The sequence below is a fragment of the Chamaea fasciata genome, unplaced genomic scaffold (genome assembly GCF_029207755.1).
Source record: "Chamaea fasciata isolate MVZ Bird 193981 ecotype frontalis unplaced genomic scaffold, bChaFas1.0.hap1 SCAF_3, whole genome shotgun sequence".
NCBI classification, from domain to species: domain Eukaryota; kingdom Metazoa; phylum Chordata; class Aves; order Passeriformes; family Sylviidae; genus Chamaea; species Chamaea fasciata.
Window position 1 is genome coordinate 36,310,034 of NW_027094088.1, and position 144,179 is coordinate 36,454,212.

A 144,179-nucleotide genomic window follows, 5' to 3' on the forward strand; every position below is an offset into this window, starting at 1 on the left:
CACTGGAGATATCCAAGAACGGTCTGAATGCAATCCTGTGCCATGTGCTCTGGGGTGACCCTGCCTGAGCAGGGAGGTTGGACGATGGAGGCTGGACCAGCTGACCCACGGCGTTGCCTTCTAACCTGATCCCTTCCGTGATTCTCCACAGGGAATCGCCCAGGCAGACTCGATAGGGACACGTACGCGTGCCTGGGCCTCCCCCGCTCCCTCACAAGCTGTTGTCCGAGGGACGAAACCTCTCCCGCGGCCATGGCGGCGCCCGCGCTCCCCTCACGCCGCCGGCGGGGCGGGGCCAGCGCCTCTCCCGGCGTGCCCCGCGCCGCTGTCATGGCGGCTCCCTGCGGCCGCTGCCCGCACATGGGCTGAGGGCTGGCGCGGGCAGCGTGCGCGTCTCTCTGGGCGCGGGGATCGCGGGCGAGGCGGCGGTGCCGGTGCCGGTGCCGGGGCGCGGGGCGGGCCCGGGCCCGGGCCCGGGCGGCGGGACCATGCTGGCCCTGGAGCGCGCCCTGCTGAGGGGCTTCCTCAGCCCCGCGGAGTCCCGGGAGTGGAAGCAGGGCGAAGTCGCGGCCGCAGGTGAGGGGAGGTCCCGGCCCGGCGCGGGGAAGGTGCCCGCTGGTTGTGCGTGTCCGGAGCCGCCGGACCGAGCCGGGCCCGCGGCTGGCGGCTCCCTCCCCCCGCGGGCATTTTCACCTCCGGCGCCCTGTCAGATCCTCGCCGAGCTCCTGGGGGCTCCTGCCCGGGCTGTAGGGTGGGGGAGGCCATGGGCTTGTCAGGCTGGAGGAGCGGGAGCGGCACTGCCGGCAGGGTGAGGCGGCCGGGGCTCCGCGGGGTTCCTTGGCCGCTCTCGGTGCCAGCGGCGGGGCCGTGGCGGTGCCGGCACTCGGGGGCTCGTAAGCACGGGGCTCCCTCCGGCTGCCTCCCGAGGGAAAGGCTGCCCGCCTGCCTGTTGGAACCTGGCAGTGAGGCGCAACGCGCTCTTGGAGCAAAACGTGGGAAGGAAGAGTCTGGCACGAGCTGCCTGTTCTGTCTTTATTAGTTATTCGGTCACAGTTGCTTGAGGGATCGCCTGGTTAGAGGGGGCTTGGTTAGACGCGGCTTTCCTGCCGGGGAACGCAGCACTTCTTAAAATGTAACCTTCGTCGTGTAAAAGTACTTCCATGTTTCTGGCAGACTAACATAGAGTTGTGCTCAAGCCATGTGTGCCGTGTTGTAGCATGTTGAAAATCTCACGTATCCTTACCTAAGTACTTAGGGAGTTTTGGAAAAGAACCGTACAGAGCTAATCAGCTCGTATTTCCTTACGTGACGTTTCGTTTGACCTTAATCATTGTACTGTCCAGGAATGGTAGCTGTTGTGACTGACTCCTTCCTGTCTTTTCAATGAGAGTTGTGCATGCTGTTTGTGGTGTGGAGTTTTCTTTTTCTGATTGTTTTTTTAGCTTTGGTTTGGTTTGAGGCACTTTAAGTAGTGTGCTGCTATAAGATGTGTGGAAAACTTCTTGAAGAAAGGCATCTTGCAGTACAGACAGAAAGTGGTGGGGTTTGTGTTGATTCTTAGTCATCACTTACATGGGCCCTTCCCTGATTGATGATCCTGAAAATAAATTTGAAGGCTGTGACCTTGAATTTGTATAGTGCCTTATAAAAAGCTACACACAGAATCAAAAGCAGATTTTACATGCTTACAGTTATGTTACTGGAAAGAGAAGAACCTCAGTATTCCTCATTCATCGTCATGTGTCCTTGCAGCCTGTAGTTATTCTGCAAACTACAGCAGTGCCTGTCTGGGCAAGTATAATCCAGTCTAAAAAAGTCGTCATTTTTGGTGAAAATCTCTCCAAAGCAAAGATTGGAGAAAAGTCTTTTGTTATTTTCATTCTCTGTGAGGGAGTGATGTCAGCAGCGTTGCAGAACCATTGCTATTCTTTTTTATATGTCCTTCCAGGTCCAGCTTAAAGGGGTTTTTAAATAATACATGGCACGCATTGTCTCTTATATCATTCAGTAGATCATTGTGGAGAACAGAAGTCAACTTTGGTCAACAGCAAAGTGGTGCAGAGACAGTAGAATGAATGAGTCTCTGTCACCCATTCCTACAGAGTCATCCACTACTGTTATTGAAGGTGCTTCTGCCCTCTGCATTCCTCTATTTCTAAAATTTAAGGTACTTGTTTAGCTGGATGAGCTTGGGGCTGGTATTCAGATCACTTCTTTGCACAGCTGTTGCTTTTGTGTATCCACAGCTGTGCCAGTGTTAAATTGGTTACCTTGGCTGCTGTTAGTGCAGCTGCAGTAACACTGAGCGCAGGGAGCTGCAATCCCCAGCTGGAATCACAGATTGATAGTAAGGCACTTACCCTGTGAAGACCTCTGTATTTCCTCAGCTGAACCATCACCAACACCTGCATCATGTAGTCAAAAACCTGTTACTGCATCTGCATGAGTTGTAGCCACAGCTACAGGGTAGGCAGATCATGGTTTTGTTCAAGAATAGCAGATTGTTCCAACAGGTGCTGTATTGTAGCATACCTGTAGCATATCTGAAGATAGCTTCTGTGGATAAAGTTGTTGCCTGGGTCAAGAACCTGATGGGTCTGAAGCTTCTTAGAAATATGCAGCATTTCTTGACTTCCCTTTGTCTTAAAATCAGGCTTTTAAAACAGTCATGGGCCTAAATCCACCTTAGTAATTAGTCCTAAGAATCTGCTCCATTTCAGGCTTTTCACTGAGATAGTATAGCTACCATAGGTAATAATTCTTTTGTAAGGATAAAATCTTACTGCGCATTGTTTGGGGGTATTCTAAGCGTGTAAATGAAGAACTGAGCGGTTTCTGCAGTTTTGCGTAAGACTTTATTCATTGAATTCTGCAAATATTGAATCATTCTTATTTGTTGCATTTCCCCTAAATAGGTTCTCTAGTGTTTGAAATTATTGTCTTATCTATAGGAGTTTACTGTTCATTTAAAATGTTTTGAAGGCAGAACATCCTGCTGTTGTAATTGCAGTATTTTAAAAGGCCATCCATTTATTTTTCCTGAAATTTCAGTGCAGATTTTTGTTTTACAGTCGTCTGGTCATTTGTGTTTCACTGTAACTTCAATACAAATTATTTTGAATGAAGTGACACCTGCTCTTGAGTTTCAGTGCAACTGCACTTTCCCTGCAGTGTAAATGAAGATACATTCTTCAGAACGGGAGTGATGGATACTTTCATTGGAATAGGTGTAAAATAGGTCTTGAAAGACAAAATTGTTTGAAAGTTGACATTCATTTTTGTGTTGATTTTTTTTCTTTTCCAGAAAGTGGATCATTGTTGCAGTTGATGTTTGATGGGAAATATGAGGCAATATTTTCAAACTCAGCCATTCAGAACATTTTCAGTGCATCTTCTGTGACAGAGGAGGACATTGACACTTACTTGGAGAAACAGATTCTTGCATACCTGGATTGTTCTGCAGAGGTGGATAATGTGGAAAGGTGGACATTTTTGTTTATTACATGGAAGTTTAATAGAGGCTATGTTTGATTTTTCCAAAAGGCATTTAAAAAAATTATCATTTGGATAGGGCCTTCAAAATCCTTGTACTGACAGGAAAGCAGAAAACAAATTTCTTGTGTTATTTCCCCCTCTCCCTTGGGCATGTCTTTGTTACTGTCCAGTGAAAGAAACAATGATGTTGTGATATGGGGGTTTGTTGAAAACATTAGCTTTATTGTATTTGAGTGGTTACCTCAGAAGGTTCTGCTATAAAGAAGTCACAGATATACATTCCTGTTGCCATATATCATCAAACAATTAAGTTTTCTCTCTCAAATGTTGTTTCACATTTATGTGGCTGCTTGAAATACTTTGTAATGTTACTGTCCAGCCCATGCCTGTATTTCTAAGTCTGACTTATATTGAGGTTGTTCTACTCTTCTTAATGAAAGGTGTTACTCATGGATGCTGTTCCTCAATTAATTACTTTCTTCCAAAGACTTTCTCTGATGGAATCTCTCTTAATGTGCTGTGGGTGCTAATTGTTGCTGTTAAGGAGTCTCAATTTATTGTTTACAGTTTGCTGTGTAAATGATGAACAGACTGAAATCTGACATGCTAGGGATAGTAGAAGCAGAAAACTATGCGTGTGTTGTATATATATATATTTAAAAGGTAAAAAAGTTTGACCAAAAGAAGAGCAAAAGATAAGAGAAGATAAAGGTTAAAAAATAAGAGGAAGGTAGTTGTTACCACTTAGTGTTGGCAGAGTCCAAATATGTGTGTTTTGGTATGACACACAAACCTAAGAGTTTTTGCTAAAATGCATGTTTGAAAAAGTGAGCTGAGATTTGCTTGTCATCGTAGTGTGTCAAAAACTCATCTTCTGCTGTGATGCACAATACAATGCACTCCTGCTTTCTGAGGTGGAGTTTCCCATGCATGTTTTCTGCTACGTGTTTCTTGTTTGGTGGGGTTTTTTTTTTTTCCTTACTTTATTGTGCTGTTACTGTTAAATATTAGCTGGAGATATTTTTCAGTATTTCTGGATTCTGCCACCTTGCAGTAGTTTGAATAACGTGACAAGGAAAGAAAAATCAGTCAGGATTCGAAACTCAGTCAGATCAGACTCAGTCCTGATCTTAATTACTGCTTCAAATATGTGTTGCTGCCTTTTTAAGCCATTCAGCTTCTTGAAGGTAACCATAATCTGTATCAGTGGAATTTTATATGTATCCTATTATAGTGCACTCCTACTGCAGACAGCAAAGGAATTCGTTCCTTGGCTGCTTATGCTCCAGCTCTGTGGTCTTTGAGGCTTTTCTTGTTTGCTCTGCAGCTCTGGGCTGCATTAGAAGCCCCCTTGCCAGAAGGTATGGAGGCAGATCTGCAATATTTAGTGTTTCAGAAGCAGACAGAGGTATTCTGCCCAAAATTATAGCCTGAAGTTAATTCAAAATGAAAGCAGAGAGTCTTCAAAACTCATCAGTGTCTGCCAGAAACAGTTTTGTTTGTAGCATCCAAGTGAATTTTTCAAGCTCCATTAGTAATAATTTAAGAAGTTTTGGGGGCTGAAGGAAGTAAGTTGTGACATTCTCTTGTGCAGGAGAACTTCTACTGAAGTTGCCTGTCTGAAAGACAGATAATTTCCTGTTTTAGGTAGGCACTGCACAGCCCTTTGACCTGTACTGTCTTGGTCTCCCATGACTTTCTGGGTTAAAATGTGTCACATAGTTATTTTTCCTACCTGCAGACCCTATGTCCTGTGAAGGCCATACGGAAGGAACCTCTGTAACCTTTGCATCCAGACTTTGCATTGCTTATTATGAAACTTGGGGGGGGGGGGGGGGGGGGGGTAGTGGGGTGGATATGTTTCTATTTTTTTTAATGCCTAAAATGTAATTTTCTTTTTCCACTGAGTGATTCAAAGGAAGTGCAGCAAACCTTTTAAGCTCTAGCCCAGAAAATTCAGTAAGACACTGGTTTTCTTGTAACTTTTTGTACATGGGATAAATTAATTTTTTTTTCTTGAACGGAAAATTACAATTCTGGAAATTTAAAAACACAGTAGGAGTTGAGTTCAATCGGAAACAGAAAGTTGGATAATGTGGATCTTATTCTTTTTGCACAATATAAGCAGTGCAAAGCATGGTTTTGTAATGGTGTTTAAAGAACTCTTAAGGAGTTCTTTTTCTGAAGCTAAAACTGAGTAGCTTGAGGGCAAAACAGCTCAAAATTTGGATCTAGGCAGTAATTTTTTTGGACAAGTTCTCTGTAACTTTTCCCACTTTCAAATCCATAGTTCTACAAGGACAATGATTTAGCCGCATTTTAAAAACTGGTACAACTTTTCTATCCTTTTAACTGATTGCCTTCTTTTCCCTGCCCCAGACACATTTTCACTATGGAACTTTAAGCCTTTACGTCCTAAAAATGAAGCATTCCTTATAATAAATGTGTTGAATAGGATTTTTTTTTGTTTTATTTTTTTCCTGCTGTTACTACTTATGCAATGCTTAAAAGCTCTTTTCTACAGAAAATGTAGCTTCATGGCTGTATTTTAATCAGTAAAATTTGGAGGATGAAGCAATAGGATATGTGTTAACCATGCAGAGGGGGAATACTTGTTTTGGGGTTTTTTTCTGAGCTCTGCGGGAAGGTGGTGCATTCCTTGCCTGAGGTACAGTTTGATTGAAAAGACTGGAAGGAAATAATGTGCAGGTTCCAAAATCTAAAGGAATAAGGAAATTAACACTGTTTTTTGTTGAGCATGTATTTACTACTTCTACCTTATTCAACATATAAATGAATACTAAACTTGGCAGAAGAAATCCATACAATAAAGCTTGTTATGAGTTCCCAGACTGAGCACTGAATGGAATTTCTGGTATTTCTCACAGAACATCTGATGGTTGGTTAACTGGTGTGCTGTATATAGTGAGAACTGAAAATGAAGAAATTCTTGCTGTTTCTGCAGCTTGCTTTGACGTTCCTGAATTGAAAAAATAGCAAAGTTAGACACTGAAAAGTTTTGGCTACTCTTCTGTAATTCCTGGCATTACTAAAAAGAACAGAAACCTGTAACTTCTTAAGCAGAACCTGGGTATTGAATATTTTTTCTTCTATTTTGTTTGGGAATGCTAGCATTATATGCACACCCATTTTTTAAAATACAAATGCACTGTTGTTCTTTATTTTTGAGGAACATTTGATACAGCAATATGAATATTAAGCATGTGATTCTGCATCATGAAGAACAATTGGACTTGGTGTAAACAGCGTTAAAAAAAAGGCAGTAAAACCTCATTCATACAGAGAAAGGAAAAACAAGATGAGTGGATATCCTTAGATATATATCTAAGGATAAATGCAAAATAATTTATGTAGATCACCATAGCAAAGGGGCATTTGCAGCAGGCTCTCCATTGCTTTTCAGGCAGCCTTTGGGAGGTGAGCACCTACAGGTCTGCATTGTCAGTGTGAAGGGCAGTCAGGGAGACAGAATGCATTTTCTTGGGGAGAAAAAATAGGGGATAGGCAAGGGAGGTCAGCATTTGCAGGGATGACAAAATTGGTTTGAATTGAAATTGGTTTTCTGATACAGGGTGAGTGTGATAGGGAGACTGAGAGTTGTTCACGAATCTGAAAATGGGTAAAAGAAAAATAATTTGGTGATGAAAAATTAAACAGTGGAAAAACAGTATCCCAGCCAAAGTAATGGATTTGGTTATCAGTTGTTCTGGAGATGTTCTGCACGGATAAAACTGTGTCTCTTGAAGCAAGTTTGCTTTTCAGATAGATATCAGTAATGTTAAAATAAATAAATAAATTTTTTACTAGCAGAAACAGTGTAAATTATAAAATAATGAAAATGATCTTCAAAACACTAGAGTATCAAATCACAGTGCAGGGATGGTTGATTGTTCTATGTGTTAACCTTTCAGAAGCTTTGGGGCATAATTTACCATGGGAGAAACATTAGGAAGTTTATACCAGTGTAGATATTTTGTGTGCAGTGGTAATAATTTAGTATACAATAATTGTTAGTGCTTTATGTTCTTGAGTTATTTGGAAGTTTAATGGTGATCTTGGATATGTGTTCATATTTCCTAGCAGGTAGTTACTGGCTGAATAATGACAGCCAGTAAGTGTTACCTTGTCTTGTTTGACAAGAACTCTTTATGCCAGTCCTTGTTCTCTCACTTTCCTGGAAGATGGTTTTGTTTTTTTTTTTTTTTTTGTTTGGGTTTTTTTTTTTCATTTTCAATTAAATGTTCCCCACCCCTGCTTTCTTATTGTTCTACATCTTTTGTTGCATTCTTGCCCACCAGCTGCTTGTTTGTGTTCGGCTTTTCTATTTTACTTTGGTTTTTAAGGGGTTGTATAACACTTTATTTTTTTGTTTGGATTGGAGGGCTCTTACATCTCTAAGTTTCTGTTTTTACAAAAAGAAAGGACTGGGTTTTTCTGTTTCAGTTGCGCTCCTTAACATACCAGTGTTTATATCAAACCTGCGCAATTAAAATGCTAACTTTTTGTAGTTTAGGAGGCCTGTTCTCTGTGTGTTAGGGCCTTTATCAGTAAGGTTCTTAGTCATTAAGGTATCATAAAAGAAACCAGAATTTTGTATATAAACCTTTAAAAGTCTACACCTGTTAAATTTACCATTAAATTCTGAGAGATTGTGCCCTGCCTTCTGCAGACCACATAGATTATTTGCTAAAGAAATCATAGTAATGTAAGATGAGCTTAGTCTCGTAGATAAAGAAAATTTTGCCATACGTAGTTTCAGAATTGAAACAAAGTCTCTTAATTTCATTTTACCATCAATTACCATTATTTAAAATAAAAGCCATGATGAATTAGATACTATTTACTGCCAAAGTATCTGAACCAACTTGGAAGTAGTATTCTGAATTTTTGATGTAATTTAATTTTTTTATCACAGGGAGTGAAAATAAAGTTATGTCAAAACAAAAATAAACTTCCTCTTTTGGAACATGTGCTAATGCAGTATTTTTTCTGTGAAAATGCTGAGAGTTAGAAGTATCATAAGAAACTATAACAACCATGCAATAGGCAAGTACTGGATTATCTGGATCCTTTGCAAATCTTCTGATCTCTCATAGTTATGTACAGCCTTAAATTGTGAAATATATAAACTCTGCCTCCAAAATGCTTGACATTAGTTACAACCTTTATAAACAAACAAGTTTCAAGGAGTTACAGTTTCCTCTGTGTGTTCTTGAATATTCCATTGATTGTACCCTCCTCACGAGTGATTTTTTTTTTAAACTGAGGATTTTGAGCTAGCATAAGATTAAATCAGCTCTTGTAGCCTTAAATGAAAATGTAATATGTTGTTAATTGCTGTTCTTATCTATTTTGCAGGCAGAGGCTGATGTTTCTGCTGGGTGTGGGGAGTTTGCAGCTCTTTGTTCAAAGCAATTGGACTGGGCCTCCTGTGCAGTTAAAGCTTCAGGATTTTTTGCCACCTGAACTGTTACAGAAATTCTGTGAGGTAGGTTTGGGTTTTAATAAGCTGGCCTTTTGTTGTCACTGCTTTTCACAAGTAACCATAACACATAGGTGTGTGAGAGGAGGCACCATCTGCAAGGCAGGGTGCTAGAATGAATTGCTGTAATTATCAAACCTACTGGCTGCTATTGCAGCATCCTCAGTTATATCAGCAGTGTCCTAAAAGTAGTGACTGTTTCTCTGCTTAAGGTATTTCCTGCTGGAATTGCTGGGTTTGGATGGAGAAGATACCTTTAATACAGGCAAGCATTTCCTCAAAGGGCATTTGCAATCAATAAACTTTTTATGTGTTTCTTTTGGGATACATTCTTAGCTGGATCGAAGAAAGATGTTTATAAATAGCTTAGAAATTTCCCCTCCTTAGGGAAAGGTAGAAGTTGCATATCTTGCAAATAACAGAGCGTTTGGCACATGCTAACAGTAGATTTGGATGCTCAGTATCCTGTTAGGCTTCTGAATGCCAAGTGAGTTGAGGTAATATTAGTACAAAAATGCTAATTTAAATAGAGCTTTTGGAAGCAGAAGGGAATGTAGGAGATGAAATTGAGGACTGTCAGTTTTATTTATTTAGTCATTGTTTTATATAGATTCCTAATCAACACCCTAACTTGTTTTAGTGGGATGTGTCTATTGTTCCTCATGGCAGTACCACAGCCCAGACTCTCCTCACGTGGGTTCAGCACAGCTTCTTGATTTTTCTGGGGGATAGAGCTGTGGTAAAACACTGACTACTGCAGTGTGTCAGTGAAGAATGTATCAGTAGTCTCTGCTAATGCTAAATCTATACACGACTTTGAATTTGGAATTTCACTAAGAATAAGATATGGACCATGAGCAGTGTGAGTGCTGCAAACTGTGAAATGAGGGGAAGTTGGAGTATGTGAAAAGTTTCAGGTGAAACTGTTGGCTCTGCTGCCTTATTGTGACATGTTTTCCATAATTCATAAAATCTTACAACATTTGCAAGGTTGTACTTCTAAATAACTAATTCAGATACAGTATTGCTCCTGTTTTTTTAAATAGATGTTTATAAATTTGGGTTATCTTTTAGGGCTGGCACAGGATGTGTAGATAGGCTTATTTTTCGCATCATTTTTGATACTTGGAATTCAGATCTCATCTTCTGATGACTAAATAAGTAACAGTGGAAACCAAGTGTACTAAACCTTTTAGGGTGTGAAATGAGTTAGCAAAAATTTTGAAGTGTGCTGCCTCTGAAGGCAAAAATAGTTCATTTTGCCTTTATATATAGTAAAAATTATAAAACCTTATTTCATTGATTCTCTTTATAATTTTTTATAATATTTAATATTATAATATTGAAATATTCTTGCAAATTTTGGTTACTGTTTACTGGAAAACTATATTCTATGTTAGTGTGTATGCACAGGTTGCAGTCTAATGCAGTCTGCAGCCCAAGATGATGCTTATAGGATTGCTGTCACTGACAGAGTTCAGAGACCTGGAAAATACAGTGTTCAGAATTTCTATTAACCATTTCACAGAATCATAAAATGTTTTGGCTTGGACAGGACTTTAAAGATCACCCAATTCCAAGCCCCCAGCCATGGGCAGGGACACCTTCCACTAGACCAGGTAGCTCCGAGTTCCCATCCAACCTGGCCTTGAACACTTCCAGGGAAGGGGCATCACAGCTTCTCTGGGTACCCTGTTCCAGTGCCTCACCACCCTCACAGCAAAGAATTTCTTCACCTAAACCTACTCCCTGCCAGTTTTAAGCCACTCCCCCATGACCTGTGACTACGTACCCTTGTAAATGGTCTCACTGCCTCTTTCTTGTGGGTCCCCTTCAGGTACTGGAAGGCCACTGTTAGGTCACCCTGAATCCTTCTTTTTTCCAGGCAATTTCATTTAATGTCTGGAAGAATGAGATACTGATTCCCTGCTGAGTAAGGAAATATTTGATCTCCTGTTTAGTTTCTGACGTATTTCTTTAGTGGCTGGGAATGTGATGCTTTGAAATATGTTTGCTTATGCAGGGGTGATATTGCAGAAACTAAACTGGCAAGAGATTATAAAGGAAAACAGACTTGAACATACTTTGTTTCTAATGAGTGCTCCATCAGACTTCCATTTGGCTTCAAGGTTTAGCTATTAGTGTGTTCAGGCAGAAGTTTACCTTTATTTCTGTTACTGCTATCTGTATTGTCTTCTGACATGTTAATGTTATTTTTTCAAGAGCACTACACGCTATTGTGCTAAAATGTAATATCCTGGGCTCTTCTTTATTAAAAGTCTTAATTTGAAAGGTTTTGAAGTAACTTTCTGTACTTTTCATTTCAAGGATTCTTAGTATATAAGCACTCTGTAAAAATGAACATCTCAATAGTGACATTTTTGTGTTTCCTTTAATCCAGCTTTCCTCTCATACATATGCAGATATTCAGAAAACATGGGTTAAAAATGGAACTCTTAACTTGCTCCATCTGTTGTAACCTTCCATATTCTGTCATCAAGACTAATATAATCCCTTTTTAAACAGGTCATCCATTTTCCAGATTTTCAAACTAAAACCATTTTATTATGTATTCATGTTTCTTTTAGCCTGCTCTAAGTAATGTCACTAAATTTCAGCTTTACAATATCTCATTTATTTCAGGAATATTTTCAAAACTGTTACTCTAATTTTCAGAACACTTTATTGGGTTAGTCGTTGTTTCCAGGGCATATTACTGCTGCCATTTCTATACTTGGAAAGTTTCACCTCTGGATCAGTGACGTAGCTTCATTTCTGCTCCCAGATAACTTCTTTCCTTATGAGTGCAGTAAGGCTGCATGAGACTGTAATTAATTTTGGTAAAGAATAAATAAACTAGCCTCTTTAAGGTGAGTTGCTAGTTGGAGCCTCTTGGATGTCTTCAATGAACAATATTCACGAGTGTGTGTATTATTTCCCTTTCCGCAAATTGAGTCTAGCCTTCTCTCTAAACTATGGTTGCATTCCTATACTCTATTAAGTTTTGGTTTTATGTCCTGCAGAACTGGCTTGTGATCTTCACACAAAAGTAGCATTTTATTTATTAGATGTATTTCAGTTTTCTAAAATAACTGTGAGACCTTACCACACCAGTTAATAGTCTGACTGATACTACGCTGAATTTTTTTAATGAGTGATTGTGGTAAAGGAAGATTAAAAAGTACTGAATTCTGGATGAAATGGATTAACAGTTGTGGTTTTGAACTTGTTGGGGTTAGCCTAAAACATGATTAATGAGCTCAGTGCTTAAAATAAGTGGCTTATAGTAATGGGCTTCTTGTGTCTTAAAAGAATTGTCTCTGTCTCTGCATGTGAGGAAATAAAAGGTACAAGGCTGTTGAAGTTGGAGCATATTTATTCTGCCTTCAGAGCTTTCATGTATTATTTCATACAACTGAGCTCAGTATTTTCAGTGGATGAACTCGAAAAGAATGTGCAGTAGTACTAATGAAGACCACTGGTGATTAAGAATGTTGTGAAGACAAGCTGCTTGCTGCTTTATTTGTTGTCTGATTTCATATTCACAAGTAGAATATATCTGGTAACAGTGAGAAGCTCCATCTGTAAGATCTTAATCTGTTAATTGATAATGCATGTAAATAACTGGCAGGAGTCCTCCAAATGCATTTATCAACAGTTCCTGCTCTTCTTTTTGTAGCTTCCAGGCTGATCCCAAAGATAAGTTTTGGAATACATTTGAACATTTTTTTTTCCTTTTGTTTTTATTACTCCTTCTTTTATGCATTATTTGATCCTTTTGCTGGAATAGACTGAAATATTGCCACACTTCTGTTGGCATCTATACCCATGTTCATAACTATTATGAAAAATTCCAATGTATTATGTAGCACTCCTGTCTCAAATCCAGTATGATTCCTTGGTCTTGTTAATTCAGTCTGTTGTGAATTCCTTTTTTTCAGGCCCAGATGCTTGGCTTCCCATTAGCATGAACTAGGTGGGAAGAAAAACGTCTGTGCTTGAGCAGCAGAATATAGGCTTTAAAAATTATGCAGATTTCTCCCTCTTGTGGGGAATGTAAGGATGGATGATAAAGGCTAAATCCAGAGGCATTGTCTTGTAAGCAAAGATAGTCTGCCAAAGTAGCCTACAGTCTTGCCCTCCATTCCCTTTCTATGAATATAGAACAGAAGGGGGAACCCTAGTGCAGTCACTTGAGGAATACCCTATGATAGCGGAGCTAAGTCACCCTCATAGGGTTTATGAGCAAGAAGTTTCATAACCAAAGTACTTCTTGGACATGTAGCACTCTCAGGCAACACTTGCTTTTACTAGCTCACCACGATTGTCTTCAGTCTGGACCTCGGCTCTCCATAGGTTACCTGTTACTGATATCGCTTGTAAAACTGCAGACAGCCTCCTGTGTAATCTTACCTCCTTTGCAGAAAGTTGAAGACAAAAGCAGTATTTCCATTGCCTTAAAGTCTAAAGGGTGAATTCTGTTTTCAAGGACCAAACCTTTGGCAGGTTACCTCAGTATATCCTCTGTTAGTCTGGAAGGTAGATCACCTTAGCTTTGCTAAATGTCAGATTGTTGTGCAGTAGTCTTTGTATTTTTAAAAATATGAGCAAGAAGAGGAACGCTAATTCTCTAAACTAAAATTCTCGTACACTCTGTTTTTAGAGCTATTGATTGTGAATAGAAGGAGCTTTCTTCTTCTGATTTTTATTATCGTTCCGGTGGCATCAGTTGTGCTGGGAAGCGCTTTTGAAATACTGTGAAAGTGGAAATACCCAGGAGTACTGTTCAGCTTGCAGTTGATTTAGGACTTTAGTAGTAGTAACTTAAAAGTAGCCATTAAATTACTGTTTGAAAGTTGAATATAGAAACAACTGTGCTTCAGAGATTAAAAAATACGGATCTGAGTGAATTGAGCTTAATTTGTGTGTATTTTGTGTGTTAATTTGTGATGGTGGAACAGAACTCCTTGCAGGTCTAGCAGTAGTTGGATGACTACTCCAGCGATTTCTCTGCATATGTTCCTGAAGTAGTTCTCTAGTATATGTTTCTGTGCTTTAAGAACATTACTCCTAAATTATATAAAATAATTATACTTTGTGATGTCAAGTTTGATGAAAAATAGAAAGATTCAAAAATCTAACCCAGGTTTACTAGGTCAGGATCACTATATTAGGAAGTCATCGGTTGTGGCTGTTTTGAGATATGTGAAATTTTTGAGCTACAAGATAGGTTCAACACATTGTATATTTAGGTGTTTAAACACAAGAACGCAAGCTCAAAATTTCTTTTTCCTCTTAGCCAATGTTCTAGAGATTTTGGTGGACTTTGATTCTTAACTCTGCAGTCCTTGAAGCCATAACACCCTAAACATCTACCTCTTACTTGTAGCTGTTCTCTCACCTTAAAGACCACCTAAGGGCAGTGAATTCTGCATGGATAAAGCAGTCTTAGAGTATAGGCTGGAAAAATGAGTGTTGGTTTAGACTTTTTCAGCTAAACGTAAAGGATGGCTGCTTTTCTGGATGGGATTTGTTTCGTGAAAAAGGACATGGATTTGTTAAAATAGAAGATAACAGTTCTTTGGCTCTGGGACTTCCTGGCTTATTTTCAAGGTTGTAATATGTCATCAACTTTCCCTTCTTCCTCCCTCATTCTTTGTTAATGTTACATTAGCAGGACTTGGTTTTGTGGTGAAAGGACTTGAAATGTGAATTTGAGATTAATTTGTTACTACAGTGCTTAAACAAGTATAGATAACTCCAGCATTGCAAGGCTGTTTTTGAAAAAGGTTTTATAACAAATCTCTTTTGCTTTCCTGTTGAGTATTTTAAGTGTGGTCAACTTTGATTATAGAAAGAATAAAAAACATGCAGATAGGAAAAAAGTTTACGTTAAACTAAGAATTTTATTGAGTGTCCCACTATGTGTGTGTGTGTGTATTTGAAAAATTAATCTTATGAGTACCGATTGACAACTTTCCACTCTCAAAATTACAGATGTTGATAAGATTTTTCCTTTCTGAATGGCCAGAGGTGCAATAGATCTGGTTTATTTCCAGTTGGCAGTTTCTTTCCTTTATTCTCAAGTGGTTTGTCTGAGTGTTATGATCATAATTTTCCACAGTGGGATTGAAATGACTACAGTGATGTCATACAGGAATTCCCCTTTGTCCCAAATCTTTGTCCACAAAGTAGAAGTATTTTCAATGCTAGTGCAGACTAAAAAAAACCTGTAGTAAATCAGAATAAGCTTAAAGATTGCTCTATTATTAAAAAGTGGTGCTGGAGATTCATGTAGATTAACATTGAATTTTTGTCTTCAGTGTAATCTGTTGATACAGGTAATGAAAAGAGTTTCAAATAACTCAGGAATTATGTGATTCATTTAGTTTAAAAAGCTGAAATATGATTCAAGTAACTTATATCTTGGTTGCATAGGCTGATAAAGAATCTTTCTCAGGCAAGTGACTTCAGTGCAAGCTGTCATTTAACCTTCTGTGTTTTTTCCCTTCCATTCCCTTTTCCTGCCCCTTTTATACTGACTGAAGACTAAAACCCTATTTTTTTTTTTGTTCATTAAGAAAATCTGTTATATGAGAACCAGGAATAGACTGATAAATGGACATCTCGCTGAGCCTGAAGATAGACTGCTCAAATGCTTTCCTTGCATTAAAAGGGAGGGGAGAATAGGTGACTGTCAGATGACAATCACCACTGAGAGAGTCCCTGGAGAGCTACCTCAAGGCCATTAAGTAAAGGAGTTACGGTAGAGAGTGTCATACAGGAATGCATCCAAAGCAGGGAGAGATTTTTATTTATCATACAAAGGGAATAATGGCTCTGATATTGCTGCTCTGATGCCACCCCAACAGGAAGCTCCCTCTGGGGAAAGAAAATGATAACACATACTGACAGCACTGCAGGAATATCTAGTGTATTTCAGTGCTGTAGGATTAATTTAATTATAAAATTGTTGTGTTTCTGTGATTGCAAATTGAATGGCATGGATTTACCAGAAGCTTTTCTCCTTAGATTGTGGGAATGATTATATTACTGTAATGTGTTTGGGGTTAGTTGACTGGATGACATGTGCATTTCAGGTGGGAGGAAATCAGTGTCCTGCAGATCATGTTGATGTGGTGTATCCGGACAGCAAGAAACAGTACAGAGTTTACCATGATTTGGTAAAAGATTGAGACTCCAAGAGATGGAGTTTTTGGTCTTGTTTTTTGGGGATTTTTTATGTTTTGAGAAGACTTTTTCCTTAACTACATTAATAGCTTTTTTTTTCTGTTTTATATCACATTATTTTTTAATAAGTTTAAGTTTCCTGAAACTTGTGGGTTTTTTCCCCCTTCTTTTAGCCAAAGGTGCTGCATGCAACTCTTCTGAAGATGCTGGTTCTAGATGGTGAATCAGTCTATACCTTGACTTCTCATCCTATTTTGCTGCTTATAGCCAGGATAATCCTTGTGAATTCAAGACACAAACTCTCATCTCTCCAGGTAAGAAGTATGTGACTAATGACTGTGACTACCAGTTACTCCTTGGTTGGTTCTCCCATTCTTTTCTTCGTACCTCATTGAATCATTCTGACTTCCATTTCTTTTCCTGTAGCTCTGAGGTTCTTCCCTCTTAAGAAACAGTTGGGGCAAAGTGATTGCAATTAATCACAAGTATCTTCTTAACTCACCGTCTTCCCCAAAAAAGAGAAGAAAGGTGTCTTCATTAGCTGGAAAAATCAGAAAATTTAATACAACCAACTTTTTCAAGACACGTTCCTGGTCATATTATTTGTCTGGGGTTAGCTGGGAATACCCTATAATGCAGCTTACATATCCTATACCCTTTTTAACAAGCTTTTGGATGCTGTTAACCATTACTATATGAATTCTAAGTCTAAATCTCTGTTGTGTGTGTGTGTTAAAAACAAGCAGACGTGGTGAACCACCTCTCAGAGGCTCTGTACCTCCCTTGTAGTTCAGCAGCAGCCTGGTTGATAGCAGGGTTCTCTGAAAGTGGGGGACTTTTAACAGCAGCAGCTTCTCTTTATTGAATTCCAGTTGAACAGAATTTGGCTAGAGATCAAAATGCCACATGGCCTCTCTTTATGCTTGGCTGACAACATCCATTCCCAGCTGGGTCTTTGTGTGAGTGATGAATTAAACTGTGTGGGAGATGTTGGCTGTACTGCATTTCTGGAAACCAAGTTCTCCATCGTTTTCCCTCTTATTCACAGATGAGTGCTGTTGAATTTCAGCAACTGGGTCAGTCAGGGAAACAGAAAATGTACGTGGTATAGAGAATTCCCCTGCTGCCTCCCCTAAGAATGACATAATGGGGGGCTTTATTCTACAGGGTTGAGATTCAATTATTCGTGTCTACATCAAGTTTGAATAGTAGTTCAAAGGCAACAACTGATAGGACCTACTTTCATCAACAGGTTTGTGTAGCAATTAAAGCTTGCCATTCTTTTTCCTTTTAGCTTAATTCAAAGGTGGCCTCTTAATACTTTTGCTGCTTTAATAGCAGTGCACATTAATTTAAAACAAGGTAACATACTTCAAAATGTATTATCTAAAGCATTAATAAAACCTTGTATGCTATTTTTCATGTAAGAGTAAATGTTGAAAAATCATCTGCAGATTTTCAACTTGGCTCCCAAAGAACAGTGCTGATAAAATATTGTACACAGCTCAGCTGGCTTATCTGAAGCTTTAAAAATATATTCTCACTGATTCTAGCATTTCTAAGTGGTAAGCATGAAGCCTCAGGAAATTGTATCATTAAACTGGATACTCGATTGTGTGGGAAAATTAGTACTTCATTGTATAAAGCTAAATTCAAGTAATTTGAAACTTGTTACTTAAATTGCCTTTAGGTTTCTAAATAAATGATGAAATGTTGGGATCTGACATCTTTCATGAAGCCTGTTTGTGTGCTTTACTCTGTCCAGCTTGCTATCAAAAGTCATCTTTCATTGCTCTTGGAAATAGATGCTATTATTCTTTTTGATGGTTCTTTTCTGGGGACTTTAGAATCAGCTCCATGTAATTAGTTTAGATGTTTGTGCTTGAATACTGCACAGCCCTAAGGTCAGTCTGAAGCATACCTGCATTAAAGTTCAGAAGATGGGTGCCTCTGAAGCAATCAAACAGCTTTCATAGAAAATGATTGGTGTGCTAGCAGCACCAGAATAAATAGCCTCTGTAGAAGTGTGCTCTGCATTCAAGATTATAATCTTAAATATAATTTTGAGACTAGAATATTAAAATTAACTTTTCCATGCATTTTCTCCTGCGACTAGAGAAGAGGTTAAGAGACTAAGGGAGTTTATGCTTTGTGTACGCAGCTTTCTGAAACCAGGTGTTTCCTGGGCTGTGGTTCAGCTCTGCCTGCTGTAGCGTGATTGCTTAGTTCAGTAACATCTTTGCCCTTCTGAAGTTCAACATAAAGACATTCAGACTTTCAATTGTGATTGTAATGTTTTCTCAAGAGCAATTCTGCTCTTATTCTGCTCCTATTCTGCCTCTCTCAGGATCCTTTATGCTGCCACCTGAAGAAATAAAAAAAGGTCAAACAGAACAGGAAAAAATGCATAGAAGGATGACAGTGGATTATCAGAAATACTGAATGGCTTCCATACAAACAGTAACTAAATAGTTTAGAGCTCTTCAGGCTGGAAGATTGCTGAAGAGTGAGATCATGGCTTTCTGTTAAAATAATCAATGTGACACAAAAGAAGATAAGTAGGAAACAGCTTGATTTGGGGTTTTGATTTTGTTTTGGTCCTTTTCTGTTACAAGAGTTAGGAGCTATGAAATCAAAGTAGCAAGTGGCTGCTCCAAAATAAATGCATGCAACTATTCCTTTTTTTCTGCTGTTCACAGTGTTTCTTACCACATGGTGGTACTAAAGATTTGCAGGGTTCAAAGAGCAGTTAGAGAAATTAATAGAGGGAAAATCCATCAAACCGTTGGAGCACTGTAGAGCTCCAGTTTAATCTTTACACTAGGTTATGGTTGTTTTTTTACTAAAACAGCTATTTTGGACATTCTTGTATTTTTTAGAAACTAGAATTGAATAGACTACAAAATCTGTATTTTAAAACCACTTTTTTTCCTTTCTCTTCTTAATGCCCTATACTTGTTTTGAACTTGAAATATCCATAATTTCTTTCAGACATTACCTTGGTGGACTCTAAGATGTATAAATATTCACCAGCAGTTGTTGGAGGAGAGATCACCTGAGCTATTTACTCTTGCCCAGACCTGTATACAGCAAGGTATATTTCTAGTTACTTGTTTTATTGGCTTGCAGCATCTCTCTTAAGATAACACAGGGGAGGAGAATTTGTAGTCATAACTGTTTTAATGCTTATCAGACGCTTACATGACTGCAATCAGTAGAAAGGGAGCAGAATTTCACTTAAGTTGGCATGGACTTGTAAGGCATACACTATTTTTCAGCCTCCAAGATGAAAACGTGATCGTAGACAAAGGTTTTTTGACAGTGACTTGTTTTGAGACTCTTGGATCTGGTTCTCAGAGACAGATGATATAAAGTACACGTGGATATTTTTAGTCAGTTCCTTTCTGGCGGTTTTTGCTGCCTGGTGCCTCTTACCAGTTTGTTTATTTTCTCATTGAAGCCATCTAGTATTTCAAAGAAGTTTCAACATTTCATATTCTATAAAATAAATACTTTAAAACCTTTTAAATTGTCTTTGAGTAGGGCTTGAATAACCCACTTGCTTGTCTATATCAAGTTCTCAAGAAAACTTTGTGTTAGTTACTAGAGGGAAAGACCTTCAAATTTAGGAGAAATTACATTTTTTTCAAGTGTTAGGTCAATATCATCACCTGAATAGAAGACAGCTGCAAGGATTCTGTGCTGTTCTGTAGCAGCCATTATGTAAAACCAGTTGGACTTGGTGCAGTTTCCCATCCCTTTGGCCATGTGCCAAACATGGTATGGGGCGCCAGTAGGATGTTGTAAGTTTGGGACACCAGTGCTTCTGGGCCACTGCATCAGTACTAGTAATGATGTGAAGCTTTCCCCAAAGGTCCTTGAAGTTTCAAAGTGCCTAAACTTCCCAAGCACTGTGAGTAAATGGTGTTTAGGTAGTGGTGAGGCTGCTTCTTAATGTGTCACTTGAGTTCATCATATGGCTTTAGCACAAGTAATCTTGTATTCAGCTCATTGAAACTTGCTAGCCGCAGAAAATCTAGTTGTAATCCATGATTAAACTTTTTTTTTCCTTTGAAATTATATTGTGTCGCACTGTTCAAAAGTTGCGTTTTTGTGTGGTTTCCACTGGTACCTGCATATCCAGTATTTTGTAGGCTTGGAGTAATGTTTTTAAATTACTAGTTCGTGGTTCATGTTTTTTTTTAAAAATGTTTAAATCTTGTCTTTGAAAAAGTTGTAACTAGACAGAGTTTATCTATGCAAATTTTGGTTTAGTGAATTTGAAAAGCTGTGTAAAAACTATATTCAGATTTAGCAGCTTTCTATATTAAGTGAAAGGTTTTGAGGATTAACAAGTCCTAACAAAAACCAAAAAAGCCTAGGAGGTTTAAACAGTAAAATCTGTTTGTGCTAGAGGTGACTGCCAATCTCTAAATTCAAAAAAAATCCAAAAATTCAGAGAAAATATTTTAAAAATCCTCGAGAACAGGTTCTTTTTTTATAGTAAGACTTTTTAACACCAATAATGAAACTTGTTTGAAAAATTAAGCATCCATTAAGAAATACAGCCTGAGTGCTATAACTGGGTAACCAGTCCTTTTTATGTACTGTGATGTTGTGAGCTTTTTTGGACTTCTTATTATCTAAATATTTTTACAAAATGCAGACATGAAGCAAAAAACCCACTTCCATTGAAGAATAATCAGCATGAATCATTTTCAACTTAATGGTCTGTATTTGCAGGAATATTCTCTTGTAACTGACTGTACTTTGATAGAACTTAAATATATAAGAAATACAAATGCTTTTATGCTGGATGAAAAAATGTCAAGTCTTCTTTCCTAAAGACTTCAGATCTGTTCACAAAGGTATTTTCTCCAGTTCAGATGAAGAACATGATTTTTATCATTCAGCAAGTCAATAATTATTTAAAAAACAAACCCACAAACAAACAAAAACTCAGCATACAAACAAAAAACAACCAAACAGAAAATGTCTTATGAATCCCAGGCCACCATTCAATACTCAATCTGCTGTTGAAACTTTAATTTGAGGCTTTCTACTTAAGGGGTGGGTAGTAGCTGAACGTTTTGTTCTTAGGTTCTTTAGAAGGTCCAATACAATTAGAGTTGTTTATTTTCTGCAGAAGTGATATTTCCTAGTTCAGCTTTGCTGTTAAATATAAGAAAAGATTGAACTTTTCATTTTTTCTGGTAGTAATCCTTAAATATAAAACTTGAAAAATGCTTTAAATCACATATGTCTTTTATACACTGTCAGTGAATTTTTAAATGTGTGAAGGTGTAAAGGACAACAGACTTTCTCTCATGGTATATTAAGTGTATTTTTAAAATATGGTTCTCCTGAACTGCATTCTCATCTCTTTTCTTTTTCTTAATTTGCAGTGACAGAAGCAGAAGCTTTGTTCACAGATGGTGAAAGCTGGCACTTAGCAGTTCAGTTCCATCTTGAGTCTGCCTATACATTTTTGTTTTACTATGAATATAAAAAAGCTAAACACTGTTTCAATGTGGCTAAAGACATAACAAAACTGCAAATTAACCTTACAGGTAAGTTTTGCTTGTAAAGTCTGTGAGGATGATTGGTTGGACCAAAGTAACCTATTGCTTGTTGGGGTTTTTTTGTGACTAATCCAAGTAATAAAGAACTGTACTTTGAAAGAGCTTGATGTTTAACAGGTAGGTCTTAGTTGTCTTCCAAGAATTAATCTTGCTCGGAAGAGAAATATGACATCTAGTTAAAAAACCATTCCTGAATGGTTTTTGAGGAGTTGGGGTATTTTAATCCTTTCTAGTGTTTCATGTCAAATTCTAGGTCTAGTTGCATCTGCTGGTGTCATGATCAATATTTTTTGCTTGGTTTGGTTTGTTTGGAGACGCTTATAAAGGTGTCTGCATGATGATTCGATGCAGTCTTTTACCTTTTGTGCCACTAGCCTAGATCTACTCCGTGTAAATAGCTTTTAGAAGTCACTCCCAGGACTGGTGTCATCACAGGAAATAAATAGGAAGGTCAAATTTCTGATGAACAGAAATCACAAGGATTCAATCACTATGGAGACTTTGTAATTATCCTTTCAGAACCTATTCTTTGGCATCAGGAAGATCAGATTGCTGCACTTACAACTTTACACGCATAGATATGGATCTATGGTCTAGCTGGTCCTGCTAGGCAATCTAAATGACATAAAATCACACCTTTTCTGGATGAGAACTTATGATTGTACCTGACTAGGAATGCAAAAAATCTTTTATCTAGTTTTTTCCTGTAGACTTATTAGTAGAAAGCGCTAAGGAAGTGGAACTTGCAGCTTCCTTACTTATATCACTGTATGTCACAAGGCTTATGCTTCTTCATATCTAGGCTGGAGCTGCAGCTAACCCTGTTTATTCCATGAATCAGTTTAGTAATTTAATTTTAAAAACGTCAAGCCATCAGCAGCAAGAAAAAAAAGCCCTAAACCACACAAAAAACCAAATAAAAAGCCAGAGAAACACAAACTCAAAGAAATTACTTGGAACTCCATGCTTATTTAATCAAAGGTTTTAAAAACTTTCTTTGAAAGATCTGTAATGGACATAAAACATAATAGTTTCTATCTGAAGGAAATCTATACATTTCAGTTGATCTACCCTTTTTTTCCCTGTATGCAACAAAATCTCTGCGTGTGGTGTGTTCCAAGTGTGGCATTTATTGCCAAGTTGGTATTATAAAGTATTTCTCTTTAAAGGTAGTCAAAATTTTTCTCATTTTTTTTGTTAAAAACATCAGTACCTATGACGGTACTGTAGCTGTAAAAATGCAGTTAACTGAGAACAAGTAAAATCAAAGAGACAGGTGGTTATTCACTGATAGTCTTCATGTTGGATTTTTTTTCCCTTTAAAGGAGATCATCAGATTTTGGATTAATAATTTCATTAAATCTTACTTATAAAAAATCTTCTTTGGAGAAGAAAGAAAAAGATAGGATGCAGTGGAATTATTTCTATTTTTTATTACTTTACCAGGAGGTTATGATAGTCCCAGAGAAAGATTGTGGCGGTACAGTATCTTAGAAGAATGTTGTGAGACTCCTAAATGTTCTGTGGTTTATCTCCATAAATCTATTAACATAGTTATGTCTAACCTGAAGGCAAATGAACTGAACTGAACATGTGGGAATTGCTGGCATTCTAGACAAGTTCATTTGACATGCATGTTTGGGCTAAATGAGAGGAATGTTACATCATCGAAAAAGACTTCAGTTTAATGTAAAAATCCAATCTCTTGCAAAGACATTTTTAAGGCTTTTGGGAGGAATTTCCTTTTTAGGAAAGGATTTGGAGAGGGTTATATGCATTAATGGTTGTAATCCTTACTAGCTAAGTATTGTATTGCAGCATAGAAATATATATTGTTATTAAAACAGAGATTTTAGGACCAATATTTTCCAAAGTTATTTCAGTAGTGTGTGAATAAATCATACTTGATCTGTGAACATTTTTTAAATCCCATTAATCCAAATATGTATTGTGTTCATTTTTTATTGAAAAGCATCATTATGCCCCTCAAATGAGTCATAACCATCAATAACTCTACAAAACAATTTCCTCTAAAAGAGGACACCATGATCCTTCTTGCATATAAATTTAGTGAAATGAAGGGTAGTAATCCAAAATGAATTTAGGATCAACAGATCTAGAGGATTAATGAATTCTGAGATCTGTTTATTCTTTTCATGCCCAGTAATGCATGTCTGGGAACTTTTAAAATGAAACAGAAAGTGAAGTTTTCTGTTTAGATTCCTTTTACTTTGTGAGGATCTACCATAGAATGTTAAGGGTTGAAAGGGACCTTAAAGATCAAGGACAGGGACACTTCCCCCGTCGGCCAGGTTTCTAAGGACATTACCCAGCCTGGCCTTGAACACTGCCGTACATGGTGGTATAAACTGACAAAAATTTTTCTCAGCTTTAACACATGTGATACGTATTTTTCAAGTAAAAAATAGTGTTTTGTCCCTGTAACAGCAAGGAATTCTTAGGTTTAAAAAATGGGGTGGGAGGTGTGTGCATATGAGAGCATAAACAAATCACAGTTTCTGAGTGGTAGTAAACAATTTCATTTGTATCCAGAATGAGTTTCCTTCAGCTGTTTAGGCAGTAAGACATAACAGGAAGTGAATTACAGCATAGTGGTTTCCAAGCAATATTAAAACAGAGAATTGAATGCTACTGTGTAAAATCAGTATGAATTATTAGCCAGTGTTTCTCTGTATGTCTCTTGTCTGCAGTGTGCTGTGTGATTTTCCAAGTGATATTTTTAGAACCTTTTTCATTTCTTCATAACCTCTTAATACAGGGTTCTTCCACTAAAAGGGGTAATTGGCAGAAAAGGAGAAATCAGTTTAATTTCTGGCTTCCCCACTCATCTCTTTCCACTTTCAGGAAGAAAAGTGTGTGACTGCTATTTCAGTGCCTCTGCATGATGATTCTTATGGACAGGGGCCTCATCTTCAGGCCTTTGTCACATGAGCAGTCTCTCTTTACCTCAAAGATTTTATATACTGAAAATTTTTCAAAATTAAGAACTTCATTAGATTTTAATTGGTTCTGCAAAAGCAGCAGTGGATTAGCTCTCATTCCAACATTTCACACTGTCTGAGCATTGTATCACAGTAATAATGAACAGGCAAACCTCCAAATTTTATAGAGTAATTTTTAGCTCCTTTTTGGTTCTGGTTAGGAGCTAAAATTCTGTTACTTGAAGTTACTGTCCTGAAATTACGCTTTTATTTCTCTGCATTTTGCAAGCAAGTTGCTAACAAAAGAGAAGCAGATGCGTTTTTCCTTACAATTTGGTATAAATGTCAATTATGCCTTTAAAAACTAATAAAAATTGTCAGTGGGTCCAATAAGGAACTGAAGACAGAACACTGAGAGGAATTTCACCTTGTGCATTCTGAATATTGGTTAATTCATTCAGCCTTCACTGGTTTGCTTTTTCACTCAGTCCCAGTATTACTTTTACAGTGTCTTACATGCCATATTCTGGTAGCATCATGTCTGCAATCCTTCTTCAAAGACCTAACTCTTCAAATGAAGATTTGAAATATTTAAAATGATGGCCTGTAAGATATTATGGGATTTTCATTTGCATAAATGTCTCCATCTTCTAGCAAGCAAATTGAACAATTGTTTCTGGTTTATTGCTTGGAAACACACAGGGAAGTGATGAAACTTGATGACTATGAGTTTTGAAAATGCTGGGTTATGGGGAATTTAATTAAAAGCAGCTTTGCAAGATCTATATGGCTGTGTTGGTGTGTTTGTAATGTGCATTACTTTGTATGTTTGCTGGCAGTGAGAACACTGCAGAGAGATCAAGCAGAATTAAACTGCTGCAAAATTTCATAGGTTAATTGTCAGTGTATTTCTCTGTTTTCTCTGGGGTTTTTTTGGTGGCAACTCTCTTCTATACAATTAGATAACTGGTTCTTAGTATTCATTAATATAAACATATTTTCTGTAGGTGCTTTGGGGAAGAGAACACGATTTCAGGAAAAATACGTTGCACAGCTTATATTGGATGTCCAAAGAACAGATGGATTCCTCCTTCCTCACAGTGAGCTAAGTCCAGCTCCAACTCCTCTAGAAAGCTTAACAATAGTATGTATCTGAGAAGAATTGTTTTAATTTCTTAAGATGAAAATGTTCTGAGGCTTTTGTTGGGTGTCTGCTAGGGAAAAAGTGGTTTGTGCCTAGAGAAACTTAGCTGGGGTTTTTGAAAGTTTGCGGAAGAGCTGTGGGGCAGTAATTTGCCTGATATTAGAGGACATGGGGTAAAAGAACATATGAATGTCTGCAGGACAGATGTGTCTACTCAACTAAGAGCATGTTTGCAAGTATGATCTTCTACAGTTCATGCATTAATTTTTAGTGACTAAGAATGATGGAGCTAGGAAAACAGGTGAGAGGCAGATTTTCAAAATAGCCTGCAAGGCATCACAGTATTTCACAGATTCCTATGGACTGACAGACGTATTCAGTTACAGTGCAAAGATAGGAAATTGCTCTGCTTATTCCTGTGGCATGAATTATGTGAGTTGGTCCTACTGATCTTAAGGCTGTGCATGATGACTTCAATTATGAATTGCTTGAGAACCACTGTATTGATTTAGGATGGCATTTTTCCCTCATAAGGAGATTTAAAGTTATTTGAACTTGCTAAAGAAGCCAGAGATGGATTGAGCCATTATGGTCCTCATTTCATATACTTCAAGTAGGAAAGTCTTTATTAAAAAATGTTGTGCCTTGAGAGACTTCAGGTCGAGCAGGGATTTTATGCAAAAAAATTGTCAATACTTCTCTATTTCTTAATTGAATGCATAAATATCTTAGGAGACTAATCTAGATTTTTCTTGTTTGCCCATTAGCATGTCCTGGGTGTTGCATTTGATTTGATGAAACAAGGTTGACTACACATGTCACAACTTAGGCCTGTGGTAGAACTACATCTGGCAGCCCCTTATAGGATAGTGAGAGCTCGGGTGGCTGCCTGGCGAATGTCACACTTACAGACTTCAGTTACAACTTACCTAGAACTAAATGGTAGGATGCATTGTTCTCAGAGTTCCTAGCTGGGATATTGTATGAGTGGTTTTTTACAGTTATTCCCAACTTTCTGAAGCATTTGCCTTTGTAGTCTATTTCTGAAAAAGTCTGTAGTTTGGGAAAAAATTATTTCATCATTTCAATAAAAACAGCTACACTGGCTTAGGCTGTAGGTATAACTCAGAATGAAATATTTTGTCCTCGCTAATCAAGTATTGTACTCATATGTCATTTCAATGAACAGACACAGAGCTTCTGAAGTAAGTTCAGCAGAGAATTTGAGAAAGAAAATGTGGGTAATTGGAACCTTTAAAAATAAGGCAGCCATGCTGATGTCATTCATACTTTCCTGCTAAAATTTTACTGAGTGTAGCTTGAAAATAATGCTAGAGAAAGTAAACTTATCTACACTTTTGGAAAAGTGGAAATGAGATGCTACAAACAAAAGGTTCTGGCTGCAGGGAGGGAATTGAGTTTTGTGCAAATCTGAATGACTGTGTCATATAACTCTGTTATAAGTTACTCAGGTTCCTCTTTAGAGAAAGTGAGGTTTTCTGTTCCCACAGTCTACTTCTCAAAAAAAAATTAGGAATTAAAAAATCAGGACTTTTTATTTCTTCATCTTGTGTGTGTCAAATTCTAGAAAATCTTGTAGTAAAACCATGTGCTGCTTTGAGGAAAACCTGTGGTATTTCAAGTTCAGACATTTTATTAACTTCTGTGCGTGTTCTGCCGCAGGTATTACACCAGGTATTACACTTTGACTAAGTAGATTCTTCAATTCATGTGTGTATTGAATTGCTAGCTAAAGGTTTCATTTTGTTCCCCTTTCCAAAAACATTTTTATTGATAATGTAGTATCAAAATACAACTTCTTAATGTAGTTTGTTAGTACAATGTCATTAACTTTAGCAGTGAATCCTAGTGATTCTTTTGCCATGTCTGATTTCAAATTTGTTTGCCTTGAGTGTATTTTTGTAATACTTGAAAGTATTTTAGCTAAAATTAGAGTTAATGCTATTTCCTTCTGCCAAAAACTACCAACAGCATCATTGCATCCCTGTCTAGGCTCAGGGAGGATACTTGTTGTGTCTTGTATACTTCTCAAAGACGATTCATGGCAAATACATAGAAGTTAAGTCTTGAGAGGTGCTGAGATTCTCCACAGCATTAACATATGCATATGAAAAGTGAAATTATAATAGGTGAATTTTCTTCCAGTTCTCTCCAGAGTTCTTATTTTACATCTGCCATTTGCAGGGAAAGGAAAGTGCTCTATTTGTCTCAAGATAGGATTTATCCTGGATGAATGGAAAATTTCCTAAGAAAATTACATATTCTGACAGTTTGGATAAGTTGAGGCTGGTCCCACCTAATTTTCATCTCCTATTTTGGAGTGCTTACCTCCATGATCTTAAAGTTCTCCCCTTAGTCTTGTTCAGTAGGAAGATTGAACAAGTTATTTTACAGTTAAGCAGGGAGTAATTTAATTCCATTAAAATACAATCATAATAATGATGTGTCCAATGCTTGAATTGGTACCTGTGCTGATTTCTAGTCAAGGGTTTCATCCTTCCCTCTGGTGCTGAGCAATTATCTCAGGAGGCACTAGACCAAAACTATTTGCATCTTAAAATAAATATTTAAGATTGTAAATTCAAATCTTTGCTCCCAGGTCAGTTTCTGTGAAAGGAAAGCCTCAGGCTTGAGGTGATGCATGAGGACTCTTAATATGAAGTGGTATGTTAAAATAGTTTAATCAGTTTTAAACAATTTAAAGCTCATTTTATGTTTTGGGGGAATGAGAAAGTTCTTTTTTATATCTAGGAATGGAAGTCACGCTTTAAAGCTCTGGCATACAGTTGCAGTTGAGTTCAGTTGTTCAATATTCATAGTGAAGCTGGAGTAATTAGTACTATTTATACAAGTTAGATTTAAAAAATTATGTAGACCTGAAGGGGGAATTTTTTAACTATTCGCCATATAAGTTAAATTGTAATTTATGTTACACCTGATGAGGTATCATTATACTAGTTCTAAAATAATTTTCCACTGGAAGTGCTAGATAATCCTTATATAGTCTAATGTAATAAGAGAAGAAAATGATGGTAATGAGTTTGACTTTAAAGCTGTGAATATCTTCCCTATCCACTTAAAATAAAAAAAAAAAGCTTATTTTCTTCACATTCTCTGTCAAATCACAGTTTCCTTTCATTTATATAGTAATAAAAAACTGGTGATGGATGCAGATAACCCACTTCAAAGCATTCCTGTTTGCTCTTTGTTCTTCTGTGGACCTTCATTTTGACCTTGCCAACAGAAGATATGAATGAGAAACAGCTACTACGGGACACTGAAGGGAGATTGATAGGAAATTTGAAAAACTGTTAATATAAATCCATTATCTGTTTTTAATAGTTTGTAAAAACTACTACTGGTAACTAAAAACCAGTAGTATGATAATTGGTTTCAGGACCAATTGTTTTGGTTTGGGTTTGTTTTTCAAGAGGAGTAGGAAGAAGTAATATTACGGCTACTTCCTCTTTCCTTGCAGCCAAGGAAATCTTTTGTTTTCTAACAAACACAAATTCTATGAACATGGTAGTTTACACTTTTCAGACATAGATTATATTATTTTCAAGTTAAATGATAGACAGTGAACTGCAGGTAGCATGCTTTTTTGTAAAACTTTAAATAAGGACTCTTCAAATAAAAAGTGTGTTCCAGAGGAAATTTTATGGAAAATCACAGGTAGTTGTCCAGGAGGAAATGTTTTCAAAACATGCTGGCTCAGTGAGGTCTTTTCAGTCTGTGTTTTTTTAAAATTTACCTTTATTGCCAGAAGTCACGGTTTATGTAGTTGGGTTTTCCTTAACCAGAAATCCTTATATTCCCTGAGGTCCAAGGTGGCTAGCCTGAAAACCCACATCCATGACCATAACATCAATCTGCTTCAGTTGTCTGTAGGTCTATAATAGAGGATGAAATTGTTGATAATTCTACGAGCAACAGTTTGAAAAGGGAAGCTGCCTTCAGTCTTATTTGAGTAGAAAATTGATACTGGCTAACCGTAGAGTTGCTCTGAATGCTGTTCCTCGTGCATAAGAAACAGCATATTTGTAGCAAAAATGTTTTGGATGGTAACTCCTTGTACTGGCTTCATTAGATAGTTATTTATCGTAATGGTAAATTACTTTCCATTGTGTTGTTCTTTAATGGTAATAGTATCCTTTTTCAAACAAGTCTATTTTTTTCATATTTTGAAGGCATCATTCTATCTATTTTAAAATATTCTTTTTCTCTTCCAACAGAATTATGACTTAAATGATGACACCGTGCTTAATGAGATAAAATTAGCAGATGCTGATCAGTACCAGGTACCTGATTTGTGTGCAGAGGAGCTTGCTGTAATCCTTGGAATATGGTACGTTACTTTCTGGTTACTTTTAAAAAAACTCAAACAAGCCACTGCATGAATCATTGTGACAATGAAATAATGAAATGGTGAGTTGATGGGACCTTTTTCCTTCCTTATTATATAGTCTGGCTAAAAGGCTGAAAGATTTGCATTATAGATGGATAGCATTTTCAGTTATCTCAGAGTAAGCATTAGTGTCCAGTTCAGAATTTCAGCAATATTTCATTAATAGCTTTATGGTAGTTTTATCTTTAAAAAGCTTTATATTCTTTGTACTTCATGTTAATTACATTTCAAATATCATCTGGCATTAGCTACCATACAGTGATAGCACTTTGGTAAATTCTGAAATAATATTTCAGATTTTGCAATTGCCAGCTTCCTCTGAGGCTCAGCCATCAAGCAAAACACTGTCCTGCTATTCACTGAAATGGAAATACTTGTATAAATTCAGGGTCCATTGCTAGTTAAAAGCTACAGTATAAAATCCTTATGATTTTCCACCTTGTTTTTTTTTCCCCCTTAACTTTTAGAAATTATATGGCACATGGGTTTTGTAAATAGTGTAGGAGAACAAAAGGCAAGCTTGAGATCTAAGGATCAGAAGTTATGGCATTAGGATTATAATATAGTCAGTCAATGATGTTGGTGCAGTGTTCACCATCACTGACTCTCAAAGTGCTTCTCCAGTCTATGAGTTGCAAAAAGATGGAATCTGTTTGATCCACTTTGAGGACCATGTGGTGAACAGTGGGTTGACATAAATTCTTAGCTTAGTCACTTTTAGTCTTCCACACTCTCACTCAAATCAAGGCAAAGCATTTCCCTTATCATTTTCATGAGGACTTCTTTTTTTAACACAGTATTGTCTTATGTTCAAATTGTGTAATCCTTCCTGTTCCCTCCCTTCTGAAGGAATTTTTAATTTGCCTACTGCTCTCTTTTTTTCTTTTTTTTTTTTTTTTTTTTTTTTTTTATCGGTACAAATTGAGTTTTACGTTAGCTGGCTGCACAGTAGGTTTTTGGTCACAGTGTTTGGCTCTGACACCACTGTCATGTTCTGAGCAGTGGCTGGGAGCCATATTGGCTGCCAGTTGCGTGTATATATGAGTTTGGCAAAAGGAAACTAAGGACAACCAACCAAACAAAATTTGGTGTTGCTTCCCTATGGGAATGGTAAACACCATTCAGTGGGTGGTATAACGCAAAGCAACTGAAGCTGTCTCAGTCAGAGATGGAGACAAAATTTGAGATCCAGCCATGTTGCAGAAAGGGTGTTGTGGTAGGATGATGACTTTGGGAATTGTTCTTGTAACAGAGTAGAGTCTAGGCTTGGATTGCTGGCTGTACCCTTGGTGTCCGTACCAGCTATTCGGATGTCAGTTTGTGAGGAAGCATAGACATGTTATAGCATGTGGCATTGGCTTTTAAGCAAAATATTCTTTTCAAGCATTCTTCTATAGCAGGTTCTGTGCTTTTCTTTCATGCATGAGGACTGCAGTTCTGGGGGGTAAATGCTTCATTTCATAATGTATAAGTTAACTTTAGAATTCCTGTAAGCTGTTTTATTTTAATAGCTTTAGCAATGTTCTTTAATATTTTTCATCTTTCAAAATCAGTTTTTGAAACAAGTATATAGTCATAATCCAAAAAGTGATACTTTGCTGTTAATTCTGCTGTTTCAAATATGGCTCATTAAGTCTCAAAGTTTGTAACTTACTAGTTAAGCTGGATTCTTTATCTATTAGGCTGTCAAGGTAGACCTGATTAATCAGATTTAAGAATTGGTTGTAAGCTGTTGACAATTAGTTTTTGCTGTTTTACTAGAGAGTACTTTTTTCTGTTGCGCAGGACATCTTACTCCAAGGTTCTATCTGTCTAAAGAAGGACTGTTTCTCATTGTTTTCTTTCCCTCTATTATTTCAATAAAGTCCTTAAGACTAGACTCAAGAGTGGAGAGGAAATGCCTTACAAAACTGAATGATGTGATGATTAGTGACTCCTCTTCGTATTGTTATGAAAAGATTCCTCGTCATAAATCTTACACAGTAAATCCTAAGTTCCACTCAGATTTCAGCTCCTGAAATTCTCTGGGATGAACTGGTTTATCTGACCTTGAAACCAGAACAAATACAGGTCATAGAAATTCAATTTTCATGATGTAGTGTGACAAGAACTAACACAGTCATTAGGAATGCTTAAAACTAAGGTACAGTTCTATTCTGGATTCAGGTTCAAGTTATAGCTTTAAATTTGATTTGATTCAGTATGGAAAATAATTAAAACAACTTAGTTGTTCTCCTGTCTTTCAAGACTTCCATCTCTGTACTTATTTGTCTTAAAACTTTGTGAATGGATGTGGCAGAAATGAAATTCAGAGATCTATTTTAGTGCTGCTTTGATCTGGAAGAGCTGCATTTATGAGCTTCAAAAAGCTGTGACAAAAATTAATCTAGAATAAGAAGAGGATTAATCCTTTTTGCTTGAATTAATATATTTTTATGATGATAAAAAATAAGCTCCACTTTTGTCAAAATTTAACTGTCCCTTGGTTTACCTGTGCTTTTCTAAAGCTATAGTCATGTCATTTAACATTCTGGTTGCCTAACTGCTGTTGAGTTGGTGTAATACTTGAACTTTTCTTGCCTTTTTTTCCTCTTTTTCTTGGTTGTCTCCCTCCCCGATGTATAGAGAAACTTGCTGTTGTTTACATGAAGTCAGTTGATTTGGGTTGACTACATCCAGCCAACAAGAAGTCTGTCTGCTAGCAGCTGATATTACATAGGGAAAAAATGCTTAACTGAAGCAGTGAAATTGTCTATAACTTTCCTATTTGCATGAAAATTTTCACAAGTCAGGGAAAAAACAGTGAGATAGGTATCTAGATATAAATATAGATATATATCTAGAATTTCTTACCTAGAAATGCTATCTAAAACTTTCAAACAGTGTACCAACAGCATAGGTTTGGTGTTTTTTTTTAATGTGGGGAGATCAGGGAAAATGTATTGCAGTAATAGTTTAAAAACTTTCCTTTATGTCCTTGCTGAAGCTGATGGTGTTATGAAACATCAGCATAAATGGTATGAAGTGTGTGTGGAATCTCCATCATGGGAGGTCAGTGGGAACAGACTAGATAACAGTTTGTCCGAAGTGAGAGGTTTGTGGTGCAGGAAGAAGAGCTGGAGGAGCTCTCAAGCCTTCTAGAAATTGTTGAGTAGTCTGTGTGCATTTAAGTATAAGAAATCATGCCTGAATAACCAGGCAAAGCAATCTCCAAATTACGTAGAGGATGTAACTTAGTCTCTAACCTATTATCACAATAAGTATCTTTGCAATTTTAGCCTAGAATATGAAGCCTGCTGTGTGATGAATTTGGGCTTATGTATATAGCCATTATATGGGTTTGGTGATGATTCATCATCTGTGGTACAGTTTAGGATATATTTTGACTTGGTGTCTTCAGTTTTAACAGGGAGCTTGAATTAGAGCTTTTATTGTCCTGTTGTGCAATTTGGTGATATCTCTTAAGTATGTTTGTAAACGTTGGGGAGCTGTTGTCTAAGGAAAACATTCACCCACACAGAGTTGTAAGCCAAATTTCTTTATCATCTCTGTAAGCATATCCAACTCTGAATAAAATAGTTTTCATTCTCACCTCTATGTTTTCTTCTTATTTTCCCCCTGCCAGTACTTCAAGGCAGTGGTAGTGCTGGTTAGTGAGAGATGGGCTCATGTGGTCATGTTTTTAGAGTGACTAGAAGGAGGCTGTTTGTCTGAGATTACCCTTCAGAACTTCTTGAGCATTAGTAGCTTTCTGCCTTGCAGAATCTGCATTCAATTAGTTATAGGATTTTAACTCAGAACAGATCTCTGTAAAAACAAGCAATAGATTTTAAAATTTTTAGGGTTACTGAAATTGTTATTCCCATAAGCTTAAACTAAGTAAGACATGTCACTTGAGGGTGGTGTTGGAAAGGTACATATAAAATATCTTGGTCCCCTAGATGGTTCTTTATTTCTGTGACAGTCTTCTAGGTCTAGGTCATTTTCTGCACATATCGTACTCCCATTTGTCTTTTCTAGAATGTCCTTTAGATTTCTGCAAGTTTGAAAAATGTGTTCTGAATAATGTTATTCTAAAGGTGAATCAGCATTGGGTTTTTTTTGTTTTTTCTCTTTACAGTATAGACTTCCAAAAGAATAATCCAATACACAAATTGACTGAAGAGGAACTTCTGGCTTTCACTTCAGTAAGTAACTTACCTGACACTTAATAAACATGTTTTCACTTAATGTTTAAGTACTAAGCAATAATCTGTCAGTCACACTAATCAGGAAACTGTTTGTAAACCAAATTCTTATTAGTCAGATGTTTCATTAGTTTTTTCTTATTTCAAGAAATTAAAGTATGCTGAAGTTTAACCTTATTTTCAGCCATCTTCATGCAGGAAAAGCTTGACATCTAAAAACTTGATTTCACCTCGAAACACATACAAGACATTTTTATGTGTTTAAGTTTTATTCACTGTATGAATTATAACGTAATATGCAATTACATAATTTTACAGCAAACTCTTCTTGTGACGCTACTGTTGAAGGAGCTTTTCTTTAAACACAGTGTTCCAGAAGACTGCTAAAGAAATTTCAACTTTGTTCTATCAGATTTATTCAGTCTGTATCAGATGTTCTGCTTAGACATGTTTCTTCCCAATTCACTAGCTGACTTGCTGCAGAACAAATCTGTAACTTCCAATGAAGCTTCGAAAATTCTCAGTGTCTTTTATGTAATTTTTAAATTTTTTTTTTACTTAATACAAAACACAATTTCCTTCTTTCCTGACTTCTTCTGCTTTTTGGGGGTTTTCAACATTAGTTTAGATGGGAGGAGGTAGGAGGAAAGGCTTGTCATGATGTTGCCTTTTTTGCTTACTTTCTATAGTGTTAGACTTAAGTTTGGGTGCAGGAAAGAGGACTTGCTCTCCTTCCCAAGCCTTGTAGTAAGAGACTGTATTGCTGTAGTAGTGTCATGTGAAAAAGTAAATTATTGGGACTTGGCAAAAACCCCTTGGGTTTCACTTGAGCTAGAATCTTACTACTGATGGTTGTAGTTATGTGAAAGGACCAAGGACAGTAATCTAAGGTTAACTGTGGTAATGTTTGGCTGAGGGCGTTTTGTAAAAGGAGGTTCTATCTGTTAAAAAGATGATCCTAATCTGTCTAAATAAATGTAAAATAGGTTGCTTTGAAAGTGCTGTCTGTTTAGGTCCCTTGGTAATACAGTGTATGTAAGAGGGGATGCATGAGGGAACTAAGTGAATTGCTGTTAAATAGTTTGGGGTTTGTCAGTTTTCTCTTTGTTGCTACAATGATTGTAGTGATATAATTCCTCATCCTATAAATTCTGAAGTGTTTTGTTTTGATCTACAGTTTTGTTCTGGGTTTGGCGTTTCGTTTTTTTTTTTTTTTCCCAAAAGTTAGAAATGGAGAGCCGGAAAAAGTTGAAATGTAGAAAAAAAGGAGACTGTCCACTCTCCTGTTGTAGTAATTGACGTACCCAATAAGAATATTTATGACCATTAAAGGGGAACAAAAGATGACAGAAATAATAAACACATATAAAGTAAGGAAGTGTACACATAAAAGAAGCCTGTAGGAGTGACACCAAATTGGTGAGTGACAACTGTAAGCTTTTTTCAAAAATGGTGAAGCTATTGCAATACAATTTTTCCCCCAGAAGTAATGTTAATACAAATGCATGAGGTTTAAAGACATGCGTGTAATTTCATTAAGACAAACCCTGCCATTTTTGTTGTTAAAATAATGTTAGAACAGTATATAAAACTATAGAAATAGGGGTTTCTATGAAAACTTGTAATCTTGCTTCTCATATTTTATTTCTGCGGATTATTTTTGTATACCCCTTGCTCCCGTCTCCTCACTAACACTATTGTTCACATCATTATTGGGTGGAAAAGCAGCCATTGTCTACCTGAATCTTGAGATAACGTCTCCATTTATTCTGTCATTTTTTATATTAAGTGGAGTGATATTGTGATAATAGAATGTCTTTAACAAAATTTACCCTACTCCTGTAGTGGTCTACTTTCAGAATAATGAAAGTAGGTGTGGAGGTTAACTGTTTTAACACTTGAGTTTTCCAACATTTAAATATTTTTAAAGTTTTACAGCAGACTAGAAAAAGTCAAGGTAGATTGTGCACTAAGGAAGAAAGATAATCAGCCTTCCTGTCATCCTTGATCTGACATTGCTTGACAGATGACCCATTAGATCAGATGTAAGGGATGTGTTGGGTGAATTCGTGACAGGAAAATCAAACTGCATTTTTCTGCCATCTAGTGGCTGATCCCTCAAAAACCACAGGACGGCTGATTAACTTACTCTTTAGTTATTTTATTGCAATGGCTGTGGGGAGCTTATGTTTTCATTTATTTACTTATTTATATTTTCATGGAGCTCCTAATTCAGCTATGGCTTGCTTCACGTTTGTAAGATCAGCGGGCACTATCAGGTTAGATCTCCAGAGAAACTGCTGAGAGATCTATGTAAGATCTTCCCTATTACTTTGTGCTCAGAGTAGCAATAAAGAAGGATCTCTGGCAGTAGATGAATAGGAATGTAGATCTCACTAGTAATGCAAAATTCAGTGGAGAGCAATGACATAAAAGAAGTAGCTGGTAATCTAAATATTAGAATAAATAATAATTTACCAAAGAGTAATAATTCTTGGTATCAGAATAGTGTTCTTTTAAACTTCTGCTTTATGTTTCCATTAATTTGATGTAGGGTCACAATTGAATCTTAAAATTAGAATTATTTCCTCTTGATCTATGGTCTCAAGACACAAAGAAGAACAAGTATGAATTGTTGTGACACCATCCCAGATCTTTCCTGGGAGCCAAAAGCAAGAATCAGATATTCGCTTATAAGAGTTCTTTTCAATAAATATATGTTTTGCGGGACTTGCATCTGAGCCTAAAATTGTGAATAGTCACTGCAGAATTTCATGGTGAAATCTCTGAGCTCTTCTGTGTCTCAGATCTGAGTCACTGAGGCAAATCCATCACTGTGTTCCCTGGCAGTAGGGATGTTCTGTGTCCATGTCAACACAGCCTTGGTGTGTTAACGCAGCCTTGGTTCCTACAGTGTCTGCTAGCTGAACAAATTAAATGGCACCATAGCTGTTATCACTTGTATTTAAGGTATTTACTAAGCTTTGGTACTGCCAAAACAGGCAAATGAGCGCTTTATCAATGCTGCTCTAGTGATTTCTTTAGCATCAAACTGCTCTCTGTGTGTGTGTGTGAGCAGGCATCTTCTCAGCCTACATGTGGATTCCTAAATCTGCAGGCTGGTTAGATGGTTGTCATGCATTCATCTGATATCTACTGAAATTCATGTTTCCTCAAAAAAGCAAGGCATTTCAAGTTATCTTAGGAAACTTGAAAAATTTCAAGGCATTTTTAATTGATCAGTGTATCATCAAGATATCCTCTTGCTTTGGACACTGCAAAATAAGTACATGTGACATCCAGCCTCTCTCAAGCAGAGAGAATTAAGATCTAGGTAGTGGGAGAGGGAAAGGATGATCAAATTGATCTCAAGTAGATGATGCTTTTCTGCCTTGTGCCAGGTGCAGTTTGCAAAACTGACATTCTAAACTCCTTTTATATCTGTAAAAGTTGAAAATTACTGGATCTGTAAGAGATATTTTTTATCAATATCTATATCTGTATCTGTATCTATTAAACAACATAATGCTAAAAATAACACTATTCACTGCTTGGCAACTGTAGTCCACTACAAAAGGATTACTGCTTTTCTTTTACTGGAGTCACTTGGAAATAGTTCTAATTGTCCTAAAAGCATTAGTTGCTATTGTCCTGAAACACTAGTTGCTGTTGTCCTAGAAGCATTATCTTTTGTAACTAAGGATTGCTTTCAGTGTTGCTCATTTTTGAAGCAACTCGTGAGGGTGTATGTAGTCTCGTTGATTGGGGTAACAGCTCTTGTAAGAAGAATTTGGACTTAAATTTTGAGATGTTCTAGTCAAGTCTCTTAACTCATCAGTATAATATTTCAACTTTTAAGATGTTAATCCAGAAGTGAAATGACATGCACTAGATTTTTTTTTTCTTCTTACAGTTCAGTTGTTGATACAGTATCTTTACATGCGAAGTAATGCAGCTTGCATTCCACATTTTAGCATAAGACTAAACACAAAATAAAACATTTATTTTTGAGGGGGATTAAATTTTTTTTTCACACTTAATAGTTTAGGAAAACAATTATAATTTTTTTTTTTTTAAATTCTAGTGTGATAAGCACTTGGTCTTCTGAGAAAGCTAAGATATTTTTTAGAAATCAAATACCACACAAGCCACTTCGGAGACACAGTTATGCAGCTGGTATTTGGTGAACTTTCTGATTACCTAACTGGATATTGCATTCAAAAGCCATTTTAGGAGAGGGATGGTGGGGCAGTAAAGCAGTAGTGAGACTCAGAAGTGAGTTACTTCTCTGGTAGAATTACTGGTTTCTTCCTTTTAATGAAATTTTTTGCTGGAGCTTTCTGTGTAGGGTCTAGGAAGTAGACGATGCAAGAAACCAAAGAAGTAAATCAGTGCTGCTTTTACATGGAGATTTTGTATCTTAGTTTACTCCCAGGTCCCCAAATTAGTTTTCCAATGCCTAAATGCGCTTCCTTACCTTCTTTAATTTCAGTGGATTATTTTTAATGTAAAAATACGGTTGTGAATTTCTGCTGCATTTTATATTGTTCAGCAGTTTTCCCCTAGAATTACACGAGTACATCACTGAGCTATAAATCAGTGGCCAAAATACATTTTTTAGAATAAAAAGTCCTTTTAGGAAATGAGCAAAAGTAAGCCTTAACATAATTTCCATTAAATATTTGTTGTTTGCAATATTTCAAATAGGCCAGACAGTATGCCAAGAGGAGATGAAATGAGCAACAGTGCTATGGAAGTGTACATGATATTTAAAAATAAATTCAAAATTACATTTAAAGCTTTATAAAGATGTTTGTGATGTGAACACAAGTTTTAGAACAGGGGACTGGAAACTATTTCTGAAATGTAATAAAGTTCCAGGAACACATGAAACATCTATTTAAGAACTGATAAATATTCCTTTATTATAATTTTAGTATTCTGCAGTTCTTGCAGAGATATAGGGAAAATATTAAGTACTGGATGGTGTTGCATTTTTCTCTTGCAAAAGAAAAAATGTTTTCTTTTTTTGAAAAAGGCTAGTAAGATTAAACTCTGCAATACAAGTTCCTGAAGCTTCATAGAAAGCTTATACTATAGCTTATGGTTTACATACTGGGGAAACAATTCAATGTTTCATAGTGTAATACAACACTGCAACAAATATCCAAGATTAAGGAGCTGCAGCTGGTCCTTAAAATGACCCATTCCATCTGTTGAAGCACTTGAACAGTCCAAGAGAAATGGTTTTTGTGGTAAATGTGATGAGCACTTAGCCCAGTGTGGGAGAATATTACTTTTTTTTTCCCCTTATTAGTGTGTTATGATCAGGGGACATTGAGTGTCAGCAACAGTATTGACCTGTAGGGGACTGAGAAGAGAAAGTAACCACAAACTGAAGGAGAAGCCTTGCTTTGTGCATTGCACAGCTTAGCCCCATATTTGTATCCTTTGGAATCCATGGAAGATAAGAAGGAAGAGAAAAGAGGCTGTGAAAAATTAGTTGCTTTGGTTTCTTAAAATTCTGAGACTTCTCAGGATTTATGGAGAGTTGAGCAGTTGGATTTTTTATTAAGTGGTTAAAGAGGGAGAAGGAAGCTCTGGCAATTCTTGTCTCTGTGGACATTTTGAACAGGTGAGGATATCCTTCTAAAGAGGGGGAAAAAAAGAGGGTGATAACTTGTATTTTTCTCGGACTACAAAAAACTGAAGGTATTTACCACCTTCAAACAAAAACAGTGTATCGTGCTGAAATTGTTCCAGTAATGTTGAGAGGGATACCAAGATCTGATGGAGGATTTTGGAGAATGTGGAAGGAATCTGCAAAATCCAAGGAATACTATATATTCCAAAGATGGACCAGATGGGAATGTTTTTCCCCTGTGTTGAGCTACTGATTCCATAAGGGACTGTTTTTACTAAGGAATTTTAGAATGGTTGGATACATTTATTTTCCATAGGTGGGCATTTATTGAGTGTAATGTAAGCTGATGTTGTATGGTACCTTTGAAAATCACAGTGAAGAATTACAGTGCGCATTTTATTGAGTGTGTGTGTATGAATATGCATATATGAATACTTTTTCTGCTTTTCACTGTAGAAGGGGGCTTTGGGAGGAGGGAGTGGAAGGTGGAAATGGAAATGCTTTGTTTTTCTCATCTTTTCTATGGCATTTGCGATATTAATGTAAAACTAGGGAGCAGTCAAATCACGGCATACGATATTTTTAATGTTAAGCCTTCCTATCAAAACTCTATAAAACTAACATGCCAATTTGGTTTCTAAAGAGAAGTTGTTTATATAGCTTAAATAAAAGCAGTGCATTTTTCTCTGCTGAGAAAATGGCTGCAGTTTTTTATGTTTTATAAGCAGCAAGAGTATTGAAAAGCTCATTAAGAGTGCCATGTGTCTCTACTGCTGTAACTTTTGTGGCTTTATAAAAAGTTTCTTTCACTTCTTTTCTAAGCTGTGTTGCCCATTTTGAATAGCCTCTGTTGGTTACAAGATTATAACACTGCAAAGGCTTTCTCTCAGCAAAGCCCTGCTAGTTACTAGTGAGACTTTTTTTAAGCAAATGAATTCAAAGCTAGTCTATTCTTTTTCTCTTCTTTCATTTATTTTTTTTTTCTTCTAAAGACTTTATTCAAAAGTCTGAATCATTTTGCAGGAATGTCAGGATCTAAACACTTGCTAATTTAGTGCATGTATGCCTTCTGGCCCATCACACAGTACTGAGAAATCGGATTGAGTGTAGCAAAAGAGAAGCTGCCTCTTTCTGCTGCATGTGCAAAGACTCGACTGGATCACTTGGAGGCTTATTCACAAAGAGTCTGGTACTTGGGTTTGCAGTGTTTTGTGGGTAGCAGACTGGCCTGCTGTTGTCAGTTATGTTTGCTGCATTTAGATGTTTTAGGGTAAAGTAACTGGGTGCTGTAGTACATGTGTTGCAGGGCAGGGGTGAAGCTTGCATACCATTCCAAAACTGGGATTAAGTAACAGTCTGTCTGAAGTTGGTTTATTTTACAAAGTATCAGATTTCAGCATAATTGACACTTTTATCCCTTTCAACTTTGTTCTCCTCTGTGGTCTGCATTCTTCTCTCAGTCCATGGGATCCACAGCTCTGCTTGAATTATATCTTGCAAGAGATGATTCCTGATTTATTGTGTGCCTTTCTGAGCAAGAAATTTGGGATAGCCTTTTCTTTCTATCGTGGTGTGCTCTTTTGTATAATCCATACAGAATTACTCAAGCAATATATTTTAGTGGGCTAACTGAAACTGCCCTAGTAAAAGAACATGAAAATCATCTTTAAATATTAATAGATTTTTTGCCTGTCTGAGGGTTTGAGCAGTTAGCAGACAAATTTGATGACAATTGATAACATTTTTTCCCAGAGTAGCCTTTCTTCTCTCCCTTCTCCTTTATCTATCAGCAGCTCACTTTTTTTTCTAGCAGCCTCTTTGACAGCCAGTTGACATGTCCCAGGCTTCCCTTCCCCCCCTCATGTCCTTCACTAGTTATCAGTATTATAATTTACTTCAGCCAGAAATATTTCATTGCAACAAGAAGGTGAAATTAAACCCCCTATGCAACAAAATGCTGTCTGAGGTATCATCTGAAGGAAATAAGACATTCTCACAACTCTGTCTGATGCTTAGTAACCCCTTTTTGGTGATGTTAGGATGATCACATGTTATCAGTACTAGCAATCACTTCCTTTAGTGATTTATATTCTACGTATAATTCATTGCATTTAGTGACTGGCTGGAGAGGGTGCAGATGAACTAAAACAAGGTGTAAATCCAATCCTCCCTTTTTTCAAAGTAAATTTTTTGTTGATTTACTATATATGAGGAAGAATTATTCTTAAAATTTATATAGTTGTCGTAATGTCTTGCCCTCATCTTCTCTAACTACCTAAATATCATCCCTTCATTTGTTTTTCTTCTTAACCCAATACTTCAAATATTACTCTAATCTTGCTTGGTACATAGCATCTGAAAAAATAAAGGTGGTTGAATTCTTATTTGCGAGTGTCTAAACAACTTGAGTTGAATTTTCTCTGATGATATAATGTCTGTATTTCAGCTGTAAGTAGAACATTTTTCATACCAGTTGACCAAACAATCTTTATGGTCTATGTTAAAGATGAACTACAGAACGAATAACAGTTTTTTTGTGACTTAATACACTTTAAGATAGTTTTGATTACAATGTCATAGTCTTTGACTGCAGTCATGAAATGTATTTTTTCTTCCCTCCCAAGGTGCCTGAAATGTGCAAATCTGATACTCATTGATTCATTTATCATCAGTAAAATGTCACTGTCGTGTTGTTCTTGGTTCTTTTGGATGCAGTCAGCTACAGCTATTCTATTCTAGCTGCTTTGGGAAAAATATATTATTAACTCAACAAGCAATAAATCTATCTTGCCTCATTTCTGCATGACTTTTTTTTTTTCTATTCCCCCCAAATTAGGGATGGAAAACTGAAATGGCGTGAATGATTTGTCCTTTTAAATTTTTTTTTTCCTTTGGTCTTTTTTCCTTTTGAAGTTTTAGGTAGCCAAGCTAGTGGAAAGGATTTCTAATTGGTATTTTCTCTTGTACATTTATTGACAGACAGTTCAAGATTTTTTGGGAAAAAAAAAGTTTAATCACGTTCTGAGTCTATAAACAGTGGGCTTTTGAAAGGAGATGTAATGGAGAAAGATCTGGAGTAACTAGTTTTGAAAAACTTTCCAAAGAAACACTTATAGCTTAGATTCATGGAAATGCTCATTTACTTGCTTAGCTGTCCTCGTTTGAGTAAACCCTGTTCTTGTTATGGTTTTGTGCATTCTTCTGCCCTTGCATGTGGAGTTTGTTGGCTTTGGTATGTTGTAGAAAAACATGGTGCCCTCTATGTTACAGAAGGACAAAGATTAGGCAGCTCTGATTTTGGTATTTCCACAATATTTCCTTTAATTTCTTTTATCAGAAGCAACACATTTAAATAGAAAAATGAAAATTTAAATTGCTGTTGGCCAGAAAGTAAAATGTTAAGATTAAAATAATTTGTGAAAGATTTAAATACATCTGTATGCAGTGTGTATGCACATTTATTATACATGTATTTATAGAATGCTTGAATTCAAGTACTGATCGCATATTATATGACTAAAGAGGGGAAGCTTTTATTCTTACCAGCAGGACCCCATTGCTCAGCTGGATTTTTTTTTCCTCCAGAAATAGATTTTTACTGGTATAATTTACAGACTAATAAAGCAAAGTATTATTTTTAGTACTTATTTGTAACATCAAATATGCAGGAAAACTTCATAAGGTAATTCACATGAAGTGTTTGTGACGCTTATGAAAAGTAATTTCCAGTTATGCAAATACATGAATAAGAAAGGTTCGTTTTCTGTTGATGAAGGTTAGCCCATTGCATCAGGAAACAGAACCAATGCCAGCTCATTTAGTGGAATGTTCAAGCAATATGTACCACAAATGAGTCTCATGATTACTGTGAGAAATTTCGGACTTTTTTCTGGTATAGTTTATATGCCTGGAATATAGTATATATGATAATATGGTATAACATAAATACTTCTGACATGTTTAGATTGGCTGCATTAATCATAGCAAGTAGAGTTGTTAGTTATGAAGACTATTCAAATAAAGGCCAATAAAATGTTTAAAAGCATCACGTTCTGCATGTTTCAATTTGCAAAAATGTTTTAAAATATTTACACTATTTAATGTTTTTCTATATGAGAAGCTGAGATTTGGGGCCTTTTCTGAACCAAAGGAAAAATCATGACACTAGGTATTAGTTGATACATTTTGACATATTTGAGATTTTACTGTCTTGTCTATATTACCCTAAGCATGTCTTGCATTAATTAAATTGGAGCTTGGGCTTTTCTTTCTTCTCAAAAGACTTCATGTCTTGTGTCAGCTAGATTTTTCTTAAGTACATTTGTCAGAATACATTGGCCAACACATTCTCCAATGAATTCTGTCTAGTCTAGACAAACAATGAGAGAGAAAATATTTTTTACAGATTTCTATGAATAGACCGTGAAAGATTTTTCTGTGCTGTAAGATTAGATGTTTGAATTCATAATTACAACACCAGGAGAGGGAAAGCACATGCCTTGGGTATTGTACCTAATTTGGTTTTTTATTGTTTGCTAGAAATTATGTTTTCTTTGCTTTTTAGTTTAATGCATGTCTGTCAAAGCTGTACAGTTTTGGAATAAAGGAATGAAATATGTTTAGAAATATGTTTTTATTTGGAACAGCTTGCAGGGTCTGAAGCTCTTAGTAGTAAGTCAAAAAGCAAGCAGGACATTAAGTGGCTGGGGTGAGTACACAGTTCTCATCCTACAGCTTATTGTGCACGAACTGCAGTGTGTGTCTTTATGCGTCTATATATTTTGTGTCTTTTCCTTCTGTATAATAGGCATATGTTTATTTCTGTGTGTTGTAGCTGTAATAAAGCTGGAAAGTTGCAAACCATAGGAGAACATAACTAAAAAGATTGCTTCTTTTGTTTGTCAAAATCTGTCAAAGTCTTTGTAGCTTCTTCAAACTAGACAGACATGAGGTGGAAATTTTTAATGAAGATGGTGTTGAAGCACTAGAACAAGTTGCCCAGAGATGTGGTAGATACCCCATCCCTGGAACCATTCAAGGTCAAATTGCATGAGGCTCTGGCCACCCTGTTCTAGTTGAAGATGCCCCTGATCATTGCAGGGAGATTGGACTAGGTGGCCTTTAAGGGTCACTGCCAACTCAAAACATTCTATAATTCTTCATCCAATTTTCATACTGATTTTAATAACTGGTGTGATTTCTGTGCATAATACAATTGATCAGACACTAGACTGTTGTGTTTGAATCTTGATCCATTACAGCTCATGCCTGTAGCTTCTTTCAAGTCAAAGCACATCCCAGACAATGCCATTTATCTCTAATAAATATATTCAGATTATAGCTTCTCTCTACACAACTCTGTCAGGTTTAGGAATGTTAGTCACTTTCGCCCACCAACTGAGGATTTTCTTTTGTGCTTTCCAGCAGTCTCTCACTCTTCCTGCTACAAGTATTAGTCACTTGTGATTGTGTCAGCTTCCTTTTTTGTTTACTCATCTGTGCCATATTCCTCTCAGCCCTTCTTTGTCAGCGCTTGCCTGTTGTTTAACTTTCACTCTTGTTCTCATCTTCCCTAATTCCTTTCTTGCTAATGTATTGCTGACTGTTTTTACTCCATTCCTTCCTCACTTTTGGTTGCTGCTTAAGGAGTTAGTCTTCTTTCAGTACTATTGTGTCTTGAGGCTCTGAAAGGAAGGTGGCAGTTGTGTTTTGCTCCTGGGAACTAAACTTTTGCACGTAAGGTTAAAAGCCAGGGTGCCAGTGGCCTCCAGCAGCTTGATTCTCTTGCATGTGAAAGCAGTACCTCTTTAAAGAAACAAAGTATTTCTGCTGGTGAAGTCAGGAAGGAATTGAATGAAATCAGAAATCAAATATCTTTTAATGGACATTGAGACTTGCTAATGTGATCTTTCTGGGGAAACTGTTGAGGCCATCCTAGAAGTCTCACTGAAATTGTCATGTCCAGCCATCTCCTAGCCCCTTAGCCCACCAAGCAGTAAGTGAGGCATGCCTCTTGCATTAACATGTCACATTACTTGTGAACACCAAGTATTGCAGTATGTAGACTGCTGAACCAGAGAGACCATTGTAGGCAGAATTCCTGTGGTGGATGCTGGCATTCAAAATGGGGAAAAAACAGGTAGACACACTCCCTGTAGAGCTCTGTCTGGCACTGTGTGGTTTTTCTTTTGCTGTGTCTCACTGTTCTACAGACAGCTGTTCTTACAGGCTGAAGGTTGGGAAGGTGTTTTATAGAACCTCTGTAATTTGTTCTGACATAGATGAATAAAGTCAGTGGCAGCCTTACTGTTAATCACTGGTCTAGGCAGGTAATTATTCCTGATTTTTTTTTTTTTGACTATGCTTGTTACAGAAGAAAATGTGGTAGCTGATTTTTACTAGTTAACATCATTATAGGATGGGTTCACAAATGGGACATGTGCATTTTACAATGTAAAAGCTGTATGCAATTGGTATTCTTCTTGTGCCATTGACTAATGTTAAACTTATGAAATTAGAAAAACATTTAAATTAGTTCTTTTCAAGAAGATAATTTAATGCTTTCTAGTGAGGCTGTGAAGGGAACTTTCAATGTTTCATTGTTTTGTGTAATTTTTATGATTGCGCTCCAAATCTGTCTGAGAACAAGTATTTTTCCTACTCTATGTTCTCTTCCTGCAAAAGATTCTCAGTTTAGGTATTTTAAGGATAATTATTGTAAATGGATATTTCTACTGAAGTTATCATTGTAGAATTAAAGATAAAAGTTGCTGTTAGGGTGCAAATCTATGCAGCATCAGATAACAACAGTATATAAAGCAGCATTCTTCCAGAGGCTGTTGATAGGCCAAATAAACAGGAAGTATCACTGGCAGTCTATGGAAAAACAACATAGTGGTGAACTTATAAATGTGAGCAGGCAGGCAGAACAGATTAATCCCACCACCCTGGGTCAGTTGCATAAGGATGCAGGATCTGTCAGGCCTAAAGAATTTTTCCAGTGATCTGGAGTTTTGAAAGCAGTGAGTTTGCCCTGAAAACAAGCAAAGCAGAAAAAAGGAAATGGGAACTTTAATGTGTAGTTTTACCTGGGTTTTGCTAAGAAGTACTACTTAAAACAAATATAAATAAAAAATTGACCAACCCAAAGAAAGTATTGAAAGATCTTGGGTTTTGTCTGTAGCCACAGGCAGCAGTAACAAATGGAAAGATTAAAAGTCATAACTGTCTCCCCGAAGAATAAATTTCTATCAGCAGAAGATGAGTTAACCTGCAGCACCATCTGTTCCAAAAATGTCCTTTGTCAGAGGAGAGGCAAGGGTGGAGGGGGGTGTGGAGCATGGAGGCCAGAGGATTTAGGAGCCTACTGTGGTAGTTCACAAGGAGAGTAGGATATGTTTCTTCTCCCACATGGCCAATTATAACAAGTCAGAAAAATATCCTCCATTGACACCGTTTTTTTAAATTTCAGCCTTTTTTTTTTCAGTCATTTGCTTTGTTTGTCTTGAGACTAAATAGATTGCAAGTCTGCAGATAGTGTGTACCATGCATGCAGTCCTGAAATTATCTATTTTTAAAATGTGATGTCTAGCTATTGTCAGACAAGATTCACAATTTTAGTACCTGTGCAGAGAAAAAAAAAAAAAAAAAAAAAAGTCCTGTTCTGGTTTTCAGGATATAACCTCAAGATCACATGATATGTTGAGAATCTTGGCATAGATGGTGAAATTCCAGAGGCTGAGCAGTTAAAATGAGAAATCCACTGTTGTTTAATAACTAGGGAAATCCTTATCATTGGTACCAAAGAGTTAAAGTCTAGTCTTTTGTATCCAAAAGGGTGATTTATTGCTGTTGAGCTTGGGCCTTAGGAAATAAATGCAGTACTGTGATGTGGTGTGGAAGTCTGTACTTACGCTGTTTCAGGAGTAAGTCCAAACCACAGACCTGAAAAAAACAATGCTACTACAGTCAAATCTGGCTGAAGTTGTTTGCAGCATAACACAGAATAAGTGATGTGTTTGGCACAACAGAACAAGTGTCAGTCATATGGCTGGACTCCATTCTGAGTGAAAATAGGAGCCATATCTTATGTGGTTTACCCTTCACTAGTCATTGAAAGCTGATTCCTTTAAATAAAACAAAATCGTCTTTTTTTTCATGACATTTCCTTTTCTTCTTTAGTTTCTTTCTTCTCCTAAAAAAATTTGAGAACCTCCAAGGAAGGCTTACTTCTGAACTTAAACAGTCTCTTGAAATGAAAAGAAAAAAGCAAACCAAAACACAACAGAAAAAACAGATTGTGCAACGGCATAAAAATATTCTTCTTTTAAGTCTTACATGAGGACACAATATGTTTACTACTTAGTATCAGAAGAGAGTGTCAAGCTCTTAAAAACCTGCTAAATATCAGCCCATCAATGCCTGTTAATGTGAAAGAAAACATATAATTCTGGACATTCAGGATCCATCTGCAGTTTGGTTGTATAAGTAGAACTGAACAATTAATTTGATTGATAATATCTTTGTACTGTTATTGGAAAGTAGAAAAATCTTAAAGGGGGAAAAGCATTGAAACATTTTCCTAGCCAAACCTGATCTGAGTAGATTATTTCATTGTGTCCAAAATTACTTTGAATTGTGGTATTTGTTTCTTCCATAGCTTTCTCTGCAAGTTTTGTACTTGCATGCATGCAGGTTAACTCACAGACTGCATTATACAGAAGCAAAGAAACATGTTTATAACTCGCTATAAGTCTCCATACTTTTTATTATATTTTTATTCCATGCAGGCTAAAATGAGCTTACTTCTTTGTGTTTCTGTTACATTTGAATCCATGCAAAGCTTTCTCTGAGTCTTTTGTTTCCACTGAAAATCCTCCAGTAAGCATAGATCTTTGTACTCCTTTCACACAGCTCTTTTTGTGGAACATATGAGACTTCCTCTGAAAGGGAAGATTTCTCTAGTGCTCGTTTTCCCTGACCTTTTTCCCTGTGAATTGTATCATGTGGGGGACAGTGGGCTGTCATTTCAGTTTTATCTACAGAGCTACATTCAGAGCTAGCTGGAAAGACAATCATCATGTGCTTGTGTTTCTTCTATTTCTGCCTAGAGATCTGTTTCTGGGACTCCCATGTTCGTGTCAAAGGACCCACTTTTATTTAATTTTTTTAATACAAAAAATATTTAGTTGTTTCTGAGTTGCAGGGTTATGGCATGAGACAGATTTTCTGAGAGAACATAGGAACATCCAACTTAAAAGCTGAGGAAATTCAGAAGATATAAAGGCTAGCAGGAGGAAGGGGCAGCTGTGGCCTTTCATTTGTTTGGTTACGAACCTTGTTCTAACAGTGCTTAACCATTTCCCTTTACACTTCTGAGAAGTGTGGTTGGGGAGAAGGAGAGTGAGTTGTTTTGACTGGTATTCTGCATGTGAGGAAATGTACATGGAAGCAGAAGGAGGGAAAAATAACAGAACAACATATTTAGATCTGTTAGTAAAAGCAGCAGATCTAGACCTTTTGTATGATTCTTTTTGCTCTGTGTTCTTAAAAAATAAAATTCACTGAAGAGGCAAAATGAACTCGAGATTATTCAGATTTCAGATGAGATGGTGATGGCGAATGGAAAGAGAAGTTGGGTGTTCTCCTGAGTAATGTTATTTAGAAGAGCGAAGACCAGGGGTTCGGCAGTCTCATTTTACCTGAATATCACTCATGATTCCTTTGCTAAAGAAAACAAATGGAACAAATCAAGCTGTAAAGTCTGAGGATATTTTTTCTGGGAAGTCATCCTTTTTCCCAATCCTTTTCTACATCCTTTCAGCTGTATAGTCAGCTGACTATGCTGAGTCTAATTGTTGATTAACAAAGGAAAAGGTTGCTGGTGGATATGAAGTAATGTTGATTTGTTGCTGAGAAGAGGCTGTGTTGGGTTTTTCCAACCACAATTTGCTTTCTTTTAAGGGGAGGTAGAAGAGATGGCTGAAGAAAGATAATGAAGCATCTTGCTTCTAATAAGGATAGTAACAGTTATCTTTGAGGAGATAATAAAACTAACATCCAAGATTTCCTGCCTGAATTTTTTTTTTTAATTCCTTGAAATTCTAGGTACTACAGAATTGGTAGACAAGCCAGCACAGTTTCCAAGCTGATCTAGCATACATAATTGCCTGGAAGCAAGAATTGTCCCTTTGCAAGGTAGATATCAAAAAGGAATAAAAGTTACTGCTTAAAACAAGTGCCATGGAGGGGAAATTGTTTAGAGTGGTAAGCAGGACAGAATATGGGGACATCAGTGGGTGGATGTTATCAAGACCTACCCATTTGCTACAAAACAATATTGAATGGAGTAAAAAAGCTGTGGAAAATACGGTTGAAGTGAAATTATGCTAGCTTTCATGTATTAGGATAGTTTTTAAGTCTTCTGAGAAGAAAACTTATTTAGTCTTGTCTTCTAACTTTGGAATTGATTGAGTAAGCTATGAAATAACTGTTATATTGTATTTAATGTACCTTCAGATATGATAAATTCCCGGTCTGATAAATTTCAGAGAGAGTCAATCACTTCCAGACTAAGATAAAATAAGACACTTGAGAACATTAAATAGCCTTTAGATAAGTGCAATATAATTGCTGCTCTATTGAGTCTAGCATTCATTTCTAGATCAGTCTAGTACAGTGTAAATAAGTAACTGTTTACCGGAGAGGTTTCTAACATTTTGCTTTATAAAGTGTGTATGGACAAAAAGAAAACTGAAAACTGAAAAAAGTAACCAGTGTGTGTGTGTGTACACATACATTTCATTTTAAAGCAGTCATAATTAATATTTTACTCAAAATCCATTAAATTATCCAAGCTTCTGGAATTATGTATATGAAAAATCTCATTCAAACACATTGAAGTATATAGCAATTAAAAAAAAAAATCAGGTAGTGTCTTCTTGTTTCAGTAGTCAAAGTCAACAAAAGGTACTCTGTATTTACCATGATGTAATGTTATAATTTAAGCACAGAGGCTACCAGACAAGACTAGACAAAGCGAATTTTAAAAATGCCATTCTAATTAAACTAGTCCCTTGATGCAGATCACTGATGGTGTTTTGGCCTTGCTCTTGACTTTTTAACACCAAGAGGTATTTCTAATGGCTGTGGTTAAGAGCTTTAAGCCCAGCTCTGCTAATGATCAGCTAACACCTGTTGTGGTGAAAAGCTATTTTAGTTCAACAGTCCCAGGATTAGTTTTATAGACCAAAATAAACTCTTGTCACACAGTTGAGTGAATAGCTTTAGATTTTGGGAAAAAATATACTGAATGTGGGGTCTAAACTTACTGAAATATATGGAATATTAAAGCAGTACTGGAGAATGGCACTGTGCAAATGCTGATCTCTCAGTCAGTGCAGGAAAGTAAATCTTCTCCTCTGTCCTCCTCTTTAATACTTTCAGGATTTCTGCCTGTCTCTCTCATTTACTTTACTGACAGACAGACAATTTTTTAAATCATGGTAATTTCAAGAGGCCTTAAAAAAACCCCAGGTGATCACATGATTGATTCTGTAGCAGGCTGTCATGATGTAACAACTCACTGAAACACCAAAACCTAATAAACAAAAATACAGAACTTCTGCTAATGCACTTCACACAGGCTCAAACGTTGCTTTATTTTTTGTTTTGTTATTACAGTGCAAAGGTCTTGGCATAATGCTCTAAAGGTGCCATGTAGAATTTACATTAGATGCTGTTAGGCAAGAAAGTATTTAAGACCTAACCAAGTAATAACACATTTTCTTCATGCAACACTAAAAAGAAACACTAACATAGGACTTGGAATAGTGCCTGAAATATAATTAATTAGAAGTGTATAATGCAAGTTGTCATGTTTGTGAAGAAGAAAATGTAAATTATCCTTGTCTTGCTAGCTTTTACCCTAAGACTGTTAAATCAGTTAGTAATCTCTACCTCCAAGGACTTTGCATATTGTTGGTTTTTAAGTTCTAGTTGTCAAAGCCATATGGAAAAAGATGCTTTTGGCTGTTACCTAAAATTGCAGTCCATTTTAGAGAAACAGGCAGAAATTTTAAAGACGGTTGCTTATGTGTTGATGTATATACATTTCTAATTTGTAGGATTAGTTGATAGTATTTTGATTTTTTTTCTGGTCCAGAACTCTGTTAGAAAGACTGTAGGTATGGGACAGATTTCCGTGTTTAGTGCACGTGGGAAATTAAAGAGATGTGTAAAGGCACATACTGCACAGGTTTTGATATTTGTTGAACATACCATACTTGTTTGTTTGATCCCTTGAGCAGTTCTTTGTACCTTGAGGAGGAATGATGTGGTAGACCACAATACACACTGGTGCAAGTATTCCTTCTGTTTAGATTTCTTTTTAATAGAAAAAAAAGCAACCAAAAACCAATGTGCAAAGTCTGTTGGCTGGTCCATAGCAGGAACGATTTTCTGCATAAATTGGAATATCTTTTCTTTTCTTCCTTCCTGCTAGCCACTAAACATATCCACTGTCATAGTATTTATGGAAGCCTTGCATTCCCAAGGTGTAAAAGTATTATTGCCCTTGTTTGTGTCCTGTATCTTGTTTGTGTTGCTCTCCAAGGACATAATTATGCCAAATAGGGTTAGAATTTGTCAATTGGAAACAAGAATCATCTGGAGTTAAATCCTAATGTGAATTTTTTCTTGTTGGGCCTTAGGAAATATGAAGGTGTTCATAGCTAATTAAATGTGACTGGAGAATATACAGCCTGATTGCTCACACCTAAAGCAATCCTAATGTTTCTAGAAATTATTTATCTGAAGGTTTGCTGTCAAAAAAATTAACAGATGCCTCAAATTTGGGTGGTTACTTTCACATTAGTATGTCGTATCTAACTACTGACACATGCAATCAAATACTTCATGTCAAAATACTGAGAAAGGTGAGGAGTTTATAGGTGCTCAAATTGCCATCCTGTGTAGTGGTGCAGATTCCAAAAATATTATTTGGGAATGTTGTCTGCAGTGCCAGTGATTGTGGATGAGAGAAGCTGAAAAAAGAGGATGGTTTGAAATAATTTGCTTCATCATCCTATTTGTATGTTCCCAAGTTAACCACTGTTGTTTGTTTAGAACTATCACATACTCATGATGTTTTATATAAATTGGGGATTGTACTGTGGATTCCATGAGTAGAGAAGTTCTCCTGTGGAAGCAGTAGAGTCATTAGGCTTGAATTTGATGTGTTGTGTTTTGTTGCTACCTCTTCTAATTTACTGTCCAAGTGGAAATCTTTATTGGCTTTCAAGTTTTGTTTGAATTTTGAACCTGTAGTGAAGTTGTCATGCATTAAGATGATACCCTCAAAGAAATGAAAAGTATTTCTCATATATATATATATATATATATATATAAAATATACTCAGTTTATTTAAGTATAGAAAAATGGAGCTGTTTCTGTCTGAACTTCAGATTATTCAATTTCAATAAAATGATGATTTATGAAGACACTGGAGGAGCTTCCCTATTAGTGTAAAAAAACCCCAACCTTTCTGAAATGATAGCTTTAATTCTTTGGGATGAATCAGATGGGTTCTTACAGATACACGTTTCAGTTTAAGGGTTCCATTTCAATGCAGTTACATAAAAATACATATAGAGATTTACATACAGTAATTAAATATCATTACACATTGTTTATAATAACAGTAGAAAATAAAAAGGAAAAGTCTTGGGGATAGCATTGGACAAAAGATAATGATGAATCAAAGACAAAGTCTTTTTATTGTAACTATTATTCAATGTGCTGCAATTCTGAATGCATTTTTAGATTTATTGTAAATTTCGTTTTGGCATATGGAGAGTGTATGTAACGTGATGTTGCAAAATAAAAATTTAAATATAGATACAAGGAGATAAAATAATTCCTTTAGCTGGTTGCTAAGCAATTTTTTGCATTAAAATATTTATATTCACCAGCCCAACAGCGTTTTGTGCTTAAGAGCAGTCCTTTGACACATAAATTAAATCAGCTTAAACATGAAATTCTACTTCTTGTCCAGTTAAATATGTCTGTTTAGAAAACAGTAATGCGTTTTAGTTGTTTATTGATTTGAGGCTTTGTGTATGTGTGTAACTATATAGTTATTATAGTTTCCTCTTAATTTGTGGTCACTGAAGGATTGGTAAACCGTTGAGTGTTGTGATAAGAATAAAAACACGGCAAGGAGGAATTTAATCTCTGTGAAACCTCAGTGTCATACATTTGCTAGTGATGCCATATAATCAAATCTTCTTTTGATCCTGTTTATTTTAAAATATTTGGGATGGGCATGTACTGCAGAATAGGTATGTATACTTGATTTGAACAGACTTGATCTGTTAGAGCCAACAAGAAATTTTTACATGTTCCCACACTAAGCAGAAAACCTAAAAGTGGTCATACTGACTGGCTTGTTCTGTTGCCAAGCCATGGTTCTGCTGCTTAATTGTAAGTAGAAATTTAGTATTTTTCTTACCCTCTTGATACTTGTGCTTTTCACTAAAACATAAAAAGCACACTGCTATTGGAAACCACTTAGTCACAAATGTACTTTATTTTAACTTATAGGGTTCTAACAGAATTATTGTTTAAAGTTACAAATCCTATTTCAACCAGATGCTGCCAGTACTACTGCAGACCATCTGTGTTTAAGCTTGGTTAGTAAAGGAGTTAATATTTTAAGGACTTTTCTCAAAACTTCTATTCTTTTTGCATCCCTCTGGACCTTGGGTTGCCTTAATCTTTCTCAGGCAATTAAAAATGGTTTCATGAAGTTAATTTAGCTACTTTCCAGGGCAGAGTTTTCTGTACATACTTTTTCCAGAAATGCAAGGAGTATCTTTTATGAAATAGTATTCTGTTGAAAAAATATAGATGTATGGCATAATCTAAGGAAGTTTTTCCACAATAATGTGGCATCTTTCAGGTTTTTCTCTAAAGTGATTATTTTTGATTTTATTTCATTTTGCTTTTTGGTCACCAGTTTAGTGCTAGGAGAAATTTCTAAAAACCTTCAAATTGAATAAATGCCATTTAAACATGACTTTTTAGAAGAAAAACTTGCATTAGTTATACAGAAACTTACATGTCAGATTATTTGGATGAGAATAACATGTGGAAGGCAAATCACATTCTCCCTAATATCATACTGATTTTTTTCCTCTTAGTCACGAATTCCATAGAAGATTTTGCGAATTCTTTGCTGTGTACATAAAAACAAACACTCTTAAGTTGACTTTCAGTAATAAAGTCATTCACCAGAGATTAACAGATACGTATACAAGTCCAATGCACATTTTGCCTGTTCATGGCTCAGTCATACTGGTGAGTTTTTTTAATGTACTCACCTGACTATTGTGCAGGATATAGAATGTGGGAAAAAAGCCGTGGTAGTGTCTTGTTTTACAGAAAAGCACAGAACAAGTTAAAAGGTTGCCATTTTGCCCTGGGGATGTGTTTAAGGGTTTCATGCTAATTATCTGAATGAATTACTGAAAATCATCAAATAAAGATATACATGGTTATATGAAACAAGACTGTTGATAAGTAGATGTGAAGTAATCCACATAAGTAATTTTAAAATCTTAATGTGTGGATTTTGGAAAAGTAAACAACAAAGCTTCTGAAGTATGTTAATTGAAATGGATAATGTAAGGAAACTAAAAAGGAATATTTTTCTTTTTTTTTCTCTAAATTCTCCCCAGTGTTTTGTGCTTGTTTGTTTGTAACTTAAAATATGTTAGTAAATAACCTGAGCCGAATCTGAGCTAAGGGTTGTGTCTTTGGAGGCATGACAGAGGAGCAGAGCACTCCTCAGGGTGCCTCATGCCTGTGACTTCTGTTAGATAATTTTGCCACATCCTGGCAATTTGGCCAATAAACAGAATATTTTTGGTTCGCTGATGGACTGATGTGCAAATTCTTAGGAATTCCACCACTGTTTGCAATTAAAATTGCTCAGTTTGCAAGTCCATTTTCAGATGGTAACTCCATCATAGCAATCACACTACTTTGCTAGGCTGCAGATAGTTTATCAGTGAGCAAGCTTCAGGAGTGAAAGAATAGCTGTACTGCATAGATTTATCATAAAGAAAAATTAGAAAACATTAAAATTAATTAGAGCTGCAGTAACAAGAATCACCTTTACCTGTACCAGATTTTCTAGCATGTCTTATTTGCCCAAGTAAACTCTTCCTGACTTTGATGTCAGGAAGAATTCTTATAGGAACTCCAACTTTTTAAAATAGTAGATGGGCGAAGGCAGAAGAGTTGCTTTGACCAATCTTTGCCTTCTGTAATTCGTGAGCGACTGATGCAGTTCTTTCTCGGTTTCTCTGAAAGAAAGTTATAAGAGTGATCAGGGAGTGCTTCACACCTAGGTTAAATTCTGAATACTGAGTCTGAATTGTTCATTAATGGTACATAATTTTTGGGTCTGACTGTGGCTGAGTTTGGTCTAGGTGTTAATACTAATCTGTGTATCTCACAATTCAGGTATTACATGGAATTATAGCATGGTTTGGGTTCATAAGGACCTTAAAGGCCATACTGTTCCAACTCCCCTGCCATGGGCAGGGACACCTTCCACTAGACCAGGTTGCTCAGAGCCCCATCCAGCCTGGCCCTGAACACTTCCAGGGATAGGGCATCAATAACTTCCTCGAGCAATCTAGAACAGGTTGCCTGGAAAAGTTTTGTTCCAAGAACAAAACTTGCCTTTGTTTTTACTTAGTTATGGGGATACTATACGTGTTGTACAATAATGGACTACTTTGGTATTAAGACTTGTAACATCATTATTTCATTTGAATGTCATATAAGGAAGATACATTGAATTAAATATTCTGGTTTGTGTTATCCTTTGGTCATCTCCTTTTTTACATTCTGATATGATGGGAGAGGATGATATTGTTTGTAGGAAAAAAATGTGTGGAAGAATTTGAGAAATGAGTTTTCCCATGTGAAAATACCCTATTCTGTGCAGAAAGTGTTGCATAACTTTATTTCCTTTCATTTCTTCTCACCCTGTCTAATCTTCCTCTGTTTCTCTTTCTTTATTTTATTGTTCTTTCCCTAAAATAAGAACAAAGATGACTTGTGAAGATTCTCAATAGTGGTTTGCTTCAGAATTATTTCTTAGCTGCCCTTGGTGCAGGATAATGAACTTTCAAGTATGACAAAACTTGCATGGTCTTGATTAAGTTGTTGTTTTTGTTTTTTGTTGTTTTGTTGTGGGTTTTTTTTCCCCAGATGTTTTATTTTAACCTATAGTCCTATTAACAGAGTCTAGATTTAGCTTCAGGTGAAAATATAAAGCTTTGAATCTTGTGAGAAAGATCTTATTATCTGGAATATTTGGACATTTTGGGTATAAGATTAAAGCTTGCGTAGTAGTTATGGTTAGATGTTCTGAAACTATTCTTTAGAGCCTTTAAGTATAAACATTTGTGCCCTTTATGCATTATTATTTTGGGGTTTTTGTGGTGCTTTAAACATTATAATTAGGCAATGAAAAGGTGAGCATTTGAATTCTGGCACAGCAGTATGAGCTCTGTACAAGTATAAAATTACAAGAGCTTCCTAAAGAAAAACTAGGTCTGCTTCTTGTTGTCTTGTGCAGTTGCAATGTTATTTTGTATCAATAAAACCATTGGAAAATTTAAATTTTTCTTCTGTATTTGTACAGCAGGTATACCTTTCATTTTATTTCATGAATACCTTTAAAAAGCAGGATCGTTATTCAAAATATGACTTGTCAGAGGAGTGAAACATAATTATCTCTGCTTGTCTTCCATCCTGTTTCTCTTCAGATTTTCTCCCTCTCTATTTAACTTTACACACAGCTCATGCAGCATGCTTGCTTAAATCACTGCTTAAGTGGTGGTGTGGGAGGAGGAGAGCCTTTCCTGGGCTGCTGGTTTTCCTGCAGAACCAGATGCTGTGGACACAGAAGCTTCATGCTCTGCCCTCCATGGGCCACTTGCTAAGGTGAACCAGTGAGAGAGCAAGGAATCTACTGCTGGACAAGGGCAGTAATCAGACATGAAGATACCTTTAGGAGCATTATCAGCCGAGGCTTTCAATTGTCATTGTTCTTTTGCAAAATTAATACTAGTATCAACCACCAGGTAGCACAGAAAAGAATCCCTTGAAGTAAAAAATTAAATCATACGACAGAATATTAATAGTGGAGAAAATGGGGAAAAGGGTGACCTCTCCCACAAAATAAGCTTTTAAGGTGAAGGAAATGTTTGAGTGTTTGCCCTAGCAGTTCCTTAAGGTGTTTGATTTAGCAACCACCTGGTATGGCTGCTTAAAACTAAACTCAGATACCAATGTCCTGTACTAGGAATGCCTTGCTTGTGTTTGCCTTAAGACTAAACTAAAATGGGAATTTGGCTGAAGTTTGATGAAACAAGAGAGAGGTGAGATCTCAGAACTAGGCCATACATCAGTTAACTGATTATAGTTTGTAAAAGGGCACTTGAAAGTCTATAGAATAGAGAACGTTATGATTGTGTTTCCTTAATTAATTCCAGGTCCTCAGAATGTAGAGGACAGTATAGAAGCCTTTGGGTGCCTCTTAATCTAATACTGAGTAGAAGTCATGAAAGAGTCGGTGCAGAGATTCTTGGGCACAAAGGGTAGGATTCGTTGAAGTGTTTGCCTTCACACTGCCTTCTTTTATGTTTTCATTTGCTGTTGCCTCTCTTCCTATTGTAGTTTTGTTTAGAGGAATTTTTTTTTAGATTATTTCTGCTTCCTTTCCCTTGAAATCACTAGGGAAAACAAAACCAGATTACAACATGACAGAAATTTGTCAGGCATTAAACACAAACCATGAGCAAATTATGCTTTTGAATGCTTTGGGAGATCTTTGAGAGGAAAGAATAAAACCACTGGGGCTTTTTCTCCAGTCTACAAATATCTATAGACAAATATATTTTCTCAGAGAAGATGGATTGTATTTGCAGTGTCAGTAAAATTAGCAAGGAAGTTTTCCTGCTGTCTCACTTTTCAGAAATGGTATATTCTGTCTAAAACCATACTGGAAGGAATCCAGGCAGTCTGTAAATTATTAAGAGATACCAAAATTGTATTGGCTGCATGTCTTCTATTGGACTTTCCTCAAAATCAGTGGTTGGAGACTGGCACTAAGTTCCTGGCATGAGTGTAGTGTGTTCCAAGTGATAACTTAAAATTATTTTAGTAAAGCTGCTTACATAGATTATTCCATATTCCCTATACATCTACTGAAGTCAAAAGTTCTTCCTGTTATTCTCAAATCATGGCAAGTTCTAGATTAATTAATATTCTTCAGATTCTTACCAAATTCAGCATTTTTCATGTGGAAGTGCTGTTAACATGGGCATGAGGGCACTTTGCATGTGAGAAGAGGCCAAGAGAGAGCTGAATTTATTCAGCCTTGACAGGTAGGATCCCTGCAGCTGTCTACAGCTACCTTGTATGCAGGTGTGGGGAAGGCTGAGCCAGTCAGCCCAGGATCAAATTCTTTGTTTTCCTTTGAGTCTGAGTAGCCATTTTCATTTGTGCAGTTTGGTCTGTGCGCTCTTTGTGTACATGTAAACATAGCACTGCATAGCTGAGGAGAGGGTTGTTTTGAAGGCCACTTTTTGTGTTGAAAATAGATTAAGGTAAGTTGCACAGCCTTCAGTTCATCAAATAAGTCCTCCAACCACATACTTGACTTTGAGAATTGGAAACAGCATTCATGTTTGAGACCACTGTTAAAAACTTTTACTGTCTTCAGTGTCTTTAAAAGTGAAGTAATGGCAAAATGTTCTTTTTCTCTGCAGTGTTTGCTCTCCCAGCCAAAGTTCTGGGCCCTTCAGACATCAGCCCTACTCATTCGGACCAAACTGGAGAAAGGAAGCACTCGCAGAATGGAACGGGCAATGAAGCAGACTCAGGTAAGACTTCTGAGCTGCCTTATTATTACATACATGTGTGTGTATATATAGATTTTTTTATATATACATATATATATATATATATATAAAATCAAATACAAACAGGCAGGAGTTAGGAGGTTCTGCAGTTCCTCCCTGCAAACTGTACAAGATAATTTTCTAATTATGTCTCTAAATTAGATGCATAAACCACAAATCCTTCTGTGTCTGCTAGTCCTGAGATAAGCTTATATGTACAAGTAATGAGTCATCACTTTCAAAAACATGACAAGTTTCAGAGGATTGAAATTAAAATCTATTTTTGTACCTGTGGTTTCTGACTTACGATCTGAGGAGTATACGTAGATGTTCCTGAATGTCAAGCTGCTACTGCTATCAAATTTTTCAATTTTTTTTTTTCTCAAGTAAATCATCTCTATAAAACACTGGAACTTGTAAACAGTCACTGTTATTCTGATAATAAGAAAACACATTAGTGAATAAGGCAGCAATTTCAATTTACCATTTTGATGTGATAGTTGGCTATTAGTATTTTTATTGCAAGTTTGAGGCAGTGATTATTTAAATAATCTCAGTCCAAACAAAGAGAAGATTGTTTTTTCAAATACAAAAAAGAATTGTTAAAATACTGAAATGTTCATCTAGTAGGATTTCTTTTAAAAATAAATTTTGCAAAAGCAAGATCTATAGGCTGTATCAAGATTCTTTTAGATTCTTTTCTACCTTGATGTAACAGTTTCATTAGCCCTTTGCCATCTTGTTCAGCTAAGTCTTGTTGTCACACATGAACCACAGTCATTAGTGTATGTCCATCAGGCAACACTCCTGCTGGCTAAAACAGCCAGGAATGTAAAAAAATTATCATTATGGTGCTATGTATTTAAATCCTAAAAAGCTGATGTTTCATTTAAAATCATTCTGATGCATGAGTCTTTGAAGGAGGGCATTTTAGATGTGCTGCTGCGTTTTTCTTTTACTGATGAAGACATGGAGTTGCTCTAGTGGAATTTCCTGTGGTCATTAAGAGACTGTCAGGGAAGCCAGGATTCCAAATCTGGGAGATGTAGAGTCTGACAGCACTTGGGAAGTGATCTCAGAATCCTTGATGCCCTAAGCCATAAAACAGTTGGAGTGCCTCCAACATTTTTTGTCTAGCTCGATTAAACCTGAGTACTGGAAATTGTTATATTAGACAGTTTGACAGTCTCATGACAGAAGTCTTTATGAAGGGGCTCTCTTAGCAAATCCATTTATCTGACTTCTTGTGCTGCAACTGCAGTAATGCAAAGCATTTGATTAGCATGTGCTGTGACATTTTGGGAGATGACCCCACAGTAGACACAGTATCTGTGGTTTTAAATATTCCCTTTAATCTTAGTGTGTTTATGTTTTCTTTCATTAAGCTTTCTAGTCATTTGGATGTAATTGCGTATTTGTGTTGATCTGATGGTAACAAGCTCAGTTTCCAAAAATAGTTAAAAGTTGTTTAATGATTTATACGTGCTAAATTAATCAAATAGCTTGAATAACTTTCCATTTAAGGCTTTCATTCCTGAGTTCCATCAGATCAGAATTTTTTTAATATCAGTGTTTCTAACAATGCTAAGGAATCTGAAAAGATACCATGAACGATGTTATTTTCATACATAGCAGAAGTAATGTTTGCTGTATCATCTTCATGAAGATGCTGATGTATAATTTTCTTTAAGATGCCAAAGAATGAGTGAATTCTGCAGCTATTTATCAGTAGAAAATGGATCTCAAAACCACAGAATTTTCATACAAATGGATTTAATGTGTTCTTGTTTTACAATTTCATTTTTTACTAGTCCAGAGTGCTGTAGAAAGATTAGTTATGGTAGATTAAGGGAGGAGGTGTAAATGTGATTGTTTGCAATATCAATCTTTTAAAGGAATTACAAAAATTCTCGTGAAACAGCTTGAATAAGACATGGTAAACTAAATCTCCATTCCTTTAGGGTTGCCTGAAAAGTGCATGAGCCATTATAGGCTCTAGCCTAGGGATGCTGGGACTCTCCTGTCTTATTCTACTCTAATTTTTCTTCCTTTCCCCATTTCTGCCCTCACCTGTTCCTGTGCTGGGTCTGCAGCTGATAAACATCTTTTTAAGTGAATATTGCTGAGTAGGCATATGCTGCTTTTCAGCACTGAAGCCAACCTGGTTACGTTGCTGGTTTGTCAAAGAAAGCGTTTTTCAACTACCATTTTTTGTAGGACTGGCTATGTCTGATTACATTATTTTAATTACTTGAAAATATTTGCAGCTCTTTTTACAATGAAGGTGTGCGTATTGGTTAAAATTTACTGCCAGACTCCAAATATTAAATATATCCCTACTTTGTGCCAAACAGTTTTCATAAATTTTTTAAAGTAATTTTTTTTTTCTAATTGGAAAACTTCGAGAGGAATTGGAATGATCATTTTCAAAACCTTTTTCTGATTATTTTTAAAATCTGAACTGCAGATAATGCAGTCTTTGGAGTGATTTTTAAAATTATCATTCTGGGTACTCTGAAGTGTACTTTAGCTAGTAGCTAACTGCAAGTGGGCAGGTGATACTTCTTTCCTTAACTTTTTCTGGATGCAGTGTGTTGTTTCGGTCCAGTTTTTGCTTAAATGGGGTTTGGATCTGCAAAACTAAGGTTAAAGATTTCTAAAGCCAGTATTTTTTTCAACCATTTTTCTAAGAAAAGGAAACAACGCTTATAAGCTAAACCAGTTATTTTACATTCCACTAGAATATTTAGTCATGACCAGTGTAACATACAGAGAAATGTGGATCGAGGTACTGCCAGCTAAAATGTCTCTCTGGATGCGGTATGATTTTTTTCGGGTTGTGTGATAGGTTTTCCTCCATTTGGGTGAAGGTCCAGTGGATGAGAAGTACTAAGGTGAAAGAAAAGTGGGAGGGAGAAAACAGGAACAAATGGGGGTAGGTTTTTGATAAAACCAGAAACCTGCTATTGCTGTATCAGTTTGGCAATCTTCACCTACCTTTTATTGCAAGAAAGTAATTCAGAAACTATTAATAGTGGAATATGGGTTGGACTTAGTTGTTAAGCCACAGATTACTACTGAAAGTGCAGTCAGAGCTCAAGTAACAGGATGGGAGAGAGAAAAAAAGGAATTTTGAGTGGTCTAGGAGCTATGAAAAAATGAGAAAAGTGAGGGATGACCTGAAACAGAAACCACCCACAACCAAACCAGTTCAAAACACATAGAGTATCATCCTACTGTAGTTTCTTGATACATTAAATAAGTTTACTGTTCCATTTCAGTGGATTTGAAAGTATTTTTAAGAATGAAGCAAAATGAATTCAAATGCCATCCCGTGCACAAAGGATGGTGGGGTAGAAACAGGACCATCGTTTACTGCTCTTTTATGCCAGCAGTGAAAGTGGTGAAGCTGCTACTCCAGCAGCCTGCTCAGCTTTATCCTACCTGGGGTATCCCGGGTGTAACCTATCCAAACCTGGGTGGCTGCACTGGCCAGCTCTCCATTTGCAGCTTTTAGCAGCTTGTTATGGGCCCCTTTTCAGACTGTGTTTTCTGCTGCTCATTACACCTGGTGACAGCATGCCTGCAAGCTGATGGCTTGGCTTTCCTAGCACGTCATACAACATACGCAGTATTTCATACGGTTCCCTCCTGCTTGCTTTTCTTGGCAGTAAAGGAATTTGCCTGTGGGGGCAGAGAAATGTGTCTTGAAAAGGGTGTTTTAATAGGACTTCAGGAGAGCTGGGAGCAGACTAGCAATATTATAGGCTAATCATTATGCCTAAGATTGAAAGGTCACATGAGATCTTGTTTTATTTCCTTAGTCATACACAGATGTATGTGGTTGGGAATTCTGTCAACTGCCCTTTAATTTGCACTTAAATAATACTTCAGAGTGTCATTTTCTCCAGCCACTAATGTTTTTCTGTGTATATAAAAGAGGGATTTTTTTTTGTTTAAATTGTTCTTACTCAGGAAACATGCTAGTTAGTGTTCAGTTCTTTCAAATCTGAAAAAAAAATTATGTGCATCTGTAAAAAGGAAAGGCTGATAGAGGTCTAACAGAACTGGTGTCTTGAGCTTTATGAGCTTGATCACAGCTTTGCTGATTTTGTTAATTTCACATTGATGGGCTTTAAATGGTTATGCAAGAAAGTTATGTCATTTATTGTAGGAATATACCCTTTTTATTATCAAATGAAATGGTCACTTCCTTGCCAAATTGCTTGCTCTGCTTTTCTTTATTTGGTGGTTGTTCTACATTGGACAAATTCAACATTTAAGGGAAGAGTTCAAAAAGGAGAAGAGACCAGTATTCCTCCCAAAAGGCTCATCTAGAGAGGTTTGAAGCAAACAGATTTTTCCCTGTTCTTTTGCTTCTCAAGTCATATATATCTTTCTGATCAGGCCTCTCAAACCTCAGTTAGAGTAATAGAAAGAGACATGTAGCATAACCAAGGGAATGACAGCACCTGTCTGTTCAACAAAACTATTAGATCCCTGTACTAGGAGTTCCCGTTTCTGTTGTTTAACCTCCTGTTGAACTCTGGGGCTACATTAAATAAGATTTTAGTATTTGCTTTTAGTTGTGGGTGGAATGGGGGAAGGGAGGAGAGTGGAGAAAAATTAATTTGAATAGATTTGTTTCACATGAAGTTGAAAATTGTAGTGGAAAGTTACTGGGATCTGAGACGTACTGGAAAACTGTGGGAGAAATGAATCACTTCCTTCAGGGGGGTAATAAGTGGATGACAGCCCTCTTCTATCTTGTGGGGATCCTGCAGTGATATCCCAGTAGTTCTTGACCATTATGAATTGTATTTATTATTAGAACACATGTTCCAAAAAGTATTTAAAAAGATGAGAAAAGCCAGGTGTCTTATAAAACCATTCCTTACTGAATTCTATACAAGATCACAAGGTCTCCAGAACACTAGAAATAAACCTTACTACCTCAGAAAGCAATCTCAAAAGAGAGTGACCTCTTGGTGATAGTTATGATTTCAGTCTCAAGGCACACATTTCCAGAACGTATTTCATTTTGCTTAAACAGATGACATATTTGACAGAAGATGTTACATGACACAACAGAGTCTGGGGATACACCAAACTCATTAGAACAATGCAAAATAATTAATGTGGTGGTGCCTGACTCCTTCTGTTTTTCTTCTACTATGTAATTATGGAAGGGACAGGGAGGAGGGGGAATCAGAGATCCATTCTGCCAAGAGTTATTCAGGAATAACTGAAGAGGTTTTGTATCACTAGCAAAAAAAGAGAATATTGAGTAGTTTAATTTTCCAGGTTATGTTTTCTGCCTAGAAGTTTTCTACTGCACTCTTGGTTTTGCCACTTTGGATCAGTGCTATTCGCTGGTATGGGGGAAAGAATGCAACCTTTCTTTCTGCGCAAAAGTTTCTTAATATTTTCTCAACTATTCTTGGCAATTACGTTCAACACCTGAGCTGTTCCACTTCCAGCATCAATGCACTTTCTAAATGACGCCAAAAATACGAAGCCTCCATTTTTTTTCAAATGTTTTCTGTTGAGCCATGGTTCTGAAGACATTTCTCGCTTCAGACTCTCCTCACTCAGTGTTGTGACATTTTGAAAGGTGGTGATAGGAGAATCCTTAAGCCATATTGAGCAGTAATGCTACGCTTCTTTTATAGATGAAGTGATGACAGGAAGTTGCAAAGAAAAATACAAGTAATAGGACACAACATTCTCATCATTCTGCCTCAGCTTTGCTCTGGAAGGCATAAACATTAAAAGCTCCACTTCAACAAACTAAACAATTAAAACAATTAGTTCCACAGACCAGATGGCGTGGGGGGGACACTATTCCCGTCTATTGCTAAATTGAATAGATGAAGGCATACAGCTGTTGCTAAATTTGAGTAGATGAATCTTTGAAGTTTTATGTCGTAAGTATCATTACAGATCTGGAGATAGGTATCTCAAGGTGAACTAACAAATCCTGTTTTGAAATAGCCCTGTGCTGGTAGACAGTCACACTGTCCAGCACATATGCCAGGTACTACTAACCAGACTCTGCCTTATTTCAAGGCAGTTGTCTGCTTCCCCTATATTGTAATTCAACTTGAATTTGACGGTGATAGTTGTTCTTTTCTTTCTCCATTCTTGTCCTTACTTTCCCCTTCAGTGGAAAACAGAAAGCAGAGCTTATGCAAGAGGTCTTTGGTTCTATTTTTCAGCATTGACTGCTGTTGTGTCCTCCCTCAGATCAAACTGATTTGGGAACTCTAAAAGCAGTGTAACCACAACAGCTTGGAACTTACCACGGGCATACTATTCTGAATCATATGCAATTCCTCTGTGGGTTTTGCACCCTGTGCAAAGTGTTTCATACCTGCTGTTCACCGGTGGCCGCACAAAAAGTGGTCTGGTTTTAAATCCACCCTTCATCAAGTAAACTTGTAAATCTAGCTTCTTCTACTGACTTCAGAGGAAATTCTGCTTACATCTTTTGATGAGTCATAAAAGTAACATAGCTGACAGGCGGAACAGCTTTTTCCTTGGAAACAAAAACATTCAAGAAGGTACACTTGCTTGATAAAGATAATGCAATAACTATAAAATTATATTTCATTTAGAGTATAATATGTAAAAAATAAATGTAAATGGCATAAAGAAGATAAAATACACCCAGTCTATTCCTGAAGATTTTGTGCTGGAGGTGGAGGCTTAAGTCATTAACAGATTTTAACATTGAAACCCATTTCCAGGCATCGGCACTCAGTAACTTTGGGTTCAATATTTGTCCAGAAATAACAGTAAGCTCATCATTTTTAAAGTCAGTTATGCTGCTGTGCTGTTGGAGACCTCGTGTTTTGCCACGCTTCCTTAGGTGGTAGTATTTGACTACAGCAAAACATTTCAAAGGGCAGTTGCATCAGGATGCTCTAAATTGCCTGGTACGCTGCTTGGCTCTGTGTGTGAAACAAAAAGGAAATCTTACGTCAGATGGTCATAAATCCAGTTATCTTCTACCTGTGACCTTGGCCTCTTTTGTGCTAAATTTGATATAAAATGCTTTGTATTTCATTTGGGATTGTTCGACTCATTTCCTCTTATGTGCTTTTCTTCCCCACCCACTGCAAGAGCCCTATTATAAAGAAATTGAAGCTTTTTTTAGTAAAATGACTGTGAACAACCAAAGTGAATATTGTTTCTTAGTTGGCTAGTATTGTTTTCAAAGTGAACTGCACATTGGCAGGACCTGATATGATGAACCAAAACATGCACATTAATAATCTGCTATATGACTCGCTTTAGAAAAAATACCAATATGCACAGTTCCAGCATGCTAATCAACTCCTGCCCTAGCATACTTCCTTTAAACTATCAACATCATCTTGCATCTTAGAAGTTCACCTTGAGTTAGGCAAACACTAAGTACTATTGGTCGTCCAGTGCCTGAAGTTGTCCTGTGTAGATGCTTTACTAATTTTTGTCCTTCTCTCTTTCCCGCCATTAAAGTGATTGTATGTATAGGTGAAATGGGTACATTATGTCCAAGAGGTAGTCTCTTCCTTAATAATTTTTAAATTCAAAGTAATTGTGATATGAATAACTTCAGATGTTGGGATTGCTTAAACATGTAGGGGATACTTCAGGAACAAGCAGAAGTGAAGAATGAATTTGTTTGCCTGGAGACAAGGTAGTAATGGTTGGGAAAGAATGAATTACCAGAATATCATAAAGAAAAATGATTGGGAAATGTTGTATAGGCAGTAGCTTTCCAGTCTTCCACTATATAAAATAGAAAAATTTAACAGCTTTAACTCGTGTACCAAAGAATTAGACTGAAAAATCTCTTAGATATAAGGTCTACTAGAGATAGACATTTAAACAAGTGTAATTTTTCTGAATGCTCACTTTTGGAAAGATTAGCAAGAAGTGATAAACGATTTTTTTTCTTACAGACTAAGACATGTAGAATACTTGTTTAAAATAGGTAATTTAAAATGTTGAATGCTTAAAAATGTTAGTATCTTTATACATTCAATATCTCTATTGATGATACAGGCACTACCTGTAGAGCAACAAAGTTTAAAGTCCAAATAATAACATGGTTACAACTAGGGTAAGAAACACTGATCTTTCAATTAATGTTTATATATTTCATTACTAAATGTTTTAAATTACACTTATAATTAGTAATCTCAACAAATATACCAGCAGGGCATGTTTTGATGCTGTGGTTAAAGGGCTGTAGTATGTATGATCTGGTAAAAATCACTAACAAAGTATCTGGAATTGAGATTGTGTTGAAAGGGCAAACCAGCCTTCAGGAGCTACCAGGCAGGAGCAAAGGTGTGTTTTCTTTCATAGCTTAAGACCTTATTTATTCAGAATTGAGAAACTCCTTGGGAGCTGATAGGACAAAGAGGCATAGTTTTTGTGTTTGCCCTATGAAATTAGGACTAAAACCCTAATATATATTAATATTAATGTGTAATCAGAACCTGTGTATTTCTAAGATATCTGTAAGAAAAGAGAAAACTGTAAATGCAAAACTCATTTTGATAGTTGTCTTTTTGTAATAAGGCCTGTAATTTTGTTTAATTTGGATCATAATGTACATTTGCTTTATTTGCTAATCACACTTCCATCTAAAAAAGTCTTAAAATAGGGGCAAGTTAACTTCTTAATTTAGGACATGAGAAATTAAATATAAATTTAATTTTATAGAAAACAAACAGGAATTCTGTGCTAAAGATAGGGTTCTCTTAAATATGTTTACATTGAATCCTTCTGGATTAATATATATATATATATATATATATATATATATATATATATAAATAAAGCTATGTATCATTGAAGGACAGTCTGATTCTCATTGCTGATGAAAATGCATCTTTTAAAGGAAAAGAAGATGCAAATTAAAAAAAAACCAAACCAACAAAACCCAGTTAAATGAAACAAACAAAACCCCAGCAAAATTATTTGCTGACTAAAATAGTATTGAAGTTTATTAATTCAAAATGCATACATTTGTAATAGTTCTCTCTGGCTGAGTCATTCTTCAACTTCATTGACACAAATCTGTATGATTGTTTTGTTTGATTAGGGTAGTAGTCATTGAAAAGATGGAAGCTATTGCATCAAATGGCTTTTTAAAACCAAATTAAGATAGAGTGAATTTCGCATTCTTTTCAGTTTTTGATAATTTTCCAAAACAACAAAAATATATGCAGCGAAGGTATAAAATGCCCTTATTATGATAGTTTTGCAGTTACAATTCAGTAATGGTAATCAGCTTATTACAGGGAAGAAGTTAAATCGGTTCAATAAATAAAAGCAGTTCTCTTTGTCCTCTCTGTTTTCTCTGCGGAATCTTGCCGTGCAAAGCCTTCCAAATGCATGAGTTTGTCAATACAATGCAAAGGCACTAAGTGCATTGGTTATTACAGTTCCAGGAGTTCCAGGACCATGGTGAACTGTACTGAAAAACAGAATGAATCCAGTCTTTAATTCAGAGTCATGCATGTAGTAGATAGTGCCTTCTTCCGTACTGAAATGAAATGAAGATGTACAAAAACAATTGCTGGGAAATAACACAATAACAGTGAGACAAATGTTATTGATAGAATTGATTGTGTTTGTGTGTTTTTTAATATTTTGAAAGTGATCCAGCATTGTTCTGAAAAATTCTTTCATTAGAAGGTATTTTAGTACTGCTTTACCCATTGCAGGAAATGAGACTGAAGACTGCTTTTAGTTTTAAAAGTACCAAAAGTGAATGAGTATGGAAATACTGGTTCTCTAATATTTGCAGAAGTTGGAATAGGTAATAAATCAAAGCCAACTTAGTAAGTCCCAATAACTACTGGTTCTTGGTCTTGCCCATATATATTCATTTGGTAAAGAAAGACTGAATGGTCTGTCAGTAGGGCTCTTCTTTTCTCCTGATACAAAAAAAATATTTTACTTCCTCAGGTCAGCATACAAGCTGTGATTTTAAGGGAAGCCAATGCATTTATTGCCAAAGGAGATTTTCAGTGGGAAATCTGATAAAAAGCTGAAAAGAATTATTCTCAGGTGTTTAGGAGCAAGAAAGTGTTTGTAGAGCCAAATAGGTGTAGAGTTTCAGCACAGTACATTGGAAATATTTTACTTTTGCTATGCAGGTCAACACCAAGGATAATCAAGAAGAATTCTTTGGAAAATTTGTTTCTTGTACACTGTTAAGAGTAAGATTCAGCAGATCAGTTTTCTTCAGCAAAAGCTTGAAGTATAAGCTGTAGAGATTTGTAATCTTTGACCTAGAGAATATGAATTCACAGAAAGTGGGATGAAGGGATTTGTAAAAAAGGCCATTAAACTGGTGACAAATCCCTGTGAGGTAAGTACAGAAATAGGGATGGAAAATAATGCTTGAGGAAAAAATAAAATAGAAAAGAATGGACTATTGTTTAGTTAACAAGGGGAAATGTTATTTCTCTGGTTTTAGATTAAATGATTGTACCATTTACAAAAATAAGAACTAATTTTATGTGAAATAAAAATGTCGGTGCATTTAAATTAGTTTGTAACTGTGATGAAGTACTGAAGAGTGAGCACTGCTTTCTCTGAGAGATGTTTCTATTGAAAGAAATTCCATCATGCCGAGGGCTTCACTTTCCAGTAGGTTACAAGGAGGGTTGGGTTGTTAAAAACCCTGATTTTAATATGGTGACTGTTGTGGTTTCTAAGTGGTTGGAGATAGAAAATTTGGAGAATGTAGTGTGTAAGGAATCAATTGATTCAAAACCATTATACTGGAGAAAAACTTTGCAATAGTGTGTGCTAGATGTGGCTTCTAACCAGAGAACTAATTTTGATGGCCTTATTTATCTCATTTAGTTCCTCATACAGTTTTAGTTATGAATTGAAGAATATATTTTGAAGAATTATATTGTGAACTTTCCAAACTGATTTAAGGACCACTGATTCACATAATCACTGGGACTGGTGTGTGGTGAGTTTTATAATCACAAAATCACGGAACAGGCTGAGTTGGAAGGGACCCACAAGGATCATCAAGTCCCGCTCCTGGCCCTGCACAGCAGCATCCCCAAGAGTTACACCATGTGCCTGAGAGCATTGTCCAAATGCTTCTTGAACTCCGCCAGGCTTGGTGCTGAGACCACTACTCTCGGGGGGCCCAGTCTGGTATCCAGTCTCCCTCTGAGTATGATATGATAATGATTCTTTTCAATATTTCCATTTACTTTTGCAGTTACCCAGTTTTTTCACAGTATTGCTTTCTGACTGAATATTGTAAATGATAGCACTGTGATTTTGTGATAAGACTTAGGCATTTTGACAAATGTGGAGGTGTTTTTGTAAGCAATATGACCTTCCATGCCAGGACTAGATTTTTAAATGGCATAAATATTATTGTTTGTAGATGTTATGCACATTGCCGTGCTATACCTGCCCATTTTTCCAGATACAGATCTGTGAAAACATTAAAGTTGCCTAGAAATAGAAACATGTAGTAAATGACTCTACCACAGAACACTTCTGCTTTCTTTCTGTTTTCCCCTGTGTGAAATGCGTGCAAACTGAGGTCATTAATAATGTTTCAGGTTCAGATACTTACAAGGTCAAAAATGCCAAATTGTAGTGCAATCTTTTAACTATTCCAGGAGCTCCCAAGCTCCACCTTGCCCTTTTCTCTGGTCTGAAGTATACCTTCTTCCCTGTGGCTCTCCATTAAGGGTGCAGGCTGAGGGTTGAATGAATGGCCAGAAGCCCAGCAGGCTCCTGGGCTCATGTTCTTTTCTCGCCTGGAAAAAAATGATAGCAGGAAGTAGGTGATGGCAGCTGCTGGTGGAAGAGTTAATTTATCCATCAGTACTCTCCTTCTGGCTCAGGTTAGAGTATCTCAAGTAAAACAGGGTTAGCTGAAAGCAAAGTGTATCTGTTCTTTTGGCAGCAGCATGCTACCCCTTCCTGCAGATCTGCAAGAAAATTGCCTCCACTGCAAGAATTGTACCATTAGAACTTGCAGCTGATGGTCCTCATTAAGCAATTGAAGACTGTTAAGAGTAAATGATGTACATGTTATCCTGGCTGTCCCTTTGGTTCTATAGACCATGTTTTTGTTGGGCAAGGTTTTTAATATGGGAAGTCCGGTTGTTCTTCTGTGAAGTAACAGAAGATTCTTTGTTGTCTTGTCTCTGTCCATCAACCAGTTTGGTGTGTCTGACCAGCACAGACCATAAAACTTTGTCCAGTTGACTGAAAATTTTTCATTTGGTCTGTTTTTTTTGATTGGTTGTATGCCAAATGGGCTATATAGTTGTGGAAAAAACCTGTGTTTTTGTGGGTTCCTCCTTCTTTAATAAAGAACTGAGTCTTCAGGGGAGCTCGATACACTTCTGTTTGAATATGTCATGCAGCCAGGCATGGAACATTTAATGCATTTAGAGTGTTTTCATTTTCGCTAGAAATTGAACTGATTTCAAACCAGTTGTTACTGAAGATGTTTATTTTTCCTCTTTGGTGAATAGATCAATCACTAACAGCGAATGATAGGGGGTTTGTTTGTTTTTCCCTCATGTATAGAGAGCTTTCCAGGAACATGTGAGGAACTAGATTGGATGTCTTTCAAGAAAATATATATATTGAAAACAGATTTCTTTACATGTGACTGCTTTCTTTTGGGATAGCTAAAGTTTAAACGTTTTGCCCGTGTGTCATATTTCTAATGTACTTACCATCATTCACTGTATGGTTGCTGGGTCAGGCTCAGCTACTGGAAGAATGTTTATTTCCTGCCAAGTAATTTTTCAACAGAAACTACTGGGTATCAGTCAAGGTTTCATTGTATAGGGCAGCTATTCTTACAAAAAACTTCTTTCTTTTCTTTTTCCCTTGTCAGAAGGGGAAACAGTGGGTGTCCCAAGATGTTCTCTGAGCCATTTTGGCTGGATTCAGGACAAAAGAGACTTGTCTGTCTTTTCCCTTTATACTCCTGTCCTGTTCACCAAATAAGTGAAGAAGTTCTTGAAGTTTTCAAATGAGTGAATATAGTTGAAAAACAGATAACAGCAAAAGAGTGCTTTGTGAGTGAAGAAAACCCATGATAAATTCACTGTTTCTAGTACTGGAAAAAGAGCTTCTGCCAATTAAAACAGCAGAATTTCTGTGATTCCATCTTGTGGGTATCTAGATAAGACTAGACATGATTTTCTTTCCTTTTTCCAGGTATCTTAGTAGCATGAAAGAATTACACTTGGTGCGACTGCGCCAAATGCAAACGTGCTTGCACCAAAACAGTTACATGAATATTCGGCATTTTGTTTTGTGCTGTGTTTTTTTTCTTTGATATTTCTGTTTGCGTAACAGAATACCATCCAGTCTCTGCCCTAGGTAGGAAGCTGTAAATGTTTGCAAGCTTGCAATTAGTGACAAGGTCTTAAGAACTTTTTCTCTGAAATCTTTTTTATTTAAAGTATTTGTTGTTTCAAGTGACCATCTAATTCCCAAGTTCTATATTTTTTGCCATATATAAATGTTTATTTTGAATATTTATTTGTAGTATGCTTACTTATGCTTTATTTTAAAGCTTGAGTGAGGCTTTTTTTTTCTGCTATTTACAGAAATTTTTTTTTAATTGCTTGTGTGTATATACATTATTGCACTATTTACTATCAGCAAAATGCAAATATCTGCTATATGGTAGGTAAACTCAAGACTACCAGCAATAGAAAAAGTACGGGATATCTCTGATAGATTATTCTTTGTGAGCAGAGTGTTCCAGTTGGAATACAGGATACATCAAATGGGTCATAGTTGTGAAAGTTTATGACTATACCCAAACTAACAATTATATACTGCATAGAAAAATTACTAAATCAAAGGGTTTAACTTGACTATCCCCTTCCTTTCTTATCTTTCCTGAGGAAGAACTGCATCTCTCAAAGATTATATCTGTTATTTATTACAAAACACAAGTGTTTGATGTAACTTACTCTCTATAACAATTTATTGTAACGCCTGATGGAGCTGGGGAGGAAAGATTGCACCAAAACAGAGGTTTCTGGTGCAAGAACAGTCAGATCTTTATTAAAGGCTACAAGCAAGTTCCTCCTTTGCTGCAAAGTTGACACAACCTTTGTTTAAAAAAAAAATATTTGCTTATGCTTTTAAATGGAATAACAACTTTAATGGACTTAAACTTTCCAAACTTGTTAGGAAATTCTCTAGTTGTAATCTGTCTTGGAGAGAATACTACATTATTCTCAGATTCAAGTCAAGTGCTGACAGTGAAATCAGCCCTGTGTGAGATGCTAGAGAGAAAGCTGTCCTGGAAAAACCTCTACTAGCAATCCTCTCAGCCTAGAAACTTTAAGCTTTTAGGTATTTGGTGGGGAATGGTTGATGCCAAGGAGTTTCTTTAGCTGTTTAGTGGGAAGAAGGAAAAAGGAGATATCAGAGGAGAATCCCTGTTCCTTATGCATACTCAGTACTATTGGTACTTAGGGCCTTGAGAGCTGGAGCATCTTAACTGAAGTATCCATCAAAATCAGCTACTAGAACATTGCTGTGGGGTGGATAGTGCTGAATCCAGTACCAGAAGACCTCCTGTTTTTACAGATCAGAGAGATTTCTCCATTGAGTCTATGGTGGGAGGGAAAAATAAGCAAAGTATTAGTTGGGATTAGTCTGCTGTTTAAAAAGGGATTACTCTAATTTGAGAGAATATGCATAGAAAATTTTTGTTTTCATTTTAGTTAAAGGAAATCAGCCTTTTTCCTTCTGTGTGTAAAGCTGCTAAAAACTGGGACCATTTTCCTTTTGGGGACCCAGCAATAACCTGGATCAGTGAACATTGTGTTTTCTGTAAGTACTACATACTCTCAAGAAGTTTATACCAAAGCATTGAGCAAAGTCAGTAAAACACTGCTTTCAATGCAAACAGATTTCAAAACTCGCATCCTCAAGTCTTCTACTTGAATGTTTTTGTTACTTTTGTTTCAAGTTGCATTACCTTGTTAGTAGTTTATGTCTGTGAAGCATCCTGTAATCTTTGCAGTTTCTGTGTTCCAGACACCTTGTAGCCTTTCATTTGCAATACAAAATAGGAAGTCAGTGCTATACAACATGGTAAAGTTAGTTTTCATGAATTTTAAACCAGTTCGTTCCTAGGGACTGGTGTGATACACAGTCCTCTAGTAGGTTTAAGTAAACATACCAATTGGGATCAATCCTAAGAAGGAACAATTTGACTGGAAAAATGACTGGAGAGGGTGAATTTGCCAAATGAGCAAAACCACAAGCCTTCAAGGCTACAAGATTTTAATAAAACTAAGACTTGTATTTTAATGAGGTGTAAAAAAGAGGCAATATTTTTGTGATTTTAGGCATTTAACTTCTGCAGAGTTCTCACAGAACATTTTTATCTCTTGAGAATTTGAATAATGTAAAATCTCCAGTAAGTAGTGGTCTTCAGCTTGGCATCTTTGCAGGGTGTAAGAAATGGTCTGTTTAAGCTTCCACGAATTACAAACTACAATTTATAATAGTGATCACTGTAATAAATTTACCTTGAGTATTTAATGTCATAATTCCACTTTGAAAACTAGATAAATGAGTAGGAGGTTTCTTCTTGATGTTGAAATGCATCCTTGCATAATGATTTTTGCTGAGTGTTTTGATGTCTTAGTTCTTGACTATTAAGAGATTGTTTCATTGTTTAACAGAAATACCTAATCCGTAAGCTTTTAAAAGGATACCTCATTATTTCCTTTGAATCGTTTTAGTTTTCAGGCAATGAAGTTCTGTCTGAACTGTCTATATGCTGTTTTGAATAATGATTGAATGTAATATGAACCAATATGAACCAATGAACTGGTTTTGTATCTATTTTTCTAGTCATAAAATTGGCATTCAATAAAGTAATCACTCTTTCGTCATAATCTCTGTCGTGAAGTTTTGACTAGACCAGAAATTATTCTCTCCCATTAAGCAAAACTTCACTGCATTGTTATATGAAAGCTTTTAATAGTTTTATCATTTCTGGCATTGTTTCACTGGTAGGTTGGCTGTTGGATTTTAGAAGACTTCATATGTCTCAGTTTGTCCTGGTGGTCTTGGTAACAGGGGCTCTTGGGTTGACAAAGAGTGTTGAAATAAGTGTGTAGATAGAAATCTAAATATGGGGTTTAATGCTTTTTTAAAGCAAGGTTATCAAAGGTGTATAACTCAATATCCAATTACATATCCACAAGGTAGTAAATAGTTATTGTACGAGAAAAGCTTGGACTACCTAATACCTAATGCAGAGGAAAAAAATTTGAATTATTGTCCTTATTTAATTATCTGTTTGTCACCTGTTATCTAATATGTATACAGTTTCTGAATTATAGAGAGAGATATAGATGTTCTGATTATATATATGTTCTTCAGGGAGAATGGTGGTTTTGTTAGTAATTTTCTGTGTTTATTATTGTGTACACTATTGTGAAACAAGGCTGCCACAGTTACTGTTGCAAAACACTCCAAATTAACTTAGATTGTAGTTCTTTCTCCTGCAGCATTTTTCAGACTTTATTCTTAGAAAATGTAACTTGGGAGAAAATAACATGAAAAATAATAAAGCCAATTAATGTTTTGAAACATCAAGAATTTTGTAGGTTTTCTGTTAAACAAGTATCTTGATATCACTGCCTTCAAAAATAAATATTCTAAAGCATTTAGAATTAATTGTCTTTAATTTAGTCTTAAATTGTGTGAAAGTTTGAATTAATTTATCACAATCTCTGAAAGTTTTAGAAAAGTCTGTACCTATTACAGGGTCCACAAGAACTGAATGTTCCATAAGCTTAAAAAAAGTGCTCACCTTTTGTTTTATGAATACAGTAGAAGCTGTGAGATCAACTTCTGTGGCAGGAAATCAAAGGAGCTTTTTGATGATAAATTTTCCTATTCATTCATAATTTTTGAAGTAAGCCTATGAACAAAATAAGAACTATGTAATTCCACAACCAGAGTTACACATGTAGTTGCTGTTATTTTTACAGAGCTTTCCTCTACTTCGTTTTTGAGTAAATAACATAGGTGCACTCAGTTCAGTTTGAACTGTACTGCTGCTAAGTTCTTAGGAACCATAGTATGGATGAGATAGCAGGTTTGTTTTCCCAACAGATGTATTTTTTACCTCTTGCCCCCTTTGTCTCCAGACACCTTTTTTCCAAGCGGAACAAGTCCAACTGTGTCATGGTGCCATGACCCACCAGGCAGTCCCACAGCTGATGTCCATACTTTGGTGCTTTAACAGGTATATAGGTTGTGTAAGTAGCTAAGGGAACAACTAGAATACGAGAGCAGTAGAGTGGTGACACCAAACTTGCTGCTTATAAGTCATCCAGAGGTAATGTACAGAAATGGAAGAAGCACAAGGAAAATGGAAGTGATTGTCTGGGCAGACCATGAAGAGGTCAGGGTGATTAGTGGTATTTTCAGAAGAAGTCTTTAGGCTTGGGAGAAATTGAAGAAAAAGAACTCTAGAATTACAAGAATTTCATGGAAAGTGTGTCTGGTGTTTCTGTGTTAGAAAAGACTGAAAGGCACTTTTTCATTCATCCAATCAAGCTAAATCCATGTCCAAAATGGTAAAAACATGTGAGAAGCAGGACAGCTTAGAGGTGCTAGAGAAGGGCAAAAGCAGGACAAGATAATGCCACAGTCACCATGTCAGCTGGAATTGAGTGATGGATAAACATAGTGGTTTATGGCTGGTGTGAGCATTCATGCAGAGAGGACTTCATGGGTGGACCATCACCACTGGAGCCCCAGAGATACTAACTGGGGATTGATTCTGGCAGGCTGACAGGATTTCTAGACTGAGCAGTGGAAGTCTAGAAAAAACTTACCTAATCTTCCTGTCTGTAAAATCATTCATAAATAGGAATATCAAGGGTATCAGGATAAATCAAAGGGTATTAGGAAATAGCAGAAGGGTGGAGATTGCAGTACTGGTAAATGCATAGCAAATGATCAGGTACTCACGTTGTAAGTAATAGCATTTTTAAATAGGGTGTGGTTGGTGGAAAACAGCTGCATGCCTGGTTAGCAGTAGGACAAGACAGGAAAACAAAATAAACAAGCTGTGATGATTAATTAACACTGTCTGTGAAGCAAGCTGTTGCACAGATGAAAGAGATCTGGTGGAACAGTTGTGACTGGAACACTGAAACTGGAAAATGCTCTTTTTGGAAAAGATAGGTAAAGGAAAAAGTGGTGTAGTCACACTGTGTGTTACTGATACAAAAACTTGGGAAGAAGTGAGATGAAATTGCATGGATAAAATGAAGATGTTTTATTTGGGCCAGCAATGTTAAATTTGGATATGAGTAGTTGTATCTTCAGTGTTTCTGAGGTGGGAGATCCAGATTGAATTGAGTAGTTCCTGCACAAGCAAGGTGTTATGCTGTTTCCAGTATGTTTTTGACAAGTATTAAACGTCTTGCTCTTTTCAAAGGATAGGAGTTTGGGGCTCTTTCGTTTTGTTTGTTTGCGGGGGGATTTTTCCCCTAAATAAGCTTGGTTCCAGGTGAAATGGATGGAAAAAAATGTGTGCATATAGTTAGTATTACATAGTAAGAAGCATTTTTTAAAGCAAGTAAACTATTTCATCTAGAATAAAGAGGTTAAGAATAGAAAGAAGCATGTGAAGGTTTGCCATTTATTTGCCTTAGATGCAAAAAAGCTGTCTGAAGATTATACTGTAACAAAAGGATCAAATCTTTGGCAGAGGGATTTCAGACCAGTTGGATGAATGACAAATTTAAAAACTATACTGTAAGTAGGTTGAGAAATCAAGCAGCATAATGTTGTGGAAAAATGACAACTCAGAAACCATAAAGCTGTAATAGTATTTCCAGAGATTAAGCACAGAGATAAGGTCTGGCTAAAGAGAAAAGAAGTTCTAACTCAGCCATTGAAGATAAGGATGGCAAAACATGTGGAGTGGATGAAGAGACTGAAATTTGGTCAGGCTCAAAGATCAAAGCTGATGTTTTATCACGAGGACCTTAGTGATATTACACATATATTGAACATAGAAACAAAGCAAGAATATACAATGGGAATGAACATAGGAAATGATGTCCAAGGTGGGAAAAGTACATTACAAGCTTCATGTACTCAAGTCGTGGAAAATTACCAGCTGAGAGTGATTAGAAAAGTGATTAGACTGATGTTGATAAGTAAAGTAATAAAAGCTCTACTGTGATCATTTCAAATTAGCATGGTATGCTTATCCGAAACAGGCTGCATATTGTACTACTACTTAATCTTAAAGCAGAGATTGGAGTGTGGGGTGGGGAGAGTGCACTGTGCTTTCTAAAGCTGTCTTTTCCTGCATTCATGTGACAATAGCATAGCCTTTGCTCATGATACAAAATTCCATCAAAACTATCTGGTTTTGTTTTTTCAGACTGGATTAATGTGTCTCTGTATTGTGTTTTTGGACTTCTATGACAGTTTAAGCCTTGGGAAAAGGGTGTGTTACATGGTGGCAGAGTAGCCTGTTTAACGTTTTTAAATGTTGCCTGTGGAAGAACCCATATCGTTTAGAATTGTGAATTTTAATTAGTTTCTTCTCTAATTCTATTTAACAACACTCAAGGCAGGAATTTGAGTCTCAAGTTAAACTAAGTCACGAAATCTTCTATATGACTGTGTTGCAAGTATTCTGTATTTACATAGTTTTTTTATTGCAGCGTATTAATGTTGAAGGTCATTAATGAAAAAGACTGCTCACTTGATAGTGCTCACTTGTTGAATTTATTGATTTATTGTTATGTGATCTAATATCTGTTAGATATTAGCTGTGCAATAGTGTTTGGATTCTCATTTTCTGGCCATTATACAACCCAAATTTTATTTCTTCAAGCATTATTCAGAAACACAGAATTCAAAGTTTGAGTAACTTACTTGCTATACTTCAAAAGTAGGCAGAACTGTCAGGGCTTATTTTTTCAGTGTATTAAAGAGTGCATTAACCACAGATTTTTAGGACTTCTAAATTCATTGCCATTTACTCTTCTTAAGGAATGTGTAATATTCGTAAGTTCTACCTACATTTTCAGTTTTTGTTAGGACTCTGAACAGAGAACAGTGTTGGTTTTGGGAAGGGGGAGAATTCTACTTGTTAACAATCATATTTTACTCTTATGTGTAGGCTTTTCTGCTTGTGAAGTGTAGGAAAGATATGGCCACTTTTTAAAATAAAATACATTCTTCTGCAAAAATATTTTTCTTTTTATTTCAGTTTTTCTCTTGGAACAATAGAAATTAGAAAAGGGAGAGGAAAAAAGTGAAAAGAAAACTATTTTGATTCACTGAAACATTTCTTGCCTTTTGTTTCCTGCTCTCAAAAATTGTTTTGCAGGACATATTTAATAGTTTCCTGCTTTTCTGAGGCTTAGGGCAATTATTGTTTTTAAATTTTTTCAACTGTATTTTACTAAATTGTCTCATAAAATGAGTACCCAAGGAATTGGAAAATTTTTTGGTTTAATTTTTGTTACAACAGAGTATAGAATAACGGGCTTCTGCGTTGCATTAGAACATTTCAGCAGAACTAAAACAGAGAAATATAATGTATTATATAGTTTGTATTCAAATAAGTTCTAAAATTACATAATATTACTTTAAAAGTTTTATTTTTATCTGACTCTTGGATTGCCTGAAACTGTGTGAAGGAATGCAATTTTATTAGTGTGTCATTTTCCTTACTACAAATACATCTCAGCTGTTTGCTTGGCATAGGTTTCTGGATAATCTGTAAGAACAGGCCTCTGGAGATAATTTTAAGAAGAAGAATAAGATGAAATATGTGAAATATTAGTTTTTGCACTTAGGAGGTTAAGCATCAACAGAGTCTAAATTATTGCTGCATGTTGTGATTTCTTTTCTTATTAAAAGAATGAAGCCACTCTAGTAAATCCTATTAACATCAATAGCAGTTACAAGATGCTTAGCAGTTTGAATCACAGAATTGATTTTATGCAGCTGTCAGTTGCATTATTGATATCAACAGTTGGGTGTAGAAAGAGAGAAAGAAGCAATCCTGTTATTTTTTTTCCTTTTGCTTGGGAATCTTTGCATTCATTTTCAGAAAGCTGAGAAAATTCTGACTTCTGTAGCACCATGTGTAAATCTTTGAGATATTAATGAGACTTTGATAGGCGTATCATGTGAACGCAAGTTATTTAATATTCCCTTATTTACACACTGGCCTTAAATTTGCCACTTAATGGTGACTGGCATTTGAAGAGAGTTTCTCCCTTATCTTAAAATTTCTAACCACTTTTCTGGCTACACCCTACTTTAATATTGGGGGGGGGGTTTGTTAGGGTTTTGTTTGTTTGTTTGTGGGGGGTTTTGTTTGTTTTTGGTTTTTTGTTTTGTTGGGTTTTTGTTTTGTTGGTTTTTTTGTTTGTTTTTTGTTTTTGCTATTGAATTTTGATTTAAATAACTTTGTAGTGGATTCTCAGACAAAAAATTAGTGGTGAAGTTTTTCTTTGTGAAAGTTGCCATTCTCTTTCAAAGGGCTTCAGAAGAAAATATTTCAACAATCCAAGCTCCAGCAAAAGAAAAAAATTAGCTTGAATTGAATTGTTTGCCAAAGTCACAATAATTTATTCTGTATTAGAACTGTTTCCAAAACCATGGTCCACTATAATATGTTTGTCTTTCTCTTTTTAATAAGAAATGTCATGCCTAAAACACACCAATTCTGTTTTGGGGGAAAACTAGGTAAAGGACTGAAATGGATTAGGCAGAGTCACTTCAATAGTTGATGCAGTTTGACTCTGCAAGTGTTTGCCTGGGATTGTAAATTTGATTCTTATTGCTGGTATTGATTGTAGTTGATTATGATTTCTCCATTATGTCAAAAATGCCTAAAATTCTGAATACTTTGAATTTATGGGGGGGTTAGGTTGATTAAGTCCAAGTAAATACTAAATCAGGATGTACTTTGCATTTACAGGCACTTGCAGACCAGTTTGAAAATACAAATACATCAGTATCTGAACGCATGAAGATTTTCTACTGTTGTCAGGTGCCTCCACATTGGGCCATACAGGTGTGAAACAATCCCATTTCAATATTTACTTAAAAGTCTTGGTGGTTACTTTTGATGCTGCATCACTCCAAAGTCAAGTGAGTGTGATGAGACTTCAAGTTGAAACACTGTAGGAATAAAGACATAAGCTAACATACACCAGGTGTTTCTGGGGAGAAGTCAAGTTCTACAGGGCTTTGCTTTCAGATGTCTTGTTCTGACATGCACAGGAGTAATTGCTTGTTAGTGCAATTCTTCTTTACTTTTCCTTCAGTATAAAGTAGATCAAAACTTGCAAGCTTCAAACATATCTCCTATTAAAATAAACTTGCCACTGTCTTTTAATACCTTTTATTACTGGTTTACTTGTGCTACTGTTACGTGCATCTTTCTTGTCTTTTAAAGTTCACTTTGGGAACTTGATCATGGTGAAGTCAGCAGCAAGTCAATAGTACACTGAAGACCTTGAGCTGAGAAAGTTTTTCTTTTGAGATAGTCCCCTCTTACTAGTACTGACTGGATTTCTTTACACCCATAACTACACTGTTCATCTTGATTTTCTAGAACAGAAATCTACACACTAAAGTCTTACCTGATGATGCTGTATTTAACAAACTCAAGAAAATTGTTAACATTGCATACCTTCAAAGGTATTCATATTGGTTTACTTTTAATGGTATTTTATTCCTTTTTGATTTCTAATCTCAACACATGTTGTTTTAACCAATCATATCTTCTCCGAGCATTCTCACATTTTTCTACATAACCTTTCAACAGGCACTTGCAATATAACCATCAAATCTGGTTTTAATTTCCAGTTGTCAGTGGCATTTTCAGTCCAAGCCAGTTTTCTAAGCCAAAGATAGAAATACTAAAATAGGGATTTATAATGAAAGATGACTCAATCTTCCAGTCATAGTAATGAAGACACATGGCATATATAAATTTTACCAAATATAACTGAGCAAATTTAATTAAACATTAATGAGATTTAGTTGTAGACAATGGCAAATGCTTTTTTCATAAGTGATTAATATCAAGCTAACAAAGAGGCTTTCAGAGTTTGTTACACATTTATATCAAAGAGCTGCAGCCAGATGTTAATTTTTTTTACTACTAGTCTATTCCCTTCTAGTAACTCCTTGGATTTGCAACAGATACTGAACCCAAACCAATGAGGATTGGTTCATGACATATGCAGAGAATTTCAGGGAGTCCATTCAGGATCACCAAGTCCACTGCAGAGGTTAACTGTGCAGGGTGTCACCGCATAAGTAGCTGTCCATACACAGTATGCTCCCCTTTATTTTTGCAAATGTGTTTGTCTGTCTGTCACACATAGTATATAAGTTACCCTTTTTTTAAAGGTTAAGACCTATTTGCAGTTTTAATCTTCTCTTAAAAAATACAGACCAAAGATGACTTTTCAAAGTCATGAGAGCATGCCATGTTTGGTTTTTTTTAATTGAAGACATGACTCATTTATTTTCATTAGTACACTGAAATAATAGCTGAATTTGAAGTAACAAAGGGGCTGACTGAACTGTGAGGAAAACTCAGCTAGGGAGTTGAACCTCAACTCAAATCCAATACTGATTTGGGTAAAAACCAGTACCCTTTGGCAGTGGCTGTTTAGGACAGTGATTTCTCACAGCTACTGAACAGAACTGTATCAGAGCCTTTCTCTCCATCCTTGTTTCTCCACAGGTGCAGATTACTGTGACAGAGCACTGCTAGAAGGGGCTTTCATTCCCTTCTTTGGGGCTGTGTTTCCCACTCAACATTGCCAACATCCTGCTGCAGCTGTTCTCCAGCCGCATGGGCCTCATTTAAGGGCTGGAAGTTCATCTCTGTCAATTCGTTCTTCCCATGTCCATTTCTATTTTTGGATTATATTGTTCAATTGTTCAAAGCACAACAATTTTTATTCGGGGAGAGGGTGTTGAGGTATATACACTGTATGAGGTTCCATCCTGAAGTTTCAGGAGAATCATTTTGTATTACCTGTCTGCTTCTTGTTGATGTCAGAAATGCCTCTAACGTCTTTTAAAATTATAGACATTATTTGCTACTTTCAGTTACCTGGAATTTCTTACCTTTCCAGCGCCAGCTTGCAAACTTACTCTTTGAGCTGGGATGCACCAGCTCTGCCTTACAAATATTTGAGGAGCTGGAAATGTGGGAAGATGCAGTAATCTGCTATGAAAGAGCAGGACAACATGGAAAGGTAAGAAAAATGTTTCATATAGCTGAGTTCCATCTTGAAATAGCATCTGGAGCGGGAAGGACTGTCTGGCTTTAGCTGGCAAATCACTAATGACACTTGTTTCTATAGGAGTGTCATCACAGGAAAATCTGCTTAGGAAAAATGGACATATGGCGTAAGAGCCTGTCATAACCTGTGAATGCTAAAATAATTCACTTTGAGTAATAGCCGCATGAAACAGAAGTTGGTAAATAGGGAGCAACTTGAGATGCAAGAAGATTGTGATAGCGATCCTTGAAAATATCCAAAGATAATTAAAGTAACTACTATGGATAGACAGCATGTGGGCATTTCAAGAAAGCTGTAGCAATCTATTCATGATAGTCTTGAAACTTTGGAGGGGATACTAATTCTCTTACTAATTCTTCAAACTATTAGCTGTACTTTTAGAAAACACTTTAAATAGAGTAACGTCAGTGTTTGATGTATTTAATGACTTGATGTTAGCATCTTCAAATTACAGAATCAAACACTTGAGACAAGAAGTGGTGTAATATTAAAAGGCTTTACTTGTTAAGTCTCTGTTGATGTTTCCCTGAACTAATCCATCATTTCTTTAGCATTGCTACCACTGTGTGTGATCAGCTCCAAAGACAATTAAAAGCCACCACCTAACTGCGTATCAGTGACATAACTGTTTTAAATTGCTGGTAACAGGCTATATTAGCCTTCCTATTGTTGACTATTTTGCTTTTACTGTTGAGAGGAAGACTTTAGAAAATTATACTTGGAAGCAATGCCTACTTGTATGTAACTTCGGCTTTGTTCTCTTTCTGGTGCAAACTCACACAGGCTATAGCAGGAACTTATGCTATTAAGCAGTGTTTTCAAAATTTATATAGATATTCAGAAATATTCAATTTCAGACAAAAGTAGGGGGTTTTCTTTTCTACCCTTCCTTTCCCTCTGTTTGGTATATGGTAGCATTAAATATGTGAATGTATGTGTACCTTTACAACACCACAAGCACAAAGACTATGCTCTGACATAATTAAAGTTTAATGAATAGAGATATATCATTTCAATTGATAGAAAAAAAGCAGAATGCCTTATACTTACGTGGTTTTTTTCTAATTGACATGCACCAAAGCCTAGATTTTGTTCATTATAAACTGACAGATATGTCTTGCTGGCAAATTCTGTGGCACATTATGCATGCCTTGGGGATAGCATTCTAATATCACAATCTTCTCAGTACAGTGGAGAAATAGGGGTCAGTATTTTCCATTTCCTGGAAATGCATTCTGTCCTACTTACATTCACAAAACTGCCCTTAGGGAGTTATGAAAATGGCTCTCGGAGAATAGGACAGGATATCTGACACAGGAAACTGCTTAGAAATGCTTTCAGAATGAGGGATTGTGCTGTGCTTTGAAAAACAGAAAATGCTGTGTAAGTATGAAATAACAGTATTGGAAAAAATCTAGCTTTGGACCAAAAAAACCAGAAAATTAGAAACATGTAGCTGTGGACCAAGGGGAACGAATGTCTGTGCTCTTTATTGCAAAGTGTTAAGAGTGTGAACTGCCTATATTTACCAAAAGTGTTTTGATGTTTTTAAACGTGGTAGTTATTTTTGTAGAAATTCACGAAAATCTACTGGGATGGTATGTTGGCCACTAGATGTTGAAGTCATTAATGAACTTAACATATATCTGTGCAAAAGAACAAACTCTGTGTAATAAAAATCTCTATGTTTTTCATTCACTAATGCTTTTATAAAGAAAACCTGAATTTAAATCCTGAAAAATCTAATAAAACTGCCAAATATCAGCAATACCAATATGATGAGTACTTGCAGATCAAAGTAATACATTCTTTCCTCCTATTTTGGAATTATCTGCTGATAAAGAAACAGAGCCTGTAGATAAGGCCATGTGAAGCTCCACATTGTGCTGTCAGAAAATACATAATTCATTTGGTTATAACAGGGCCATGTAGCAGTGTAAATTTTGTGGAGTAAGATGTCACTAACATTTAGCAAACTTTTTTGAGGATTTCTTACTGTTACTAGATATGGCTCTACATTCTTCTGTTTTATAACCTGAATAAAAGTAGTAGGAACTAATATTATAACATGAGTCAACAGAAGAGTAATAGTGCCAAGCAGTGAGCAAAATGGCACAGAACAAGGAGAAAAAAACTACTATAAAACCTAAATGCACAATAGTAGATAGTTGCCGTGGCTTTCTCACTGAGGTGTTTTACTCCTTGTATTCCTTTAATAGGCTTGTTGCAAAAGGGAATATCTCCATGTGTGTAGTGAGAACCGGTGTTGAAAAGTGCCTCTCTCCCTTCTTTTAACTGTGAGAGGGACCCAGAGATCTCAAGAGTATTTTTGACATAGGGACAGCTCTGTCTGTTTAAGGTGTAAGAGGTCTCTTCAATCTAAAAATGGTTCTATTTCCCTGCTAAAAGAAAAAGAAAGGGCAAACCAGAGGTGGGACTTCTCAGTTCTTCCACTTGAAGTGAGGCCTTTCTCCCTTGCAAGATCTCTGTAACGTGGTAGCTGCTGACCTTCGATAGATGAGTGAGATCTGCCATGTGGCATCAGGTGGATATTCCGTGTTACAGCAGCCTGTTTTCAGCCCTATCTCCATTCCGTCATCTTATGAGAGTATACAGAATGACACAGAGTCTGGTTTTATACCAACATACCCCAGCAAATCAAATTCTGCAGGGTTATTTTTCTTGTCTTGCATGACACAGATACCTCAAAACATTTGAGTGAGGAAACACAATTATTGCAAGATCTCAAGAGCCCACCCATAGTCAGGTATGACTTCCCAGATGTGAAGCAGTGCTACACTGATTGGTGCATGAGCTCATTCAAGAACTTGATTAATTTCCACTATATATAGTAACAGCCGTAGAAGGCAGATAAACACTCCTATATGTGGTTGCAAAGCTAAGAAAGGAGTATATGTCTCACCCAAGGTCTTGCATGAAATTACAGGGAAGAGGAAATAAAAAGCCAAGAGCTTTCCTTTTCTCTCACTGCCGTTTTCCATGCTCCTCTGTTTTGTTTCTTCATGCTACTTCTCTGTCAGCCAAGCAAATTATGTGCAAGCAGAAAAATGAGGACTTCTTAGGAAATACTTTGAATTAGTAAAGCAATTAATTGTAAAACAATAGAACCGGTAGATCAATGAAAAGTAAGGCTAGTAGGGTCTTTTAGGAGATATAAAATAAAAACATGGGAACACATGGATGTGGAAGTTCAGGGCAGGGAAGCCAGATGCAGGATGAATCTTGAATTTGGTGTCCAGGAGTCTGTATAGTGAGTAATAAAAAAGGCACCTTTTGTTTAAACTAGGCCCCTCTTTAGTAATTGGAAATTTTTGTGAAGTGTTGCCTGTTTAATTCCCATACCACTCATAGTAGCTCAGAAAGCAAGATAAGAGCCTAAATCTTTCTTAAGTTTAAATCAACTGACTTTTGAGGTGAGTATTGAATTCCGTCCACTCTGGTGCAGACTGTGCTGTGAAAAAGGAGTGTTATAAATGCACCTGATTCAGTCAGTGAGGGTTATACAGCTTTTTTTAAAAAAATTATATTTTAATTGATAATTTTCATATCAAATCTTACTAAATTTAGTTATAACTTTTAGTTATAAACATGCTTATTAATAATTAGTAATAAGTAGGAATAAATCTCTAGTGGCTGTTTTTCTTTTAGGTATATTACATGTGCTGTGTGAAAAATATTTCTTGATAATATTTGTTGTTAAGGAAAGAGTTATTTTTGCAGGGTTCTTAGGAAAGATTAAATGTGATTTTTTTTGAAAACCTTTTACCGCAAAGTTAGGATTTTTCTTTTTCTTTTTTTTTTTCCCTCCCACAAAATCCTTGGCAAAATGAGAAATCCATTTTTAGAGTATTATCTAGTTTTGTAGAAGGCAAATATTTTGACAACACAGGGCTTTTCTTTTGATTTGATCTTTGTACTAGTCTTTAAAGATTTCAGTAATAAAAATGTTTGCAACATGCCAGAGAGGTGATCAGATAGCTAATCAGATGAAGAAAAAGTCAGACTTCTGCTTATTTAATTCTCTGTTTTATCTGTGTGCTGAAATATTTATGTTGGCAATGAATTCTTGTAAGCTTAGACTAGAACATGATGTTTTAATGCTCTTAAATGTGAAATGCTATTTAGTGAATGGTTGTCTCTCTAGTCTAGGCATTGCCACAGGATAGCACTCAGAGCTTGGGAGTGCCCTGCAGAGGAAGTGGTGAAGAGCAGTTTGCACTGCACTTTTCACCTCGTATCTCCTTGTACAGCAACATTTCAGTCTTGTTTCTTTATCTGAACGGGAAAAAACCCCCACCTTATCTTTTGGTGTCTAATGTGGTTACTGCAAAAAATGAAGCACTCAGCTCTCTGCTCTAGAAGAGAAAAATCTTCTTTGATGTCTGTTATTAATATGTTATAGCAACTAATGGAGGCATTTAAGAGGAAGTAAACTGCACTTTAACCAAATCCCTGGAAGCCAGGCTGAATGGGGCTTTCATTAACCTGGTCTCATGGAAAGTGTCCCTGCTTTTGGCAAGGGGGCTGGAACTAGATGATATTCAAATTCCCTTTCCAAACTAAACTATTCTGTGATTCTGTAAGTACAGTCTTCTAGTTAGGCAAGATTTTTCTAGTGCTTTGGCTGGACTAATTCTAGTTGTTAAATAATAGTTTGTTTTGCTTTTTTTAGAGAACTGTTCCATAGGGTCTCAAAAACACTCGCCATCAAGTTATTTTCCTAAGATTTAGCCACCAGTTTTCTTCTTAATGGGATATTATTTTTGCTAATTTTAGGATTCTTTTAGAAATCAAACCCTTCTTCACACCTGTGCACTTCAAATATTTGTAGACTGTACTGTTACTTTACAAAAATAGTAGTAAAAATGAGATGCTAAAATTGCTATGCATTAAGTATTTCAAAAAAGGTAAAACAGCCATTTTTCTAAAATTTTTTTTCAGATAGGTTTAATGAATTTTACTGATTGGAATAGAAGACTTTGCTTCTCTAAAGGTCATCTAAAGGTTGAAGAAAGCAATTCTTACACAAGAAAAGTGGTAATAATTTAGATGCAGAGATTGTGTCAGCTTTCCTTTTAGGTAAATGAACTATGATAGAAGAATGACTGCAGTTACAATGTTGAACCTTAATTCAGGCTACCTTGGATCTTTCTTGATTTAGGTGGTTCAAAAACAAAACATACTGATTTGAATTGTGTATGTTACATTTTTGCAGTGGAGGATTGAGGTAACAGTTCCATCTGAACAACAGATCATCTGTCCAGTGTATTTATCTTTTCAAAAATCCACAGAAAGCAGACTATTGCTTGTTTAAAAGAGAAACAATAATTTTATTGTTAGAGCAAAGATAGTGGCCCTAAGATTGGAAGTTAGTTACAGCCCATAATAGATGTCTGGGAGACACAGCTTGTGTCTTCTTTTTCATAAAGCTGTATATATTTTGAATATATTTTATTTTAAACATTTAGATAAATTTATAATTTCTGTATCTTCTGTAAAAGCGTAGCATTTCCACAACCAACAGTATGAAAGTCAATTTGTCTTCAGACACAATAGAATGGAAATTCTGTTTTCAGAGAAGAGCAATTAGAGAAAAGGGAATGAAAGTTATTACAAGAGTACTTACTAGGATACATAAAAAAGAATAAACTTCTGGCATTGCAAATCCCTTAATGGTGCTGATACTGCATTGCTGTGAATTAGGTGTAAGTTTGATGTCCAGGACTGGTAGTTGTTCTTGGGACAGAATACAGAGAAAGGAGTAAGCTGCTTCTTGATTTTATGGTATAATTTTCCTTGGTGTGTTAAACCAAAAGCCATCATATTATGTTGAAGTATGTATTAAACATCAGTTTGGAACCAGATTCTTTCTGGACTTTGTTACTGTGTTGGATGAAGATACCGTTTCCTCACTAGCCCTAATTCTTAATCTTCAGCTCATGATTGCAGGGTGCTAAAGCAGTATTTGTTCAGGTAGGTAATTAACTGAAAATAAATAGTCTCATTAGGGGTTGATTTCTCTTTGCTCTTTAACAGGCAGAAGAAATACTCAGGCGGGAGTTGGAGAAGAAGGAAACACCAGGATTGTACTGTTTGCTTGGTGATGTTCTTAAAGACCACCACTATTACGACAAGGCCTGGGAGCTTTCCAGGCACCGCAGCGCCCGCGCCCAGCGCTCCAAAGGCCTCCTCCATCTCCGCAACCGGGAATTCAGGGAATGTGTGGAGTGCTTTGAACGTTCAGTACAGATCAACCCTATGCAGGTTGGGAAATGATGCACATACGGCTTTGGTTTTAATTCATGTGTTCAGTTTTGAATGATGACACTTTTTAAAAAGACCATTCTGGGCACAGTTGTCAAAATAACAGTTTGTTACTGTCCTTAGCGAAATTTTTGCCATGTACTTGGAGGACTGGCTAAAAATGGTAGTATGAAATGAAAACATCCTTTTTCATCCAGGTCTTTGCATGCAGCTAAATCTTTGCCTGTAGAGCTCTTTCAAGGAAATTTCAAAGAGATGAAGCCACTGCAAATTAATAATTACCACCAAATAAATGAAGAACAAGGCATAAAGCAAAACAATTACAAGAAGAATGCAGATTTTAATAAAATATCCCTTTGCCCTGGCTTTGTGTTACAAACTCTGATGTCTGTATTTCACAGAAATGTTTTTCAAGTGTTCTGGTCTGTCCTATTCTGGAGTCACTGAGAAGCACTGTGTTACACTTGTGATGACAGTAGCTTCTATTACAACAATGCATCAAAACTGAAACCACAGTGAAAAGAATTTGCTTGATGAGGCTGGTTTCTCTTGCTGATCTTTGCAAGCTATTCTGCAGACAACTTTTGTAATCTTGTTTCAGTTTCTCAGCCAGTAGATCCCATGCCAATAAGGCTCGCCCTGTGGAAGGCCTTGAAAAGTTAGAAAAGCTTCGTGGTTGTTTATGTATCTAAATTGTGCTCCTCATAGCCGTTTCTAGGTCCATGCTAAAGCAGGGTCTTCCTTCTTCGTGCCCCCAAAGAGCACTGCTGAAGCTGCTGTTTTAAGTACCATGTGACTAACTGGACTTCTGCTTTAGAAAAATTTTAAAGGCCTCCAGCCTTTCAAGTCATTTTCATGAAGCTTTTTTTTTGTATTTCGCTGACATAATTTATTCCAATGAATCAGAGTCCTTATTCAAATGAACTCCAGACAACTTATAAACATCTTTAGAATGGAAAAGAAAATGACCAAAAATGCCAGCAAAATATATATTACTCAGATAGGAATTTTATTTAAATTGAGAGGACTTCCAGATAATAAAGGGCTTCAGAAGATGGCCTACAGGGCTCAAAACTGAGAAATATTCTGCTGAAATGCTTTTTTATTTTGTATCCTATCCAAAGGAAGTTTAGAATGAAAGGAAATCCAAGAAAAATAGGCCAGTCCATATAGGAAAGTGAACATTTCCTCCTCCTGTTGCTTAGGAAGCTCTTTTTAAGATTCAGTTGAATTGTTTCAAACAAACAGATTGAGCAGCTAGATAGTGCAGATTGACATAACTGTCTTCTAAATTCTCTCTGTTTTCTGTGACTACAGAAATTAATTGTTTCCTATTCCAGGGTGTCTTGTGGATGAAAAGCAGAGTGGAAATTGATTCTAAATGCAAGGACTTTAACACAAGGAAAATATTTAATTAATTAATTGATTAACTTGTTTCCAGAATTGTGAATAATTTGTCAGGTAAACAAAGACTCCCTGTTACAAAGAAATTCTAGATTTTTTTGTTATTAGAAACCTTTTGGAAGGAAGAGATTTTTGGACTGCATCAAGTGATTGCCCAAAATATGTAATGGATAAAATCATTCTCTCTCAACCCTCCTTTAATCTTGTCTACTTTTTAGCCAGCCAGTCAAGTGTGGTTGAGATCTTTGAGGCAGGTGTTTGCTGTATGAGCAATCACTCTATCAGTGTTTGGAGAATCCACAAAGAAATGAAAGTCTTTCAGTTCAAATATGCCTGAAACTCATGTTCATTAGCACTGCTGCTCACAGAATTACTTGTACATGACTGTGGATGACAGATGCATTTCTCTTGTACTTCCTCTATGAGCATCTTGCAAGGCTTGACAGACAATTCCAGATGTCAAAGAACTCACACAGTCAGTTATCCAGTGGTGAAAGTCTGCACAAGTTCAGAAGTGAGACTGTGCTGCTGTTACTCATTAGATTTATAAGACATGCAGCAACTGTTTTTCCTCTCACCCTTTACAGAAGCACTGTTTAACTTGTATCCTGAGCTATAAAGTTGTAACTAACCTTCAATTTCATACTTGGTTGCTCCTGTCTCTGCCCCTGCTTTTCTTGTTCAGAAAGTTACTGGCCTAGAAAGACAATAAAGGGGAATTAATGAGATAGCAGCCATGTAGGAGTGCTGGACTTTTGGAAACTTGATGGACGAAAGAGCCTTAAAAAATTAGATTGTCTAAATGTTTGTTTACTGTTAATATTGCCATCTGCAATTTGAGAAACACTGTCTTCTCTTCATGTGTAGTTTCTTCCTTGATTGATGAGTTTATGAATCATCAAAGTGACAGGTCGACTGTACTGAAAAGTAGGTTTTCATGTTTGCCCATGCCAGATGCAGTTGCCAATTCTGTCTTCACCTATTTATCCACCTGCTCCGGGGATGGGCCATCCCCTTACACCCTCGTAAGCAAAAGGATATCTTTATTGTCAAGTTTGTTCTGTTCTTTTCTCAGTATCATGAAGATTGCCCACCAGGCTGCCAGGTTTGACAAAGATCAGTGTCATGTGTTTGTATTCTGGGATCTAAGCTTTGAAGCAGATTAACTATAAATTTTATAGCAATTAAGTCAGGAGTGGATATAAGTTGGGTATCAGAGGCAAGAAAATGAGTTTGAAGTGGAGAGAACTGTAAAAATGTTTGCTACAGTTTGCAATTAGTCTGTAGAGGTAAAAGCTCCTTGTGTATGAACCAACAGTGTTATCCTCAACCCTGTAAAAATCCCTGATTTGAAAAAAAATTTCAGGTAATGTTTTTGTGTTTAAATATTTGGTATGATTTCCTAAGGAGAGACTGAGTTATCAGGCTTAGTTGCTTCAGAACTAGTACCCAAAACACAAGAGAATATAAACATTAAACAGAGACCTCAAGAAGTAGTACACTGTTGTGCAATATGGAGTTAATGTAACCTGTTTTTTCATCTTCCTCTTCACCCCCTCTTTCCCTCTCAAAAAAACTTCCCAAGAAAATCTTTTTTTTTTTTACACATTGGCAGATAGAATGGAGAAATGGCTGAATTTATTGCAGTAGGGTAGTAGTACCTGGAATGATTTTGCAGCACCTTATAAAATGTCCTGTTTTGTTTTGACAGCATGCATTTCAAAAGCATAATGCTCTCAGAAAACATTCTGTCAGTGTACTTAGGGTTTAATAATTTTCTGAATTACTGAGCTTTTATAAAAAATAATACTGGTAAACTTGCCATTCTTTGAGAATTAACCATGTGGCAAATCAGGAACTTTTCTGTTGAAGAGCTGTGAAAATTTATTTTGCTGTAATTTATGCCGTTTTCTGATACTATTTAGAGTAGAACAGACTATTTAAGTTGGAAGGGACTTAAAATGATCACCTGGTCCAACTGCCTGACTAATTCAGGGCTAAGTTAAAACACATTTTTGAGGGCATTGTCCACATGCCTATTAAACACTTGACAGCCTTGGGACATCAACCACCTCTAGGAAGATTTGTTCCAGTGTCTGACCACCCTCTAGGTAAAGAATTGCTTCCTAATGTCCAGTCTAAACCTCCCCTGGTGCAGCTTTGTACCATCCCCAAACATTCCTCTGTACCATTGTGGCCTGTGAGTCAGCGGTGACTGGAATCCAATCCTGGGATGGGCAGCAAATCCTGGGATGTATCAAACACAGCACAACCAGCAGGTCAAAAGAGGTGATTACCCTGCTGTCCACAGTTCTCACCTTGAGCACTATATGCAGTTCTGGGCCCCATAATATAAAAAGGTTTAAGAAGGACATGAAGGTCCTTGAAGTCATCTAAAGGAGGTCTCCAAAGCTGGAAGAAGGGCTGACTGGAAGGGACATCCTGAGAGGAGCAGGCTTGTCTAGTTTGGAGAAAAGGAAGTCGAGACATGACCTCATTGCTCTCTACAACTCCCTGAGAAGGGGATATGGAGAAGGGAGGCGCTGAGCTCTCCTCCCTGGTTGAGTCTTTATTCATGAGTGGTATTTGGTTGTAACAACTAAAGACTTTAAATGCAGAATTACTGAATTGGTAAAGTTCCATTCTCTGTGCAAGGCATTATTTAAGTACATTTCTATCTCTAAATATTGCGATAGAAACTTGAGAAGGTCAGCGTTCTGACTAGTAGAAAGAACTGTAATTTTGAACTGTTCCTGTTTGGTCATTTTATATATTTTTTGTAAAATGTGATTACCTTGAAAGACATTTCCTAGTGTTTATCATTTGACCTAATGGTAATAGTATAAAGTGAATTGGATTTTTCACAAATGAAAGCAAAATATGCAAATCTCTAATGAAAATGGACTGTTAAAGAGTACTTCACAAATGGTTATGTGGTCTTAATGCAGTCAACACCTTTGTTTATCCATATTTATTAAAACTTTGAACCTAAAGTTTTTCTCTAATCAGCGTACAGGATATTATTTTTTCTAGTACAATACTGTTATAGCTGAAGATGGGTAAAAATCAACAAGAATTGTGTGATTGTTCACCCAGGCCAAATTATTTCTTTTGTGCTGAAATATCCATGTGTGTAGGTAACCATGATTTTTTTCTCTCCAGCTAGGTGTATGGTTTTCCTTGGGCTGTGCATACATTGCTTTAGAAGGCTACGAAGGTGCTGCCAAAGCATTTCAGCGCTGTGTGACATTGGAACCAGATGTATGTACTTTTGAAGAAACAATTCAGATGGCTTATCTAAAAGCAGCAAGGATGTTTTCATTATCAACAAGAAAAGCAATAATGAAAAACTTGTTTAAACCTTAGCCCTTTGAATAAATTAAGCTTGTTCCTGAATGATATATTTTTGTCATAAGGCATCATAAAAATACTTGCCCAGTACTTAACTTTGTCCAAGTATGAGTGTGTGAATGTTAAAATATACTTGAAAAATTCCTTTATACTTGCACACATTGCTAAAACAGACAAAAGGGAATTATGAAATTTTGAGCGCTAAAAAGAGATAAAACAAAAATTATATTAAAATATTTAGTCCTCTTAGTAGTCAAATTCTCCTGGGGAAAAAAAAAAAGTCAAGTTCATGTATGACAAGTAAATTTGTAACTGTGTATTTCAAGAGCACAGGGAGAATGGAGCATAGATTCAAGATACAGGCCATGCATGTGTACAATACTGTTGTTTGAATGTGCATTGAGACAGTGAAGGTGCCAGCTGGATTACCTGAGGAATACACTGACAATACTTTTGCCAGAAGGCCTGACTTCAGCTTGTTGCTTGCTTAGAATTCATGCCATCTACTCAATAGAAACTGTTTTTATTCATTCTTTTCTCCAAGAGAAATGAGAAGTGACAGAGTATACTTTTTCTTTATTATAAAATGCAATAACTTCCTTAGGGGAAAAAATGCACATACAGACAGAAATGGAATTCTTACTTTAAATATTGGGGTTTTGTTGTTGTTCAGTGCAGTAAATTTACTTCCAAGTAGATACTGTAACTGGGTTCACTTATCTCTCTAGGGCCTATATTTAATTTTATTCGTATGACCAAGCAATCTGACTTCTCAAGGGGCTCAGTGGTGGGGATTTTATGAGTAAAAGGTGTTGGACTGGCTCTCAGTTGGAGGCTAAACCTGTCTTCATAGATCTGCAGCTATAGCAATGTAGTGACCATTTTCGTGAATTAAGTCTCAGAAAGGTTTCCCAGCATGAGTTAAATGCTCCTTAAGCCTCGGGATAGCCTTCAGTACCAGAGTATGTTTCATTGCAGTGCTCAGACTCTATTCTTCAAGTCATTTCCAGTTGTCACTTTGCTGATTTCAGTGATGGGGCTTCACATTTCCAGCAGTGTCAGGCGAAGGACGGGAATCATCTCCGCACGTCTCTGCTGGTTTTACCTGACGTGCATTAGGGAGCACCAGATCATTTTTGTCCAGTAAACAGAGAGTGGTGCAGGTTAAGTAGCTTCCAGCTAGTGAGAAGGGCTGAGCTGCTGGGAGCACTGACCTTTCCAGCCATTCCAGCTAGATCTTAGAAGAGAATGTCTGCTTACAGCTGAGACTGAAGGCGAGAGCTGACTTAGTGTATTGCAGCCACAAAGCAGTTAATAATATTTATATACCTGATGGCTGATGTAGTCAAATATTTATGTATTTCAATTTTAATATAATAATTTATATTTTAATGTAATGTCTTAGCTGCCATGTAGAAGGTATGTGTCAATATGTGTGATTAGCAAAATCAATGATATTTGGCAGTAGTTCCACTTGTGTATTTTTATCAAGTAGGCACAATGTAAGTGAATAAACTTTTTTGTACTTTGCCCTTTATCATTCCAGAATGCTGAGGCCTGGAACAATTTATCAACTGCTTATATCAGATTAAAACAGAAGTAAGTACTTCAAAAGTATTAGAAGATATTGCTTCCAAAATAAATAACTGTTGTTTCCTGGTTTTTGACACTGAGTTTTTTATTATTGTAAAGTGCTTAACTCATATTTTGTAATTCTTAGCCCTTCAGTTCTCTCTCCCAGGTTGAATCACTGGTAACTTTTATTTTAGAGGAAGTAATTTTATAACCTTTATACAAGTAGCAGCCTCTCTCTACATTTTCTTCTTGTTAGAAGTATTTGTGATGTAGTAAGTACAACAAGTGCAAAATACTCATAACGAAGATGAATAATAAAAACTACTTTGACTGTGAAGTTAAGAAGAGAGGTCCATTTCAAGCAAGTGATGTATTCAGACCTATGTAATTTCACAGGATATTATCCTCTGTAGATTTAAGGGAAAACCAGACAGTTTGGTTTTTATATACAAAAGCAGATGGAAATCTGCACACATGCCAACTGGATTATTCTTTTCCTTCAAAACTAATGATTCATACAAGAGGCTTTGACCTAAGTGGACTGCCACTCTTGTTTTGTATTTTGTATTTCAACACAATGTAATAAAAGGTTACCAGGGATAATTTAATATTTAAGAATTCCCACATTATAACTTGTCACCTAAGAATGAAACAAAAGAATAAGATAAATTATTTTTTAAAACCTTACTTGAAATCTGACATCAATTTATATGGTTATGTAGTCAGGAGGCAAAGTAAAAAATAGAGAAAGAATAGTAAGTTTCCGTAAAAGCATAAATTTATGAACATGCATAGGAAAAGTGAGAAGCAATATGGACTTAGGAGATAGATATGTCAATGGGAGCAGGAGGGAGGAGAAAATGAAGTGTTAGAATAACTACACAAGATAGCAAGACCTTAACTTTTCAGTCGTTCCTTCCATCTTCAACAGTGCCTTGAGTATGTGCAATTCATGTGGTTCTTGCTTCTTCTTTTCCATACAATTCAAAATGTCAGATGCTTAGTGTCCTGGCTTATGCTTGTTTCATAAAAGTGTTTTTAATCAAAGTAATTTTCCATCTGTTAATCTGTTGAAAGGCTGAGAAACTACTGAGTCATTCATTTCAGTTTTCTGGTTGAATTTTACTATTCTTAATCTACTCTTGTGAGCTAATATGCTAAGTACATACAAAACTTGAAACCTATTCGATCTGGCAGCAAAAGCAATAAGTGGGGGCATGTTAACTGAGCTTTTTCCCCACAGGAAGCATGTGAGATAGGACTCAATGTACAGTAAGTTTAAAGTGAGTATTACATGCTCATAACCGAGTGTGTTCTGTACTTGCTGTGGAATAGCAATTTCTTTGATTATTTGTGTAGTCACTTATAGGTCAAGACTCTGAGCTAGTTTAACTCTGTCTCAAAACAGGGAATATCTATAGCACTACACTTGAATTGTGTGGGGATACATAAATTCTTATTTTTCAAGCCTGCCAGAAGAAAAAAAAATTAAGTGGAGTGAGCATTTTAAAAAAAGGAAAACAAAAGTAAGGTAGTTAATAGTTTTCTTTCACTCCCTCAAAAAAAGTCCAGCTTTACTCCAACCAGGCTTTTAATTCAGGCCCACTCACAGACTGTGCACTTGGCCAAGGCTTGGCAGAGTCTCACAAAACAGACAAATATAACATAAGTACTTCTTGAAAAGTGTATGCAGGCAGCTTCCTAACACCCAGAGGACAGGGACTTTGTTGATTTTTGGGGTTGTTTGCTTTTTAAGATTCCACAAGTTTTGTGTATTCTGAATTTCCTCCAGAAAAATTAATTGTGATGAAAACAGACTCCTTGCTTTGGTTTACCAGAAAAACCACTCTGTATGCCAGGAGGTCTTTGAAATGTAGGTCTCAGATTTCTCAGAACAAACTGGGACTGCCCCTCTGTCTTTCATATGAAAGATTCCTGGTTTCCAAGACCAGACAATGCATTTGTACTGCCTACTCTTTCCTGTCTGGGTATGAATTTACTTAACTGGTTAAGGATACTCCATCATTACGTGATTGGTTAAATACATATGGGATTTGTTTTGAGAATCTGGAGGGTTTTATTACATAGCAAGAGTGATCATTTGTGGAATACTGTTTCTGTCCCATCCCTTTGGTATCTTGACTACATTTCACATTTCCATCTTAATGGCATCTGCCCTCCTGGTAGCTTACTAACTTTCAGGAAGATGGGGGAGATGATACAGGCTAACCCTGCAGATAGTGAAGAGCAGTTGCAGAAATAATACATGAGTCAGGCAGAGCACCTTCTGGCCTGTCAGAGAGCTGTGGCAGATCCCAACTTCCATTGTAGCAAAATCCACAGCAGGAGCAGGACTGTGTTCTTTTCTAATCTAATCTAGTAAAATTGGGGTCTGAAATCCCTTAGTGAGATTGTTAACAGTAGAGAAAACTCAACTGTTAGTACATTTGTTCATCAGCATCACATCTATCAATACATGAGGAATGAGAGAAAAAGTGAGTGAACATGGGAAGATCCTGCATGTGGACTGTTCTGCTCTAGCTATGACAAATGACCTGTTCTCCTTCAGTGATTTTGCTCTATCAGTGTATTTGCTCTCCTTAAATAATTTTGCTCTTTGTGTGTATTTGATAACTCTAAATATCATGGCCTTAGGTTGGCAGTTATTTATGTTTTGCCCTGACCAGCTCTTTCAAACTTCTAATGGCCTGATCAACTACTTAGATAGTACATTGTCTTGGCTGGGATGTTTACACTCTCTTGGACCTTCTTTTTGAAACTCAGCCAACAATTTCTTTGTGCTGTCTTTCTTTAGAGAAAGCACTTTTAATAACTTACTCAAGCAATATAGAGCAAGTGACTGCAAATTTTGATAGCAGGCCATCTTTATATGATATTTATTAAGAAGAGATGTATTGTTATGCCTTACCAAAGAAGATTTCTTTACCAGCCTAGGAAAGCTCTGATTCAGATCTTAATTTAAAGGAATCCATTCCTTTGTGATATTTTACATGTCTTGACTGTCCAACTGAGACTTCAGTCTCTTAGAAAGAACTGTATCATTCCAATTCTCTAGCAGAGCTATTTTAAAGTTTCGAATTTATTGCCACTTTTGGTAGTATGTTTAAGGCTTTAAACAGTAAGCTCACAAACCTTACCAACATATACTTCAAATGGCGTTTTCTTATCAGAGGATGCCATTACCGCTCTCGTTTGCTAAGGAAATGGTCAAGGGTTGCCTGCAGTGAGTGCATATGAAAAACTAAAGATGGTTTGTAACTTGATGATGATTTTATAGGAATTGTGCTGTCCACCTTTATTCCATAACACTTTCTCCTGTCAATATGAGATGGGTCAGATTGGCGAATGACCCTGGTAGTGGTTGGGGCCATTCTGACTCATTTGTAGCATGACAAATGCTGTAGCACAGCATCAGGGAGCAGAGGGTGTAGGTGAACCTTCCAGCTGACCTAAGGAAAAGAACAGTTGAAAATGACGGGCTTCTGTGCGATGGATATGCATGTTTGCCATGTGTAAATGTTTAAAATAAATCACAAAAAGCTGTCAAGTAGCCTTCCTCTCTGTGATTAAGTAAGTCAATACCATTCTGCATCTGTCACAAACTCACTGATTTTTCATTTTTTAATGTGTGTTACAACTGCAGCATGAGTAAGACTGTTTTCTCATGGTTCCAGTTAAAAATTTGGAAAGAAAAATATTGACATAGATGGCAAAGTTTTGATAAATTTTTGAAAAAAAAAATATGAGAGCTAAGAGAAGTTACCTAGTTTGAACTACAAAGTGTACTGTGGTATATGAACTAATACAAAATAGTTTGCAAGAGAGATTAAGGAATTATCAGTATTGTAAATTACAAGCGATGGCTTTTGCATTGCTCTGTGTTCTAAATGTGATTTTTTAAAATAAGCAGGTTTTTAGTTGATGCTATGCAACTGATTTCAGTGTAGAAATCTTCTATAATAATTTCTATTATTCTTTTATTATTGATTAGGATCAAAGCATTTCGAACCCTCCAAGAAGCTCTCAAGTGCAACTATGAGCACTGGCAAATATGGGAGAACTATCTTCTCACCAGTACAGATGTTGGAGAGTTTTCTGAAGCAATTAAAGCTTATCACCGGCTCATGGACTTAAGAGAAAAGTACAAAGATACACAGGTGGGGAAGTTGTCATATTTAGTTATCCTGTATGTTCACCATTTTTTGTTCTGAGACAGAGAGATTGCTGGTAACTGCTGATAGAGGTAGCAGTAATGACAGTGCACATGCCATCAATGTAGGCAAGTGATTTAAGTTTTGGAGATTTGGACTCTAAGAATGAATATTTAAAATGAAACTGGACAAAACTGAAAACCTTTGCATCCAGATTGCAACAGACTTTGTGAAAGTACATGCATGAGCCTTGCAGTTTTAAGGCCTATTTTTATATAAAATTCAATGCATAATCCCATCTTTCCATATTGTTCCTACATATCTCTGCATCGTTAATATAAATTATTTAGATTTAAGAAAGGGAAGTTTTTCCCATGTGTTGGAAAATTCCACAAATGAGCCTTTGAAAATAAATTGAATGCATTACGGTCATAATATTGATTCTTAATAACCAGAACAATGAAAAATAAAGGAGGTATTTTGCTCATCTTTCACTGTAGTTCAGTTAAGTTCAGTTAAATTTTGTGTTTGTAAATGTATGCTCTGGACAAAATCCAGAGAACCTGCTGGGATGTTACCTTGCCTGAAACCAGTTCCTGATCCAAGCAGGGTTCTGTACACTCAGTGAAAATAGCGAGGCGCATCTGCAAGGCAAGCCAGAGAACCTCTCAAGGAGAGTAATAAAACAGCTCAAGACCCTTTGCAAAATTAGCAGATCTGGTTGAAGAGCTTATGAGCTCTTAGGGAGATTGTGTAGTGCCAAGGTAAGAGGAACCAGCTGCTGCTGCACATGGACCCCAGGAGTATGTTTTGTTTCTTGTCCCACAAAAAGAGAAAAAGTAGTTTTCCTGAACCTTGGGAATCTGAGTCCAGGGATGAGTAGAGAGAGCAGATAGAGTTAGTTACGATTGTGGAAACATCTCATATGGTCACGGGGGGCAGGGATGTTAAATACTTTTTTCACATTACTTTTTAATAACAAATTGCACATGAGTGCAATACTTATTACTAGTAAAGCCAGTCATGCACAGGGTAACATTCTGTGTTAATAAAATCTTTTAGGTTTGATATAGCTAAACATTAAATGTTAGCACTAAAGAGACTCAGTGGAAAACTGTGTTACATGTGGTAAAGATAAGTGTGTTTGGCAGCTGGAGTACTGTAGTACTGGTGGGGCCTGTCATGGAACATCTTGTAGATGGTAGGCTTTTTTCAATGAATTTTCTTCTCAGTTGCTACTTAAAATGGCATTTTTAGGGGTGGTCTGCTGTATTACTTTAAACAGACTGACAGCTGACTAGAAATAGAGATTTCTACATATAGTTGCCCATTTGAGATATTTTGAGATGATACAGATGCCTATTACTTTTATATGTCAAATTTTATGTAATACATTTTATTAAAGGTTTTGAGGATATTGCTTGTATTAAATTTCTATTTTTGTTGCATAACTTTTTTCATCTTGTTCTCATACAACTTTTATAGCTTTTACAGAAATATATATGCTATCTTTCCTAAATTATTTTTGCATCTTAATTTTAACTTTGGCTTCTGATATGTGAAGTGTTTTATGGGTTTCATTGTAACTTCTAATACAGTTGCCTCAATTAGGAGGTTTTTACTAGTTGCCAAGAAAAACCTCAGAGCCTGATTAGAGAATTTCAGGCTTGAAACAATTATCTTACAAGGAAAAGAAGAGTATTTCCGCAGCAAAACAAAAAAGCGGATAAAAGCTTCTGCTGAAATTGTTTACAAAGTTCACCATTAATTGGTGAGCCTCTCCTTTTTTCCAGCTGGACTGTTTTAAATAGAGATGATCTATAACCATCTTGTGCAATTGTATTTTGACAATGTGAAATCATGAGCATGAGTAAATGAAAACATACACCATTGTTTCCATTCAACACAGTATCATCTTCTCTCAGGTTATTTTTAGTATTTGTAGTCATGATAGATTTTAATTGATAGACTACTAAGCTACATGGCATAGTGGTGAGAAACAAGGTAGGAATTTTTTAAAAAATAAATATGCACAGGACTGGAAGAAACTAGTTGAGTCATTGATTCCAGTTCTTTGTGAAAAACCAACTGCCTTTAGCATTATCATTGTTGCAGGATACCCCTTGTGAGACTGAATGTTTGGATTAAAAGTGTGCAGTTTAATGTACAATTTGAAATGCCCTTGATTTCTGTAGTTACATCAGACTTTTTTATTTCAGAATAGCAGGAAGTCTTATTTTTAAATCACTGATTTCTTCTAATAATAGTAAAGCATTCAGGCTCTTATTGGTGATTTCTGTTAGGCCTTTGTGCCTAACAGGATTGTTAGAATTGGATTGTTGTCCTTTGTACCAGTCTTCTGAGTACAGCCCACAGATTTGGGAAATTTTACTGTTCTAGTTATTTAATAATGCCCTCCCTATGGCAAAGGTTCTGAGATCATCATATCATGAAGCTTGAAGATATGTATGCACAGATTCTGCAGATATAATTGAACAAGGCAGAGCTAAAAGGCTCTTTATAAATGAGCAACAATGCAGGAAAAGATTATAGCAAAGTATCCGTTTGCTAGTGTTGTGTGTAAATGTTAAAAGCACACTTTCTTACCTTCCCTCCCTACTGGTTCTTAAAATTCTTCGCATTTCCATATACCTTTCAATGTTCACAAAGCTGAGAAATACACCTGGAAAATCTTTGATGTATGTGTTATGTAATCAAATATAAAAGTTAACTGAATTATCTGTAGTTTCCACTAGTAAATCGGTCACTAAAAAGTACCCAAGGAGAAAGCCTTACCTATTATAATCATCAATTTGGTCTCTGAATTATTAGTATGAGCTAGCAAAGGTAACTGGAATGTTTCTGCAACTCAAGATTATACTAATTTCAGTCACAAGCATGCTTGTGGAGGCAATCAGCCTTTTTTACTTGGAATGTTGCAGCCTTGTAAATGACCAAGTTACTTTGTGGTTGGAAAAACTGTTTAGATAGAGTGTTTCAGAAACCATATCTTTGTTATGTGCTGTCAAAGATTATGAATACAGAAATATGAACAAAGGGTTCCACTTTGCAATTCTGTGCTATTTTGATTCTAGCAAAGTTTTTCGGGTACCCTTTCCATCAAGTAACATCCTCATTTCAGCAGTTCGTGTTGCCAAACCATTTCTAACAAAAGGCCAAAGGGGCACATTCCAAGGGGATTTTGAAACACGAGGGTAGGAATGAATAATTTCTGGAACTCTGCTTCATTTAAGTAGCTCACTAATGACAATTGTCTTTATTATAAAATCCTTAATTTGGAAGGGGAATAAGGAGAGCTCACAGACTGCAGATTTGTCATTTTGGATCTGTTTTCTGAGGGTTCTCCTCTTTCTTGGGCCACTGTCAAGTTTGATTAGTATTAGTGAAGCATCTAAAGATGGTTTGACTAAGAAAATTTTTATATGGAAGGAGTTGTTTGGAGAACAATTGTGAAATGAGAGTAAATGATGAAAATCGCAGCATTTATAAATTACTTGGTTTATTTCTAAGGTTTTGTCTCACAGTGTCTTTTGTTCAGTTTGTAGTAAACACATTATTCGCAAAAGCAAAGGAGAAGGAGTAATGCAGATGGTGTGATGTCATACTGAACATGAACTCTCTGATCATATGGAGCCCAGTTCATTAAAAAAGACATGAAAAAAAAACAACCAACCAAAAAATCTACTGCTTGTTTGGGATCTTGAGCCAACAGAGCATTGCTCTAGTATAAAATCTCTCAAAGATACAAATTTTAACATTAATGGCAACCTAAACGCAAAGCTCTGCTACACCGCTAATACTCTTGTATGATTAGTACAATTCACTTGCAGTTTGAAATAACTTTATTTAACAAGTGTTCACAACCAAGTAGCATTAATGATCCATTACTGTTTAATGGACCCTTTAATCTGGGTCTTGACACTAGTTTCATTTTAACTGCTGTAGTGCCAAAGCTTACATGATGGATTACAAAAAAAGGAAATTGATTATTGCAATAGAAGTAAGCAAAGCCAGGACTCTGTGGGAATAGGGGTAATTTTACAGTTGCTGCATCCTATTAAGGAGACTCTTTTCTTTCATGTACAAACAAAATATCATTGGCTTTTAAACTTTTGATGATATGATATTCACATGAACTAACATTTTGGACTTTGATTTAACAGTTTTCTAAAACTGAGAAATCGATTGAGAAGTCATTCATCTGTGTATGAATCCTCAGGACCAGTTCTAGTTCCTTGTCAAAAGAGAACAGAGTTTTGTGTTTTTTCTTACACCTCATGTTTTTTTATTACAGTGCTGTAGTAATGGAAATATCAACACATGCCCATGTTTTTCTAGCAACTCATTGTAGAAGACCTGGTAGATGATGGGGCTTGGTGCTTTGTATTCCAAATCATGAACATAAATGAATTTCAGAACTTTTGGACTATTAATAGTTGATCATATTTTCTGTTATCTTAAGTGACTCTTAAGAGATCTTGAAGGAACTGCTAGTTTGTCGTATCATTTTTCAAGGAATGTAAGCGACTGCTGTGGTTTTGGGGAGACAAGAGGGGAGCTGTTCATGTTCAGATGTTACTGTGATACCATTAGTTCTGAAAAGGTAGATGTATATTTGTTTTCGTTTCTTGTATTACTTAGATTTATTTAATGAAATTACCAGTCATTTTGACTGATTTAGGTTGCTCTGCCGAGGATTTTCTGTATCTGATAAAACTCATTGTTTTTTGGGATGCATTTTAATTGAGTCATTCTGTAGAAGAAAAGTTATTTTAGGAAAGTGACGTATCACAAATGTTAAACTGGGTGTGTTTTTATTCTAATGTAATATACTTTGATACTGTCATCATTTTTGCATTACTTTCTGCCAATGAACTGCATTTTGGTTTGTGAGAATGCATCCCATACTACTTTCAGTAGAGCAGTAGTGTATTTGTAGGGCTTGCAGCTATTCACAGGTCATCTTTGAAGTTAGTTTTATTACCATCTTGATATTAATATTGTTATGAGTTATGTGATTTCATTGTGTTAGTGTCATGTAGACAAAAACGATGATGCGTTAAAGTTGCCAGATGGCAGGCTCGCAACTTAGGAAGTACCAGCGTGAACGTGTTTGTGCAACTCTTACTGGCCTCTCTTGAATGCAAGCCTGATGAAACTTCCATTTTGTTTTCATCCTCATTTCTTCCCCAGTCTCTGTGTCTCATGCACTGCACAGGACAGGTATTACTTACTTGATAAGCCACGGCTTTTCTGGGGTTTATTTTCTTCTAGTTCATCATATGATCTACTGCCTTGATTTACGTTTGCTGTTTCTTATTTTGCTGGGGAGAAACTGAGGCAAAGTGACACTGTTTTCCAGTTTTCAGTGTCCAGTTTGGGACAAAAAGACTGGTATGATGCAGCTGTTTTTTACATGCAAAACCAAGCTCCCACCAGCAGCTGCATGTGCTCAGCATTTCTGCAGGTCAGATCCCACATTCTCAAGCCAGTGATTCAAAAAGTATGGCCACTAATGTGTACTTGTAGAAGAATTTGATGGAACTGATTTGACTAGTAATTCACCAGGGTGCCTTAAAAGCAGAGATTCCCAAGGTGGTATTCCATTGCCTTCAGTTTCAATGTTATCCACTGTACATCTTTTACTTTCCGCAGGTTGTTAAATAGAGGTACTGTAAAAAAAGAGTGTCTTCCATTACCTGAATTAATATGGTTCAGCCTGGTCACTGACCTTTTTATAACTGTATTAGAAGGTGGAAATATCTATAAGATATTTTCTGCCGCGATTTCCTTCACCCAAATTTCTTAGATTTAGTCTTAGATTTTTGGCCTCTTCACCTTCACCAACATAGAAGCTCATAGATGAGGTTTAAATCAGTGCAATTACTCCGTGTATTTCTTAGTAAATTCTCTACTTGTCTTATGGCACAATCATTAATAGAGATCAGATATTACAGATAACATAATATATACTGATGTTGATTTGAGTTGAAGTAATAACTCTGTCCTTGCTGCTTTTTGAAGGTGCTGGCTATTCTGGTCAGAGCAGTAGTGGATGGTCTGGCAGATCGTGCTGGAGAGGTATCAAGTGGATTGAAGGGGAAACTGCAAGAGCTCTTGGGCAGAGTCACTTCACGAGTGACAAATGATGGGGCAATCTGGAGACTTTATGCCCAACTTTATGGAAATGGAGAGAATGGTAGTGGTGAAGATATTGAAAAGGTAAGAACTATAGTGCTGTAGTATAACATGCTCTTGTTCCAGACCTGTTTTGCTTTAATGTTTTTATAAGCTCACTGTCTTTTCTTTGTGTTCCTACAGCACACAGTTTTGTTACACACAACAGGAGAAAAATGTTTTCCATCAGTTTTCTTGGACTTGAAAAAATTTTTTTTTTTTTTTTTTTTACCAGTGTTTCATTTCAAAACATCATATCACAGCATATGTGTATTGTCCTGAATTTGTGTTCTCAAACTTTTCTTGGCAACAGTCTACCATCTATAATCAAATGGTGGTGTGGTTTTGGCTTTTTTTAATTGAAATCTTTGATTCTGAAGACAGGATATTGCAGCTTCTGGAAAAAAGGTGGATCTTAAAGGCATGATCCAGTAGCGGCATAAGCCATCTGTGTTCTTTGCAATCACTAAGGGAAAATGCACTGAAAATAATCTACACCACAGTTAGAGGACCCAGAGTAGAATTTCTTTTCGTTAATTAGCTTAAAATGGAATTAAATATTACTATTTAATTCTTAGTCTGTTGAACCATTGTTTTCTCTTTGCCCATCACTGGGTATTGCTATGTTAACTTCCATTTCTTGTCCTTATCACTTCCTAAGGAATTAAGTTGATTGCATTTCCAGAATAAACACTCTGCACTGCTAGAAGTGTTTACTTTGTTGTATGCTGGAGTGTGCTTTGCATTTGATATTAAATCTCAAAAAGTTCAAATAGCTTTGCACAGTTCAAAAATAATTAGGGTTATCAGATCTTCACTGAAGTTGAAAATACACAAGGTCAGCGTTCAGTATGTGTTTGCTAATGGGGGTATGCCTTTGGCCTGGGCAAAAAAAGGCCTCTCTGGAAGATTGCTTGGTGTCAAGCAAGGAAGATGCTTAGGCCTACAAAGTGTATTCCTGTGGGCTTAAATTTATAATCATTTGTGCCTTGCTCATTGTCTCTTTGTGTTCTGCCCTGTGAAGAGCCTTGTTCAGTCATTGCTGGTGTCTATTATACCTCCAATTCCTCCCTTTTGTCTTCCCTATTTTTCTTTACAGCCAAACAGTTAAAGGGATTTGGCCTATTTAGAATGCAGAAGTACAGACACTGCAATATCCTGTAATATATCCTCAGATTCTTACTCAGACATGCAAAACAGCAGAAGCCCTGTCTATACTATGAATGTAATCATTTCAGAATCTGGTTACATCACGGTATTTTTAACTAACCCAGTTAAAAACATGGTTTCAATTTGTAGAGTAGACAGTACTTTAACTGTGTTTTCTAATCAGACTGGTTGTGGAACACACAGTCTAGCTTGCCTGCAAGACGGAATGATGTTTATAAATACTTAAGGTATGCTTACATGTGCATGCAAATATCCTGGTATGACAGTACCATAGATCCAGATTATAAAAGAGCAAAACTGCCTACAGCCACAGCATACAGTAATTTACTGTGTAAAAATTAATTTGCAATACACCAAATAATCACGGTTTTCTGATATTATATTATGAAGTAAAAATGATAAAACCGGGATTTATTGGCTTTACTGCCACAGGCACCATCATGGGTCAGTCAGATATTCAGTGAATATAACCATATCTGTAGAAAAATTCTACATGTATAGTCAGTTTGCCACCCATGTTTATTAGGCAAAAAGGTCAATGAATTCTAAAAGGGCATTATTTACTGTACTGTGGCACCAAAGGACAAAGAGATGGGAACAAACCTTTAAAAGTGTCATGCACCTCCTTACAAATGTAGGGTTTGACCTTTATTCCATATCTTTCCATTCTGCACCTTATTTACTGCAGGTTTAATTATATTTAACCAATTTTGTTCCTAACATGGAATTTGAAAGATCAGTCTCATATGTCTGGCTGTTGTGAAAGAGTGCCTTGGTTGCTGGGTTTTTTTACTTTTCTGTTGTGCTGATACATCTGATGCCACATGAATCACTAGGGTCTACAATTGTAATTCACATCAGTGCTTTGTAAATTGAATCAAAGACAAGGTTTGCAAGTTAGGAGTGTAAAAGTACTGAAGTGTTGGGTTTGTGGTTCTGTTTTGGAGTTTTTTTTTTCTTTAGGTTAGCATATATTTACTCTCACACCTCAATATATCTGAACTGCCACCTTGTTCAGTACTTCTTTCTTCCCTACACTGAATGCAGTCCAGTCCACACCTTTCCAGCTGAGGAATCTTTCCAGCCTTCAAGTTTCCTGCTGATCCATCCCAGGCTGTGAATCCCTTCTGTTCCTTGAACTTTCCCCAGCTCATAGCTGTTTCCTTTCAGGATAAATCCAGGTTCCAGAAGTGCAAACAAACAGCCCACAAGACTTTGAATTCTTTCCCCTCCTCAGCATCTGTCAGCAAAACCCCCCTAATTTGCTGCTCTGACTCAGACACATGCAGACTGAAATCAGACTGCTGTAAAAACTGTTGTTCCTTCTCTTGGAAATTCTTGCCTTTGCTTGCCAGAACTGCTACCAGTTATAACCTAGGTTATTATGAAAAAAAAAATTAATTCACTCTGGCTTGACCTAATATCCCTTTATTGCCATTTACAGCAGCATGAGCAGTTCAGTCACCTGTGCCACAGTGATTGGAACTCTGGTGGGAGAGAGAAGGTGGAAGCCTCTGGGGTGACAACCTTCAAAATCAGAAGTCTTTACTGTGCTCATGTATATGTACCACTCAGAATTTTTTTTATTCTTTTATATTATACTTTAAAAAGATAACAGGAGAGTTGTCATTGAACTCAGACATGTAACTTCTGGCATGTATTTCTTTTTATGGTTTTGATGCTGCAGAAAGAAAACAAAATTCAAAAGCTGAAATTAATTTTTTCTGCTGAAATTATTTTTTTCCCTTTAATGGGACCCTCCTTCCATGTTGTTTACATTTTTTTCCTGTTCACACTGAGAAACAGAGCAGTATGGCAACTAATAATCTGTGAAATACGTATTTCCCAGGATTACAAATACAGGAAGAAAGCTTTGATGTGTTGAGTTACAATTATTTTAGATATGAATTGGCTGTTTGAAGTGTGAATGCAAGCATTTTTCTGTTTTTCATATGCATTTAATTACGATGACTTGGCAAACATGGGTCACATCCATCAGTCTAGACAGATTTTTAAAAGATAAAAATTAGACACATGTTACTTTATATGCTTCTCATACTTGAGCTGCAGTATTGGTGAAGAACATCTGTGTTACAGCTGGTGCTTACTGCTGCAGAGGAGAACGCTACGCCAACTCACAAGAAATCGAATATTGTAAAGATAGATTCACTTTCTGGATTCACCTCTAATTTTGTAGATACTTAAAAGTAATTTAGTCTCCTAGTTGATTTTCTGACCTACTAATACTTTTTTTCCCTCGCAGTCACTGCAGTATCTCACTAAGGCACATAAATGTGAAATTCAATCAAGTGATTGGGAGAAAGATGTTTCTTCTTTTAAGGAAGTGGTGAAAGGAGCCATAGAGATTGCACATGGTATGTTCTACCTGAAAAGGACTTTTGTTTTTCCTAAGGAGAGTAACAAATATTTATTAAGCTTAGTGGCAAAATAATACTCTACCTATTGTATTTATTCCTAGTACTAGGAGTCCTGTAACAGAGAGTATCATCCTGATACTGCATACAAAAATATACTTGGAATGAGACAGAAATTATGTAGGGTGAGTCAGTAAACATATGACTGGTAAACATGGAATCAATTAATTTCATGATCTAGCAACTTCATAATGCAAGTGAAAATGCATCTGCAGTTCATCTCAGTCCTCAGATCATCACATAAATTGTTTGATTGAGTGTGCCAGTCAAGAAATGAATGAAACTGAGTAAGATTATTCCCTGTTCTGTGATACTTATGTTTAAAAAGGATACAGACACCTGTTGTGTTTAGAGTTACCTTCTCAAAATTACTTGGCTTTTTTAAAATTTTGTGGGTATTTTGAGGGGATATTACATTTAAAATTGTCTGTGGAGAGTATCAAGATCTTTAATTAAATGTTTTTGTTCAAAGATTGTTGCAATAGTGGTAATGCTTTTTTGTTTTGGGGTCCTTCTATGTTTGGATTCTAGTGGCTATAAAATGCAGCAAGAACAAATCTAATCGTCAGGAAGCTCTGCAGATACTTTCTTCAGCTCGGCTCAACTTGCGTGGCTTGTCATCCAAGGCAAAGGTAGGAATGTTTGAAAAGTAGGAATCTTTGTTCTGTTGCCAGAATTTCTCTGTTTTGAATCAATTATAGATCAAATAATACCTGCCTGTCTCGGTGCATCATCAGGTGGATGTTCATCTCAGTGCTGTTAAGGATTCCAATTTTAAGTAAACTTATTTCTCTTCTTCCTGCTAGGCTTTGATTGTAATACTAGTCTAAGAGGCAGCATTGACATTTTAGAGTAAGGTAGAATTTTCCTTAAAATGTTGGGCAAACAGATTTGAATGTTTGAAAGTCATTTCAAAGACCTGTTTCTAATGTGAGCGGTCATGGGATAAACTGGGCAGTCTCAGAAAAAATGGATCTAAACCTGCAGAAAAGACCCAGATGTGTCAAGATTGCTTTGCATCACTTGACATGTTTTTTAAAAAGTTATTTATTAAAAGACATGGTTTTTATGGATACCCTACCAATTCAGATATCAATTACTTGAAAAAATCATATTTCAATCATACTTCTTCTGTTAAAATACACATCTTGTCTTAAAAGGAATTCTTCCTGCCTGTGGAGTTAGCAACTGTGAATCACAGAGCTGAAGTTTTATAATGCGAGTTTGTGTTATAAAGTATTGGTTCATCATTAGTGTGCTCAACTTGGCTCATTTTCTCTAAAGTCATTTAATTTTAAGGACAAAAGCCTAGGAAAGTTGTATTAGCAAACACAAGCTGGATCTGTTTTCTAAAACTCAGTTTTTAGATACAGGCATAGGTAAGACTTTCAAATGTGTTGAAAAAAGAGACAACATATGTTTTGCTGTTACTCAAAATATGATTGCTTTCTCTTCAAAAAAGGTGCATAGACTGAGTATTACTATAGAGAAAGCACTAAATGACATAACTTATATGAATATGAGTGCAGGTAGTTGATATTATGAAAGATCATGTAATATCTGAAAGATTAAGAATGTATGAGTCTAATAAATTCTATTTTAAGTTCCAAAGGCGCTAATTAAATGAACATCTGTATTATTGGCAGCTAATGGTTTTATGGTACTTCTGAGAAAATTGTCATATTAGAAATTAAGGATTTTATATGAACTCACTGGTTTTGTATCCTTTCTAAGATGCCATCTTACTTTTAATTTGAAGTCATATTGAATTTTCAAAGTGTGTTGAAAAGTTTAAAAACTCATTCATCTTGTGTCCGATCCTATGCACAGTTTAGCGCTGTTTATGCCTGTCCAAGCTTGACTGCATCTCATTTTGCTGCTCTGTGAGACAATATTAGTGTGGAAGTTTTTTTATTATTATTTTTAATTTCAGCTGAAAAAAAGCACTTTAAAATGGGCTAAGAGATGACTTACTAGTTAAGATCTCAGAAGGAATAAAAAACCAGTGAAAATAACTGATAAAATGAAATTCCAAAATTTTGTAGTCAGGACCATGCAATTGGAACAAATCGTAGAAAAGGTGAGACAACGGTCACTGCTTCCAGGATCTGTGTCACTTGATGTTTGAGCTCCTGTGTTGTGCCAGACTCATGAAGCACCCACAATCTGCCAAAGGCTGCAGTTCAGAAATGTGCTGCTACTGGGCTCTTTTGTGTACAGGGCCTGCTGGGCAGTCACATGCTGTGGCAAATAGCACAGTGGGCACTCTTCTGGTCCTTGTCCCGATGCATCATTTGGATCTGGCAGGTGGGGTCAGAAAAAAAGAGGAAGGTTATGGCGATGCATTGTAAACGCATCAAATGTGGGCACTGTTTTGGGGAAGCATAGGGCACAAAGCCCAAAGAATGATGGTGCTTGAAACTCCCCTAGGCTGTCTCTAGCTGAATAGCTTTCTCTAACTGTGCGGAGAGAAAGAAAAAAAAAAAGAAATAATTATATCATCCTGATTTATTTAGCTGTCTTACCAGAAAGAACCAAACTGTTCTGTCACACTCCCAGTGTGAGGTTTTTGGGCTGAAAGTCAAAGAAGTTTCTGTACTTGTAGGATGAACATGTTCCTATTTTTGTGTAAGATGTTCCTTTTTTCAGTGACAGTATTTTTTTGATGCACAGTGAATACCTTGGTTCAAGCCTGTTGAGTACATTTTTGTTTATATACATATCTGGGTTATCCCATTATGTTTCGAAGATATAATGATGCACGGAGGTACTCCGGAGCAACTTTTGTTTTCTCAGTCTGTTTTTGTCTCTAAATGTAGTCTTTGTGTTTGTGTCAAATGAAGTGTGAATCACTCTCCCTTTACATAATGAAGGGAAAACATATGTTTGGGTGTCCCCCCTTCACCGTATTTCTGTAGTGGTACCTCACACAGCCTCAATGTTAAATAGATGAAGATTATGATTGCTCAGGAGTTAGCTGGGGTTTTTTTTTGTTTGGTTTGGTTTTTTGTTTCTGTTAATGTGTTAAGGTCTTTAAGAACAATCAACTTTTATTACTCTGTAGCATTTTTTTTTCCTCTGGTATAACTTAGTTACACACAAGTGAATGTCTCCACCCGTGCATGTCTTGACATCAGATGTGAAAAAAAAAATTATTTGAGGTTTTGGAGAAAATGAAGCAGCAGAATATGACACTGGGAAAAATGGTCATTAAAATTCATAAGCAGTTTATCAGCAGGTGGGCTTATAAACTGCAGTAACAGAAAGTGAGATGCTCTTCTAATTTGAGTTTCATGAAAAAGTCGTTTAATTTCAGTGGAATCAGGAGTCAGCATAGGCAGTCAGCTCAGAGTGGAAACCCCACATGCACAGGAGGATTTCACCCTTCTGGCACAACATCAGGTGTGTGGCACAGATTTCAGGTCTATATGCAAGATATGTGTCTATATGTGTGTACATGACTTCTGTTTATTAGCCACAAAATGGCCTTTTCTTAAGAGATACCATTATAGTTTACAAAATTATGAAAAGCAGTATAGAGTTGATGAGCTCCCTGTATTTTTCTCTCCCCTGAAAGTGAGAAACTGTATGTATCTTTTAAAGATACTTATTTATAAAGTATTTACAAGTATTTCTTTTTGTTGTGCAGCAACTTTTCATAGATGTAACAAGTAATGAAGTTCACAGTGAGATAGCTGATGAGGTGACTGCAATGGACAACATGATTGCTGAACTTCAGGAGCTGAGCAACCAGCTGAGAGACCAGTGCTGACATATGGACCAAATTTCGAGACAGGATGGCAAGAGTACCATGTTTCCTTTGCCACTGCTTTTGCTGATGAAATGGTAACAATTCTCAGGCAACAAGACTCTCAATAAACACTTTTCTGTACAGTGCTGTTCTTGTGGTCAGCTTTTTTCAGAGTTCCAGCTTTTGAGATTCATTCTTACCTGGTCCCACTGTCTTACAAAGTTGCATGTTTTGGTTCTTCAGCCCCAGATTTCCTGGAAGAGAGCTGCTGATGTTTGTGAGGTGGTTATGGAGGATTAGTTCTGCCTGCTTCATCCACCTTGGTGCTGGGGTGCTGGAGGATGTCCCACCCAGGTGGGGGAGCAGGGGAGGTGATGGTCTGGAGGAGATGAAGAAGCAAGCAGCAGAGGTGGGAGCTGAGCCCAGCCTATTTCCCATTTTAATTCAGTGTTAATTGATTGCAGGGTGGGAGTGGGGTCCTGAGAGCAAGAATTCAGTCTTTTTTTGTTCTTCAGGTAATACAGTTAAGGTAGAAGGCTGTTTGTTGCATTAGGACTTGCAAACAGTTATTACTTAGAGCAGTATTGGTTTATTCAATATACATAACTTGTGTCCCATGGGCAATAGACTGTTACTTCATTTGAGCTTTTTACATGCAGGGAGATTTGCCCCGCTAAGGCAGCAATAAAACTGCAGTCTGATCTAAAATACTTACATCTGACTAGACCCAAGTGTCTTATTTTCATCTAGACTATTTTGCATGGTTTCATTTTTCAGCATCTTTGCTACTGCTCTTTTTAAAATAAAAATTTTTCAGGGTTTTCCAGAAACCTGTGTGAAATAATTCCCTCACATATATGGTTTTGGCTTGCTTCCCCCTTTGAGAATGGTGTCGTTATCTATATTTTGGCTTTGTACAGCCTGTGGTATGATCTGTTGCTGAATGGTAAGAATTTTCTCCCTGAAGAGAAAGCCAGTAGGTACAAGTAAACCAAGCAATTATTTGGATTTGACGCAGCAGTACATGCGTGTTATTTTGGTGCATGAAGGGGTAAACCATCTTGCCACATTTGTAAAGCTGGACGTCTTTGTAAGGCTTCTTAGAATGGAGAATAAATTATTTGGTGACAGTATTTAAACATGAGGTTCCCACAGATATTGCCATCTTAGTAATAGGTTTACCCGCTAGCAAAGGATAGCTGGCTCCAAAACACCTCTTTGTTGAAATTGCCCAGAAAGAGAGGAGACATTAAAGTTTTTGCAGAGGGAGTTTGCTTTGGCTGCTCCCATTTCGCTCATACATATAATGAGGAGTCCACCTGACTTTAAAAAAAAAAAAAAGAAGGGCTTAGAGTTTTGGGACAGACTAGCACCACTACCATCTTTTTGATTTGTCACTATGTTTTGATGTGACTTAACCTTATTCACTAAGGAAAAGAAAGTATCTTTAAAACTATTATTTTGTTCCCAGCCCTGAGTTTTTTAAGAAGAAAGGGTTTAGGTGTGGAATAGTTCAGTGGCAGAAAAATCTTCAATTTTTGCAGTAATCCTATGGCAAATTTTAAACCAGAATTACATCCCATGACTAGCTTGAAAACAGGAGATTTGGATTCCATTGTTTTGATTTAAAAGATGATAATTCTGTTGTGTCTGCCTGAGACACTTTTATAGCTGCAGTTTGGTGGTGCAGAACATGAAGCCAAATTCATTTTTTATGTAATAGTTTTTGCCTAGCATTTAAAAAAGATAGATGGGAAGTTAACACTTCATGTGGAATATTAGAAAACTCTGGGAAAAAGCCTCAAATCCTTTTCCCTTTGATTTTGTTCTTTTGAAAATTATTTATGTTTCTTTCCCTAAGGTGGTCAGGTGAAAACATCATTCTGCTCTTTCAGTGTCTTTTCCTTACATGCTTTCTCAGCACAGATCTTTTCCCCGTTTGTGCCTCCCTGTCTTAGTAGATGCATGGAACGTAAGCAGCTTTGTCTTTCACCTAATACAGGGAAAGCCTAGTGACAACAGACAGGGTGTTCCTGTAGAGTGGGATGACTGGTGTTATGACAGCACATCAGTTTTCCTGTCACAATTAATGTAATAGAGGGGAGATGTCTGCAGAGATGTATAAATACACAACTTCAATATGTACAGACAACATACATGGTGTGAAACATGGCAAGGCAGGAGCTGGCTCATCATTAAAGAGTCTGGCTTTTCAGAGCAGATCATGATGCCAGAAGACCTCAGCCTTTATCCATGAGACTGAACACCTGATGTAAATCTCTCTACCAGGTACTTGCTTACTCTGTGTATTGGTGGTGTTTTCATCTCCCTCAGGTACAAAGTGAGCCCATACTGTTTCTTTGGAGATCATCACAGGCCTTTTAAAACTTTCCAGGCACAAAAACCATGTGAGTTTTGTATGGTACTGATTTTCTGTGTTCATGCCAGCAACATTTGATTCAGAATAGCTTTAGGAGACTTGTTGTCATGAAGACAATGTTTCTATAAAAGCTCTGGCTGTCAAAAAAAAAAAATCTGGCTAGTCTTGAAAGAGGAAGAATCATTTCCTAAACAGACTTCAGACTTTTCTGCTCTCTATCTTATGGGGAGCATCTGTCTTCTTACTTGGAACACTCTCGTGGCAACTGCAGAATCCTTGAGAATTTAGCAAAACTGGACAGTCCTTTCCTGACACAGTTGTCACATCTGCAAATACCTCTATAACCCCTCTGTTATTTTCAAAGCTTTATGTACAGCACACACTACCGATTATTAATTAGTGTAGCATGGACTCGATCAAGAAATATGTTGCAGGAATGGCTTACAGTTGACAGTAGAACTTCAGGTACTTCCTGATCTTTTTTGTCTTTCTGACTTCAGAAGTGTTGGGGTTTCCCCCTTTTGACATCTGTCTGCCATTAATGTGATGTGTCATGGAGGTAAAACAGATGAGTCGAGATTTTCAATTTCTACCAACCCAGACAGGGAAAGCAACTGTCTCAGAGTTTTGAAGGTGAGTATAAAGCCAGGAAGTATGATGTATGAAAAAGAATTAATTTCTGTGGTCTAAAAGGGTTTGTTATTATGTCTTTGACCTAATATGGTTCAACACATGATGTGTTTTCAGCCCCCGGTGGTTAGAGCCCAGGGAAAGTCTTCTGATTCACCCAAAGGGCTGTGTCGGGCTGGGTGTGGTACTAAGTTTTTTTGGGGTTGGGACATTACTCATGAGCTGAAGTGAATGTTCTTAGGGCTGCTGGGGCCACACTGACTCAGGCAGGTCATCCCAAGTACAGGCCAGTAAATGTTGTGTTCCATGTCACACTGTCCTTTGTGTTCTACCACACTGACCATTCAGAAAGGCAGGCAGCTCTCATCCCATCATTCATTCAGAGCTCTACTAAAACCATGGAAAGAAAAAAAAAACTTTGAATAATTTTTTAGTTCTAAGAGTGGTGCATGTTTTATATCAAACATGGAAGACACATTTGCAAGATCAGCTTTTGGATGTGTACATACATTGGTTAAAACTATGCCTCTTCAAAATAAATTAGACAGAAAAAACCCCAGGTATTAATTTTACCCCGCTTTAGAGAAGCTGTAAAGTCTATTTGAAATTATCTTGATTTAGCTCTTCTGTTCAGTATTTCTGTCTCAATATCAGTGACTGACAGTACAGATGGACATAATGTATTTCAGGAGATAAAAGGAAGCTAAACAAACTCATTCTATTTCCAGCGGAATACAAATTAAAGTAATATACAAGTACCTAATTTTTTCTTCATGTGCATTCATGCAGAGCTCTGTACCAGAAGTGCATACAAAATAGGGAAAAGATAACAGCTGATAGGGTACAACTTGGATTCTCTGAACTTAAAAATAAACTGGAATTTGATAGGAAATACCTTACTGTAAAGAAGAAAAAATTGCCATCAACTGTGTAGTTGTTTTCAGTGTGATTACTCAAACTAAGTGCCTTGTGTTTCAAAAACTATTTCAAAATAATCTTTTTCGTTTATATTGTGTCTGTATATCTGTGTGTATAGTTGTAAGCTTATATGTATACATGTGTAAACATGCTCATACACACATATATAGAATCTTGGGTCTGTCACAGAAAGTGTTATTAATTCTGAAGGTGTAAGAGGTACATTTACAGAAAGTTGCATCTCATGAAAGCTGTATATATTACAGAGACTGGAAATCAGACCAGATGTAGGAAAGTCATTCCTGTACATTTTACATGATGTGTTTCAGGCGTAAGATTTGCAAATAAGGTGAATTTCACAAGTTACTGGCAATAAAATGTTTACATCTATACCAAATCCAATACTGCAGTAGGGCAAGTTTTTGCAGCATTCAGGCATACTTAAAAATAGATAGGTTTCAATCAACCAGTAGCTTATTCAGGCACGTGCTCAAATATAGTAGCTGCATTCATTAGACAAACATTTCTACTAATCCTTCAGCCACACTAATAAAAGAGTTATGCTTTATGGGCTGAGTGTAGTAGCACAGGGTTCTCTTTTTAACTATTAACATCCTTCAAAGACCAAGGTCTAATCATTATTAGTGACAGTATTTGGTTTTCAGGAAATGAGTTGAAAATTGGTAACTTAACAGCATGTTGTTAGAATTCCTTACTGAAAATGGAGACAACCTTGCTTTTGGGAGCAGCTTTCATGCTGTAGCTAAAGTGATTTTGTTTCTGCTCTTTAAACAAAGAAAGCCGTCAGACAACAGCAGCTGTCTTGTTGGACATTTTGGTTTGGTTTGTTTTACTATTTTTATAGCATTTGTCCTTTCACTCACAGTTTTGTACCTTTGACTTTCCTTTGCACTTTTGATTCTCTTGTTAGGGCAAGAAAAGTAAGTTTGTGGATTCAGGCTCTCTTCACTGAGCAAGACAAGGATGGCAAGTCAAGTAATTGCTGTTCTTCTCTGCTGGGTTAGATGAAAGAGCTATTATAAATTAATTCCACCAATACTGATATAAACCTGAAATCAGCCTCTGCAACAATGGAGTGATTTAGGATTGAAAAATCTGTGTTAAATAACTCTGCTTTCTTTATACAACTGTTTTCCAAGTTAACCTAAGTATGAATGTCCATTTTTCTGTTTCCAGTTTACTCTGATCTGAATGTTTTCTCAGAACACACCAAGAACCTTTTCATCACCAGTGATGTCATATGTCCCTTCTCAATTTTTTTCCCTATTTATTTTAAACCTCAGTGACCTGTGAGTCAACTACAAGAGTTCTTGGCCAAAAATCAGTGTAATAAACCAGGCAAAGAAGTACCAGCCACGAGCCATGCAATGGAAAACTGGGATTAACAGCGTGAAGATCTTCAAAACTGCAAGTTAGCCTATTAATGACATCACTGCTGAAGTGAAGTAGCTACATTTTAAAGTTTTAAAAGTTAAAACTTTTTTAAATTTTTAAAACTTCTAGAAGTTAACCCCTACAATTCAGCTCTTTTCCACTGTCATCTCTAAATGAGCGTCATATTCTTTCTGTCTTAAGTGCAATTGTTACATCCACTTCCAAGGATTTTTCCTGCTAGGAACTGCTTTTCAGTTTCTGCTCACTGGAATGGTGATCCTACAAGCATGGAAACTACCTTTGTGATTCTTTCTGTACGCTCTGGCACAGACTTGACTTGCCCATCTTTGTGATCTCTCAGCCCTCTGCCAGTTTTGTGACCTTTGGTCCCTGGAAAAGCACTCCTAATTTTTATAGTTCTTCGTGTGCTTCTGTCTCACAGCAATTTCATTTTTTCCCTTTCCAGCAGTACTATCCCACTGTCCCCTCCCTGTAATCTCTCTTCCCTGCTTCAAGGTTTGTCTATGAGGTCTTAATAAGAAAGATGCTAGCAGGGACCTTAAGACTGCAATTATTGTAGAGAGCAGCTGGCAGCAGCATGAAAAATTTAATTTGTAGTGAGATGAGAGTTACTTGAAGGAGTGGGAAAAGTGCATTTTCCCCCTCTGTCTTGGCTGAGCCCCTTGGGGATGAGACAGAGGGCAAGGACCTTTATGTTTAAGGGGAGTTAAGAGCACCATTAGTGTTTGCCAGAAAACTCAGACTGTGGAGGAAGAACGGCAGCCCAGAGATGGTCATGCTGGTCCCCGTGGAATCGCTGAAACAAGGAAAAAAAGATTAGCACTCTTCATCAGACAGGAAAGCACAAGTCTTTCCTTAGTAAAAGTTGGAGCAGTAAATAAGCAGACCATACATTGCCAGAGGGAGATGGCAGACCTACCAGAAGTAACAGATGCAGCTGGAGAGAAAAGTCACGGTTTGGCAATAGCCCGAAGTTAAAACAGCCAACTTTCAGACACAAACACCAGCATAATGCAGGACTTGTAACAGCCCATGTGGTCTGAGGGATTGTGGTCTGAGGGATTGTCTGTCAGGGAATGGTCCAGAGCTACCTGCAATTGTTTTGCTTGTTTTATTTGTAGCAGTCCATCTTCCATGGTTCAGTTTTTGCTATTGTCAGTGCTATCACCTCCTGTTAGAGAGATTTTTAATTTGACTGTAAATTCTATGCAGTCCTAAATCCAGGTATGGTGAACACAGCATCAATCAGTCTGCACTTCTATTTGCAAGTGAAAAACAGGCAAGTGATTCATAAGCTTGGCAAGCTACTGAAATCAGATAATTTTTGTAATCTTTACTTATTATCATGCTAAGCGGAGGAGGGCTTTTTGTAGCTAAAATATGTCTTACATTTGGCCTGTACTTCATAAGGGCTTTTACTGCCCTTTTTTATCTCTGAGAAAGCTGATACATGGACAAAGCCAGTTGTAAAGAATCGATGTAGAATGACTTACACAGTTTCAAATAGGACTTTGAGTCCTGTGTAATTTATAAATTAATGGAGGAAGGAGAAAAAAGGAACTGGCCTATGGAAACAGTGTGAGAAGTGAAGTCCATAAAATGAAATGGAGCAGTGATAGTACCAAGGACACACAGTGTTGTGATGCCATTCACAGGTGGCACAGGCAGAGAGATACTTGCTGCTGCCTGCAGATGCTGTTTCACTGCAGAGTTGACAAATACAGATTCTGATGTGTTCCTAACCAGAACTATAGAAAACTTCCGGCAAGCTGTTAATCAGGAGGATTGGCACTGAGGTAAGTAGGATTTTTCCATCTTGGACAAAGATTCAATCTCCTGAACAAGGAGATTGATTCAATCATCTTGAACATCTTGGACAAAGTTTCAATCTCCTGGGGTTAAGCCTTTGCTTATCCTGTTTCCTTGGTGTCTTGTGTCTATTATACCCTTGAGTGCCTCGCTCTCTTGGATAAAACCAAGGGTTTTCTGCTTTGATTGGGTTACAGCAACTACCTAACTTGCTGCAGGTATTGCAGAACACAGAAGCACACATGATCACACACGTTTGGAGTGATCCTCCTTCCACCTCGAGGCAAAGCAATCTGGAATGTTCTTCCAGAACTCACCAGCTTCCCAAGGTGACATGTCTGAAACTGTGGGGTGGTTTTTCTCCTAGTTTATCATTCCTGCACGTGAATGCTCCCACCTGCTACTGCAGTGTTTGAGTGCCTGCTGCATAATATCACTGGCTATAACCAAGTCTCTCATGGATATCATGGGAGCTTTTGATTTATGCTCTTTCAAGCATTCTGCCTGAGGCTAAATTTTAGAGTTTCTGGTTAAGGTTTTATTATTTCCATGAGGTTTAACTGAGTGAAAAGGATACCAGTTTCGTGAATACTGTGGTGGGGTGATTTGTTTGTTGGATTGGTTTCTAAAAGGAAAGTTTTGAATTTTTTTTTTTTTTCTAAAAGCAGTTGAATCCTGTGTTATTTAACTGGCAATGCCTTTAGCTGAGTGATCAGTTTGATGCTACATGGAGAAGTTTGGGGAGCTGAGCCAAGGAACTTTGGAAGATACTTAGATCTTTTCTGGACATTTTCTCATACATTCATACTAGAAGTTATTTTGCACATTGCAAATTATTTTTATTTTTTACGAGTCTATTTCTTCTGAAAGTATTGGGAAAGCAGTGAAGGTAGCTTACTGTGACAACAGTGAACACAACTGGGATTCATTCTCACATCCTGCCTGCACATGTTTTGGATATAGTACAGATATGCTTACCTTCCAAGGCGTAAACCCAAAGGAAAACCTGATAGCTTCCCTTATGCTGCTTCTTGCTGTAATGACATTTCTACAGCAAGGTTTTGCATCAGTGGAAACAAATGGGGTTTGTATCATGCGATGGCAAGGTAGTATCTGTGCAGACAAGCAATTGCATTGGAGTTGTTAAAAGCATTCATGCCTTGATTTATTTTCACTGAAATTTAATCTAGGGTGTTTTGGGTTTTTTTTCTTTGGACTTTCTCTCTGAGAGTTCTAGTGAAAATATTGCATCACCACTTCAGGAATGGAGCAGCAGTGTTATTTTGATCTGTCAAATGCAGAGGCCATGAACTTCCCCTGAGAAACTCGGTGAAACAGCCTTTCTCTTCACTTGAGGATTTGTAGTGTAAAGAATGCTTCCTAAAACCGAGGCCTCACAGTTTAAAACAGTAGCTCTCATAACTTGTTCTGCCTGTGAGCCTGGTTCATTTGTTTATTCTTGTTGGATGCAGTGAAGAGAAGTTACCTCTGTGTCTGTGTAGATTTATGAGGCCAAAACCCAGCACTGTAGTAAGAACAGTACCCTTGAAAAAGTAGCGATTCTTCAAACTTACTTAAACATTGTCTTGTCAGACCTTAAATGTGCCTTTCTGCAAGCTTAAATGTGTTTAGGCTTTGTGAATATTTCAAAACCTGTTTGGAAAAATAATTAAAAAGTAGGGATTTAAGAGGAAAATTCTGAAATAATAGCAGACATCTTCAACATATAAAATCCCCGCAGTCATGCATCTATTTGACAGAAGCTTAAAAATAACACTGGCTGTAATGCTTGGCAAAATGGTGTATGTGTGAGGGCACGTACATGTGCGGCTTTGTGCCTTTTAAAGGCGAACAATGCCAACGTGTCTTTACAAATTACTGTCCCATTTGCTCTTGATACCATCAGTGATCTCAGAACAGCTCTGGAGATGATGTTTGATTGTGACAGAATGAGGGCATGGGTATGAAATTTTTTGTAAGTCTCACTCGTAAATATTGAGTGTAGTGCAGCCATGGGGTGGGAGGGTTTAGGAGAGGGGGGTTGGAAGATCTCAGGGCTCAGCTCTGTGCCTGCAGTTGGAAAGGATGATGTAGCAATGCTCTCACTAAGTATCCCAGTTAAGAGAGATGGGAATTATTCTTCGGACGAGCAAAATCTAGATAACAATATGCATACACTCTCCTTGTCCCTATTTTCTTTTTTTGCGTCTAAGCCACAGTAGCAGGAAAACCTCTATGAGCTATTGTCAGAACCATGCAAGGAACAAGATGCCCACTTTTCCAGGCATCAGTCTTTTCCTTTGCCTTCCAGCACTTCGATGCCCAAGAAAGGCATCAAGCTGTAAGTGTGTGTTGTTGACAGGAGGGGATGTGCACAGCCATTCTTGCTTTTCTTTGCTCCTTTCTTACTTGTGGATTTTGCCACCAAATTCTTCTTCCTAAGGACCCATAAGAGACAGATAATGGCCTCCCAGTTCCCTATTTATCTTTCCTTCTCTTCCCTGGACTCTGAGAGGGGCCTTACAGGAAGGAATAACAGCTTTATCTGCAGTCACATGAAGGGGATCTTTGACAGCCTGCTACCTCCAGCAACATGGGAACAACCTCTGAATAGTGCAAGTTTTGCAGCTGCTGGTTCTGTTGCATCTTCCTTGCCTTTAAGCACCACCTCAGACATTAACCTTCCCTGCTGCAACTCAATGACAGCTGTCTTGTTTTCAGGATGCTCTTTCAGGGTTCTCCCCAGAACCCTCCTTTCCCCTGCAGCACGGCTTTTCTGGAATTACAGAAATTGGGAAATCTCTCCAGGTCCCAGTGCTCCGGTGTAGTCCCTTAAGAGGAACCCACAGGTTTCACAGGGAGAATTTAGACAGAAAGTCCCTGGCAGACAGACTTGGCTACTTGCTGCCTGCTAACCCTTGAGTCAGCAAAGGTAATGCAGATGGCTCAAGGAGGAGGATGGGAGTGTAGAGACTTCTGATCCTTTCTCTTGCCTTCTCTCAAATGAAAGGGAGATTGGAATTGGGTTTTCTCATTGAAGTGTTAAGTGAAGTGCCTCTGTGCCTTAAGAAAGGGATACTCAAGTAATGGGAGGGGGGGAGGGAAAGGCAAATATTTTCCTATGCACTCATAAAATCTTAGGAATGGAAAAATAAAGCCGTTGTTTAGTCACTGAGGTTCAGGCAGCAAGCTGAGATCTCAGTCATGGCTGAGATCCCCCAGGGATGGGCACTGCACACATCCCAAGCAGTCCTGTTGCAAGAGCTGGGGATTGCAGTAATATCTGGTAGGATGTCAGCCTGCTCCATGATGGCATGGCAGAGCTCACATCCACACAGAGGAACACTTCTCTTTCCCAAACATTGGACTCAGCTGCCTATTGGGAATGGTCCACGGCCCATCTTAATGTCCGAACTTGAACTGTGCTTGGAAGAGAGTTAGCTGGCCTCAGCCAAAACTATGCCAGAGGCCATCTACCAATTCAGCTGGGTGGGTGACTGGGGTGGGTCTGTGCTCAGACACTGTTAGTTTGAGCAGTCTAGACATAGCTGAAGAATACAGTTCCTACTTCAGGAAAACCACAGCCCAAGGATTGCCAAATAGGCAGAGGAATAAGAACGTCAGTTTCTAGTACATTCATTCTATGTACAAAGTACTGTGAACTCCTGTGAGCAGCTGGAGGAGATATGAGGTAAGGCCTTGTAAATATCAAAGGGCTTTGCAGGTGACCTTAGAGCCATTGGTTTTAGATGTAGTTGTACATATGGAAGATGTCCCAGAAGTGACCTTGGGGAGCTGACAAGGAGAAGCTTGTTGCCCTGACAGAAAAATAAGCCACAGATGGAAGAAGTAGTAGATAACAGCAGTCTTGACAAGAAAACATAAAAGAGGACAAGACTGAATTAAGCCAGGCTTGAAGGTTTTAGTCTTCAAATGACTGATAAGGAAGAATAATTAAACAGGAAAGGGTAAAGAGATGGGAACCATAAAATAATCAAACTTGCTAGTGAGCAGTAACCACTAAAATTAACTACTTTCTTCTGCCCCTGAAGAAGGATTTTTATCTTCTGCATTCATTCAGTCAGCTTCTATCTCCACCTTAATGTTATTTTTATATACTACACTTTTCTGAGAATATAGCAGATGGTGAATATAGCAGATGTAACTTCTATATACAGTCAAAGAACATGCATATGTATGCAGCTGCACAGAACATGTATTAATGGCTCGAATATCTTTAGAGAAATATAACCGTAAAAGGGTTTAATTTGTAGGAAGAAATAGAAATCCAAAATTCATGCATGCCTGCAGTCCCCCATGTGCTATATTCCAGCTACAGCTGACAGCACTGGCTGTCCCTGGTGGGACAGCCGGGCCATAGCTGTCTGCCTTGTAAAGAACCTGTAAATCTAACAGCAGATGGACTCATCCTGTGGCTGACTGGCAAGGGAAGGTGTAGCTGTTGTCTTCTGTAACCCCATTTTATGTGTCCCTGGTCGTGGAGCACAACCTTGTGATGGGCATGCTGCCACCATTTCTGTCAGTGTGTCACATCTCTACACAGAAAGGAAGAGATATGCAAAATCTGACTCTGGAATATTTCCCTGTCTCCCCCTGACATTGGCGTAGTACTGACTGAGCTATATGAAAGGTGTTGGGAAATAAACCCCAGTCCTTACTCTTAGCTGCATGTGGTGGGGCACTTTTAACACCATGGGGAAGATTTCATTTTAACTGACCTTCAGGCATGACTTATTTTTGTGCTCTGAGTATTTTTAAGATGAACCCAGAGGAGCTAACTCCTAAATAACTCACTGATGAGAGTGGAGGAGGACACATGGAGTTGCCATTTCCAATAGCTTTGAAGGGTCCGGAAAGTCCCTGAGTGGTGTTTTCAGCTTGGGAGAGAATTTTCTATATGTAGAAAGCCTGAGCCATGAAGCAGTCTTAGTTGCCAAAAGACTGAATGAGAGAAAGAGATTGGTTTTTGGTGTGCCAAACCTTCCCTGTCCGGCCTTGTGCAGCTGACGGCCCCCAGCAAGGGTCACTGTAACTCAGGTGTGGTGCTGTCTGGCTTCCAGGGCTACAGGGGGTTTGTGTGTTGTTTGCGGCCCTGCACTGGGGGTGAGCGCCTGTATGGGAAGATAGAAAAGGGTCAACTTCCCACTTGAAGTATGGCAACGCTTGAAATAAGCTGAAGTGGAAAGAAACACACTGTAGGCTAGGGAGACTACAGCAGATCTTTTGGTGGCACCAGGGTCCCTCCATCTCAGCTGAGAAGTGTCAGCTCCAGGCTGGAAGGGTGGCTGAGGAGGTACTTCCCTGCCATGGCTGTGTGTGCTGCAGGTCACCTGCCCTGGATCTCTGCCCATCCAGAACAGTCAGGCTGAGGAAGCTGCTCTTCACCTCCTCCCAGATGGTGTCTCTGGTGTTTCTGTGTGGTTGGCCATCCATGCCACACGTAGAAAGGATGCAGAAGCTCATGAGTGCTGAATGTCTTCCGGTAGCCTGCTCCCAGTGGGATTATGCTTGGAGCAATTGCATGAGGGAAGGCTACGAGACTGGATAGTTTGGATAGGTTCCAAATCTCACTAGTCTCAAGCTAGTAAGCAAAATAAATATATTCCAGAAGGCACCCTCTTGGCTTTTTTCTTTCTGGGGAGTAAGGAAAGGATCTGAATCAGGGCTCTGTGCTGCATGGGCAGGGTATCTAAACGATGTTTCTCCTTTCAGCAGGACCGCAGGGGGTTTGCTTTCTTAGAGAAAAATCAGCAGAAGAATAAATAAAGACACAGACTGCTGGGTAAATTGATAACTGGTAGTGGCTACAAGCTAATTACTGTGTCTACATATCTGATTAGCTTTTTCCATCTTTTTTTTCCTGAGATTTTTTTGAGTAATCACTGCTATTACTTGTAAACAATAATTTTATAAGGTGTGAAATTCCTATACTGCTATGTTTATCATGATTCCTGACCTTACTCCCCAGGGGAAGGGTGTAGTTCAGCTTGGCATAAGCAATCCTGTGCCAGATGTGGTGTGGTTCATAATAAGAAATGTTATTTACAGAGAAGGGAGGAGAAGGGGGAATCAGAGGATCAAGGTCCCAGATAGGCTGGAATGTGCAGGATCAGATATCTGCATTGGAGCACTTACTGCTTTAATTCATGTTTTGCAGAATGCCCGACTCTCGCGGATCGTTTCTCCTCTCAGTGAGCATATGCCTACATATAGCTACTGCCATTCCAGTCCTAGCCCTTGTTTATGTCACTAACAGACCTCATCACACTCCACTGTGTTATTTTTACATAACAACTAAAGCAGTGGAGGACCGTGGAGCAGGCAGCGTACAAATTCTGAAATCAGCTTGAATGTATGCATCAGTATGATCTGAAAAATAATGAAGGGACTTAGAGTAGTGATGCATAGGTGGTGAGGGTTCTGGTGTTAGTTAACCATTTACAAGCACAGAAGCATTTAGGTTGGAAAAGACCCTTAAGATCATGAAATCCAGCCATTAACCCAGCACTGCCAAGTCCACCACTAAATCACGGCCCTAATAAATGCCCTGTCTGCACATCTATTGAATATCTCCAGGGCTGGTGACTCAACCACTGAGTTACAGACAAAGATTGATTAGGGAATATATCAATGAAATTCACCAAAGGTACTGAAAAAAGGAAACAATGTAAAATAGTTGCAAAATGGCTTGATGAATAATCTGTAAACACTGAAGAGAGGCATGTATATATCTAAGAATCTGTAATTGTCTGGGATTCAAGAGACCCATGGTAAAATCCCCTATATAAACATCTCCATTCAATGGAAAATTGTGTTTAATTGAAGCAATACCAGTCAGCTCTGCACAGGACATGGAAACTTGCTCATGGGGCAGATCATTCTGTGAGGCAGAGAGTAGTTATGGCATGCCAAGATAAAAAAAAAATAAGCATGTATTTCTTTCATTAGAGAATACTCATTGTCTTCCCACTATCAGTGTTTCTTGTAGCTCATCTGGTGCTCTGTTACCTCCTGCATTCTATTATTGCCCCAGTCACTTAAAACCTGGGTGGAGAGAACTGAAAGCTGGATATGAAGAAGTTGTAGTAAGACATACAAAGCAGCTCTCATGGTAAGGGAATAAACTGGAAATGGTGGAGGTGGCAAACTGAATCAACTTTTAAGGTGCAAGAAGAAAGATTATGGGGATTTTACTTTGAAAGGGCTGGGAGAAACAAAAAGGATTTAAAAGAGTAAAGAGAAAGACTTAATTTAAGTTGAGACATGAGAAGGGCAAGAAAAATATTAATCTACAGCAGTTTTAGTCTGGCTACAGCCATGAAGTGTTTTCCTGCCAACCTGCTAACTGGGAGCAATATAGACTAGGGACTAAACTGAGGAACTTTTGATTTGTGTGACTGCAGACATTCACAGACTATTCTCTTTTTTTTTTTTTTTGTGAAGAAAAATGAAAAAAATACAAGAAAGGGATGAAAAAATAAGAGGTATGGGACAATTAGTAAATCTTTCAAGCAATTGCTTTGCAGACCCAATGGATGGATCTCTGTCCATACCAATATTTCATATGTGTGACTGTGGTTACATTCACCCTCTCCATTTTCTGAGGCTTTTGAGCTAGAGTCTGGTGAGGCTTATGGTGGGTGTCCACTAGGTTTGAGGTGAATTTGGGTTGTTTTTCTTTAAAGTCTGTAGCCTGCTTCCTGAAACAGACCTGAAAAATGTAAACCATGTATATGTCCATACTAGCAGACCACCAGGGAAGAAGGCTGCTGAGCCTTAATTTTTCAGACTGGTGATACTGGAGAGCAGAAAAGATTCAATTCTTTGACCCTGTCCCAAGTCTCTAGGTTGTTTTTGCTGGTACAATCACAATAGCAGAAGCTTTTCAGGATGTTGAGGGTATTTTCTCTGTGTGTGTGTGTGTGTGTAATTACTTGTGAAATCCAGAATTTGAAGGAGAGATTATTACAGTTTTGTAACTTGCTTTTGTGTTTGAAGAATGCCACTCATCAAGAATACAGAGGGACTTTTGTGACTAAATTCCCTTCTCTCTCAAACAAAGTGAGAATTCCAAGAAGCAAAAAAGTATACTCACAACACTTGATTAGAATTAAAAGTTAAAGATACCTCATTTCTGACTTGACCAGCTATGAGACATCAAAATAGGCTTGGGGGTTCTTATCTATGTTTTCAAAGTTTGCTCTCTGATAATCTTCTTTCAGATGTTCTGGCATGCAAAGCCACTGCTGAAAATTTAGGACACTATATTCAGCTGAAAAGAAAATTCTGAACAGCTTGCTTTCAGGCTTTTTTTTGTTGTTTTTTCCTCTCCTGTGTTTCATAGGTCACCAGTTTGTCCTGCTATTGATGGCAGTGAGATTGTACATTTTGGTGAGTTAGGTACACAACTTACAGCTTAGTAAACAGAAGTACTTAGTGAAAAAGGGGAAAAAAATCCAGACTTGCACATGCCTACAGTATAGGGCTCTTCTTCAGAAATCCTGGAATAGCCATTTTGTTTAACAAGTAAATTTTGTGGCAGCAGAACTAAGGAAGCCTGGTTTCCTATAGCTTTTTGTCTCATGGGTGATTGACTTTCACTATCTAAGAGGATGTGAGCCCCAGGCAAAGCTTTTCCCATCAGTGGGGTGTTTATATAAGAGATTTCTCCCATGAGGCTTCTCTCATATCTTGAACTCACAACTGCAAGTTTTCTCAGAGCCAGGACTCTGATAGCATCTCTACCCATCTGTCCATTTTCAGGAAGAAAAAGGAAGAATTTGGCTATCTTTCACAAGTGTATCAGTGTTAGAAGCTGGTTGGAAGTATCTTTAAGAAATGGATGGAATGAATATACAGGTGAACACAAAATGAATGATCACATAGGCTCCAATTTTGTAGGAAACACTAGTGAAAATAACTTTGACACAACAGGATGCAGTATTGCAGTGACTATCAGATTTTTTTGTGTGCTTGAAAACCTTGGTTCTAAGTTTTTCCCATAAGAGAAAGCAGATCTGAAGATTTATTTCCAGGTTTTCAATGTTGTGTGCACAACAGCAGGTGTGTAATGTGCTCCCAAAATAGTGCTTTTGTCTTTTTCTTTTGGTGGGACCATAGAACTACCACCATCAGCAGTTGATTAACTATGCTCTTTAATCCAGAGTTCATAGTTTTTCACCTCAGAACAGAAGATTTTCATTTCAACCCTACTACAAAAGCCTGTGCTGGCAAATGTTAAGTCTAATCTTTCAGTTTTCACAGTTGCACACGCATTCATAATTGCATAGGTAATTATCCAGTCAAATGCAAAGTGTGCACTATTCTTTTTTTAAGAACTGTGTTCTTAAGTGCAGTCCACTGAAACAACTTCGAGCACTTTATGTATATATTTGCATGGTAAAGGCAAAGTCAGAAGGAGTCCTAGGGCAGCCAGGATATAGCAATGCCTATATTAAAGCCAGTGAAGTAAAATTCTAGTGTGTATCCTTTGATGCTCTGCCTCAGTGATGCAATACAAATGTACGTTTTAATGGTGCTTTTATAGTACTTGAACTCTTGGCTGTATTGAAATGCAGTTTTTCAATCTTGATGTTTTTGGAACATGTTGAGAGTGTAATATGCATGGTTTTTATTGATCCCAGAGAGACCTCCCTCAAATTTTTCTTTTACCCACTCACAGAAAATCCTCCCTTGTTTGGGTGCTAGGGAACCCTTGTGCTTTAGTCACAGGCAGTGAGGTAAGAAGTGGAGTTTGAGCGAGCTGTCTATATTTTAATTAAATGAGAAACTCTGGATTCTTGCTAGACAGATTCTTAGGTTTGGACTTTACTTCTTCTGCTTAGAGTCTGAACTGCTGGAAGTTTCCTGACTTTTTTTAAATTACTTGTATTTTTGTCAGAGTGTCCCCTGCAATTTTTAAGAACTGCTGGGGAAATAAACTGCTTACAGTGCCTAGAACTTTTCGGTCATCCATTTCCAGAGACTTTGGAGAGGTGTTAGTAGCACCATTTCACATACGGGGAACTTGAGGCACAGAAGATTGAAGTGACTTTGCCCCTGACCATCCAGCAAGTAAGAAACCGAACTAGAGTTAGGGGCTCATGCTTCTACCTTGTGCCACATCTATTCAGACACATGCAGGAGCCATCAGGAGAGAACACGTGTCACGTGCTAGCACTGAAGAGCAGAGATTTTGATCTTCAGAAATGGCAACCACTTCACCTCTGTGGTTCATAAAACAGGGCACCTGAAGAGTAGAAAGAGCTGGAGATAGGCACCTTCCGAAATTCAGATGGCTTGCATCAGTGTGCTGGCAATGAGAAGCTTATGTGTCTGCCTCTATTAGGAGGAGGTATGCATCCATGGCTGAGTCCATCTTCATGTGATTTTTTTCTCTCACTCAATGAAAAAATACTTTTGAGGGTACACAATGTGGTTGTACTGTTTTTCTCAGTGTTCAGCTATGACGGTGGCTCTCATGAGAGAATGAATTACCCTTCCTTTCCTTCTGTGCAGACACCTCCTATTCCTTTAGATACTGTCTGGTCTCATATTTTTTACTAGACGAGCCATCTCGTCATCTTAATCATAACCTAAACAAGCTCGTTTTGTCTGCACCACAGTAGGAGCCTGGGCAGGACAGACCAAATTTTGAACTTCTGCCCCGGATTGTGCTGTCTTACCTGTGCAACCAGAGGTGGAGGGGTATTTGTGCTATTCTTCCTACATCCAATGCCTCAAATCACAGCTTTTCAGCAGCCAGAGGTTTTTTTGCTTCTCTCACAGACTTCCTCAGACAGAGAGGGGGGCAAAATAACAGCATTATATATTCTTTTGCAAAAGAGGAGCAACAGCAGGAAACTGTAGTGGGGCATGTTGAGAAACTCCAGAGAGAGAAACTCAGTTCTGATATATTTTTAAGTGACTCTTTTTTGCTTATGGCATTCAGAATGCCGGTGGCACCCATGATATAACATGTTCACAGCATAGGAACTGAAATGCGAACTCCAAACAAACAGTAGAGAAGGAGGAGATCTGTTTACATCTGTTTTAAAGGAGAGCACTGTAAACATAACCCTGAAATCTTCCTGCGGAATTTTCTTAACAGCAGTGAAGGGTAAGTCTATATAAGGAACATTGCCCAACAACAGCTCCTACTTTAACATATCCCCGAGTCCTAAAGCTGTGTGCTATTGTTTTGTGCTGGTAAGCCATCTTGTGTGTGTACTCAATTCTTTTTTTCCACTAACAACCCAAACTGTGGGCCAGGGGAGATCAAGATGAGGTTTTCATTTCATTCAGAACTCTGGAATCCAGCCCACTGGAACTTGTATCTTTTGAAGCTCTAACAATTAACATGCCTGCATTCCTTAAACTGCAGCACTCACCAAAATGTGCTTCCTGCAGAGCTGAATGAGGTCAAGGACACTGTCTGACCAGCAGGCAGAAAAGCATGGCAAGCCTTCCTGGAAGGATCCCTGCTGGTGTGGGGTTGATTGAAGAAAAGGATTCACCTGAGCTGGGAGTGGCCAGAAGGCTCGTGGCCCCTTTACAAATACAGGAGGTATGTGTGATGTGGCTCTCTTTAGTCCTCTTTTTTAAATTTATCTAAGAAATAGTCTATTTCTCACTCCAGGGCTCTGCTTACTGTAGACATGCTCAGTGTCCCTGTTAATCCAAATTTGGAAGCAGATTTGAGAGATTTCTCTTGACACCCCCCCCCCCCAAAAAAAAAAAAAAAAAAAAAGAAAAAAAACCCCCTGTGATTTCCAACCACTATTGTGAGGATACAATTTCTTTTCCCAGACCACTTCCTCCCTCATGGGAAAGGAGGCCAAGTGAGGCCCTAACAGTGACCTAACAAAGACTGTCCTCTGAATCAGCTCCCAGATAAGCAGAAATCACCTGGAAATTGCAAAGGGAAGTGAGTGTCAATAAGTAATGTTTCACACACATTATATGTGGCCAAAAGAAGTACCCACAGTCCTCCACTGAAGCGCCAAGGAATTCATTTGACCTTTCAGTATGGCACAGTCCTTGCTGACTTTCATTCACATGTGATGTGTTGGGGTCTGTAGTGTGACTATGACACACAGTTTACCTCATTTAGAGTTTTCTCAAGCTATGATCTCAGAAAAGTTGTGAAGTCCACTCCCTGTCCCAAGGAAGGATCAGTTAAACCAACATCACTTTGTCATAGAGATCTGTCTGGCTGTCTGGTCTGTTCTTAAATACCGCCCATAATGAGCTCTCCAGACAAACTCGCCAGTGTTTTGTTTTCTTTTTTGTTAGAGGACTCCTTTCCCCAGATTTCTCGTACTACAAATGAAGCATATTGCTTCTTATCCTGTCTACGCTAGACCTGGAAAATAGTTTGTTCCTCTCCTTTTCTTTTTTCAGCCTTATACACCAGAGATTGTTCTCAAGTCTCTTCACAGCCCTTTTCTCTAAACAATTTGCTTATTCTGTCTTTCCCTGTATGTCAGGTTTTCGGAACCTCAGATTAGTTTCCATTGCTCCCCTCAGGGCTATCTCCATTTGGCTCCATCTGTGAAGTGTAGAGTCCAAATGGGGCAGACTACTTCAGCTGAGCTCTTTCCATGCTGAGAAGGGAAAGCATCTAACTTTTCTATGTGTTTCACAGTCCTACCAGCATTTGCCATTCCAGCGCTTAGGCCAACAACTATTCCCCAATTTGAGGGTGAAGCAGAAATCTCTACCCCATAAGCAAAGAAAAGTAAAGCAGGTACTCAAACATCACATTTCAGATACTGCTGGCTCCAGATGGACTGGTGGCTGAATCCACAGAGGGATCTCATTTGGCTCCCCTTCTTTCTTTTCTGTCTGCTTAGAAAGGGTGACAAGGTGTGGCTTGCCAAGGCAGGCTGCCAACAGCTGAAATTTCCTGTACAGCTGTAGAAATAAATAACCTGAGCATGCCTGGTTCCCATCACACCCTTTCCCTGGCTCTGCCTTGCCCTTTCTAGCTGAAGTATCCTGCTTTGCCAGCTACTTGTGGAAGGAGGCACCTAGAATCAGAGAGTGCACTCCCAATCTCTTCCATCTCTCTTCTCATGCCCACCTTTTTATTTGGAAGGACACAGATGAGATTTGTGGGATGTTTGGTGCTGCATCTCTTCATATGCTGGGCTTTTTCTAGTATGACCTGCTCCGAATCACAAAAGCTGTGGCTTGGCTACATTTATGGGGCTTCACAATGCCAGAGATGGCTTTTCTTATGTCATCTTAACTAATTAAAAACATAAGGAAAGTGATGGAATGATGAGTGCTCTTTGACTGTCCATGCTCTAGATGCTATTAGAGACTTTAATTCCATAGCAATTAATTGCAAATATCCAGCAACTGATGATGCAAACATGCCATGATTTAGTGTCACCATGGGCTTCATTTAGGTACCTAATGTCAGTCTCTGGTACCATACACAGTCTTTGAAAAGCAGCTTTTATTGCTATATTTTGCTGTAATGAAAACCAGAATTCAGTTCTTTCAAGAACTGAACAATAAAATTGTTAGGCATTTGTTTTTCTAGCTAAACTTCCAGTGACAAAATATTTAAGGCATATAGTGCAATTGGTTTTCATCTGAGATGGGATGGATTATGTCAGGGTATAAAATGTACATTATTCTTTGTATGTACAATTTTGTGTTATTTAAGTAAATGTATTTTTAAAAATATAGTGGGAGATCTTTCAGTCAGAACAAATATTATGTTCTGTGTGTTTACAGAATCTAAGGGTCTGCTCTTTCTGCCTTTTCATTTTAAATCTCTGTGGCTTGAACTTGATTTTCTAAGTTTCCATAAGACTGTCCAAATTGGTTTGCTCTTAGAGCCATATTTTAAAGTTTATTTTCAATTTCTCTTGCAGTCTATCTTGTATTTATCAGTTCCAGGAAAAATCTTCACAGAGAGACTGGGTCATTTTTCAGTTCAGTGTGTTTTTAGTGGCTTTTTAATTCTTATAGACAGAGCATAGTTGTATGTTTAGCCTGCAGATGAGAGCTTCATTTTCAAGGAAAGAAGGTAGAGACACACAATTCCAACAGCAAACAAAAGCTACAGCAATGTAATGAAATAATGCACATATAATTGTGGTGAAGTTACTTCATGAGATTTTATGGCACATGTGATTAGCTGTCCAGCTGTTTTTAGGAGGCAGGGCTGGAGACCAGTTGTGGGACCTGCTTGCAGAACGTGACATAGGGATAATGGCTTCTGGGTTGAAGTGCCTCACAGCAGTAGAACTCCACTCCTTAATATGTGGGGGAGAGGGAATGGCAGCAGTGGTTCCCAGGAGGCAGAGGCAATATTTTCTATGGAATTAGCAGGCAGCCTGGATGGCAGATGGGAGGAAGCCACTTGGTGTGCAGCAGATTGGGACTACATGAACACTCTTGTCTTAAAAAAATTTTTAAAGATATTTCAATCACTCTACAGAAAACAGTTTTGTGGGCAGCAACATTACTGAGGTCTAATACATAACTTTCTGTCTTGTGGGTCGGTCTTGTCTGATCGACTGTGCAAATGCCAACAGAACCTGTCCCAGACCTAGGATTCCCACAATGTTTCGCATTCACTGATGTCTTAAAGGCTTGTCATTTCCCAGTGGAGCTTCTCTTCATTTCAGTTTAACAACCTTGTGAAACTGAATATATTTGACATTTCTGTTCCGCTTAAAAGGCAATTGAAGTTGGCTGTGTCCATAGAAGTTATTAGGGAAAGACACATATCATGATTATGCTTTTTCAATATCTTAGGAAACTAGGCCAAGAATAGTAATGATATGAGTTTGCTGGATAAAATCACATCAGGATGTTTTTAGATACAAACTCTCCAGGTTTGGCAGGATCTTGTTTGGAAAATGAATTATGCATTTTAGGGGTTCACTGTAAAGTCAATTGTCTGCAGATTCCTTCGTAGGACAGATCTTTACCTTCTGCTCTTCCCCATATGAAGGACAGGTGATGAAAAAATATATATACTTATTTGTTTAGATTACAGGAAGTCAAAGCGGAAATTAGTTCAGTTGGTTTATCTGCTTTAAACGTTATATACAGAATGGTATATGTCCCATGTCAGAGGGAGCTGATTCACTATTTGTAAAATTACCTATAGGATTCTATTTATTTCAAATTTGGAGTAAATCTTTAACACAGTAAGTGGTGCCTGTAGAGATGTTTAGCACATGCTCCTCTTGAAGTATCTGTTAATTGCTGAAATAAGTCACCTGAATATCTTTGAAAAAAAAAGATACTTAATTGCCTTTCAGAACAAAATCAAAGTTAAGCAATAGTAAGAAATTCTTTGTACTATCTTATAATGAATGCATAAAACCCTGGGTTGCATCTGAAGTAGACAAAACCATGTAGTAGTTTAAGCAGATCTTTTGGGGAAAGTTGGGGGGTTTTAATTTCATATCCTTCCCTCTCCCTTCCCCTCCCCAACCGCCCCCCCAAAATAAAAAAGTCTGGAAAATAAAAAGTGGAGCAAATACTAAAAAACAGGAGCGTGTTTTTGAAATGACAAAATTTTAATAGTCTGAAAACAATTGGAGAAGAGGTTGGAGAACTCTTCCAAAAAACTTGTTAGCAAGTTTTTGACCTGGTCACAGGTCAAAGAACTGTAGATTTTAAAGCCATGAGAGGTTATAAATATTCATCTCTTTCAGCTTTCCTTATAGGACAAACCATAGAATTTCACCCTGCAATTCTTGGTTTGTGCCTTTGAGCCAGGTGTGAAAAAATTCAGTATTGACACAAACTTGAAGTAAACACTTTATTTCCTCACAGTAGAAATTTGCATGCTTTACCACTTGAACTTACCTAAATTTCTTCTGTAGCCATGGGATCTTGTTATGTCATTATGTCTTGCATTAAAGCATCTGTCTTTATAATGTGAACACCGGTGCCTGCACTGAGGTGAGGATATCAGCTCAGCAAAAAGAGATTATCACCAAAATGTGTGTCACAAGCTCAGAGTACATGAACATTTTCCAAAAGCTGAAGTATCTCATGAAGGCTGGAAATGGGGGAATCCGTTGAGTTACCAGCGACAGAGGTGAAAGATCAAGTTTTAGTACTAATTACTGGTTTCCCTTGTTCCTCTCCTTAATGATAACATCATATGAGAGACTGTGATTTAACATAGCCACCACACTGACACATAAGAGCTACATCTAAAGAGAGAGAAAACAGTGGTTCAACTGTTTCTCCTCTTTGCAGAGCTGAGAGAGCTGACGGAGACCAAATATGTCTGGTCACTTCTCTCACCAGAAACATGATCTGTCATTTTCGCTGGGGTTACGAAGGTAACTAACGTGAATCTGTATCTTACATGGCTGAAAATGTATTTTTAAAAATATGCTTGATTTCTTTTGTCTCCTTTCTAGCGTACAGAGTCAGCATAAATGTGCACTCTTCGGTAAGCAACAAATTTTGGTGAAAATTCTCCATCTAGAAAGAGGGAAAAAGCAGAAGAGTATTCAAGAAATAGTTGTAGTGACATTTTGATTTTGAAGCTCAGGATATCAGAGGACATCAGTGATCTTCAAATAGTGCAATTGTGGTGTTTTGTGCCCAAAAACTTTGGGCACACAGAATTCATTAATATTTTCTTTGTGAAGCCTCCAATTGACTGGTCTTGAGTATTTTGCCATTTTGATTTGCATGGTGTGCTTCTTGGGGCTGCCCTGTGCAGGGCCAAGAGTTGGACTTGATGAATCCTTGTGGATCTCCTCCAGCTCAGAAGATTCTGTAATTTGTACTGGTTTTATTATAAACAGGAATGTCAGGTACTTTTCAGATGAAAAAGCTGAATCTGTACCCTATAGGCTTGGTTTCACTGATTTTCACCAAACATTAGCAGACTTGTTGCTAAGCTTCTCTGAAGGTAAATATTTACTAGTAAACAGTGTTTGCTGAATCCTCCTGTCTTCTGTGTTCAGGTGAGTTCATTCCATGAACTTAATCGCATTATAAATAGTAGGAGAAATGGCAGTCTTCAAAAGACAGAATATACAAATTCTATACACCCTTTACCCTCCCCTCATTCTTCCATCAAGCTCCAAGTACCCGTATTCCTTTTTCCTTTCTCTTAAATACTCTCATGAAAAGCGGTTAGTCTTTACCGAATAATTGCTGTTTGTTTGGGGTTTTCCATAGATGTAATGCTATACAGTATTTCCTCCTGGAGAACAATTTGGGGAGATATGTCTACAATATAATTCAGATACAAGTATTTGTAACAATAAGGATAGATGGTTGGCTGTGATGGATAAGCATTCCTATCTGGTAACACATGCAAGATTTACTGTGAACTTAGAGCTTCAGGTTCAGCCCCATGAAGGGCATAGGTGTTCAAACTGGAAATACCAAAATACAAAGCCACAAAGCCTGCACTTTCCTCCTCCCAGTCCTTTAGTCATCAAGTCCATCTCTTGTTGAAGCGTCTGGATTTCTATTCTGCACATCCTGGTTGGAGCCTGAGAAGCACTTACTTTTCTGACAATGCTTGGCATGGTCCAGCAGCCCTCAGTAGCACCCAGTGCAATCAGCAAGCTGAGCACCTATAATATGATCCAGTTGGATCAGGGCAGCACAAACATGGATTCGACTCCCTCAAACATTGCTCACTGGGACCATGTGCCACTTCTCACACTAAGCTGAGGGTACCAGCCATCAGCAGATATTAGACCAAAGCTCAGGTAGTTAAGTGGATATCTGTGTGGATATGTATATATGTATATGTCTGTTTTTTATTAAAAAGAAGCTACAGATGATCTCTGGCACAGATACCAAGACCAGAACTCTTCTCCCAAATGACTGTCCTGACCACTTAGGCACAGGTAAGCTCTGTCCTGCACGTACTGTACATGGCTTGACTTTCCTCTAACCTGAGAAAAAGCCTGACCTTGCGTCTGTCCTCCTTGGCCAGTGCTGCCAGTAGAAACATGGCAGGAGGTGCGTATCAGTGCAGCACTCCATGGGCATCTGATGTTCCTGTTCCCTCAGGTTCACGGGTAAAAGCCTCTCTGGGAACCAGGATGGCTGCAGGATGCCATGGGACACGTGGCTCCGAAGAGACCAGATCAAGTCATGCTGGGCTTGATAGCTGTCCTAACAGGCTGGTCCCTTTGGGCAGCCCTGGTCACTGCCTGGACATCAGCAGCAACTCCCAGGATGTGTTAGCTGGGGTGTCCTGCTGGCCAGGGTCTAAATCTGGTGAGGTGGGCAGCAGCTTTTCCTGCTGCCCTCAAGCATTCCATTCCAAAAAGGAAAGATCAAATTGTGCAGTTCCATCATTTGAAAGTAGGGAAGAAAGGGAATGTAATGAAAAATGGGGAAATGAGAGTCTTGTTGAGTGTGTGGGTCAGTCTGCTTGTTTGTTTTCAACCACTTAATTAGAAAAAGACACATTTAAATTGTTTAATGATTCCAAGACAATGTGTTCTTCTGTTTTCAGGGGAAGTTTGGCAAAGTTCAGGTGACAAGTAAAATTTGAGTTATGCCCTTGTGGCTGTGACTGAAATTGGAGGGTTTTTGCCTCCTACAAGGTAAGATAACACACACAGCATAGTGTCATCATTCCTCTAGTGCAGATGGGGCCATTCACTTGGGGAGCTCAGCTTTGTGTGTGCGTTTGCCATGACACATAGCAGATGTTAGTCTCTACAATTGCTTTTCACTAGTTTTGGGATTCTCAGTAGTTTTGGTTTAACCTGTCTACTGACAGCTATGGTATCCACTATCCTGGAGCAGGAAAACACGAATGCTTTTCAGTTTGCTGAATCTGTCTCCTCTTGTATACATTATTGCTTCCTTTGTTGATCCTTTGGTGCAGCAGCAGTCTTGTCAGTAAAAAAGAGGAAAGCATCAAAATTTCCCACTGCAGGCAGAAACTCGCGCACAATGACTAAACTGGATTTGTCCAAATTTCTGCCTTTTCATTCTTTCTCAGATGTTTTGTGGGGAAGTTGTTTGTCTTCTGACAAGCAAACTATTGTGTGTGTTTGTTTGTTTGTTTGCTTTTAAGCGTTAGGTATTTTAAAAAGTTCATTTTTTATGCTCCAGTGACTACCCAAATTGCTACTATCCGTTAGTATTTGCCTGGAGGATTAGGACTAACATTTAGAATAAAGTGCCTGGAGTGTCTCTCTTTGATTATTACAGAACTACCACATGAAGTATTATTTGGTGGCAATTTTATGATGTGCCTAAGTGGAATAAAATGTCAATTTTATTAAAAAAGGAATGCACCCAAGGATAGTGCAATTGGACCCTGATACAAATGTTTTGCAATAGGACACATTCTCATGAAGTGATTTAGTGTCTCAGCTGGGACTTAACTCCCAAGGAGAATTCCAGAATTGTCACTTAGTGACACTGGTTTATTTTCAGTGGAGAATGCTGACTTCTCAGAAAAGGAGGAGGGGCAAGAACCATCTCATTTGTTTTATCCCTGTGTTTGGTGGGTCAGGGCGAAGTTATTTGGGGCCAATTGTGCTGCATTCCTTGTCAGATACTCATTCCTCAAGTGCTGAGCAGGGAATTTTAGTGCTTTCACTTGGGCTAGTTAAAAATAATAAATTGTATCTGAGGCTAGGAGATGCATTTTATATGCCTCTTGTAAACCTTGCAGTCAAAAATCTCCACGAGCTGTGCAAATATGCTGCAACCCTGTTAACGTTTGGCAAGCAACAAACGGGAAGAAAACCAATTTTAAAAAAATCTTTAGCTTAATATTGCAAGGCAAGTTTTTAATTAGCTGGGGTTTTTTCTCCCTTATTTTGTATAGACCTGAAACGATCAGCAGCTTCTTAGTTGGAAAATATGCAGCTTGCACTGACAGTTCTGGTTAGAGTGTAACCTCCAACTGCTGGACTGTCTTGTTTGAAATGAATTGTCATTGCTGCATTTCGGAAAACACTTCTTGAGACTGATGGGAGTGGTGCAAGCTTTCAGGACTGTGTGAGTACAAGTCCGCAGTCAGCACGTGCCAGTAGGTGATGTAAAGGTGAATGACTCCTTGAATTTCAAGGGACACGGAATGTAAATCAGGTAAGTCACAGGTAGAAACACTCGCTTCTGGAAACCACTTGAGTTCTAATTAATAAAATGAGAAAAGCCACTTTTCGCATTCTATTCCCAGAAGAAGATGTTTTTAAAATGATAAAATGTGTTATGGCTGCTCTTCTTGCATGTAGGTGTGTCCAAGTGTACACATACATAAGCACAGGGGAAACTGATCCATTTCTTCTGTTTTTAACTCATGCCTAAGGAAAAGACAAATTCTAATTTATAAACCAGACATGTTTCTTTATGATAAATCCAACTTAGACTTAAAACATACTTAGAAATTGTTCAATATTTCTATCTTTTTCAGAGAAGATGTCCATGGTTCATGCTCAGAAAATTCAGATAATAATTTAACTGCACTTTCTCATATGATAGAAAAGACTTTCCAGGTGGATGATTCATGGCATCTCAGGAGCTCTGAAGATTGTCAGTACCTATTTTACTTACATGTGTGTGTCTCCCTGGTTCTCAGAACTGCCCATTCCCTTCTTTTCAGTGAATTAATGTTTAACTTTAAGCCCAGCATGAGTATAGCAAGGCTCAGGCTGGACACTTCCTGAGTGCCATGCATGTGAGGCAACACACTGATTCCAACAGGAGTCATTGGCTGGGTCGTGCAGGTGGAGATTTCTGGCAGTCCTAAATCGCTGTATCAGTGTGTAAAGTCGGTGACAAATTCTCTTTATGTGACAGGAATTTTTCATGATTGTAAAAGAATTTACTGACAACATGGAGATCGGTTAATAGCATTTAAAAGTAATAAACTTGCTAAAAGTGATGGGCAAGATTTTTCTTGCACTGTTAATTGAAGGGGGTCCACGGAAGAGGATGATTTTGGTTTCTCCATGTGCATTGTCTTTTCTTTCCAGCCCTGCAGCCAGACTCTCTTGCTGCACAGGGAAGGCAGAACTGGTGGTTGTGGGGGGGAGCGCAGAAAAGTTTGGGCAGAAGGGCAAAAGAAGAAGGGGTGGAGATTGAAAGATAGTGAGCAGTATTTCCACTGCCTACAATCCTCCATGAGACTGCATGTGTTTTGAGAGGATCCCAGCTCCTTGAAGATATTTGACTTTTCTAAAGGCTGCTGAGAAAGAAAGAGAGAAATAGAGAAGACATGCACATCCTTCCCTAATGGAATGTCTGAGCCTGATGTTGGGGGAATGTCTCAATTTTGAGTCTCCCTTTTAGGCAGCTTCAAAATACTGGAAACTCCAGTTGAGGGGCATTAGGGTTTATGGCTTTTGGGTTTTGGAGCAGGTAAACTCCAACTAAGTAAGCCACTTGGGTTTGAGATCCTTCTTCCTTGAAGGTGAACATGTAACTAAACAGCGATGAATCAGGAGCTGAATTATCATAAAATTAGTCAGTGATGCTCTTGTTTCACTGGAATGGAATGTGGTGTGACCAGTTTTATGTGTATTGTGATACACTGAGTGACTGGAACCGCTTAGAGTCAAGTCCAAAGAGTCACCTGCAGATCTTAATGCAAAATGCAACAAAAGTATTTGGAAGCTGCGGTTCTCGGAAGAAAGCACTCTGCAGTGTGTCTGTGCCTCGGCAATTTCTTTGTTCTTTTCCCTCATCATCCTCAAGGTTTGGCTATGATAACTGTGAGGCATCGCTGTCCGTTGTCCACTGCCTCTGCAGAGCCATCTGAACATCGAGATCAGGCAGGTGTATCTGTGTCAAGTCACAAAATATGGGGGAGTTAAATCAGGACATTCTAAAGGTCTTAACAGATGCCAAGCAGCCATATTCAGAATTGCCAACACCTTTATTTTTATCTTACTCAGTTTGTTTTCAAGCTTGAACATGTGTGTACACTAAGATTAGAACTATTTTCATGCCAGGTTCCAGAGTTCAGTTATTTTTGAGTTAACTCCATAAAAATAAGTTGAGTTGTTGTTTTTTGTTTTGTTTTTTTTTTTTTTTTAAAGTGTGTGGCATTTGGTCAGAAGAAGAAAAGGAGATGATTTTATTTAAAGCAGAAATAAAAGACACTTTTTCTTTCAAGTTGGTTAATGAAACAAAGAAAATACAAAGCTATGCATGGACATCATGCACAAAAAAAAAAGCGGTACTCTCTGTTGCCTTCCTCC

The 144,179-nt window shown here is 37.3% G+C and overlaps 1 protein-coding gene across 1 annotated transcript; it reads left to right on the forward strand.

Moving 5' to 3' along the window:
* Nucleotides 1–252: 252 nt before the first annotated feature.
* TTC27 (tetratricopeptide repeat domain 27) lies at nucleotides 253–114,977 on the forward strand. The gene is given in 21 exon segments (XM_066178598.1): nucleotides 253–301; nucleotides 304–576; nucleotides 3,305–3,482; nucleotides 8,875–9,004; nucleotides 16,363–16,503; nucleotides 19,181–19,283; nucleotides 21,595–21,759; nucleotides 25,721–25,857; nucleotides 30,114–30,226; nucleotides 34,407–34,473; nucleotides 59,969–60,082; nucleotides 82,125–82,220; nucleotides 84,304–84,426; nucleotides 90,532–90,759; nucleotides 95,326–95,424; nucleotides 97,061–97,113; nucleotides 101,102–101,267; nucleotides 107,307–107,504; nucleotides 110,893–111,004; nucleotides 111,596–111,696; nucleotides 114,714–114,977. Coding segments are annotated over 21 exon segments (2,769 nt in total). The 3' UTR covers nucleotides 114,837–114,977.
* Nucleotides 114,978–144,179: the final 29,202 nt, after the last annotated feature.